The sequence below is a fragment of the Harmonia axyridis genome, chromosome 6, assembly GCF_914767665.1.
Source record: "Harmonia axyridis chromosome 6, icHarAxyr1.1, whole genome shotgun sequence".
In the NCBI taxonomy this organism is placed as follows: domain Eukaryota; kingdom Metazoa; phylum Arthropoda; class Insecta; order Coleoptera; family Coccinellidae; genus Harmonia; species Harmonia axyridis.
Window position 1 is genome coordinate 3,738,059 of NC_059506.1, and position 109,566 is coordinate 3,847,624.

Consider the following 109,566-nt stretch of genomic DNA (forward strand, 5'->3'; position numbering starts at 1 on the left):
ATACCTATACATGCAGAATAATCTGTTACTCAGGAAATAGTCTTGTCAAATACCATTCGGGCATCTAATTTTTCCTGTGAAAAAAATCGAAAAAACACATTGCAAAGTAATATTTTTTGACAAAAAGCATTCGTGCAGGTGCAAAAATCCTCGTCTTCGACTCGGATTTTTGTTGCCACCAGCACTCATGCTTCTTGTCAAAATATTACTTAGCAACGTGTTTTTTCGATTCTTTTCGGAAAAATTAGATGCCCTTATGATATTACTTACGAAAATACCTTGTCGAAATAAATCAAGCACTAAAATGAAAAAAGGTACATATCATATTTTATTTTCAGAGCGAAACTGTGTCCAATGCGGTTAATATTTTCAATTTAGCCTGTACAACATTCGTCTTCTTTCAGCTATTAATCGTTTACTGGCATGGGCAAATACTGATAGAGGAGGTGAGTAAATAGTCTCAAGAAGTTTTGTATGTGAAAGCAGTTGAATTTTACGATTTTGACTGCCAACATAAGTCGTAAGTGAAAGTTACCGAAATTTTCAATTCTGGATTGTACAGTGCATCCCATTTTGGGTGAGACAGCCAGGTTTCTCGCTCGTTATTTAAGATAGAGCCTTGCGGTTTTCACGTTCCTGTCCTACTTTTTTGTGAAACTCAAGTTGGTCTAATCAGATTTTGCATAACTGTTTCCGTTCAAGAGATACAGGGCGATTTTGGAAATTGATACTTCTCGGACCCCTCCTTTATCTCCGAAGTTATTAAAAATAATGCTGAGGTAAAAACTACGTCTGAATCGGAATTTTGCGTAGAATCCAGTGGCGTACTAAATTTTTTTTTCGGGGTATGGTTTTGAAGATTCAACACAAACCTATATTTTTTTTAATGGAACACCATGTATATAATTACTTCGTTGAATTCGTTATTTTTTTCCCTTCAAAATGATGTATGATACCATGTAGGTAGGATGTTCAAAAATGTTGAAAAAACACTAAAACATCAAATAATGATGATTTTTTGCTAATGGGCAATGGATTTCCCATATAAAAGAAGAATCAATACTAATAATAATAATTTATAGCGATGACAGCTAGATCAGATTGGTTTTTTCCCTCCAATGCCTACTTGATAAAACAATGCTCCCAAATGCATAGAAGCCATAATAAAAACAAGGATGTTTGTATCATCAATGGCCTACTACTTTTAAAAATCAAAAGTAATAATCCTCTCATTGAAACATAGGAAATTCATGGCCCATTTACAAAAAATCATCATTATTTGATGTTTTAGTGTTTTTTTGAGATTTTTGAACATCCTTCCTATATAGTGTCATACATCATTTTGAAGGGAAAAAAATAACGAATTCAACGAGGTAACGATATATAGGGTGTTCCATTGAAAAAATTATAGGTTTGTGTTGAATCTTCAAAACCATACCCCGGAAAAAAATATTGAGTACGCCACTGGATTCTACGCAAAATTCTGATTCTTACGTAGTTTTTACCTCAGCATTGTTTCTAATAACTTCGGAGATAAAGGAGGGGTCCGAAAAGTATCAATTTTCAAAATCACCCTGTATCTCTTGAACGGAAACAGTTATGCAAAATCTGATTAGACCAACTTGAGTTTCACGAAAAAGTAGGACAGGAACGTGAAAACCGCAAGGCTCTATCTTAAATAACAAGCGAGAAACCTGGCTGTCTCACCCAAAATGGGATGCACTGTACATAGTGATCATAATTAATATTCAAACGCCAACTACAAATAATGGCCAAAGTCTTTTTCATTTCAAAGGGCATCCCTTGAAAAACTATTCTGCTATTCAGTTTAGGAGTAGAAAAACCTGATGAAGATAGTTTTGAAATTAATTTTTATATTCAATAAGATGAAAAAAATACTAGGTGTGCCATTTGAAATGAGAAAACATTTGGCCATAACTTGTAGTTAATGTTTGAATATTAATTATGATCGCTCTGTATAAACCAGAATTGATTTTTTTTTCAGCATAGAAGAAGCCAATATGTCTACTCGAAAAAAATTGTTTGTATCGTCGTCGTAACTGATCTCTTCATTAGTTTCCAATCAAAAAACTTCATATTTTTATTTTTTCACCATTTTTTCATGAATGGTGCTTCTAAGGATGAAGTAATCTGAAGAAACCCATTATTATTTGAGTAAGCGATTCCATTTTCGATTTCATATAAAGAGTGTTACGATGAAAAAAGTGTAACTTTGGTCCATATATAGATATGAGTAAGGGGTGGGTCACCCGGTATGTAGTCACGAATATCCAAATATGTAATTGAAAACTACGCAAAAGGCCTACGTTCGTAGGCCTTTTGCCTATGGTTATAATCGTAGGCTATTCCTCATCTGTCATACCATAATTCCATAATTGCCAAATATGTATTATTTTTCATTTCATTTTTGTTACTTTTTCGTTTTTTCTTCCTCATTTCATTTCATTAGTTACTCATATTCGCTATAATTCGAGTTTTTATACCTATTTTAATTAGGCAAATTGTTTGTATGATTGAAATTAACAATCATATAATTATAAATTAGCACATAAAACAATTGAAAAGAAGGTTATCCATCCTTGTAACATGTACAAGCTCCAAGCTTAGGTTGAACAGGGTCTCAGAATCAAATATATAATAATTGTATAATTCCTAATATCTATTGTTATTGATATTATTATCATCAAATCACTTGAAACGTCGAGGTAGTTTCGAACGAGTTTCACGTGTTTAAAAAAATCCCTTATACCTACACTCAGTTCGGATCATAAAAAACTAATATTTCTTCATCTAGCTTAGTTAATTCATTCAATGAGTTCTGTAAATTAATGCTCAATAAAACATTTTTTCAGAGTGGTACCATTTCTACTGCAATTTTCCAGGGTGACTGGGATGAAGCGGATCAGAAAACTAAAAAAATACTCATCACTATGATGACGAGATCTGTTAAACCATTGAGTTTAACGGTTGGACCTTTCTTTGTTGTCAATTTGGAACTTTTTCTGAAGGTGGGTAAAGATAACTGAATAAGTATATATTATTGCAAAATATATGAATAACATATACTCAATTTTTTCAGATTACCAAAACAGTCTACTCAATAACCACTCTTTTTTTCAAAACTAGAGATGAATAGATTCGACCTTGCAGAAATACTTGAAATACAAATTGAGAACCATATATTTATTATAATTTATTGATTGCACATTGAGGTTGATAGATTAATTAAAGAAATTCAATCAGTACCTACTTTATTTATTGAATTTAATTCAGTCTCAATCACTCAGATGAAATTTCGATTGTAAGTAATAAAAACTGCATTATGTTCAAGGCCTTATCAATGGTGTGGCAAAGGTGGCTCCCGCCACAGGCGCAAGGTCCACAGGGGCGCCCAAAAATATTTAAAAAAATATTGCAGCACCAGGCGAAATATTTCCAAAGATCACAACTCTGTTCTCATGTATACGCTTCGCAACAAGCGATGCCCAGGAATCTGGAAATATTTAAAATATTTTCAGCCTTCCCAGAAATTTGCGTACTGAGCCCAAACTAATCACAAGATCAGCAAAACGAAAATATATTACTCCAATTATGAACAAAAAAATATTATAAGAAAAAAAATATTAGATGAAGAAAAACTCTTTGAATAATAATAATAATTCAAGTTGACACACCATATCTGAATATACACTATTCAAAAAAACTTGTTGCTTTTATTGAAGCCGGGTATGTAATGAAAGTCTATGTGCTATTAGTGATAATATTGCTTTGTCGATGTTTAGGCTTATGCCGTCGATCTAGACTGGAGCTATATCAGCAAAAGGTAAATCTTAGGTGATCATCCCAAACATCCTTCAAATTGATAAGTGGTTCACTAGGGAAGATATGTATCTATATCTACAAAAGATAATCAAAGTACCATTCACTAAAAGTTTCATGAGATGAGCTATCCAGCCAGTGGAGCAAAATATCTGGGAGTAGTCAAGTCATGAAGACGTAAATTTAAGTTGCAGTTCAATTCTACGATGGCTCTGTGTCTCGGGTAAAGGTCGGAGATAGGCAGTCAGAGAGGTTTAGAACAACAGAGGGATTAGACAGGGATGCTGCATTTCCCCAACATTGTTCAAAATATACCTGAACGAAGTCCTGAAGAATTGGAGGAGAGCCTGCAATGGGATGAGAATACCACTGACCGATGATATGAGTACGACACTATACGTTGCATTTCGCTGACGACCAGGTAGTAGAGGCTCAGGACGCAGAGAATCTGGGCTTTATGGCCAGAAGGTTATTTGCAGAATATGTGAGGTGAGGTTTGTCGGTCAACAGAAAGAAGACGCAGTATCTGTGTACTGGAGGCGATAGTGTAGAAGATCTTCAAGTCGACTAGCACACTCGTATCAGCTCATGTAAAGAATACACCTACCTTGGAGCAAAAATAGATAAAGGTGGTCGAACAGAAAAAGAGATATAAAATCTTATCGTGAAAAGAAGGCAGGTCATCGGATGTCTGAATTCTATATGGTGGGCTAAACAAATATCTAGAAAGCGAAAGCAACAGATATTAGATGCCGTATTCAAAAGTATAGTGCTCTATGGCTGCGAGACATGGCAGATGGATAAAAATCTATAACGTTCCGTCTGATGATCCTGGAGATGGATCACTGGCGTAGATCAGCTGGTAGGTCGAGATTGGGACGAGTGAGAAACAAAGAATTAAGGAAGATCATGGGAGTAGAAAGCACGGTAGTGGATGAGGTACAGAGAAGGCACTTAGTATGGTACGGCCATGTAGAAAGGATGCAGGAAGATCGTATTCCGAAAATGGACCTATAATGGATTCCAGCAGAGAAAAGGAAAAGAGGGCGACTTAAACAAACATGGATTGAAGGAGTGCACAAAGCGATGTCTGAACGAAACCTTCAGTCAGGAGACTGGAAGGATAGAAGAGGATGTAAGCTGGGAATCGGAAGGCGTAGAACACTATAGAACCGATTTAAAGGGTTTTTCACGAATTATTGTACATACTTTCAGGGCAGATGCAGGACATTTTGGTGAGTCTGAATAAGTGCTCGAAACATGTCCTAACTATATTCGTTTGAGAGATACAGGCTGTTTTATGTATTACATCAAAAACTCTCAATCGGCATAACTTTTGAACGTCTGCATGGATCTTCATGAAAATTTGAGGGAATGAGTATAGGCAAATGCCTAATATTCGCACTTGATGACTTGTCGATAGCGCAGGTCCGGACTGAGAAAATTATAGTCTTTATTTCACATCTTGTGAAACACCCTGTACATCGAATTTTCAAAAAGTGAAATTTTCCTCAGAATCTACAATGGATACTCTTTCAAACAAGCTCATTTGAAATAATGACACACTTCGCATCAATATTTTATGAGCTATTAAATATCAGGATATTTCGATTCATAGTAAACGCGGACCTGAATCAAAGGTGAAAGCCTGTATCATTAGTGAAACACCCTGTATATATAGTTCCATTCATAGGGTTAGGACCATTGAAATCAGGTGACCATTTTGGACGAAGCCAACGTTTCGTCTATATATTTAGACTTCATCAAGGCTACAGAGAGAAAAACAGAATAAGTAGGTATAAGTTGAAGTGACAAATATGTATAAATAAAAGGTAACAGATTCGAAGTTTAAAGAACTCCTTAACAAGTTCATCTAGTCCTATAAAGGTGAGTCTAAGAACAGAGACTATTCGAACTGTAACAGTAATACTTTGTTGAATATACACGGTGAGTCAATAGTGCTCGCTCGGTCGATAACTCTTAAAATGTTGTCGTAGAAGAATGATTAAAATTTTGACGGAATCGACAGTTCTCAGCGCATAAAATTTAATTAATTTGGAATTTGCATGCTGGTCTGAAAGTGCTGAGAACGATACCACCCTGTTTATTTTAAACGATTCTGATTTCGAAATACACTACTCATCATTCAGCTGTAATACTTTTTGACGTAGGCTGCTTTTTTCAGAAAATTTCATGTTTATAATAGTTTGAACTGAAGATCATATCTTAAAAACCGTTCAAGATAATTGTATGATTTTTTTTAGATTCCTGAATCGTTTTCACGTTTTCTGAAAATTTACAGATCAATCTGCATGAGGTCCAAAAGACACCGTGATTTTACCTTAAAACAATGCCAATAAGTCCAAATAAGTTCAAATGGCCTGCCCTGATTTTCTTGTCTGACTGCTACCCTAGTGGAAAGTCTTCATTTTTTGTGAATTGATGTGAACTCCAAACGCACTGGCTATATTCTACGGTCATAAAACCTCAAATAGTATAGTACCCTGTCGAGTTGCCAGCAAATCACTAGCCAACATAAACTCACCCACTAACGAAAGCAAGCCTGCCTTTCGAACTACTCCCACGAAATCCTTTTGGATCTACCGCTCCTCCACTTTTTTTGAGGTGGAAGCGGAAAGCACCACATATTATAAACTCTACAAATGTCCAAAAATATGCCGAAGGCTTTGAAATGAGAGACTCTGGGCTGCTGGACGTCCTAATATCGCTAATCATGCCTTCAGATATTATGCTTTAGTGACTCTGTAAGCTCAGAGATGACGCTATGGGTTTTCGCTCCACACTACTTCGGTCCCGGCGGATTAAAAGGGGTCGTTGCGTTGCAACAGGGTCACCTCTCCAGGAAGATGTGGGAGGGTGTGTCTTGGGCAGAGATCGCTGGATAGCCCAACTGATGACATTAAACCCCCGAGAGACCTTGTAACTTGGCCTGAGAAAGACTCTCCAAAATGCCTAAAAATAAAATCCATAACCTAAAGTACAACATACTAGCCCTTAGTGCTTAGTATGGTGGAATGGCAAATACATGTCACTGCTATCATTGTCTGTACATCGATGGATGTAAAACTTTCATAGGGACTGGAACTGGAATATACTGTAGTAATTCTGGAGTCAGTGACTAGCTGGGTATTGAGATATAGCTTGCGCAGGGCCGTCGTTAGCCAAACTACCACCCTAGACAGAAACACAATTTGCCGCCCTAATAGAAGCTTATTCTGCAGAATGCTTAAAATTAATACATATTGGATAATCGGGGTCCAGTGCCGGCTCTAGCGTTTCTGCCGCCCCGGCTAAAATACACTTGCAGGTTTGGAGTTTTGTACTGAGCAAAAGAGAAGGGGAGGTTTGGTTGGATTGGTGAATTTGTAGTCATGGATTTAGTGTGGACAACTCCACACTTCTCTTCTGAAAATTTATGAAATATTTTAAGAAAATAAATAATGTATTTTTTTTAGATTATTTGGATGATTTAGGAAAAGTAGAATGTCTTCTTCTTCTACATATTTTAAGCCGGTGGCTGTAGTTCCCAATTATTTATGCCTCTTGGGAGATTGACGTCCACGAGTCCTTCCACCGTTTAGGAGGTCTTCCCAGCGGTCGAAGTGTTCCTGGATTTCCATCCCTTACTATTCTGGCAATTCTTTCTTCATCCATCCTTTCCACGTAGAATGTAATAAACAAAAAACGTGCTCAAATGAATTCTTATCAATTGCGTAGGAATGGGGGTAATTATATATAATCAAACCCCCCAAGACTTCTCTGAAATATAAAATTCCAAAATTTCCGCACAGACGAAGAACGAAAATTATACAAAATGAACTATTAATCATTTAACTTTTCTTTGAAATCGACACGTCAGTAAAAAATCGGCCCCTTTCAAAAGTTTTATGTGTTTATTATCCCTTTCAAGATAATTACTTTCATTGCACTACGAGCACTTCCATGTCCGAGTTTTATTATTTTCCTTTATCTATCCATTTTGTGGGCGTCGCCCCTTGTTTTGCCATCTGCAATTTTTGCATTCGTCATCGGTATGCACTCACCTGTTGTTCATCTTTCAATACATTTCAACACTTCCTTTTTCAATTAAACTAAAACTAATTTTTTTCTAACAAAATGTATTCCTTTCTGATTCAATTCACAACAATTCGAGTTGAATATTTCTCGTAGACATTAAATAAATTCACATCAACAATTGATTATAAGGTCCAAACATCAACTTAGGACAAGTAAATCTAATATCAAATATTAAACATCGACATTATATCACACATAAAACATATGAATGAAGATTTAATGGAAGTGAGGGGATATATCGGAATTTTAATATCAGTTAAACACAGTAAAAAAATGAGGTGAATTACTAAAATCTAGATAATCAGGCTTATGACAGTCAGTATCTTCTTCTGAAAGGATCCTTCATGTACTGTCCTCTATCGGTTTCCTCCTTGATGATGCAGAAGTAACTGTATACGATCATCCACATATAAAGGTAGACAACTGAAATATAAATTTGACATGAATAACTGAAGAGGATAGACACTACAAACTGGACTATCTGGCAAAAGTTTGCTAGAAAATAAGCATCTGTATGCTGAATATTCATATTGAATCAAGTTGTAAATTATTCATTCTCCAAAATGAAAGGATTTGTTAATGCTTGTTGAATGTATTATTGGTTTATTATTTTCGATATATTTTCTCTAGTCCAAAATAATATTGTTAACCTTTTTATTAATTGAATGAAGAAAAGAAGAATGATCATACTAGAATGATTAGGGTTTAGAATTTGATGAAGTATTTGCAAAATTGATGGCAAAATTGTACCGATTATTTTATGAAATATTATAATAGGGGCATGAAGTACATAAATGAACTTCTATGTGAAAGACCCATCGAAATGTCGACTCATAAATATTCCAAATCTCTTTATTCAAAATAAGGTATAGAATGAATGCAATAAAACTATTTCTGTTTGAGGAAGAGAAAGAAAAAATAATAGAGCTTTAAAGCCTTTGAATCTCTAAGCTGAAAATATAGGGTGTTTTTTTCGAGGTATATCATTAAGTTGGCATTACTGTTCAAGATGGCGACTGATTTAACAGCTGTCGAGTGATTTATTCTCAGTTTGGTTTGGAAATTCATCATGAATAGACTCATGCCTGAACAACGCTTGCAAATAGTGCAATTTTATTTAGAAAATAATGGTTCTGTGCGGAATACGTATCGCGCACTACGTCTATTTTATTTTGTTTAGCGATGAAGCGTACTTCTGGTTGAATGGCTACGTCAACAAACAAAACTGCCGCATTTGGAGTGAAATTAATCCTCAAGTGTATGTCGAAACACCGTTACATCCAGAAAAACTGACTGTTTGGTACGCTTTATGGGCTGGTGGAATCATTGGTCCGTACTTTTTCAAAAACGATGATGGCCAGAACGTTACAGTCAATGGTGATCGGTATAGAGCCATGAATTACTAACATTTTCATTCCTGAATTGAACAACCATGATGTCCAGGAGCTGTGGTTCCAACAAGACGGCGCAACAAGTCACACAGCTCGTGCCACAATCGATTTATTGAAAGACACGTTTGGTGACCGCCTAATTTCACGTTTTGGGCCTGTGAATTGGCCTCCAAGATCTTGTGATTTAACACCGCTAGACTACTTTCTCTGGGGCTATGTAAAGTCATTGGTCTATGCGGATAAGCCACAAACCCTTGACCATTTGGAAGACAACATTCGCTGTGTTATTGACGATATACGGCCACAAATGTTGGAAAAAGTCATTGAAAATTGGACATCCAGATTGGATTACATCCGAGCCAGCCCTGGCAGTCATATGCCAGAAACAATATTCAAAATGTAATGCCACAAGATTATCTTGCGGATAAATAAAATTCATGTCAATCGAATAATCCATCGTTGTTTTATTGCAATTTAAACTTCTATAGCTCTAAAAAAAACACCCTTTATAAAGTCTTAAGTTAATTTCATCAGGCTTGTTTATCAGCTAACAAACAAGACAAAAACTCTTCAACTCGTTCAAGTTTTCAGATTCGGAAGAAATGTCTAAGAATATAAATCTAGATAAGCATATCAAAACCTTTATACTTACTGAAAGAAAGTGTTCCTAATATTAACCATAGCCAACCATTGAAATGGTCACCATCAACTAAAAATGATATACCAGTGTAAAGGACGGAAACTAAAATTCCAAAAGCAAGCATAATTCCTAGCACAACCCAGGGTATCATCAGGTACATATTCCTCTGAAAAATAAATTAAATTAGTCTATTGATTAACGTGTGATAGTTTGAAGATATTCGCAGCATACTTTGTTTGATATAAAAAAAAAAAAGTTATTTTCAATCAAGAAAATTATTTTCATACACGATTTTTCTATGGTCTAGTTTAATCTATGATTTTTGTCCAGTAGGTTATTGTCCGTGGTTAAAACTTAAGAAGAGTTTATAGAGCAAGTAACTAAAACGTAACGTTATAATGTACGTTAAAATATAAGTGCCATTTTTTTAATCACACTTTTTTTGAATAATGAAACTTAATCTCTCAAATCCAGGTAAAATCAGGTTATATCACATACAATGATGTATTCAAATGGAGATTGCAGTATTAACTGCGAAAATTGAGATATATTGTGATATTTCTATTAATTTTTTTATGTTCCAAAAATCCAAAAAAACCTACCTTAACAGCTCCAATCATCAGTACGATAGAAATTACAATTGTCATGCAGAAATTGATGATTATTATGATGTCAACTGAAAAAAAAAATAAAATTCGTAAGTTATTGAAATGGTATTTTGCTGGCGTGCTCTTATATTTTTCTAACAGCGTAGAAGATTTTAAGCAATTCTACGAATATAAATCGAAAAGAAGTTCTCGAAATAGAGAGACAAAAACAGAAGATGAAAATATCGAAAATTTCGAAAAACTTGAATGAAGAAATTAAAAACTCCAAAAATACTATTGTATTTAAGAAAAAGCTTAAAAACTTCCTTTGGAGAAATATTGTTACAGAATTGAAGATTTTTTTGAAGATTTTGTAATTTTGTAGAATTGAAGATTTTTTTCTTCAAATTTATTCTTTTGTAATTGTATTTGATATTTTGCATAAACACCATGTCATTTGTTCGGTAATAAAGTTTGTTATTCTTATTATTATCGAAGTATTCTAGAAAAATATGAAACGAGCACTACAAAAATTCCTCAAGTACCTATCCATTGCGAAGGTATAAATAAGATCAAATTATAATAGAAATTATTTATGCATTTTTGTGAAAAATACTTACCAACTGATTTCGGAAGCCAGTCAAAAACTATAGTTTTGAATATCACATTAACGCATAAAAGAACAACTATTCCTGCAATGGCCAGTATCTGAAAAATATTTTGTATAATTAAACTTAAAACTTAAATTAGATTAACAATCATAAATACTTAAGTAATTAGTTTTATTTTATATCTTCAATGAGGTATTCAGTGGATTTATTGTTTTCACATTGATAGAATTTAGTCTCAGAATTTTACAAAAGTGAAACCATGACCATATAGTGATATTTTCAGTGGAAAGTAATATGTCTAGAATCATAATATCACCAAAATAAAAAGTTTCAAGGTTTTGTATTTTGTTCAAAGAAAATGCTATGACAATTTTGACAATGTTGGAATTTTTACCACTCATGAATATCCGATAACAAATTTACCAGTTTTGAACTCTGAAGATTTCAAGCAGTATGTTTGATGCATTATTATGAAATATTAATATATTTTTCCATTTAAATTATCGTGTCTCGACAACTTAGCCATTGAAACAAAAATTCTATGTTGAAAGATGCACATGATATGAACATATGAATAATGAGATTCTCTTTCATAATTGTATACCTAATTTAACTATAAAAATCTGAAAACTTACAATTCCTGCAACACCAGCAACTAGAGTTCCGGTCCTAAGTGATCCGCAGAAACAAAATGAGTCCCTTTTCAAACAACTCATTTTGATGTAGGATTATCAACCTGCAAATGGAATTATAAATCAGTAAACAGAGAAATTTTCATCAAATTTTACCTAAAATATTTTTCAAAATCTCAACTACTTATATCGAATAAGCTAACGAAAATATTCGGTATTTCTTTTCGAATATTCTTCTTAAATTTTCTATCGTCCAGATAACGCTATCTATGGGAAATTTATCATTAATATATATATAATCTGGTTATTCTGACTAAGGGTTTACCAATAAGAGGACCCATTTTTACGGGAATTAAAACAGTATATTATTTGAAGAGAAATCGATAGATATTATTATTCATTTCATTGTAAAGAGGAAGGTAAACCTTAAAAAACATTAATCAATTTTAATGGTTTTTCAAACCTATGTTTTCAATGTGACTCCAGCTTGAAGATTTCTGAAACTACCAAAATCTACCAATAGATTTTACAGAAATGTGAGAAAACTACTAATAAAGTTACACTGGAGAATGTTTCAGTCTCTCGACGCTCGAGGAATCCCCTTATTTAGTCTAGGCGCGCCCGAGATTGCAGAAATAACGGGTGGTTTTTTCGAGATATATAACTTTAAGTTGGCATTACTGTTCAAGATGGCGACCGATTTAACAGCTGTCAAGTGGTTTTTTTCTCAGTTTGGTTTGGCAATTCATCATGAATAGACTCACGCCTGATCAACGCTTGCAAATAGTGCAATTTTATTTCGAAAATAATGGTTCTGTGTGGAATACGTATCGCACACTACGTCCATTTTATTTTGTTTAGCGATGAAGCGCACTTCTGGTTGAATGGCTACGTCAACAAAAAAAACTGCCGCATTTGGAGTGGAGCTAATTCTCAAGTGTATGTCGAAACACAGTTACATCCAGAAGAACTGACTGTTTGGTGCGTTTTATGGGCTGGTGGAATCATTGGTCCGTACTTCTTCAAAAACGATGATGGCCAGAACGTTACAGTCAATGGTGATCGGTATAGAGCCATGATTACTAACATTTTCATTCCTGAATTGAACAACCATGATGTCCAGGAGCTGTGATTCCAACAAGACGGCGCAACATGTCACACAGCTCGTGCCACAATCGATTTATTGAAAGACACGTTTGGTGACCGCCTAATTTCACGTTTTGGACCTGTGAATTGGCCTCCAAGATCTTGTGATTTAACACCGCTATACTACTTTCTGTGGGGCTATGTGGGGTCATTGGTCTATGCGGATAAGCCACAAACCCTTGACCATTTGGAAGACAACATTCGCCGTGTTATTGCCGATATACGGCCACAAATGTTGGAAAAAGTCATCGAAAATTGGACGTCCAGATTGGACTACATCCGAGCCAACCGTGGCGGTCATATGCCAGAAATCATATTTATAATGTAATGCCACAAGATTATCTTGCGGATTAATAAAATTCATGTCAATCGAATAATCCATCGTTGTTTTATTGCAATTTAAAGTTCTATAGCTGTAAAAAGACACCCTTTACAATTCAAAGGTGTCCAAAAAAGAACGCTCTGTACAGTACTCTGAGTATTGATCTAAATCAACATCTTATTTCATTTGTTCATAAGACAGGCCATCAACCTATAAATCACGTAAATCACGTCCATATGTCTTTTATTTTTAGTCTGGCCGCCGAGTTATTCTGATGATTCATATAATATAAACACCTAATGGACATTGAAAATGTCGACTGAACGAACTTGGCCCAGTTCTGTTTAAATTTGTTGGAGTTTACGAGCACTTTGGGAGAATGGCGTGGCTTAAGATCGGAAATGCCAAGCCATTTCGGCAAAAGTAACCTGAAAGTTAATCGCCTGTCGATTTCAGTTAGGAGGGAGTGAATCAGGTATACAGGGTGTCCGGGAAAATATGGGAAATCTCTCGGATTCAGATAAAACATAAAAAAATAAGATGACAAGTTATCATCATTTGACATGAACAGTAGTAGGGACCTCTTAAAATACTGCCTGACGTCATTTAAGATGCCGTATCTCCGTGGGAGGGCCGCTAGGAAAAAAATGATGGGAACTTGTCATCTTATTTTTCATGTTTTATCTGAATCAGAGAGATTTCCCACATTTTCTCGGACACCCTGTATATATTTACATTCAAAAACAAAATTTTGAAACATTTGAAATTGACGGACTTAAATCTGACAAAATTCAAATGGACTTTTCGCGATTATGCAACCAAATATTAATAACCAAACATCCCTAATTTTCGTATTCCGAATCGGGTACTAAATAATTTGTTTTGAGTTTGTGAAGAATCATTGGATATTAAAATCGAATAAAGTGTTATCCATTTTCATTTTTCCGAAAGTATACGTAAATAAAACACAGTTTTATTCAGAATATCAAATATTCATACCCGTAACTCGTAAGGTGGGGTCTACCAGACCCTAGCGCATTTATTTTTCTCTATAGCTCAAATCTTTTTTGATCGATGGCGCTATCTGTCCCTGCACCTTTCAGTCAATGTGTTCTGCAATACAGTGTTACACATCTGCCTATATTTTTAGTAAGCACGATTCTGTTGATAGTTTTTCTTCGCTTGGGGTATGTCAGACCCCACCTTACCAATAGTGTAATTATTTTGTGCTAGAAGTTGTCTGATTTTGGAAGTTGCAATGGCGAGTTATCATGAAAACGAAGAAAACAGGTGATCCACAGTTTGAAGAATGGGCACCAAAAAATTTGGATGCTCTGGAAAGTGATTTCCGTCGATGATGATTTTTACCGTCGAGAAAGCGAAGTGTACAGACTTCGTTGTTCGGATATACCAACAAAATGACATTAGCATCGCATGTCTCCAAAGATAGAAAAGCCAATGTAAATGAGGCAAAGAAGCCAAAACCAAGGGCGGAATTGATGCGTTGGATAAAAAATGTACTGTCTACGGGTGCAAAGGGCGTTCCAGACGATGGCCAATGACGGTATTCTATGAAATTCTGTAGGTTTCCTCAGTGAATGCTTCCATCATTTTCTCTTCTCTTCCTAATAATCCGCAAGTTTCGAGATATAAGTACATTAAATCTCTGGCCAGGCAATTTGTTCTTCCTCACATGGAAAGAATGAGAAAATAAGCGCCTTCCTAGGAGTCTGAAACAGAACATTCTTTCTATTCTGGAAGGGACGTTCCGGAAGCTGAAGGAATAATATCTCATCAATTAGAAAAGAGGTGTGCCAAGGGTCCATGTAAGCAAAACAAAACAAACAAAGGTATCATGTGGTGTTTGGCATCTTCCAGTATGTGGCACCTGTGCGCGAACCGTCTGCGAAGATTGCTTAGAAGAACGCTTGTAGTTTTCTAGTACATATCACAGAAATGTCAGTCCTTTCGGCTCTTCAGTAATATTGGAGAGTATACTTTATGTTAAAAATTTAGGGGAAATCATATTTAATTTTCTCTTTTTCACGTTCTTTCATTAGCAATGTTTATGTTTTTTGAATTAAATTATTAATTATATGAGAGTGTTGTCCATTTTTTTCACACTATCGGTTCAATTATGATTCAAACTTGATTAAGAATCTTTTAAGAACGCAATAAGTTAATGTGAAAACATATATTTTAAGGAATTGAGGTTGGGGTCTGGCTGACCCCATCTTTCCAAAGAGGTTCCAGAAACTGTACCATACCAGTTACGGGTTAAAAATAATGTTTAGATCATGTCGTTATGTGTGGAATTTGAATAACCTTCGCGTGGTCCCTGGTCTTACAGAATTTGATCTTGTGATGTAATATTAGATGATTCGCCAGCACATTCCGGCCAATATCTCATCAATAAATTGACAGATGTTGATTTTCAGATCTTCGATAGTGAGAAATAGTAAGGATGATCGGCATAAACACGATCTTCCCAAAAAAAATTCTAAAGGCGATTAATCACAAGAAAATAGATTGCCAATTCACATCATCCAAACGAGAATTATACGTCCTGGAGAGCTTGTTGCATCATCTTGCTGGACACATCTCTTCTCATTAATTTCAGGCCGAAAATATTGGTAAACATTTGGCTATAGCAAAAAGATTTCACGGTTTTAGTGACAACGGGTCAAATAATCCAACCGACCTCTTCCATACATTGACTGTATGGTCTCTCAGGAGTCACATGAGGATTTTCACTGCTCCATATGCGACAATTTTGATAGTATACCTAATCAACGAATGAAAAATCTGTTTCGTAGTTGAAGAAAATTCGATGGGAAAAATCATCATCCAACCGTTGTTGTTCAAGCACCCAATCGGTATGTGTTCTACGCATTCCATGAGCTGGCCTTAGTTTTTGTCTCAACTGAACCTTATAAGGATAGATATGTCAAACCAGATGCAAAATACGCAATATCGTGCCGTAAGACAGGCCTGAATGTTGTTCGCGCCGAGGAATGGATAAATCTGGATCTTCCTCAACACTTTCACTTACAATGGCAATATTTTCGATCAAGTGTGCATTGCGGTAATGTACGGATTTGAAACCTCAGTAACAAATCCTAGTGTCTTCGAATTTCTTCACTGTGTTACCACTTGTATGCTCAGCAGATCGACAATTATTTTTTCATTTTATTAATTTTTTCTTATTTTGATACCAACAACAATAATTATGGTGATTAAAGAATGCAGTTAAAAAAAAATAATAAAAATTCAGTTTATACATCCTTGTGACTTTTGTATTGTATTTTGGTGTGACGAAATTTGAATTTGAATCATACCTTATTTTGGAATTTTGAAATAATTTAGAATTACCTACGCATTGAATTCTTGAATTATGTCTGATGAAATCGATTTAACACCACCAGAATTACGAGAAATTATATCATGTTGACAATTGACGTGTGTTGAAATTTGATAAAATCGGAAGACAGAGTAGACAACCACTCAACGAAAAATATATAAAAAAAATGAAAATAATGGGAAAATCGGACCTATCAAGCATGCATTTATTATTTTTATATGCTTCATGCTATTCGTTTTATTATTTTTTTCTCATTGGTTGATATAAAGGAAAAATTATTCCAAAGAGGTGATGAAATGTATTATGTGCAAAGTTTTAGGTAATTGCATATTTTTCATAGTTTGAAGGTATAGGTTAATTGAGTAATAATTATGATATTTTTGATTTCAGAATTATCAGAGGACTGAATTGAGTATTACAAAACGATGTCAAAAAACTCATGTCAATAAGTACCTAATTTAATTAATATTTTTACACCCAAATAAGTTTCTTTTTTTTGACGTAACATCAATAACAAAATTCCTAATATCGAAATTTCATTTCTCCTAAATCCAATCTAATTTTTTCCATTTATCACCTCAACTTCCTATCGCCCATCCCACAGTGCCGCCACTGCAATTAATCAATCCGCTGAAATAGATCGTAACAGGAAGGTGATAACAATGTCGAGACCTATTTCGTGCGACCGCTTTCGACGTCTTACGTCGTTCCTCATCCTTAGAAGGTTGAGTTTAAAAATGGGAAGATGGGTGCAGCACCTTATACAATTTCCGGTTGGCATACATATTGGATCGATTGAGGTCAAGCTTGTTTCATTGGGTCACTGCTGTTTTGAATTTTTTCAATCGGATAAGCTCAAAGGTTTCTTATTAGAAATCATCTAGCGAAATAGGGTAGGTATTTATTCCATACTGCCAACTTTTGTTGAGAATTATCATGGAAAACCTTTAGTGGTGAAATTAACTCAAAAAAAAAAAAAATTAGAAATTAATTACTAAGCGTTTAGTGGGTTTTCTGCTTAATTGCAACCTGCATTTGTTGCAATTGAATTACGGGTTTTTCAATACAAGGTTTCATTTTGAATAGGCCGCTATCTGGGCAGCTGTCACTTTTGAAGCTGTCATCTTTGGACATTTGACAATTAAAAACTACTCCATTACTACGAAGCATAGAGTAATGAACATAGATAGAGGAAGTAGACGCCATTTTCACATGTCCCAAACATGGTCAGATTACGTTGTCGAATTGTGATATATTTTCACATCCACAATTTACTATATCAATATGAATGTATGTATATTATATTGAATGAAATATATTTATTAGAGTGATTCCCGATTTAATATGCAAATTTTAATATTTGGAATCCGATATTTTTCCTAATAGTCAAATTTATAATAAACAGAATATTTATACCTGCTGAAATCCAAGGTTTGGCAACTTTTGCTCTCCTGGTGTCAATGGTTGTTTCACGTTGTTTGGCGCGCTTGAAGTTTGTTGTCTGAATTTCTGATATATTTAGGTATTCATTTCAATATATTTTGAGTTATTATGAAACGTTGAATCACTATGGGACATAAGAAGTGCATTCTTTGTGGAGAAACTCGCGAATTGAGTGAAATATCGTATCACTGATATGTTTTCATTTCCGCGCACCTCAAGTCAAATTTGAATGTGCATGTTGGGGAAAAAATTTGCTTATTGAATTTATTTATTTTTATTACTCTGAGCTTCAAAGTATTGAAATTGTCAAAATTTACTACAAAAATGGTGAAAATGTTCTAATCACAGCTCACAAAACTAAAACACATTTGGGTCGTCGTAAAGCACCTTTTCGACCGACTATATAATAATAGTTGAAACAAGTTGAAGATGTGAAGCATCAAAACTGTGTGTATTGCTAAAAAATATTGCTGCTGCAGCCCGTTTGTCGTTTCCTCGTCGATTTGAGGGGAATTAGGACATGACAAATGATTCTTATGACGGAATTAGAAGATTTTGATGTAGACAACGTTCATTTTTAACAAGACATCGCTAGGTGGCACACAAGTAACGAAACAATCCCAATTTTGCAAGAAAAGTATTCTGGCCTTGTTATTTCCCCAAGAGGTGATAAAAATTAGCCACCGAGATCTTGTGATTTAACCCCTGTAGACTTTTTTCTTTGGGACCACGTGGAAGCCAATGCTGCACTATTGATTCAAGACCTTGAAGATGGAATTCGATGAAGTTTTCGAGGACATACAGCCGCAAAAGTATGACAAAAAAGAATATGGTAAAGCAACATAGCCATGCTGGTGAGTGGCTTACATTGTTTTACATCATTAATGGCATATCTTTCTCTTCAGAATGAAATAAGCATCTATCGTTAGTTGTTAGTGAACAGAAATAGTTTTGAAATTATGAAAGAAGAATGAGAACTGCGTTTTTTGAATTAATACCTCAAATTCTAGAAATTATACTTGCTTAAACGCAACAAATTATTTTCTGTGTCTTTATTGAAGTTAATAGTCCTCTTTTGTGTTTTAGTACCTAAATTCATATAAATATGTAATCTGAAACAATTCTAGAACATTCAGTGGCTGAAAATGAACTTGAAATTCTTTCGAAATAGTGCGCTTACACAATGTTATCTCAATATCCAATTTTGTTGATAAAAAAGAAATTCTAAAACTTGAATTAATTTACATTAGGTACACGTTCAAATTATTGCTCCTTTGATCATATCTTTGCGCTCCAGAATGTTGATCTAGTTACTTACCGCCTAGAATCAAATGATAAACAATTGCAACACTCAATAATTAGGATTCGTTGAGAAATTCGACCTTGCACCCAAGTAGTTTTTCACACTAAAACGAACGATTAGAATCCATGCCTACGAAAATATTTGCCTAACGGGCCAATTTAAAAGTCCCCGGTCTACCATAGTCAAACACATTTTTTTGGCTTAATTCAATTTTATTATTCAACATAGTTGCTGTCGAGGGCGATACAGCGATTATATCGATCTTTCAACTTTTCGATATCATTTTTGTGGTACGATTTGTCTTCGCTTCAAAATAGGCCTCAGTTTCGGCGATTACTTCTTCATCGGCGCTAAATTTCTTTCCAGCGAGCATTCTTTTGAGGTCTGAATACGGTGGATGCAGAAGCAATTGGAAGCCCTATTTATGCAATTTTGCCATTGTTTTCATTGATTTGAGAGACGGCGAATTGTCTTGAAGAAACTGCACTTTTTTTTCCTTAAATGGGGCCGTTTTAACGATTTCATCCTCAAACGATCCAATAACACTACATAATAATCGCTGTTGATGGTCTGGCCCTTTTGGAGATAATCAATGAATATTATACCTTGCGCATCCCAGAAAATTGATGCCATAACCTTGCCAGCTGACTGTTGTGTTTTTCCACGCTTTGGATTTGGTTTATCGTGTGCAATCCTCTCAGATGACTGTCGATTGGACACCGGAGTGAATTGATGGAGCCATGTTTCATCCATTGTATCATATCGACGCAAAAATTCAGGTTTATTGGGCTTAAACAGCTTCAAACAATGCTAAGAATCATTAACACGTTGTTGTTTTTGATCGATTGTGAGCTCGCACGGCACCCATGTTGCTTTCTCATGTACAAATATTCGTGAATGATATGATGTACACGTTCCGATGATATTTTCACAATGTCTGCTATCTCGCTCACTTCATTTTACGGCCATTCAAAATTATTTTGTGAACTCTTTTGATTTTTTCGTAGTGACAGCCTCTTTTGGGCGTCCGCTGCGTTCGCCGTCTTTGGTGCTCATTTCACCATGTTTAAACTTAGCATACCAATCAATGATGTTTGATTTTCCTGGTACAGACCCCGTAAACTCTTCATCAATCCAAGATTTTGCTTCAACTTCAAAAGGCAATATTTTATCAGCCCACGAAATTTTTTTGTCTTCTTTCTTCAAATAACAAAAGAAGCTACACTCACAACGCAATATCTCACAAACTAATGGTCGGACTACTGTTAAATTTTGACACGCATAGTTTGAAGTTTGGTTCTAAATGAAAATAATATGGATTTAATACTAGCACCGCCATCTTTTCAATTGGCCTAATGTACTCTTTTATTTGTGCCATTCTGTATAGTTCTTAATCGAAAAACCAAGCTTATGCCAACTTGAAATATACAGTGAAATAAAATTTCATAAAGAAGACAGTAACCTTCCAGAAATTTTGAATGTGATAACTTCGAGTGCACACAATTTTTCGATCACAAAATTGCAACAAAAATAGTTTCGATGGCTCTGGTCATTAGTTGATAAAGGGAGTTTTTTTTTAGAGCTATAGAACTTTAAATTGCAATAAAACAACGATGGATTATTTGATTGACATGAATTTTATTTATCCGCAAGATAATCTTGTGACATAACATTTTGAATATGATTTCAGGCATATGACCTCCACGGCTGGCTCGGATGTAGTCCAATCTGGACGTCCAATTACTTTTCCCAACATTTGTGGCCGTATATCGGCAATAACACTGTTGTCTTCCAAATGGTCAAGGGTTGTGGCTTATCCGCATAGACCAATGACTTTACATAGCCCCACAGAAAGTAGTCTAGCGGTGTTAAATCACAAGATCTTGGAGGCCAATTCACAAATCCAAAACGTGAAATTAGGCGGTTACCAAACGTGTTTTCCAATAAATCGATTGTGGCACGAGCTGTGTGACATGTTGCGCCGTCTTGTTGGAACCACAGCTCCTGGACATCATGGTTGCTCAATTCAGGAATGAAAAAGTTAGTAATCATGGCTCTATACCGATCACCATTGACTGTAAAGTTCTGGCCATCATCGTTTTTGAAGAAGTACGGACCAATGATTCCAACTGCCCATAAAGCGCACCAAACAATCAGTCTTTCTGGATGTAACGGTGTTTCGATATACACTTGAGGATTAGCTCACTCCAAACGCGGCAGTTTTGTTTGTTGACGTAGCCATTCAACCAGAAGTGCGCTTCATCGCTAAACAAAATAAAATGGACGTAGTGCGCGATACATATTCCGCACAGAAACATTATTTTCGAAATAAAATTGCTCTATTTGCAAGCGTTGTTCAGGCGTGAGTCTATTCATGATGATATGCCAAACCAAACTGAGAATAAATCACTTGACAGCTGTCAAATCGGTCGTCATCTTGAACAGTAATGCCAACTTAAAGTTATATACCTCGAAAAAAAAAACACTCGTTAGAAATTCATCCTGGATTGATCGAAAGTAGAAAATTTAATCAAAGGAAAACTGAATTGAAACTGAAATCCATAATGAATTTTCGTCACGTATACTGACAGAAACAATCAAGCGAAATTTTATAATCTTATAATAGGTACATATAACATTCTGAATTGATTCGAAATTGAAATCATTTTCCTTCCAAATACAGCGTTAACATATAAATAATTATTAGACGAAAGTATTTTGTTGTGATTTGTGAAAGACAAATGTACTTTCATTGATTTTATGCAATGAATGCAATAACACTTTCAGTTTAATGATCAGAAATATAAAATTGTGATTAAATCCAATAATGAATTTTGTTGCATTTAAACTCTCAATGATTCAAAGTGGAAATTTTCCGAATTAATATGTAGGATTAAAGTACCTGCAATAAGTATGGTGGGATCAATGTTATTAAAAATAATTATTTTGTGAAATATCCTGATATGACATGACTCATCTCTACATTCTCTACCTATAATAGCTGTTCTGAGTAGGAACAGCAGTATGTAAATTTGTTCTTTATTACTTCCGAAGGCATAGTGTGGGTTTGCACAATATTCGATGAAACATCATAATATGACCTTTAATATCGTATTCGTAAACCTCAGATTAAAATTTTATTATTAACCTATAATTCTGCTTGCTATACTTGACCCTATTTCAAGAATTATGTATACCTAAAAATAATTTTATGGTACACAACTCTGATAAACTAGAATATTCACGATCGATATTTTTAATACTTTTGAATTATTGTAGTTATGATATTAGAGTTTATTTTTTCGCCTAAATCGACGTGGTTGAATAACAATATCAGATAAATGAAATGTGGAAAAAATAATTCGATTTGAGCGAAGTATCGCCGTCATTTAAATATCTATTAATGAATTAAAACAAAAAAAAAATATTAGAAACAATACAATTACCTAAAAAGTTCAGAATTAGCAGAAATGTTTGAGAAATTTTTGACTTTTTCCACTGATTCAAAATTGTAGCCAATTGGACCTGGTCGGGGTAGAATCATTATAGAGACAATTTGAAAAATTCATTCATCTTTCAAGAAAACTACTAGATCCTATATGCATGGAATTTGTGCATTTTAAGTGAAATGCGTAATACCAAGAGAAGAGAATATAGATATACATAATTGGAATTCCATAATGGTACATAGAAAAAAAGGAACTGAAAGGTTTGGATGTAATGAAAAAAATGCATTATTTGAATTGGTTTCAATTTTATTTGTCATAACGACTCGTTGGTTAGTTTTAGAATTTTTCGACTATTTTGAACAGAAACCAATATGTAGCGAAATATTTGAAACATAATTTTCAGAAACGCCCTTTAACTCGAGAACGAATCAAGATATCTATGATCTATAATCTGATATCTTATTATTTTGAAAAAAGAAATTGGGGATCCTTGAAGATTTTTGATCTTTGAAGATTTCTTTCTGAGTCTTTCAGTTCTCAAAATACGTTGAGTGAGCATCAAATTTGGGATACCCTGTAACCCTGTTGATGTCGGAAAAGGAATTGTTGAAATTATATTGATATGGCATTTGTTATCGACAAATAAAATATCAAGACATATCGTTGACAATACTATATAAAAGTAGAAACAGCATGAAACGATTGGATATAGCGAACTAGTCAATATGCATCTATATCGATATTATTATGGGTTTCATATCGTTAAGTTTATACAGGGTTTTTCAATAAAAGTTTTCATTCATCTGGGCCGGTGAACCTTTTGAAGGAGTTATCTTTTGACATTTGACAAGTAAAACTTCGCCATTACTAAAAATGGAAATGTACACTCTTTAAAAACACATTGAAATTGTTAAATCCCCTACAAAATGGAGAAAATTTCGCAGTCACAGTTCGCATAACTAAAGTACTTGTAGTAAGTAAGTTGGAGATGTGAAGAATCAAAACGGTGTGTGTCGTTCAAAAACAATTGGAAATATTGCTATTGTAATGTTGACGATAATGTTGAAATAATTATGGATTCAATATTTTTGATAATTCATTGTTAAAAATCACTTCAAACCACTTTCAGGTATCCAAGTTCTCAAAAACTTCACTTTTACGTTGGAAATTTGTGCAGTAAAACTGTCTGCGCGAAAATTTGAAGTACAGGTCTCAGTTTCGTTTTTAGTGGTGTTTCCGAATATTAAAACAAATTTTCAAAATTCCGATGTACAGGGTGTTGTTTCGAGGATTCAAACGATTCATAATTTTTTGTTAACCCGAACCTGGATTTTCAAGGCGGTTATTAAATGATACGTTTGGGCTCTCGATCAGGAACATATTCGCCAAATATGAAGAAAATATACCGGGTGGTTCGTTTGATATGGCCTCAGAAAGAAACAGCAAAATTCATAAAACACCCTGTATCTCGACTACGAAGACAGTAAGACCCAATAAATGGGGTATCTCCAGAACCGCTTTGGTGCCACCTATGCACCTGTGAAGTATTTCCGTTTCCCAATTAAACACCCTGTATAATTTTCCATCGTTAATAGCATACGTTTCACTTCACAATGAAAAAAAACATCAATCGATTTTTCCCAAAGTTTACTTTTTTTAATCAAAATTAATGGAAAACCCTTCACTATATCAGAACGAATTTTTGCGAATATTTCCCTCCTGTCAAAAATTCGATGTATATGGAGAACAATTATCGAAAATTACAGCGATAATTGCATTGTAGGAAGCGAAACTGCACTGCGATAATTGTTCTGTTCATAGATGCATAGTTTCTATGTATCTTACACAGTTCGAATCTATGGCAATTTAATTCTAAATCAGTTTGACAAGTAATGCAACAGTTTATTCGGGAAATATTCCCCCGAATTACACTCGTGCATCAAAATGACCGGATAATTTCGCATTCCAGCGTGTTTTCTTTGAAAAACTGCATTCGGTCATTTTCATTTTTGGAGAAAGAGCCCTCCACCTTCGGTGTCGGGCTCTTTCTCCAAAAATGAAAATGAACTCATGCAGTTTTTATGACAACACGCTGTCATGCAAAATTATCGGTAATTTTGATGCACTTGTGCAATTACTTACGAATATTGTATAAGTACCCTATGGGTATAGCTAAGTAGTGAGTATGCATCGATATCTAGGTTATTAAGGTTTCCATACCGTTCAATTTATACCAATTAATGGCATGATATGGGTCAACACCAAATTTTAGCAAACGTTCGTTAATTACATACTCTGTTGATTGATGAAACGAATCGTTCACTTAGACATTATCCAAGCAAAAATTTTCATCGAAAACGTTGTAATATGATGTTGCACTGAACTCTGATGAGTAGGCGCATTAGAAATTGTCAACAAATTATTCAATAAACCATGAAATCGTAATTATAGCTATTATGTGAACTTCTGTCTTAACGGGTCAATTTGATTACAAAGTACATTGCAAAGAGTTGGATTGAGCTCCATTAATCTATAAAACACGGCAGGAACTTGTTTATAAATATCTTGAGTTATCAATGTTGAGAAATCGTAGGAATGTGGTGCATATAATGATTCGATTAAAAAACATGTACTGAAAAATAATTAATTGGGAGTAAGTCTTACTTCTTCATTCGAATATTTTCTTGGGTCTTTATTGCCATATCTATACGAACTAGGACATGCGAACCTAATAAACAAGTTGGTATTTGAAAAACTCGAAATTTGGTAACAAACCAAGTTCAAATCGTTCGAAATATAATCTCACTTATTGCAGATACTACAAAGTCAAAAACATACAGTGATTTATTCTTAAAACAAAAAATACAATCAAGTAATCAATTGAAAAAATCAAATAAGAGAAATATTTTTCAAAATTCTTTCTGAAATTCAAACAGTTTACAAAATAAAAGCAATTATTGATTGAAACAATAGTAAGGAAATAATTATGTGGTATTAACATAACCAAGTGATCAATTGGAAAAATCAAAAAAGATGAATATTTTTCGAAAATCTTTCCAAAATTATGACATTCTACAAAATAAAAGCAATTATTGATTGAAACAATTGTAAAAAAATAACTACAAATACAATGAACAAATTAGTTTAGACAGACTAGTGTGATTAGACATGTCAAGGTGAATGAATTGAGCTACCTAGATATGACTTATAATTTTTTATGGTCAGAATTGATTGGAAGATATTGATGTGGACGATGTTTACTATCAACAAGACTGCTCTACGTGCCACATAAGCAATGAAACAATAGCAATTTTGCAAGAAAAGCTTCCTGGCTGTGTTATTTCTCGAAGAACTGATCACCGAAGTCTTGTGATGCAACACCTTTAGACATTTTCATGAAAGATAAGGTCAATGTCAATACTATACATCGATTCAAGACCGTTGAGATGGAATTCGTGAAGTAATCGAACACAGGGCAGCATGTGCAAATTGGTGATGGAAAATTTCATGAAAACGCTATGGTGCTGCAACCATAGCCGTAGCGACTATTTGGCTAATATCGTTTTCTATCGTTAAATACTTTCCTCTTTACAATGAAATGAACATTAATTTCTCTCAAAATATTATTAATTTTTTATTAATATTGAATTGCAAAATTCCATTGGAAAACCCTTCATTACATTCATTTAAAGGTTTTATGGATCTCCAGCAAAAAAAAATTTCCAACAAAAATTGTTTTTTTTGTATTTTAGAAATTCATTTTGAAACAATACAAAGAAGGAAATTGAAATTCTATGAAATTTTTTCGGGAAATATGAGGGATATTCGCTTGTAATTCTGACTTGATTGTCCTGAATTGAGAATTTGAAAACTATAAATCTAGCATCTCTAGATTTTCACAGCAATTTCTTACATGATTTGTATAGATATAGGTACTTGGTGTAACACTAACATGTAACATAATCAAGGAGCCTTTCAGAAAACTAGCTTTTTGTATATCCTATAAGACTGTTAGTTTCGGAGATACAGGGTGATTAATGAAAATTTATTTCTGATATTCATAACTTGAAGATCAGCAGTCCAATTTTGTTCAAAGATTGTTTTGTTCACTTCATACAACCCTTCGAAATGTTTTATGTGATTTGAATATTTCCAGGGCAGAACTTGAATTATTGAGATTTTGTCTTTAGACTTTGAAATCATCATTTTTTGACCGTTTAGAGGAACGTCATTATAATCATAAAAAAATATATAATTCAGTGTAATGAATTTAATTTTCAGAATTCATGTTTCATGTATATTTTCGAAATGTCTTGTTTCTAATTGTTTCTTGTTAATATTCGATGTTTTCAGCTTAGATTTTGAATTTTATAGCTATTTGTTCAACTTTTCTTCATTCTGAAAACCTCCAACACCTACGCAGTGCTACTATTCCGAAAAGAGTGTGTCATGCAAAAAATTTTGAATTCATTACACTGAAATATTATTCTTTCATGACAATAACCATATTTCTCTGAAACGGGAAAAAAATTATCGATTTCGAAGGAAAAAACTCAATAATCGAAGTACAGCCCTGAAAATATTAATTTTACATAGAACATTTTGAAGGGTTGTATGTAGTGAACGAACCCATAAATTTAAACAAAATAGGACTGCTGATTTACAGGTTATGGATATTAGAAATTCATGCCAATTTTCATTAATCACCCTGTTTCTCTGAAACTAGCAACTAGAATACCCAACAAAATACTTTTCTGGGAGTCCTGGATGATCTGAATTCAAGACTAGGCTATGGGCAACCACTCTGTGTAAGTACACAGATTGGATCCTGCATAGTTGCAGGATCCCTATTTTTAAAAGGAAAAACTTCGAAGGAAGACCATACAAGTTATTTGCAACAAAAATGTCATATAAAACATAGTCGAAATGTTGATGGTTATCCTTCAATTTAACATTTCTTGATTTCACGAAATATTTCATAAAAATCAATGATATTTCATTTATCCTCGTAGTTACATCAAATTTGACCACATATCTTGAAACGGCATTAAATTCACTTCAAGATAAGAAATTCTGCGTGCCAAAAATTCTCAATGCGGGGGTGGTAATAAGATGAATATCATGACGTTTCGGAAGTAAACAAAATCGAGTTATATTTTTCCAATGGTTCTATCGATGAAAAATTAATTATTATGAACATGTTTTTTTCACGGAAAGATTTAGTGTGCTTTCGAATGGCATTTCATGTCGAACAAGATAATAACGAAAAGTTGAAATATTCCAAACCTTAATTCGTTCTATCTTGAAGCTCTTTATGATTGAAAATTTAAGAAAATTCAATTGGAAATCATGAATTTATCTGTCGAATCGAAATAATTCAATAGACTAAACTAAGGTTGGCCCTTTTAAAAGAAGACACCTTGTAAAGTTATGAGTTTCATTCGAAAAAACAAATTTGGGTTCGAACCTTTCAGCAATTCAGGCAATTCTAGGGATTCTTATGCATGATTATATTTTCATCTTGTTTTTTTTATTTAGTGCATGGAATTATGAGGGAACTTTTTTTTTTTCTTGTGGGCAAACAGTTTGTGTGAATTTGGAGCTCAATTAATCAGTTTTTACTGCCTTAAGCTCCGGTTTGCAGACGTTATTTTTTTTTAGTGTTATATTTTCTTTGAACATTTATCTGTTATGTCATACTTCTGCAGATAAAGAAATTTATTATTATTATTATTATTTACATTTTCAGCCTTTCATAAGATTTTCAAACGTCAAATTTCTTCAGAAGAAATTAAGATCACTGGCACCAAGTTTATTCGCATATTTTCGACACGTACACGTGTTCCAACAACATAATATTAAATCCAGTTATGGACCAGTGTGCGAAACGCGCTACCTGATAACACGTTCAACAACTCGACCAAATCAATTAAAATCGCCTTGCCAAACTCGGCGATAGACAAATATGCGCATTGTAGGTGAAAGGTCACTCGCAAATCACATCAGCTATAAATAAAACTCACCTTATCAAAACACTCGTCGCGAGATCAGCAAAACGCACAAATAACACACAAAAATAAAACTTTGATTTTCCGCTGGCGAATCGTGGAAAGCCTGGAAAACCGCGGTTGTTCGCGCGTCTGAAAACAGACGTTTGAAATAATATTTTTGCGAACGCGTCCACAGACCGACGCACTCTCGTTCGACTTCGACGTGTGTCGGTTTTCTTGCAACGAACTAGCCATGGTATTGGCGATTGACCATGGAATTGAAATAAGAATGACGTCATTGTTGTTTGAATTTTTCTAGAGGTCATGTTAACGTTTTGTTTCGGGCTCAGCTGCTCTCCGAAGAGTGTTTTTTCTCCTCTGAATGAGTTGATGATTGAATGATGTGGTGGGTAACTCGTAACCATATCGAGCTGTAAAAATTTGTTCTTGATACGTCAGGTGCCCACGTCATACTTGGTGTTGAATTTCTTTTCGCACATGATCAAAGATATTCAGTGTGAATTTAAAACGGGCTTGTGTATCTCACAAGCAAAAAACGCAACAAGTTGATATTTGGTCAATTTTGAGAGTTTTTTATATTTAGTTCAGTTCTCAAAATTTTTTCAGTGAACTTTAGATAAAATTATCAACCTCAAAACAAGCTTCATTTTGTAATGTATAAAAACATAAATTTTTCAAGAATATTTTTCAAATTGTTCGAGTTGAAATTAGAAGTCAAAAATTTTAGTTGCCGTTGATCCTAAAGAACATCCGTTGCTTTATCTAAAATATACTTGTTTCTTTTTAATATCAAAATGAAACCTCTTATTGGTATAGGCGATTGACCATGGAATTGAAATAAAAATGACGTCATTGTTGTTTGAATTTTTCTAAAGATGATGTTAACGTTTTGTTTCGGGCTCACAGCCGCTCAAGTGTGGTTTTTCTCCTCTGAATGAGTTGATGATTGAATGATGTGGTGGGTAACTCGTAACCATATCGAGCTGTAAAAATTTGTTCTTGAAACGTCAGGTGCCCACGTCATACTTGGTGTTGAATTTCTTTTCGCACATGATGAAATTGACGCGTAAATAACATCACAAGCAAATAAACACAACAAGTTGATGTTTGTCCAAATTTGAGCTTTCAAAGTTTTTATTTTCAATTCAATTTTCAATTTTTTTTCAGTTAACTTTAGATAAAATAATTGATTTCAACTAGCAAATTCACTGATTCGTTAAATGCTGGCTCATTAGTTATTAAACAGAGTCAATAGGAAGTATGTTGCTAATTCCTAATTATAAAACATTAAGAACCATTCATCAGCTCATTTTTGAAAGACGAATGAACTCCAATCTACAGTTTACCCAATTTTAAGATATGTTATTTTTTGACGAGTCTCCTTATGCCATAATAACAGCACAGTTTATGAGCCTAGCAATGAAAAGGCAACAATATATTGTTCAGTTAGAATGATAAGCAATTGTTGCAAATTTGATTTATGTTAACTTATTGATTTAAAATTAAATATTAGACTTCAAAATAAATCAATTCTACTGTAACTTGAAAAACCTGAAGAAACGCACTTTTTACATATAATTCAACCTGATTTGTATTACCACCTCTAAGTCTTCTGACTACCTGCATAATATGTCGGTTCATAATGTCAATAAATTTACGTATAGCATCTTGATGAAAATTTCATATAAATTGTTGATGACAAGTTCATTTCTATCTTGAAAATAAACTTGTGCGTTTAAGACCACGAACCAAAAAATAAAATGTTGAAAAGGAATAGTTCTTGATAAAATTGGTAATTTGACAACAAAATTATTCCACAGGATGTTTCAAAATTAAAGTTGATCAACAAACTTCAAATAAACCCTGTGTAGTTAATATTGTAAGCCAGTATTTAACATACAAGAGTGAGTATGCAAGAGGAAATTAATGATTATATCTACAATTCACTGAAAAATTCTAAAAATTGAACTAAGAATGAAAAACTATAAGACCTTGAATTTCTACCAATATCACCTTGTTAAGTTTGTTTTTTGCATGAGACTTTAGTTTTGGATATAAAATAATTCATTGGAGGTGAAAATATCTACATTCACAGAATCTTCAATTTTATTTTATGATGCTTTATCACATCAACAATGATGTTGTCATCATCAGAAACGAAAATTTCCCTATGAAAAATAATTCATAACAAGCTTCATTTTATTATGTATTCTCACAAAATTTGTGAGTTAATAGGCTTCGCCTCAACTCGTGTAAAGTTTATAATAATAATAGTGATAATAACATGACCCTTTATTTTCAAGAACATTTATTATATTGTTCGAATCTAAATGAAAAGTCAAAGAAGTCAGTTGCAATTGATCATAAAGGACATCCATTGATTTCCCTTAAAATTTAGTTCTTTTTTTTCGATATCAAAATGAAACCTCTTATTGGAATAGATATTTGTTTTACTAGGCAGCAAAGTAACAGATTGACTGCCGCGGCTGATATAGTTCATAAACAAGCATAGCGAGGCTAGGAATTCAGCTAAGGCAGTTAATCTACTTTGCTACCGAGTTAAACATATAATTGTTTTCTCTGATTGTTTATTATGGTATATGTTTGATATTATTATATTTGCCAATTATTTCAATTCCCAAAATCTTTTCAATTTGTTGTGAATTGTTGGAATGATGGTTGCTTGCTATGGAAATGTTTATGTCCATAATAATTTTTAGTTTAATTTTTTCCCATCAAGAATAATAATTCTTCTGTCTAGACAGAAAAGCCCTTAATTTGTATGTTTGACTTACCGTCATCTCATTCAAATTAATTAATTCACTTGGACGTTATAAGGTTTACCAAGAAACAATTCATGAAGAATCGAAATGTCCTAAAAATGGAAAATTTTAGGCATATCTAACTTTCAAAAAACTTGAGTTCAGTTATCTCATGCAATATGAAAATTCAATGAAAAAAAGGTGTTTCATACAAAAAATCAAAAGTTTGGTCAGTTATACTTTCTGGTACACCCAGTGTATTTCCAAATAATTTGAGAATTTCAGCACTAATCATACTTGGTTCTTGGTTCTCTTTAATAAATCAAAGCAAATTATTTTTCAGCTGGAATATTGGTAAAATACACAAAAATCATAAAAACCGTTATTTAAATAGATTACCTTCAAATTCACATTCACACGAATTCCTGAAGAAATACTTACCTCTCGCCTCGAGACACAACATGTGATATTTGGAAAACTAGGCACCCACACATTATTCTCTACAAGTCCGTTAATTGTTAAACAAACAGTTTCCGCATTGATGAGTTGGTTGTGAAAGTGAGTTTGCTTGGCCATCGATAAGTTCAGACTTCAATCCTTTGGATTGGAATGAAATTTTCGCCCAGAATTGAGATGCAGAGTAGAGGAAGCTTCAAATAAAATTACGGAAATTGAAATAATCTTTGCAAGCAACCACTTGTCATCTGCAGCTTCAGTGAATTTTGAGACTTTTTCTCCCGATGCTGTTCAGCTATATTTTTGAAATACATTACTCCGAAAACATCTTGAAATTAATTAATTTCGAATTTTTTCGGTCCTCTGATGCACTTTGGGTGGGCTTAACAGGAAAGAAGATCTTTCGTAATCGAATTATAGATATGGAATAGTTATTTTCCATACAAGTGCGGACACTGGTACTTTACCGTACAAAACTGCCGGTCAAGCAGTCGAGTATGCGTGCGGGAATATACAATTCTCACAGTATGAGCAACACATAGTTTTGAAATTGAGGGAGCTATGAAGATTACGCTACTTTTCATAGCTGGGTTTTTTCCCGCACTGTGTGGAAAAGTGACTCTTTGTAACTAAAATTGGTGTGGAAATAGTAATTTACGTAACAAGTCCGGACAATAGGGTTTTTTTGGACGAATAGACAAAATTCCAGGACGAGCGTAAGCGAGTCCTGGAAGTCTGTGAGTCCAAAAAAACCATTTTCGGGCGTGTTACGTACAATATTTTTTCGGCAACCATGTAAAATAAGACCATCGCTGCTGCTTTCCATATTTTATTGCGATTGCGATCTAAAAACATGCAAATTTTTGACAACTAATTTCATATGAACTGTCAGCCGTTATCTCGGTTGCTATGGATTCTATGATTCTTTTCCGGCCTAGTCCGGGAAGTACGTACTTTCCGGACTAGGCCGGGAAATGCTACTTTCTCAGAGAAAAAGCGTCCGGGAAGTGAGCACTTCCCGGACGGTTGCCGAAAAAATAATTGAAAGCTCACGCTTGTAGAATAATTGATATTTTCGTTCAGAATAATGAAAAAACTTTATAAAGCAGAAGGTAATTTCATTCTTCAACTGGATCAATGAAATTTATTCAACTCTTACTGAACCAGCGCGAAGAAGCTTCTTGAATGTTTCAATATTTTCATTAGAAGTGTCTATTCTACTATACCCTGTATAGAAGTTCAGTTCAAATAAGATCACCCTTCAATTTTCTCCATTCCATTTCGATCGAGATAACCGATTAAACATTAAACTAACAACATGACTTCTAACATTTGTCCAGATGCAATCATTAGACTTCCATATTAGTCATGTTGTATGTTACCCATTCTATTTCCCAAGAAGATATCTACCAATTTGGACATACAGTTAGTTGTCATCGACATGGGACATTCGATGAGTACGCAATGGTCATTTATGGAGAGGCGCAGGTTTTTATTCCACATTCCATCGCAATCAAAGTGGTACTCAACTAATAGTCTTGACTGTTCGTTGAACGAATTCGAAGAAATACACTTTATTATTCACGGTTTCTATGGGCGTTCTTTACGCAATTGGATTTTGGTTCATTTTAGTGTTTTCCTATATAATGAGAGGAGTTTCATTTATTTTAATAGTCCGCTATCTGAGCAGCTGTCACCTTTGAAGCTGTCAAATTTTTATATTTGACAAGTTAAAACTGCGTCATTACTAATAAGATGCATAAAAAACCTGGTGTGTCTACTTATACCTGTGAAACTTTCAGACAAAACGGGAGAGTTTTCAGATTTAAACCTACTTGATTTCAAGGGATCGCGGTCTGTTTCAGATGGCGCATACATCGTAAACATTTGACATTTCTCTCAATTCTCGACTCTCGTGAATCAAGAACGTAGATCTTTTTATTCTTGGGGGAAGAAAATCGAAAAAAAAATTTCTGACGGCAACTTTTACTCATATCTGTAATGTTAGAAAAAGAAGTTTGAACCAAATTACTCGAAATAATTGTTTTTATAACTAATTCGGTTTGTTCTTACCTTATGCTGGGTGTTCCCAAATTAGAGTTACGAAGGAAAATGAGAAATTACTTGGATAATTTTGAGAAAAAAAATGTTTCATGAATATGAGCCCACAAACGCTTTGCTTTCAATATACAGGTTGTTTCTGGTGTGTCGTACTTTTTGTGATGCTTGTTTATCAAATATTTATTAATCTTCGCTACAGATTGGGTAAATAAATACCAAAACTTATTATTAATTCATTCATTAGAGTTTACTAGCTGGATCTTCATAATAATTTGGATTTTCCTGAGTATTACTAGAGATTTTTTCTCGAAATCGATAGCAGATACGACAAAACTATATCAAACCAAAAAGTGTAGTACTGGACCCGAGTTTTTTTCTACATTTTTCTAAACTAACAGCCATTCATCAGAATATAGTTTTGGAGGAAGGAAGCAGGCATCCTTCCAGAAAAAATATCACCCTGTAGATTTGCATTCAAAATTAGAATATCACATGGTGAAAACTTTAAACTGGAATATCTATGGCCAATTCAAATTAAATATCTTGTGAAGGGAAGGTTATACGAGAAAAAACTTAAACTTCAACACATGTATCTCAAAACAAAACGTTTGGGGACTCATGTTGTACGACTTTTTTTCCTGAAATGATCCGGAAATCTGCATTTTCATTTGTATCTCCAATTTAGGAACACCGTGTAATTACCCCCAGTATCCCCCCATTTCTACGCTCTTGTCGTGAACTTTGAGTATAGAACAATAATATTTTATATTCTATGGTCAGTCATTATATCCATTCATTTGATTAAAAATTCGATATGAACTGAATTGTAATTTATTGTGAATGTTTGCAGTGTCTAAAATCAGTATTTCCTTTTCAAACGGCACCAGGCAGATAGCGGGAATTCGAAAAATTTTGAAGAGCGCCACCTTACAGAACTCTGGTGAAGCAGCACACCAAAGCAACAGGTGGGTCTCTCAAAAAGTCTGAAACAAAATCGAATCAGTAAACACACCAGGGATTCTATGCATCTTAATTACTAAAAATAAATAAATGACGTTGCACCGATTTTGCACGCTTAAATTCATGTTACGCTACTGGAATTTTCGAACGCTGTAATTTGTATAGAGAGAATTTTCTGAAAGATTTTCTATAGTTATCGAGACTTAAGGAAGGATAGGTACCTTGTTTTAGATTTCAGACATTATTAGTTTAATTTGATTTATCGGCGAGAATTGTGTCGGGATACTCGGTAAGTGTTGACATGAATATCTGCATTCAACAAGTTATAATCTCACCAGGACGAAATAATTAAATTTGAAACAGTAGTTTTTTTTTGAGTCATCCATCTTGTAGAAACGTATTTCAGGTTTGGTAGAATTCTTTTTGTGTCAAATAATGTCAGCAAAACTCCTTCTCAGGTTTATTTGATGATGAATGTAATGATTTCTTTATAATTTCTTGGTTAGAAATCCGAGAAGGAGTTGTAAATTCAGGTAACATATTCTAATATCGTTGTTCATTTTCCCAAAGCACCTTCCGTGGGATTGGAACAACAGAAATCTCTGTTGGGATTGAAAAATGTTAAGAAGTACTTCCTTGAGATAAATAATTTGGAATAGTACGTACGTTAAACCACTTCAGTTCCTGAATCTGAGATAATACCTGGCGTTATTACATCAACTTCGCTGAATGGGAATTGAAGTAAAGGGTGTTTTTTTTGAGGTATATAACTTGAAGTTGGCATTACTGGTCAAGATGGCGACCGATTTAACAGCTGTCAAGTGATTTATTCTCAGTTTGTTTTGGCCATTCATCATGAATAGAGTCACGCCTAAACAACGCTTGCAAATAGTGCCATTTCATTTCGAAAATAATGGTTCTGTGCGGAATACGTATCGCACACTACGTCCATTTTATTTTGTTGAGCGAGGAACCGCACTTCTGGTTGAATGGCTATGTCAACAAACAAAACTGCCGCATTTGGAGTGAAGCTAATCCTCAAGTGTATGTCGAAACACCGTTACATGCAGAAAAACTGACTGTTTGGTGCGCTTTATGGGCTTTATGAGTGGAATCATTGGTCCGTACTTCTTCAAAAACGATGATGGCCAGAACGTTACAGTCAATGGTGATCGGTATAGAGCCATGATTACTAACTTTTCCATTCCTGAATTGAACAACTATGATGTCCAGGAGCTGTGGTTCCAACAAGACGGCGCAACATGTCACACAGCTCGTGCCACAATCGATTTATTGAAAGACACGTTTGGTGACCGCCTAATTTCACGTTTTGGACCTGTGAATTGGCCTCCAAGATCTTGTGATTTAACACCGCTATACTACTTTCTGTGGGGCTATGTAAGGTCATTGGTCTATGCGGATAAGCCACAAACCCTTAACCATTTGGAAGTCAACATTCGCCGTGTTATTGCCGATGTACGGCTACAAATGTTGGAAAAAGTCATCGAAAATTGGACGTCCAGTTTGGACTACATCCGAGCCAGCTGTGGCGGTCATATGCCAGAAATCATATATAAAATGTAATGCCACAATATTATCTTGCGGATAAATAAAATTCATGTCAATCGAATAATCCGTCGTTGTTTTATTGGAATTTAAAATTCTATAGCTCTGAAAAAAACACCCTTTATATGTGTCTCGTGAGGTTTCTTTGGGTGTTCCCCAGGGGCTCAACCTGGGTCATTTTTTATTTTCTTTATTTATTGATGACTTGCCATGTTTCTGGATCTCATGTCATTAAAATTGGGAGAAAGTACAAAAAAGAGTAGTTATTTATTGTAGTATATGTATATTGAAATATTAATTACTAACTAACAATTATTTATTCATAACTGTAATATGCTATTCTTGATTTCTGGGTGTGAATTTCATTCTGATTCTGTCAGCTCTGAGTACTAGATTTGATTTTAGCACAAGAGATTCTGGAGTATCTACAGGTGTTAGCTTAAATTTTCTAAGGACTCCGTATAGAAAAGCTTTGATTTCCAGGTTGGCATATTTTTGACCTGAAAAATTCCAATATAAGAAAAAAAAACTGTGCTTTACGAGGAGCTATATTTTATAGTTATAGCTTCAATATTCAATTTTTTTCTTGAGAGTTCTTCATATTGAGTATTTGAATTTAAAAAGATAACTCACCAATGCAATTCCTTGGACCACCACTAAACGGAATATATGCGAAAGGATGTCTATGTTGACAGTTTTCTGGTAAGAATCTATCGGGATCAAATTTATCAGGAGAAGGAAAAATCTCTGGATTCCTCATGACGTCGTAAATATGTATATGTACGAGTGTTCCTTTTGGGACCAACATTCCCGAATTCAATACAGTGTCTTCATCCGCAATTCTTGAAATGAAAAACACACTTGGATAAAGCCTCAGAGTTTCCTTGATACATCTTTCCATATATTCCATTTTCTGCAGATCATCATAATTTGGATTAGTCGTTTTTCCATCCATTACTTTCATCATTTCATCCACAATGTTGTCCTGTGAATTAGAGCGTAGCAGGTATATACAGAGTCATCAAAAGGATATGCAAACATAACATGCGAAGGACATAACTGGAGTTATGATACCGTTGAAGAACGGTGCTAAAGTGAAATCGTTTGAACAAATCTCTGGTCTGATTGAAATGCAAATGATGAAGATTTAACTCTCGTTGCAGCACTGTCGCTATGACATAGAATACAGGTTGTTCTAAATTGGAAGTACAAAGGAAAATAAGAGATTCCTTCGATAATATTAAGAAAAAAATTCCTGTGAACATAAGCCTGTTAGTGCTTTGTTCTCGAGATACACGGTGATTCTTGAGGTCCTACTAAAACTTTTAATTAATTTATTCATCACAGCTTACCATCTGAATCTTTATAATTACACTGCGCAAAAAAATTAACGCACATTCTGAAAATCTCAATTTCAATGAAAGTTAACTCTACATTGATAGCTCCATTATCAACGACTACTAGGTCTGTGCGAGCAATCAAAGATATTCCACCCCATACCATAATAGATCCTCCCCCGAAACCAGTAGTATTCAGGAAATTGCACTGAGCATATCTTTCATGTGGACGTCTGTATACAAGGGAACGTCGATCACAATGGTAGAGGCAGAATCTAGACTCATCTGTGAAAAGAACTCTTTCCCAATCAGCCTCTCCCCAATGGATATGCTCTCTCGCAAAATCCAAACGCGCCCTTCGATGGGCTGGGGTAAGAGCTGGGCCTCTTGCCGCGACACGAGGCCTTAAATCATATTCTCTGAGGCGATTTCTTATTGTCTGAGTGCTAATTTGCACCCCATGAGTTTGCTCAAGCTGATTTTGAAGGAGGCGAGCGGTTGCGTTGAGTTGTCTCAACGAAGAAACCCTCAAGTGAGTTCTTGAATGGCAGTTGTTACCCGTGGTCTACCCTGTCCTGGTCTTCGGACAATCATACCTGTCTCCCTGAATCGCTGCAACATTCTGGACACACTTGTATGGGAAACTCCAAACCTTTCTGCAATTCTTGTGTATATCCACCCTTCTTCTAGCAAAACTACCGCTTGGGCACATTCCTCTTGGGTCAAATTGCGTGTTTCGCATTGCATAGCGATCGAGTGTAGAAAATCAAACGAAAGAAAAACTATTGATAACTAGAATTGATCGAGAACAACTGATTTCAGAATGGAGCCGATACATTCAAAATCTGATAATCTCATCTTTTTTTATTCCTGCTGGGAAAAAACATCTGTATTGAAGAAAACGTTGAAAGTGGATAACATATGCATGCATAATTCTGATAAAAATAATTATCATTGAGAATACCTCCAGTTGCAGAATAAATTTGAGATTTCCATAATGTGCGTAAATTCTTTTGCGCAGTGTATTTGGATTTTCCTGAGAATTACTAGAGAATATATGGATACTTTTTCCCGTAATCGGTAGGAAATACGACAGAACCACAAAAAATCATAAAGTATAGTACTGGTCAAAAGGTTCTTTTCACGTTTTTCTAAACTGAAGTTCTCGAGTGTGCTCTGTTTCGAACAAATATAACTAAATAAATAAATATAATTGCATTCAAAATTAGCATATCACACGATGAAAACTTTGAATCGAATTTGCCGAAATGCCGAATTTAAGTTGAATATCTTGTGAAGGGAAGATGCTATGAGAAAAAAACTTGAGAAAATCAAACTTCAACACTTTTAATTTTGAAAACAAAGCGTCTGTGAGCCTACATTCATGGTACTTTTTCTCTTGAAATGATCATTTTTGTTAGTATCTCCAATTTAAAAACATAGACTCCATGTGAATGCGCCACTCAAAAATTCATTATTTTATGATATTCCAATAATTAAAAAGACCAACTGCAAGAGTACATGTATATCTTGAAAGAAAAAAGCCAAATAAACCATAAAATATGCGTCAAAAAAGATGAGTGAATTACATGCAATGTATATTCTTCACGTATTTCAATCGAAGCTGATTTTCATCGTAATAAATATTTTTCATAGTATAGAATTTGTTATTTACACACCTGAACTTCAGGATGATTTGCAATCAACATCAGGCAGAAACCTATAGCTGCCGCTGTTGTATCATGACCCTAAAAAACAAAAATTTAGCTCAAACCATATCTGCGAAAAAAATATAAATTCATCAAGATTTCAGAGAAATGACTATGCTCAAGCTCAAGTTCAGTTATGAAGAGCTAAGAATGAATTATTGAAAAAAGCAACAAGAGCAGATGATAAATGAAAATAAATCAAGATGAAATTAATCAACTTCAAGAATCACAGCAAATTTCACACTGTGTTTTATAATTTCCTCTTTCAGCACAAAATATATAAACTAGTAAAAAAAACACGATAACATCAACGAAAAAAAATTGTCGAATATTCAGTGGTGGGATTCGAACGCGGTGCCATCCGGTCCGAAATCAGAATGAAAACTCGGAAACTACGAAAGCTATCACGTAAGGCTCACGCCTGTGATTATATGTTTATACCCTGTAGCTTACAGAATAAACCATATTATTATCCCCGACTTTAGCCTATATGCGTAGGATTTCTCCTCGCCGTCGGCTTCTCACTCCTCGCTAAGAGGAACATTCACTCAATCCCAGATATTTAAAATATCAGAAGGGTAGAGCTCGGTCGTGTCCGGTCCTTGTGGTCCCCCTGGTTCTCGTCGAACTTCTGGTCCCTTTACTCGCGATCCTTGGACCTGTCTGCCGCTTCCTAGGAATTTTCTCACGTTCTTGCAGTACCTAAAAGAACAGCTTTTTGCATTATATTACAAATATACTCACTAAGTCTAGTAGCTTGATATTTCTCTTGAGATTTTTGGGTACTATTCCAGTTGTTGAGATGATAATTGGAATAGTTTTCGTTGATATCATTCCCCACTCACGCTTTATCTGAAATTCGAGGTCCCTATATTTTGATATTTTTTCGACCTCTATTTGACGTATGTTGTTGTTATTTGGTATTGCTACGTCGATGAGTATTGCTGTCTTCTGGTGTTTATCGACTAGCAGTATATCTGGCCTGTTGTGAGGAACTGTTTTATCAGTCAAAACTGTACGATCCCAGTACAGCTTATAGCGTTCGTTTTCCAGGATGGTTTCCGGTCGGTACTTGGAGTATGGCACTTTTTCAGAAAGAATTAGTTTTAATTTGGTTGCCATTTCTTGGTGTAGTATCTTTCCTACTGCATCGTGTCGCTCTTTATATTTATTTCCTGCAAACATTTGACATCCTGTTGTGATATGTTGGATTGTCTCATTCGTTGGACACCCATAATGGCATCGATCGTCAGTAATAGTTCGATCCTTTATGATATGCTTGCAGTAACTTCTCGTTGAGATCACTTGATCTTAGATGGCTAAAAGAAATCCTTCTGTTTCTGGATACATCGCACCTGATGTGAGCCAAAAGTTCGACGCTTCAAAGTCGGGATGATCCTGGTTCACCTCGTTGAAATGTACCCATGTAGGGGCTTTTCTCTCCTTCTTTGCAGTTTTTCTTGAAATGTCTAGTGGTTGTATGACAATTGCTCCTTGTGCAGTTGTAAAGGTGTTGATTCATCTGCTTCACACAGTACTTTGTAGATCTCTGACGTGCCTGATTTGTCTTTGAAGTATATTCGTAGGCATTTAATTTGCCATGGGCAAGTTCCATGATGTCTAGCAGACCTCTGCCTCCTTAATTCCTCGGCAGTGTCGTCCTCTCTATGCTACTTTTCGGATGGTGCTTGTGTGCTTTTATCATCAAGGTTCTCATTTTGCGTTGCAAGTTTTCTATATCTGTTTTGTTCCATGGAATTATACCGAAAGATTATGTTAGAATTGAACATGCATATGTATTGATAGCTCTCGTCATGTTCTCGCTGTTGAGGTTTGTTTTTAAAATTTTGTTGATAATCCTAATGAACTAAGTTGTTAAGTCTATCGTCATTCTTTGATGGTTTATTCGTCGGTTTTGTTTCATTCCTAGGTATTTATAAAAATCGTCCGATTTCATTATTTCTATCTCTTGTCCATTGAAAAGAGCGATTGGTTCATCTTGGATTTTCCTCACACTACGCTCATAGTACGACACTTGTCCAGTCCAAATTTCATTCCCACGTCTTACGAAAATTTTCCACCAGTTTGACCATAATTTGCAAGTGGTTTTTGTTGCCTGTTATAAGTTTTAGATCATCCATTTGTAGCAAATTATTGAGTGCAATAGTATTTCTAGAGCCTTTGACATTGAACCTTTTTCAGTAGCATTCAGTTGCTTAAAAAGGGGCATGGGGTTTGCTTAAGTAACCCCTTCTTTTTATACGTAGAATCGTATATGTATAGTTTTCCATAAACGTCTAATAGTCTATTGCCGTGAATTACCCTGCATATGTATATATTTTACTTTTATATTGTAGTATTTTTCAAATCATGTATATGTTTAAATTATGCCTGGCTATTATTCTGTGATACATTTTAGTCACTTACTCATAGCAGAGTTCGTAACTCCCTTTTTCAATTATAAATGTTTCGAATCATTACGTTCCATAACTTTTGTAAAGCCTTGGTCCCTAAGGATGAAATAGTAATTTACGTAACAAGTCCGGAAAATAGGGTTTTTTTGGACGAATAGACAAAATTCCAGGACGAGCGTAAGCGAGTCCTGGAAGTCTGCGAGTCCAAAAAAACCATTTTCGGGCGTGTTGCGTACAATATTTTTTCGGCAACCATGTAAAATAACACTATCGCTGCTGCTTTACATATTTTATTGCGATTGCGATCAAAAAACATGCAAATTTTTGACAACTAATTTCATATGAACTGTCAGCCGTTATCTCGGTTGCTATGGATTCTATGATTCTTTTCCGGCCTAGTCCGGGAAGTACGTACTTTCCGGACTAGGCCGGGAAATGCTACTTTCTCAGAGAAAAAGCGTCCGGGAAGTGAGCACTTCCCGGACGGTTGCCGAAAAAATTTATTTCCTAAACGTCGGGGAACTTTCATAGCATCAGATTCCCGCTTTTTGATTCCTACACCACCAGTCTATGATTTTTGGTGGAATGTTTCATTCTGATCTGAATTGAACTGTGAATTATTTTGAAGAGTATTGTATTCCTAATGAAGCTTGATGAAGTTGAATCATATGTGGTATTTGACTTTTAACACCATCAATTCTTCAGTTGAAAATGAAGTGAACAGTTATCAATTCGATTGAGATCAGGGGACGTCTGAGAAAGAGAAAAAATCTCTTTATCTGACTTCTGCCCTTTTCGCCAACAGTGGTCTTCCAAAAATCTTTTTCATCACATAATTTTCTATATTGATATGACAATTGAGAATGAAAAAAAAATTAAAAACACAAGTGTGACAAGTGGTTAGTGTTTGTTGATTTGAAGTTTACAAAAAGTGAATCACTTACTTCAAACATGAAAGTGTCAACTTCTTCGCAAATCCCTTCATAATCTATTGATCCATCAAGTGCCCTCGCTTGCAGCAAAACATCAAGAAATGCCAGTCGTCGTCGCTTTGTTTTATTTTGAAGTTTGTCTTCTGATCTTTCATCGGATTGGGAAGAAATTACATCACATTCAAACGAATCCATACGTTTTTTGATTATTGCTCTAGTGAATCCATGCAGAACCTTCAGCTTTTGGGCTTCTGTTCTAGATATGGGGGAGAACCAATAAATAAGTGGTATTTGAAGCCATGGTCTCATCATTCTATGTAGAAATAATTTCTCGATTTCGTGTACCGCCTTTATGTAATTTCTCGAGTGTTCTTCTTGTGTATTCAATTTGTAACCCATAGCAGTTTCTGAAAAATATATATCGATATTACAAGATGAAAAAAAATTGCTAGAAGGCTTTGCGTTTTTCGATCGTTTGCTCACTATTTGGTCGATATAGAAGATATGGGAAATATAAATACCTACTCGTACAATTGTCTCAACTATTGTTTCCCCTATATCTAGCCTAATCAGAACGATCAAGAATATTGTCAACTTTTAACTGTATGTGGGCTTGGAAAATACCTATGATATATACGGCAGCAGTCCAACAATGGGGTGGAACAATAGAAAACCCTCTGGAGGAATACTCCGGATCTTGCTCAGGCAAATAAATTTGTGATGTTTTCACTGAAACATACCTCAGATCTTCTTTTTGTTTAAGGCCCGGAATTTACATTCCCTTCGCCTCTAATTTCATTTCTCCTATTTTCTGCTGTTGTCTGATCGGGAGGCTTTCCTCCCTATTTCATGTCACTTTTTTCTTCTATTTATTTCTTTGAAAGAGGTATTTCCCCTTATCTGTCTTTCTTATTTTGATTTGTATTATCTTTTTTAATTCCTTATTCTCGTGCTCTTTCAGCATCTCTATTGTCTTCTTTCTTTGTTTATTGACTATTTCTTCAATAGTTTCAAATTTCAGTTCTTCTCTGATTTTTTGGTTAGTTATATACCATGGGGCGCCAACCGCTGTTCTTATTACTGAATTTAGCGTACTTTGCAACTGATCATTATTATTGTCCTTCGTATTGTACCAGGTAACTCCTGCATACGTAATGCTTGGTATTAGCACTATTTTTATTACCTTCAGCATGTTGTCTAAGGAAAGTTTACTTCTAGGGTTGAGCAATGGGTACAGTCTGCCGTGCAATTGCCTTGTCTTTTTACTGTTTTCTTCTATCTGTTTGTTAAAATTCATCCTTTCATTCAGTATTACTGCCAGATATTTTGCTTCCTTTTTCCATTCTATCGTCTGGTTTTCTATATTGACGTTTCCTGCTTTCTCTTTTTTTACTGTTGTTCCTCCGAAGTAGATTGCAACTGTTTTCGATGTGTTCACTTTGAATCTCCATTTCTTGAAGTATTCCATCAGTGAACTATACAAGGAAGCTCTTGAAGCTATCACGAGCTGAACTTCAGGTAATTTTGGACTGCTGACAGGATACTGTCGGTGCAAATACCGTTTGTGACGCATGGGCCTAAGTCAGCAGATGAGATCTGCAGGCTCTGTGGAAAGGAGGTAGAAACAACCGAACACATAGTGTGCAAATACCCAGGGGTGACTGGCCTAAAAACCACTCACATTGGAAAGTCAATTCTGGATACTCACGAAGTAATTGCCAAGGCTCCTAAGGATGTCGTCGGCTTCGTTAACAGTATCGACGACCTCCCTGGGTTTGTATGAATAGGTAGGGTTAAGAACAAAATATCAATTTGGTCGCAGTTCCCGGAAGTCTACTGGAGTTTTAACAACCCCAATTCATGGAAATAATAATTATAACTGTATATTAAAATTGAGAAAATTTCGTAGAGGGTTGTCGTACTCTACAGAATAAAATAGTCAACTTAACAACTTTGAAAACTCACCACATATGCTTTTGAGAGTGAATTCCGCAACTATTAGACCGACTTCAATGGGTTCTGAACATTTCGTTGATATCAAATCCACTGTGTTTGCAGTTCCCTCATTGAAAACATTGACAAAATCTTTTAAAATGTTGAAATGAAATGCATTCGTCAAGATTTTTCTTCTTTCCGTCCATTTTTCTCCTGAAAATGATTATTAGCTTAGAGATTTTGAGGAAACATATTCCAAATGGATTATGTGCTTTCTCGTCCTTCAATAAACTTTTGGAGTTCAAATTACAGGGTAAAAATTAATTCATGTAACAAGGTGTTTGTTTAAATTATGCCTGGCTATTATTCTGTGATACATTTTAGTGACTCACTTAAAGTAGAGTTCGTAATTCCCTTTTTCAATTATAAATGTTTCGAATCATTACGTTCCATAACTTTTGTAAAGCCTTGGTCCCTAAGGATGAAAAAATTTATTTCCTTAACGTCGGGGAACTTTCATAGCATCACTTTCCCGCTTTTTGATCCTTACACCACCAGTCTACGATTTTTGGTGAAATGTTTCATATTGATCTGAGTTGAACAGTGAATTATTTCGAAGAGTATTGTATTCCTAATGAAGCCTGATGGAGTTGAATTAAATGTACTATTTGACTTTTAACACCATCAACTCTTCAGTTGGAAATGAAGGTGTTACAGTTGAGTTCTGTCTACCTAAACAACCCTTGTTTATTCGACTAAATTAAATTAATGCTTTGATAAAGTCTAACTAAATATAGCAAAAGTTGGGCTAGTCCAAATAGGTAGCTTGATTTCAATATTTTAACCCTGCAGTTTGAACGACCAAATATCCTTAAGACGGATCACCACCACGTGGCTTTCCACTTATCAATCAAACATTAGGTATAGTATATCCAAAGTCACTTGAACTAGTCTATAAAAATGATTGGCCAGATATTATTGCAACACAGTCATAAACCATAGGCGCACGCTTTTTAAAACCTGCAATTTCTCATTGAATGGAGTAGGCTCTATGACTTCCAGAAAACAGAGAAAGAAACTAAAAAGTCGAAATTTCATGAATTGTAAATAATTGTTCGTTAAGATGGTTTACAAATCCATAAACCAATAAAATTTTCAATTACGAATAATTGATGACATTTCATGAAATGTCAAATTTTGTTATCCAAAATAGAATTTAGTTTCTATGTTTTCAGGAAGTCATAGACTACTCCACTCAGTTAGAAATCTTGGTATTTCCTTAGTTCAAGTTTTTCCTTGATAACCCTTTAATTTTTCGTATTCAGAATATTCAAAGATATAGGTACTTAACCTATTATTATAACTGTCTCGACTGATGGCAGATATGGTGAAACATTTTTATTTTCTATGAAATATTTGATTGATTTTTTGAGCAGCATTCACTGATGAGACATTAAAAAAATTGGAAGAATTAATGAAGCAACCAGAATTAGCTAGTAAAATCTTAGACGGTGCCAGTAGTAGTAGTAGTACTTCACAAAAAGCAACTGACATCACTCACTTGGTAAAACGAAAGAGAAAACCTGAAGAAAACGACGAAGAATCTAATCCATCTAAGACAAAAATCTGGCTACGTAGCTGCTATTTTGAAGTAGCAAATTGGAGAGCCTATTCTACATGATGAAATAACATTGATAAAATCAGAAAATATAATAAAACATTTGTTGGTTGATATATAACACTTAGACCTTTTCTTAATCCACCAAAAATTTTGTCTACACTGGTATGAACATCTTTAGGATGCGAAATCATTTCCTTCAGAACTCGCCGTATCATTACTGACTTTGAAAGTAAATTGAGGAATATATCTGATCGTGAAATATTCATCTTTTTTTACATAAGCCATAGAATTTTGCCAAACATCAGAGTCGAAATCATTAAAAACATCACGAACTAAAACTAAGTAAAAATGCATTTCAATAAAACCGCTATGGACAACACTGGTCTATGCGAATCATTAGGAAGTAATTAATAAGTGATAGATGCAGCCAATGAGTGTAACCAAAAACGCCCCCGAAGTGGAACGGGGAATATTCAGCCAATAAGAAGAATCGAATCGGAACATTCTTGTTTCCAAGACGATTTGCTAAATACCAGGGTTTATTTGAGAGTATTGTTAGCAAAACTTGGACAATCCTTGTATAATTGAAATATTCTGGCTTCCTCTTTGGATATACTATACCTATTTATTTGCCCTCTAGCGCTCTAACGAAGACCAAAGTTTGTACAGTATCTTCTTTCTCTTTACGAATCAATAAGAACCCCATGAAAATCGCTGGTTGTATGGGATAGAATTTATAATTTCGTTTTGAACTGAGCAGTCACGTGGTGGTATTCCCTTTTAATGTTATGAACTCACCACTTGACAGGAGCAACCCCTCTTTCAACCAGTTCTTCAAATTATCATAAACTTCACTTTTAGTTGAATGTTTTTTAGTACTCATGAAAATCTAAAATCAATTTCACCTTAATAAAACAGTTTGCAGAATACATGAATTTATAATTTGAAATAATGAAAAATGGCGCAAATCATATTTATAAATATGGTGTCATGTCTCATATCTTCCACTACATTTCTACGTCAATTAACGACAGCTATTTCACTGACTTTGCTGATGTTTTCTGGAATAACTGTCGAATTTAGGCGAACAGATCGTTCACCATCGTCGGTGGTTCAGCAAGCCATCTTTGAACATGAAATGACCTGTATTAACCTAAGTAAGGCTTTCGATAGTGTAGAGTGTAGACCATGGGTTGAAGCTTAAAAAGCTGCATTACTGTGGTGTGAGAGGAAGGGCACTTGAACTGTTTAAATCTTATTTGTCGAACAGACACCAGGCTGTGAGGCGAAATAGTTCATAGTTCATAGTTTATTTATTTCCCTCAAAAAACCTTACAGGGCATGTCAAAATAATTGTATAGCATACAAGAGTAAAAATAACTTACAAAATATACATATATATATACATGTATAAAACAATTCGACATATAACATATAGAGACATACAGTCTGACCGACTAGAACCGATGAGACATAAACTCATCTATCGAATAAAAGGCATTCCTGGCAAGCAACGACTTGACCATCCTCTTGAAAGCTTCATCTCGAAGTGAGGTGACCCCTTCTGGAAGTTTATTATACATTTTCACTCCGTGGAAAATGTAGTTATTCTGCGTCCTCTTCAGTCGATGCATGGGGATAACAATTTTGTCTCTGGTTCTTGTTTGGTGGTCATGTACAGCGGAGTGCTTCAAAAGGGTGTTCTTATGTTTATGGACATACAGGAGGCACTCGAGAATATGACAGCATGGAGCAGTGAGTATGCCATATCTCTTGAAATACGGCCTGCAGCTGGTCATCCGATCAACCCCAAACATCACTCTTAGGGCATACTTCTGCTTTATGAAGATCCTATCAGCATCGGGAGACGACCCCCAGAGGATTATACCGTAGGTCATTCTTCCATGGAATTGCGTGAAATAGGTGAGAAGCGCTTCTTTCTCAGTCAGTAAGTTCCTGATCTGTCTTATGGAGAATATAGCAGTCGAAAGCTTCTTACATAACTCATTTATATGTTGTGTCCAAGTCAAATTCCCTCCAATTGTTACTCCCAGTAGATTAATATTTTCAATGTTGTGGAATTTTGTAGTTATTACTAATTCCTGTGTTTTGTCCGTATTAACTTTTAACTCATTGTTGTTAAACCATTGAACAGCCCCTTCCATAGAATTAGCTGACTTATTTAGGAGTAACTTTCTATCCTTTGCTCTATTCAGGAATGAGACGTCATCGGCAAAAAGCACCTCTTCATCCGCCGTCACGCCATCCACTAGGTCGTCGATATAAATCAGAAACAAGAAATGGAGAGGTCTGCAGCCTTCAGGAGGTGGAATGTGGTGTGCCTCAGGGCTCGGTTCAAGACCCAGTCTTGTTCATCCTGTTCATCAATGATATTATATATTCGATAACATTCCAGCAGACAAAACATGTGCACTTCCATCCTTAACGAGTCAATGTCTAGATCAAGCTTGCTGAGAAAATAAAAATTAGCGAAGCTAGTGCCCAAAGTTGGTCTCAGTCAACGGTTTGTTCATGGATACTTCAAAAAATTGTTTTCACCAACAAAACGGATGAAGGCTCGAATATTGTATATTTAGGGGTAGAATTCGAGTCAAATCTGAGCTGGAAAAATCACATTACCAAGTTGTGTCGAAAGTTATCGACTTCTACCTTAATGATTAGAAAGATGAGAAAAATTTCCAATGCCAATTTTGCGAGGCTCGTATAGTACTCATCATTCCATAGTTTGGCCATGTATGGCATTATCCTGTGAGGTCAGAGTGCCCCACGTGAAATAAGTCACTTCGTACTTCCTTCAGCTAGAATAAAGAAAACTCAACAAGGACCTATTGCCATAGATTCGAACTGTGTAAGATGCATAGAAACTATGCATCTATGAACAGAACAATTATCGCAGTGCTGTTTCGCTTCCTACAATGCAATTATCGCTGTAATTTTCGATAATTGTTCTCCATATACATAGAATTTTTGACAGGAGGGAAATATTCATTGTAACTTCAGTTCAATTCATTTTGAATTAGGACTTTATTCTCCCCAAGCATGCAAAATCCTAAACTGATATTCTACCTACCTCACAGTCCTCAGGTGACACTATATTAACAGATATAGAGTGCAATATGCGCAGTCTATAGTGCGGATAAAATTCTTTTGCATAATTTCTCAATGATTGATGAATAACATCTGAAAAAAAAAGGAATATAAGATACAAGATATTATGAGTAATTGTGAATATTCGAACTACGTATAGAATCTTGACAAAATATAATTCAAATCGAATGACCGAGATAAAATGTTTTTTTTAACATAAATTCAGATATATGGTAATACAAAAAAAAATTATAACTTTTTCACCGGACTGATGAGGGCCGAAATCCCGAAACACGTGCCTACGATAGGCACTTTCCTTGAGGGATGGAGTTGGCCACCAAGATCTAGTGATTCATCGCCTTTGGATTTTTCGTGGGGTTTTGCGAAGCATTTTGTTTAAAATGATAATCCTCACAATCTAAAAACCAATTTTCGTCAGGGTATTGATGAGATATTACCCGAAATATGCCGGTAACTAAATGAAAATTACCTCAATAACCAAAGTGTAAGACATCCTGCGTAGGACTCTTAAATAATGTTGTATTCCATTCATAATGTCAAAGACTCATTATACTGAAATAAAAATTTGATCGATATTCTAAATCAAAGTTGTAACGAAGTGAAATTCGTTACTAGAATCACCCGGTATAATTTAGCCTAGGTTAAGAATTCAATGATTATTTTATTAGAATCACCTAGTATAATTTACCCAGGTTTAGAATTCAATAATTATTTTATTAGAATCACCCAGTATAATTTGCCCCAGGTTTAGAATTCCATCATTATTCTACCAGTCATCTGAGTGGGTGAAAATAAAATTTTAATTGAGAGCAGTGAAGGTATTTTTCGTCCAATTCAGAAATTTTCATTTGGAATAATTTCTGATTTATTTATTTAATGAAAATATAACGATGCAATTTAAAATATCAGCCTATGTATAAAAACTTCCGTGCGACACCGCTACAGACGTTATCTCTTCAATATGTTCTTTTTTACATGTTGTCGTTCGTTTTTCATATTCACACCGCCGATTTTGAGACTCGAAATTTTCCCCTTCCAACCGAGATTACAAGTGAAGTATTTCGGAAAAGGAGGATGATTCTTGCCGGTGTCTTCGAAGTATCAAGATATTTTCCGATTTACTCCTGTCGGCGTCTTCGAGCTATATATTTTCATAGTTATTGAGCGGATTTTCTTGAGTAACAATTTGAAGTTTAATTTTTAGTTTGCAATATTTCTTTTGAACGTTGGACGTTTTAGTGCCGTATTTTATATTCGTGAATTTGCACTTAGCCCGTACACGAAAAGAATTTGAGTTCGTGTAGTGAAGTGGGAAATTCTTAGGATTGGTAAGAACCGTTTTATTCCTGTCTGTATTATCGGTGACTTTCCTGTGTTCCATCGATACTTTCCGAGTGTGATTTATTTGTAATTTATTTTATTTCTAAGACCCAACTTTCTCAAGTGGAGTTTGTCTGTTCGGTTCCTTATTGCGAGCAACTCTTATTTGGAACTACCAGGCAAAACTCCTTATCTTGGGGAGAGGAGTCGTTTATTTCCGATCTCCGGATCACTGCGGTCTTTAAGGTTAATTACCCTGTCCGGTCCGACTCGAGTCGTTAATTGGTGGATGCGCCGAGGTATACCGTAAGTGAAATTTATTTCTTTGATCTTTCTTTCTCAAGTGGAGTTTGTCTGTCCGGTTCCTTATTGCGAGCAACTCTTATTTGGAACTACCAGGCAGAACTCCTTATCTTGAGGAGAGGGGTCGCTAATTTCCGATCTCCGGATCACTGCGGTGTTTTGGGCTAATTACCCTGTCCGGTCTGACTCGAGTCGTGAATTGGTGGATGCGCCACAGTATACCCTGAGTGAAATTTATTTCTTAGATCTTTCTTTCTCAAGTGGAGTTTGTCTGTCCGGTTCCTTATTGCGAGCAACTCTTATTTGGAACTACCAGGCAGAACTCCTTATCTTGAGGAGAGGGGTCGCTAATTTCCGATCTCCGGATCACAGCAGTGTTTTGGGCTAATTACCCTGTCCGGTCTGACTCGAGTCGTGAATTGGTGGATGCGCCACAGTATACCCTGAGTGAAATTTATTTCTTAGATCTTTCTTTCTCAAGTGGAGTTTGTCTGTCCGGTTCCTTATTGCGAGCAACTCTTATTTGGAACTACCAGGCAGAACTCCTTATCTTGAGGAGAGGGGTCGCTAATTTCCGATCTCCGGATCACTGCGGTGTTTTGGGCTAATTACCCTGTCCGGTCTGACTCGAGTCGTGAATTGGTGGATGCGCCACAGTATACCCTGAGTGAAATTTATTTCTTAGATCTTTCTTTCTCAAGTGGAGTTTGTCTGTCCGGTTCCTTATTGCGAGCAACTCTTATTTGGAACTACCAGGCAGAACTCCTTATCTTGAGGAGAGGGGTCGCTAATTTCCGATCTCCGGATCACTGCGGTATTTTGGGCTAATTACCCTGTCCGGTCTGACTCGAGTCGTGAATTGGTGGATGCGCCGAAGTATACCCTGAGTGAAATTTATTTCTTAGATCTTTCTTTCTCAAGTGGAGTTTGTCTGTCCGGTTCCTTATTGCGAGCAACTCTTATTTGGAACTACCAGGCAGAACTCCTTATCTTGAGGAGAGGGGTCGCTAATTTCCGATCTCCGAATCACAGCAGTGTTTTGGGCTAATTACCCTGTCCGGTCTGACTCGAGTCGTGAATTGGTGGATGCGCCACAGTATTCCCTGAGTGAAATTTATTTCTTAGATCTTTCTTTCTCAAGTGGAGTTTGTCTGTCCGGTTCCTTATTGCGAGCAACTCTTATTTGGAGCTACCAGGCAGAACTCCTTATCTTGAGGAGAGGGCTCGCTAATTTCCGATCTCCGGATCACAGCAACCTTTTCGGCGAATTACCCTGTCCGGTCTGACTCGAGTCTGGAATTGGTGGATGCGCCAGAGTATACCCCGAACGAAATTTATTTCTGAGATTTATTTTGGTGGATGCGCCGACAAATACCCTGATTGGAATCTGTTCCTAAGACCCAACTTTCTCAGGTGGAATCCGTGTGTCGGGTCCCTTATTGCGAGCAACTCTTATTTGGGACCACCAGACGGAATTCCTCATCTTGTGGAGAGGGGTCGCGTATTTCCGATTCACTGATCACCGTGGTCATTTCGGTGAGTCACCCTGCCCAGTCTGACTTAATATCAATTTTTGGTGGATGCGCCGATACAAGACCTGATTCGAAGATATTGTTCAGGCTTGCTGTTTCTAATAAAGAGGTATCGAACCGGACCGTACGGAACACAGGATAGGTAGTCATATCTGACTTATTAGACTGCATTTCACACGCCAATCTGCATGCTTTCCACGCTTGTCCGCACTTAACCGTTTTTATCATCGCTCAATTTGCTTGCTCACTGCTTACTCATTTCTGCTGCTTGATATACGCCACCTGCTCACCTCGCTTAGTTCTCGTTCCGTACCGTGTTGCATTGTAAATATTTGCTTTTGGTGTTTAGTAGCCTTTTGCATTATTGTATATATAGGATAGTATTGTATATAATTTGGTGTTGTACATAAGGGAACGGATATTGTTAAATATAGTGTGTTTCGTCAGGGTGTCTTTTATTTATCTCATAGACATTTACTGCCATTGAAGCGAAATAAATCACCACTGGTCAATCGCTCTTACCTTAGATTAAATCGAACCCTTCTCCAACTGTTTAAAAGCTACCCAGGGTCGATAATAGTGAGCGACGTAAGGAATTGCGACCTTATAAAACCTATCGCAATTGGCGCCCGAGGTAATATAGGAGAGAAATAGTAAACAATCATCAATTCGAAGAAAGTCGCCGTCACAAAGTGTTTTTATTTACTTCCACTTTCAGAACCACAAGTTCGATAACCCTTTATTATAAATATTTTTACAAGCGACCACAAATTGAAAAACATTTTTTTGTTAAATAATATAATATAATACAATATGTTTATTCAGAAAAAATTTGTGTATAGGTGAATAAATAATATATCACGCAAAAGGCAAGCCTTGAAAGCCAGAACAATCAATTGAGTTATATCTACATAAGAAGATATATGAAAATAAAAAACAAAGTAACAATTTTATCTGTAATCAACAAGAAATATAGTTCGCAAAAGACAGATAACATAAATATTATAAGACAATATAATATGACAAGGTTGGTGTGAAAGAACATGAACAATAAACATTCTTAACCCCTTAACGCTACCAACAAAAGCTGAACTCTCCCAAAAAAGAAAATTCGGGCGCAAGCAAACCCAGACAGAAAAGAGAGGTACCCTCTACATTCAGTAGTTGTGTGTATGTATTAGGTGTTTTTTTCGAGGTATATAACTTTAAGTTGGCATTACTGTTCGAGATGGCGACTTATTTAACAGCTGTCAAGTGATTTATTCTCAGTTTGGTTTGGCAATTCATCATGAATAGACTCACGCCTGAACAACTCTTGCAAATAGTGCAATTTTATTTCGAAAATAATGGTTCTGTGCGGAATACGTATCGCGCACTACGTCCATTTCATTTTGTTTAGCGATGAAGCGCACTTCTGGTTGAATGGCTACGTCAACAAACAAAACTGTCGCATTTGGAGTGAAGCTAATCCTCAAGTGTATGTCGAAACACCGTTACATCCAGAAAAACTGACTGTTTGGTGCGCTTTATGGGCTGGTGGAATCATTGGTCCGTACTTCTTCAAAAACGATGATGGCCAGAACGTTACAGTCAATGGTGATCGGTATAGAGCCATGATTACTAACTTTTTCATTCCTGAATTGAACAACCATGATGTCCAAGAGCTGTGGTTCCAACAAGACGGCGCAACATGTCACACAGCTCGTGCCACAATCGATTTATTGAGAAACACGTTTGATGACCGCCTAATTTCACGTTTTGGACCTGTGAATTGGCCTCCAAGATTTTGTGATTTAACACCGCTAGACTACTTTCTGTGGGGCTATGTAAAGTCATTGGTCTATGCGGATAAGCCACAAACCCTTGACCATTAGGAAGACAATATTCGCCATGTTATTGCCGATATACGGCTACAAATGTTGGAAAAAGTCATCGAAAAATTGGACGTCCAGATTGGACTACATCCGAACCAGCCGTGGCGGTCATATGCCAGAAATCATATTTAAAATGTAATGCCACAAGATTATCTTGCGGATAAATAAAATTCATGTCAATCGAATAATCCATCGTTGTTTTATTGCACTTCAAAGTTCTATAGCTCTAAAAAAAACACCCTTTACATATTATCAACGTCAACTCACTGGTGTACCCACAATCTAGGTTTTCCAGCCAACCCCTTCCTTAGTCTGGATTTAAAGAGCTTGAAGGTATTTATGCTCTTGAATTCTGGAGGGATTCGAGAATGAAATCTGGATGCCAGATACGAGTGGCACTTCTGGTTGATGTCAATGAATTGGATATTGATATTACACATTTTGAAATATTTTCCAATATGATGATAATACAGGCATTTTGAGTAGCCACCATGACAAACATCAATCAACAATTAATAATTTTTTCTTTTAAGACGAGGCTCGAAGATGCTATTCTAACGTGTATTATTGCAATAATACCGATGTTAAGCTAGGTTAGGGCTGCCATAAATGTTGGAACATCGACCGGGACAAGTGGCACAAAAATAGGTTAAAATACCACACAAAAATTAAAACCTCATCTGAAAGGAATTCATTCAATAATAATCCAGGATTTCTAGTAATATTGACTTTTTTGCACTTGGTAGTTGAATTATAACACATTCCCCAATAAAATAAGATTTATACAGACATATCCACTGAAATAATTTATAAAGAACAAAAATAATAACAACTCGCAGTAAAAACAATACAAAGTCGCAACAATAAACAAGTAGGTATGGTACCCTCATTTTTAGGCTTGATCCTCGGTGCCATTTTTTTTAGCCCATTTATATATTTCAAAGTTTTGGCCTATTCAATTAATTTTTTTCTCACATAAACATAAAATTCTTCGTTTGCCATTTTATACTGTAAGTTGTTCATCGTTCGACCCTTTCAGAAAATATCGAAAAATATTTGAAAATTTTAAGACCAATAGACTGCAAAGAAATTGACATCATATCGGCGGAAGTGGAAGCAGTATTGTGAAGTATGTGCAGTGGACAACCGATAGTTATGATGCTTTGGAAAAAAAATCACTAATGAAAAAAACTCGCCTCTATTTTACTTCGAAGTAAGTACCTATTTGTGTTATCCGCACTGACAGTGAAAATATTTTATATGGAAATATCAAAGTCCTCTAAGGATTCAATACAAAATAAAGTGATTGTATACGACGATTTATTTGGCCATGTGTCCAATTTTAATAATTTTATTATCAATCCTTCAGTTTCAGAAAAATAATGTTTGAGCAACGGAAACAGCATTTCAGCTTTATGATTACTGGAATCCGTTGAGATTCCATGAAAACAAATTTTGTCTCACCTACTCAATATAAGGAAATATGAATTCCAAAACGGTCAAATTACTGACCGGGACAATTGAATAACTGACCGGGACACGGGAACTCAATGGTCCAAACCGGGACATGTCCCGGCGTACCGGGACGTATGGCAGCCCTAAGCTAGGTTGACATGGGTAGTGCATTGCGTTCGATGATTTCACGCCTTTTTCACAGGCGACGAAACGACGTATATTCGTATCTCCAGAACCTATTTCGCAAATTTATGTTGTTTCTTCGTCGACACAAAGGGATGCCGACCAGCCCTGATGACTGCACATGTCCTTCTGCGTCAATCTAGATATTTATGACTATGATGAGGCTCCTTTTTGATGGGAATTAACTTTGTCGGTATTCCTGCCTGTTGTTTATGACCGAATTAAATCTCATTCCGAATTTCTAAACATGTGATTTTTGTTGATCAATCGCAAAACGTTTGTGGCTCTATTTTCATAGGACTTCTTTCATCCAAGGAATCTCGCTTTTTCGTTTTCTCTTGCCGTTAATATTTTCACAAAAGTTTTTGTCTGAGAATACTTTTATATAGTAAGGCTATATGCAGGGTATCCCGGGAAGAATTCGACAAATGGATACATAAATGGAGGTCATCATGGAGGAATCATATAAAGATCGCCATTTGCTATATACAGGGTGATGTTAATCTCATAAGTGAAATTTCACAGTTCAATAACTCTTTAACTATTCGACCGAATAATTTCAAATTTTGAAGAGTAGTCACTCTACTATCGCCTTCCTTCAATATTTCTGAAATCGCGAACAAATAAGATCCGGACTTTTTCTATTCTATTCTATTAACTCCGCTGTACCAGTCCCAAGCCTGGGGTCTCATCACTCAAGAGATGAGAAAGGAGGAGGGGGAGGAGTAACAACCTCGTTAAAAAACCTGAGTTCATCTGGCCCGGGTGATAGCACTCTGTGAGGGCTCCTACCTAGGATACAGGTAAACCGGTCAACGGCAGACAGGCCAGTTGAGATATTGCATTTCAAGTAGTCTGAAAGGCGGAAGAACCACAACTATAGGGAAGATTGATCTCTCGAGTTACGGAAATAACAATCAATCTAGTGGAAAACAACCATGAACAAAAATATCTGGTCCTCCAAGCCTGGGGGTTGGGGCGATGGGCCTGCTACCCATCACCTTTAAAAAAAAATCTACAAGCAAAAAATTCTAATCGAATGCCTCGGAAACGGACGGATTTACATCGGAAACGACATAAGCTTAGAAAAAGGACAACGATTTGTGGAACATGGAACGTACAGGGTCTATCTAGGAAGGTCAATGAAGTTGTGAGTGAGCTCAAACACTTGAGGGTCGATGTCGCTGTATTGACGGAGACAAAGAAGAAGGGCAGAGGATCGGAGAGCTGGGGTGACTATGACCACTTTTTTAGTGGAGTATCCAAAGATCAACGGGCGAAACGTGGAGTTTCGATTTTGGTCCACAAAAGATATAGGAAACTGATATCTAATTGGGAGCCTATTAACGAGAGGCTCATTAAGATCAACCTTATATTAAACGGATACCGAGTCACAGTATTGGGTGTTTATGCTCTAAATGAAGATGAAACAGTCAAGGAAAAAGACGACTTCTTCGAACAACTACATCAGGAGATAGGAAAAATCGGAACATCCAGAGAACTTATTATATTAGGAGACTTCAATGCAAGGGTTGGGAGAAAGAAAGGAAACCACGTCGTTGGAGGATTCGGTGAATCAACAGAAAATGATAATGGCAAAAGGTTAATATCGGTATGTGAACAAAACCAGCTAAAAATCTTGAATGGATTCTTCCAACACCGAGACATCCATAAGTTCACATGGACTCAAAATACGAAAAACCTGAAAAGTATCATTGATTATGTGATTACACGACAGAACTCCCGATTAATCTACGAGGACGTGAGGGTGAACAGAGGCATCTCTTGTGGAAGCGATCATTATTTTTTAAAGACCAGAATTACTGCCCCTTATGACAAGAAACTAAGCAAATCCCCTTCAGATTCCCAAAATGATACAGAATACGAAGTGCTATCGCCTATCCGATACAACTTGGAAGGATTCGATCACGAAAGCATCAAACTCCTATATAAACAGCGATTGGACACAAAATTGAACATTGAATATTTTGACACCATTGAGGAAGAATACCACCACTTAAAATCTTGCTTACACTCAGCGGCATCGGAAGCATTAGGCACTCGAAACCAACAGAGCAAACGAAGAAAACCATACTGGTGGGATGATGAAATAGAAGGTGAGATAGAGGCGAAACGAAGAGAATACCAGAAATACCTAAGTTCTGGAAAGGCTAATGACAGAGAAAGATACAAAATTCAACAGAAAAAGGTTAGGTATATGATCGCAAAGAAAAAGAATGATAAGTGGGAGAACACATGCCAGCGACTAAATGCCTACCTCGGGGGGAAAAGGAGTACTGAAAGCTGGAGAGTACTGAAGAAAATGAGGAACGACACAACTAAGGAAATCATTTCACCTATAACACCTAATGAATGGAAACAACATTTCGCTGACATGCTCAATGAAGATAGGCAAGAATTCACAACAACAGGCTATGCAGATGTTAACATAACAACTCAAGGAACACCAGTTACGATAAATACAAGAGAAGTTGAAGATGTATGTCGACAGTTGAAAAATGGTAGATCTCCCGGACCTGGTAACATCCCTGCTGAATTGATAAAGTATGGATCGGACAAACTGTATGAGAGGCTGAGAAATCTCTTTCAAAGGTATATAAACGAGTCAGCGGTGCCCAGTGAATGGAACACATCTTACATCACAACTATTCATAAAAAAGGCGACAAGAGTAGATGTGACAATTACCGTGGTATATCCGTCTCGAATACCTTGAGCAGGACCTACGGAAGAATCCTCAAAAAGCGGATAGAGGAAGAATACAGTCAAATGGAGGCAGAAGAACAGGCCGGTTTTAGAGCGGGCAGATCAACGATTGATCATCTTTTTACAGTCACTCAGTTCATTGAGAAGAAACTGTCCTTCAATCAAGAAGTACATTTGCTCTTTGTCGACCTTAAAAAAGCATACGATAGTGTACCGTTGGCGAAACTTTGGGAGATCTTGCAAGAAAGCAACATCAATGTGGAAGTACTCAAAGCTGTCAAATCGCTGTACGAGAATTATGGAGCGAAAGTTAAATTAGGAAATAAGCTCACTTCGAGATTCAGCGTGTCAAAAGGATTGAAGCAGGGATGCTGTTTGTCACCTTCATTATTCAAAATATACCTGGAACGAGCACTTAAGGTTTGGAAAAGCAAATGCCACAATATGGGTACTCCATTGGATGAGGAAACAACACTCTACACGCTTTCGTTTGCGGACGATCAAATTGTGATAGCCCAGGATGTAGATGACCTGAACTACATGACGCGCAAATTAGTAGAGGAGTATGCCAAATGGGGCCTGGAGGTGAACATCCAAAAGACACAATACTTGTGCATTGGTGGTGGTCGGCAGAGCTCTGATCCGGACCTGACTTTGTCTAGCTCTCAATCAATAAAACAGTGCAAGGCCTACAAATATCTGGGATTAAGAATATCGGAGGATGGAGTTCTCGATGAATCGATACGAGAAAGGAATACCCTCGGCAGGAGGGCGATATCGATGCTCAATGGTGTTTTATGGGATAAAAATATATCCAAAGAAAATAAAAAAAGGATTTACAACACAATTGTTAAGAGCATTGTAACATACAGCTCGGAAGTATGGCCAATAAAGGCTAAAACTGAAAAAATGCTCATGGCTACCGAGATGGACTTCTGGAGAAGATCGGCGGGCAGATCAAGAATGGAAAGAATTCGTAATGAAAGAATAAGAGAGATAATGGGTGTCAAAAGTAACATCGTGAATGACATCCGAACTAAACAGCTCATATGGTTTGGCCATGTACAGAGGATGCCGGACAATAGAATTCCGAAGAAAATCTTTAAATGGACCCCACAAGGACGTAGAAGAAGAGGAAGACCTAGAAAAAGTTGGAGGGAAGGCGTCGACAAAGAGATGAGAGACACCGACCTAGGCGAAGAACTGTGGAGAGACCGGGCCGAATGGCGATTAGAAATCGGAAGACGTCGGAGAACGTTTTGACCCGATACTTATATATACTTTTTCTATTTTCGGAAATATTGGATCACCCTGTACGTGCACTTTTCTCGAATTCGTAACCACAAATAATTAATTCATAGAGAAAATTCATAAACCAACACTGTGTGGAAAGTTGGTCCAGCACCTTTTGATTTTCGAAAAAAAAAAAATCGAAAATCCAAATGTGTTGGGCCAACTTTACTCACATCGAAAAATTGTGCTACACCCATGTAGAGGTAGGTATTCCGTAGAAATCTCAACAAGAAATTAATCAAAAACAAAAAAATTAGAAAAAGTTGAACCAGTTTTGGTCTTTTTTGACCGAGAATTGTTTTATACACTTTGATGTCTTGGATTTGTACACATATTTCAATCGAAAATTCCTGACGTCAAAGGAAATACTTTTTTCTTTTACCATTTTTCCGAATCGGCTCGGTTAAAAAAATATGAGCTGTTGAAAATCCATAAAAAAAATGTTATTTTCAGTTATATCTCGAAAATGGAATGGAATTGGTGGAGATGAATATGGTTTTTACTGACATGATGAATCTTTTCCGAACATGAAATTCCATCAAAGTCCGGTATACTAAGTGAGAAAAAAAACGAATCGAAAGAAATAGTAAAGAAAAAAGTGTTTCTTTCGACCTCGGTTCAAATATATGTACCAGCAAAGACTCACCCTGTATAGTTGGGCTATATACATATTTCTGCTGACTGATGTCTGTCAGATTTTCAAACAATTTACTGATAACTGATTTCCATCCTTTGAAGAAGAAGTAGAGTTATTTCTGAAAATCTGATCAGAACAAGACAACTGCACAAATGTAGCAAAAGTATCTGAAGCAATTTTCGCCGGAGAAAATACGAAAGTGCAGGACTAACTTTCTTCAATTTCTTTTACGGAAATGTCAGGGGCACAACTTCCCATAAGTGCAGCACAATTTTTTCACATATTTTCATAAGAAAAATCGAAATAGAGATGTGCTGGGATAAGTTTTTTTTTCTAATTTTTGAGTATTCCTGTGAAACCCAGAAAATTTATGACATAGACATAGGTGCTGGCCTGGCTTTTAATTGAATTTTGTGATATTCAGTACATGTACCTAAAATTTATCTCATCCGTTGAAACCCAATAAACATGTTTTGGGAAATATTTCCAAAATTGTGTGTAACAAAAAAAAATGTAATAAAGTATTACAAACCTAGTACAGAACAATTCAGTAAAAAAAAATCGAAAATTACCCTTGCCTTCTTCCACTATGGTCGCTCAAAGACCACGAAACACGTTAAATATCTAACATGTTTGAAGCTAGGTTGACATGGGTAGTGCATTGCGTTCAATGATTTTACGCCTTATTCACAGGCGACGAAACGACGTATATTTTGCAAATTTATGTTGTTTCTTCATCGGCACAAAGGGATGCCGACCAGCCCTGATGACTGCACATGTCTTTCTGCGTCAATCTAGATATTTATGACAATGATGCGGCTCCTTTTTGATGGGAATTAACTTTGTGGGTATTTCTGCCTGTTGTTTATGACCGAATTAAATCTCATTCCGAATTTCTAAACATGTGATTTCTGTTGATCAATGGCAAAACGTTTGTGGCTCTATTTTCATAGGACTTTTTTCATCCAAGGAATCTCGCTTTTTCGTTTTCTCTTGCCGTTAATATTTTCACAGAAGTTTTTGTCTGAGAATATTTTTATATAGTTAGGCTATATGCAGGGTATCCCGGGAAGAATGCGACAAAAGGATACATAAATGGAGGTCATCATATCAAGATCGCCATTTGCTATATACAGGTTGATGTTAATCTCATAAGTGACATTTCACAGTTCAATAACTCTTTAACTAATCGACCGAATAATTTCAAATTTTGAAGAGTAGTCACTCTACTATCGCCTTCCTTCAATATTTCTGAAATCGGGAACAAATCAGATCCGGACTTTTTCTATTTTTGGAAATATTGGATCACCCTGTATGTGCTTTATGATTTTATCTCGAATTTATAACCACAAATAATTAATTCATTGAGAAAATTCAAAAATCATTATTGCCACTGTCATACAGGGTGATCAATAAACATTGACTTATGAGTGGAATTTCATTGTGCGATAAACTTATCAGTAGAATTAAATTCGAAATTTGCAGATCGCAATTCCCGACGTCAAAGGAAATACCTTTTTCCTTTACCATTTTTCCGAATCGGCTCGGTTGAAAAGATATGGGCTGTTGGAAATCGGTGGAAAAAATTGAATTTTTAGTTATATCTTGCAAATGGAATGGAATCGGGCATGTACAAGCAAAGATTGCCATCCTTTGAAGAAAAAGTAGAGAGTTATTTCTAAAAATCTGACCAGAACAAGGCAACTGCACAAATGTAGCAAAAGTATCAGAAGCAATTTTGGCCGAAGAAAAACGAAAGTGCACGACTAACTTTCTTCAATTTTTTTTTTACGAAAATGTCAAGGGCACAACTTTCCATAAGTGCAGCACAAAATCGAAATACAGATGTGCTGAGATGAGTTTTTTTTCTAATTTTTGAGTATTCCTGTGAAAGACAGAAAATTTATGACTTCGGTGCTAGCCTGGCTTTTAATTGAATTCTGTGATATTTAGTATATGTACTAAAAATTTATTTCATCCGTTGAAACCCAATAAACATATTTTGGGAAATAGTTTCAAAGTCGTATGTAACAAAAAAAAAGTAACAAAGTATCACAAACCTAGTACAGCACAATTCAGTAAAAAAAATCGAAAATATCCCTTGTCTCCTTCCACTATAGTCGCTCAAAGACCACGAAACACGTTTAATATCTAACATGTTTGATATCCCATTTTACGTTCGTGCCGCCTTCGAAACCGTCCGTTTCGAGAATAGTTTCACAACTCCTCCGTTGACACGAGTCGACCTCCACACATAACCAACCTCGCTTGTGCTTCACTACCCGTGTCAACTAGGATAAATCGTTCATTTCGTGAATATCTGCACGACTCTTCCGTTGACACGGGTCGTTTTCCATGTATTCTTGAACCACAGCTGTGATCCACTAGCCCAGGGCCCCCGCAACCGCGCGTGCAACGCGTGCACCGCACGCAGGCGCCACTCTAAAAGGGCGCCAAAACCTCTTATAGACCGCATGAAGAACCGATGGACCAAAGGTTTTCGAAAAAGATTCTTTCAAATTTTTCAACAATTTTTTTTTCCAAACTTCTTTCTTGCAATTAATACATGTTTCCGAACGTCGCAATCGGCATGAAATAGCCAGATATTGGTTTACAAAAACGCATACTCGATGCTAATCCTAGGGCATTTTTTGCGCTATGTGCTGCACACAGCTTAAATTTAACTGAAAATGATGCTGCTAAGGTTTCAAATAAAACAGTGGACTCTTTTGATATTGTTAAAGAACTTTATATATATTTCTCTTCATCCACAAAAATATTGGAATGTTATAAAAAAGCATGATCCTCAGTTACGTCTAAAACCCCTAAGTGATACTAAATGGTCAAGTAGAATTGATGCTAAAGTTTCATTTTATTCAAATATGTCATAGCCTTTTAGAAAAACTTGCGGGAGCTGGAAAACTAGCGGCTATTCTTGAGATAGATCAAGGTTTTTCTCCATTATATACTGTAAGACGAAAGTGTAAACCAAAATTGTTCGATTATGAACAGACGGAAGATCCAAAAATCGCTTTTAAAATAAATTTTTTTTAGAAAATTATTGATCAAACACTAAGTTCCTTAAATAGTAGATAACGTTAACGTTTTTTGATTTATTTGTGATATTCTTAAATTAAATGACAAATATCTATTGAAATGCTGTCATGCTCTTCAACAAAAGCTTACTGATGACAGGAAAAAAAGAGACTGACGTGAAAGAAAATGATTCATTCAACGAGATAAAAGCCCTAAGATTGTTTTCATTATCTGAAGCGAAAATCCTCTTGAAATTCTACAATATATTTTTGAAAATAATCTAACTTCTTCTCTACCGAATCTTAGTATTGCCTCAAGAATCCTCCTCACTTTACCTGTGTCCTGTGTCTGTTGCTTCTGGTGAGAGATCATTCACTGAATTAAAAATTTTTAAAAACTATTTGAAGTCTACCAAGAAAGATTTTCATCGATTGGCAATCTTAGATATAGAGCAAGAGATACTCGATAAAATTGATTGATTGATAATATAAAAAAATTTGCAGCATTCAAATCTAGAAAAACATCCATTCAATTTCTGGATTGATCCTAATTATTATTATGCCTTTATGAATAATTTATAGGAGAATACAGCTTAAGTTTTGAAACACATTTGAAATGTATTATGTTACAAATAACACCATAAAGTTCTTAAGGCAATGAAGGTTGCTGATAGATTTTCAACCATTCTACACTAAATTCTCAACAAAATTAAAAAAAAAAAATTTCCGATTATACAGTAGTACTTTTCTCCACCTCCCCCCTTTAAGGGGCGCCAAAATATGTTCCGCACGCGGGCGTTGATGTCCCTTACGGGGGCCCTGCACTAGCCATGTCAACCTAGCTTAAGTGACACTAACCTGCGGTTTTAACGAGGACATGCATGTTTCCAAAAAGAGTGGTAGTATCCTTCGGATATTGAAACTTCAACATGTGTTTCAAAATTCTGTAATGTTTGTAACACCATTTTACTAGGATCAATAGTAAACCACACAAAAACGCAATAAACAAATTTGACGAAATCATTTCGATTCGGAATGAACCGGACTATGTATTACAATAAGTATCACCCTACAATCAATGAGTATATTTCCTCTGGAATAAATTGTTGAGATAAGAGTCACTATATTATTTATATCATAGTTGTGAAAAACATAAACAAATAGAGATAACATATATAGAGAGTGCTCTCACATCGATCGAACTTATTTGAATGGCACTAATGGTAGGTAAAAGTTACAATTGCCACAAAATTCTGTGACAAAAAAGTCATTGCTTCATTCTTTCGCATAAATCAATGAAAAAAAAATTGGGTTCAGTAACAATTTAAATAGTCGTAGGGTTCAAAACGAGTTACTCTTAATGTTTCAAACAAGATTTTATGCTAATATTTTCAAATACATATAATACTGAAAAATTGCGGGTGTAACCAATTAGATGCAATTTTGAATAAATTTATTTCTGCAATTTTTTGTGAGTCATTTATAATCTTCAGTTTTCATAATGGGCTTTCGAATATCCCTCTATCTGAGCAGCTGTCAATTTCCAATCTGTCATATTTCGACATTTGGCCAGTAAAAACTAAAAAATTACTGAGAAGGAATGAGACATGCTAGGAATTCAGCAAAGGCAGTCAACCTACTTTGCTGCCGATTTTTGAACATATACTTTTTTCTCCGATTGTTTTTAATGATATAGGTATTTAGGATATTGTATTTGCAAATTATTACAATTACTACAGTCTTTTTTTTCCTGTAGTGATAAATTAAAACGAAATTTGATAGAAATTGCGATTATTGGAATGATTGGTTGCTATGGAAATGTATATGTTCATAATTATAGTTTGACAACTTATGAAATATCTGACAGTTTCTCGGAAAATATCGAATATATTCATATTATCGACGGTGATAGCGCCTCAGAAGTAAAGGTGTTCTTTTTAGAGCTATAGAACTTTAAATTGCAATAAAACAACGATGGATTATTCGATTGAGATGAATTTTGTTTATCCGCAAGAATATGTTGTGGCATTACATTCGAACTATGATTTCTGGTATATGCCCGCCACGGCTGGCTCGGATGTAGTCCAATCTGGACGTCCAATTTTCGATGACTTTTTCCAACATTTGTGGCTGTATATCGGCAATAATACGGCGAATGTTGTCTTCCAAATGGTCAAGGGTTTGTGGGTTATCCGCATAGACCAATTACTTAATTACATAGCCCCACAGAAAGTAGTCTAGCGGTGTTAAATCACAAGATCTTGGAGACCAATTCACAGGTCCAAAACGTGAAATTAGGCGGTCACCAAACGTGTCTTTCAATAAATCGATTGTGGCACGAGCTGTGTGACTTCTTGTTGGAACCACAGCTCCTGGACATCATGGTTGTTCAATTCAGGAATGAAAAAGTTAGTAATCATGGCTCTATACCGATCACCATTGACTGTTACGTTCTGGCCATCATCGTTTTTGGAGAAGTACGAACCAATGATTCCACCAGCCCATAAAGTGCACCAAAAAGTCAGTTTTTCTGGATGTAACGGTGTTTCGACATACACTTGAGGATTAACTTCACTCCAAATGCGGCATTTTTGTTTGTTGACGTAGCCATTCAACCAGAAGTGTGTTTCATCGCTAAACAAAATAAAATGGACGTAGTGGGCGATACGTATTCCGCACAGAAATAAAATTGCACTATTTGCAAGCGTTGTTCAGGCGTGAGTCTATTCATGATGAATTGCCAAACCAAACTGAGAATGAATCACTTGACAGCTGTTGAATCGGTCGCCATCTTGAACAGTAATGCCAACTTAAAGTTATATACCTCGAAAAAAACACCCGTTACTTACCCTCAAGAAATAAGGGAGGTGGTAAAAAATATTGATTGTCAGAAAATGTCAAGTGTTTTATTTCCATTGAGAATAATCATTTTTCTGCCTATAGGCAGGAAAGTCGTTACTTTGCTGCCTAAGCATGCAACTGGAAAAGTAATACTTTGCTGATTGATATGTGTCTGCAAAATTAATATTTGCTCATGTTACATCGTTGACGTCTGAACAACTGTCTCGATCACCTGATGATGGCAAGTTACCTTGCCGAAATACATAGTGCACATTTGCTTCAAATCGGAAAAAAAATCCATCCATAAAGTGTTACTGTTTGGTGGGGTTTTCGGGCTGGTGGTGAAATTGGAACTTACTATACTGAATATGAGGCTGGTTACGGTGAATAGATTGCGTTACTGAGTAACGATTAATAATTTTTTATTGTCGAAATTAGTAGATATCGATGTGAACGACATTTATCTTCAATAAGACGGCGTACAAGCAACGAAACAATCGCAATTCTACAAGAAAAGAAGTGATCACAATTCCTCATCAAGTTCTTGTTATTTAACAACTTTAGCCTTTTTTCATCGGTGTCATGTAAAGAATAAGGTCTATGTCAATGCTCCACAATCCATTCAAGACTTTAAAGATGGAATTCGTGAAGTTATCGAGAACATACAGTCACAAATGAGCGAAATGGTCATGGAAAATCTTATGAAAAGGATATGGTACTGCAGCCGTAGTCGTGGCGGCCATTTGGCTGATATCGTTGAAATTAAATCCTTGAATCACAGTCAATTCAAAAATGTGGTCAAAACCTTACTACTTCAGGGTACCTATTATATATATTCTATTATAGTGTCCAAGAATAGCTCTCCGATGTATTTGTGTGATTTCCGATCTGTTAATATCTGGTTTATCTACGATTATGCATTTTTATTTATTTTTTCTCTGACTTGTCCTACACATTTTGGAATGTTTTGAAGGATCAATATGTTATTTTCATTATTATTTCCCTTTACAACATAAGAAACATCTTTTGACTTCTCTCACAATTTACTCGTTAGATATTGTTACATCAAAATAGAAACTCTTATTTCTCATTGGAAAACTGTGTCAAAAAAATTTTTTGTGAATGTAGCAGAATATTCAGTAGAGAATTTCAATAACGGGGAGACATCCTTATATTTTCTTGGTGACTCAGATAGTGCTCCGACTACAAACACTGATAAATAATTTTTATGTCTGGAATTAGGAATTATTGATGTGGACGAGGTTTATTTTCAAGAAGACGGCGCTGACGCAACGAAACAATCAGAATTTTGCAAGAAAAGTTTTCAGGACGTGTTATTTCTTGAAGAGGTCATCACAATTGGCCACCGAGATTTTTCGATTTAACACCTTTATGCTTTTTTCTTTGGGGCTAATGCTAGAGTTAGGGCGGTTCAACTGTCTGTTCAACATCACCTTCTGACGGTAAGTTCAATTGAAATTCGTCCCTCTCAAAACGGAAGTTAACTTGTTTCTATAAAATCTCCCAAAATTCTTCGTTTCTGAGTTAAACCGGGGTGTAAATTTTCATTCATTTTCTTAGCTTTTTTCCATTAATTGTGATACAATTTGAAGGAACATCCAAGTCAACTCTTTATTAAATACTGAAATCACGCCGAACTGAGAATGGGGTATTAAATCGAATTCTATGATTTTAGGCAACACAAAGTTGGCATGTTTAAGTGAGTGGACTATAAGTAAACGCAACTTTGTGTTGCCTAACATCGGAGAATATGACTTAGTACCGCATTCTCAGTCCAGTGTAATTTCAGTATCTGATACAAAGTGCAATAGTGCGACACTTCGCAAAGTAGATTTTGCTTGACCATCTGTTATTTTATTTAGGAGCTGCAGATGGTAATGTGCTAGTTGAGGATTTATGGGAGTAATCACCTCTATTTTTGAATAATAATTCCTTTGATTTTTGTAAAAATTTTTTGAAGTCGAAGTGGCCAACCAAGATATAAGGGTGTTTTTGATACCCTCTAATGATTATTCTGATAAATTCACAACAAATTCTCTCTGCCTTGTCAACAGCTTTCCAATAAGAGGTTCCATTTTGATAAAAAAAACGAGTATATTGTAGGAGACGTCGAAAGATGTTCCTTTCATTGTAATGAGGAAGGTATACAATTAAGAATGGAAAACGATATCGGCCAGATGGCTATCCATCATATCCTTATTCCTTTTCATGAAGTTTTCGGAGACCAGTTCGCACAATAGGGATGTTGTCTATATTTTGAAATTGCTTTCAAGTTGTAGGAAAAATATAGAAAGTATTAATAAAAAATATGTAAATAAAAAAAGTTTTCAAAATTCCCGCTGAAACGCTCCATTCTGTCACGGTATTATGGTGACGTCACTGCATAATAAGAGTCACCACCATAGACAAACTTAATAGTTTATCTATGGTCACCACGTGCTTACGGTCTGTCGAACTGATCTGATATCTGCTGATATTGACAGTCAAGAAGGTTTGATTATATCATCTGACATTCTAAACCATAGATGAACTAGTTCTAGATAAGATTAGTTTGTCTATGTTCTGAATATTCCAGTGCTATGACGTCAAAATGCCATGATTGGCGTTCGCAGTCACGTGCTAGTCGATAAGAATTAACACAATTTAAATCAATTTTATTAGATTGATCTCGAGAAATAAGATAATGAAAATGTTATTTAGGTATTTTAAAAACGGCCTTTAATGTGGAAAACCTAAATTCATCGGATTTTATTATATGACGCAACAATTATATTTATTATAATGAATGAAGAATTGAGGCAAAGCCTATGAAACTCAAAAAAAAATAAATTGAGATCACCTCTCCAAAAAAAGATGGCCTGGAAACTTTTCTTGCAAATTTGCCATTGTTTAGTTGTTTGTTTTTGTAGAAAATATTCGCAAAAAATTCGAAATTATTGTTATTATCATGGCCCATTCATGTTTGAAAATCATTTTCGACATGTGTTGTGGGTATTGGAGTTGTGTAGTAGTGGTAATAATAGATACTGGATTATGTTGTTCATTCAATAGGAAGATTCATGTAGTAAAACAAAATAAATGTCATTTGACTTGATTATATATTTTTGTCATTCATTCACGAATAATAGAATAATAAATCATAGTTTTCCATTTTTTACAGATCAGTTATCGGTCTTCTTTGCTGCAGGAATCGGTCCCTGAGCTAACTGAGGTGGTACCCCAAGTCTTGGATTCCGCACCTGCAAAAACATTCTCATGAGTAGGCAACGTACGTTCATTTGAATTCGTGGTCAAAAGTGCTTTGGAGAAATTAGAGCTGCTTTTCTGTGATAACAAGAAGCGTTTAGCTTGGACCATATAGTTTCCAGAACCGAAATACTTATGTAAACAAATGTTTTGTCCAGTTCGATTTTCGACTTTCTTGTGCTAATAACTCCTCGATTCATAAAAATATTTTCCTCTAACTTGAGAATTTCATTGGTGAGTTTGCTTGAATCGATAAAATATGAAGTTTCGGAAAACTTTCGGTCTAGGAATTTCAAAAATCAGGTGAAAATTCTCATTTGGCGTAAAACAAGTTGAGAACTTATGCGAAAAATAAAAGTAAGAAATATGAGACTTCCATTGAATCCTTAACCATACAAAAACATAATTTGAATTAAAAGAGCTGCTGGAAGTGACCACCTCTCTGCTTTAAACATTTTTCACATCTTTTTGTGATGCCTTTGAAGACATTATCCAATGTATGAGGTGGATTGTTTATTTCTTCAACCTTTTCGATAATTCGGTCCTTCAATTTGATTAAATCATGTATAGGTACTCGAAAATTACTATATTTTAAACGACGCCACAAAAAAAAAAAACTAAAAGGTGTGAGGTCGCAAGACCGTGAAGAAAATTCATGCTCAATGTTCAAACTGATAGGCCGATCTTGAAAAACATTCCTTTAACCCTATCAGTCATGGCGTACACTACAGTGTACACATATTTCTACTGATTTTCGTTGATCCCCCTTTCCTTCTCTAGCTCGTGTTTATTGTGTATACTGCAGTGCTATATACATCATAGCCCTGCAGTATACACAAAGAACACGAGCTAGAGAAGGAAAGGGGGATCAACGAAAATCAGTGGAAATATGTGTACACTGTAGTGTACGCCACGACTGAAAGGGTTTTAAAAGGCTGAAGATATCATCGACCACTCTTTCTTCCACGTTGCCGGTTCAATGGAAAACACTTAAGCATCGTTAAACAGTGCTTTGGAAACATTTGTAAACAATCCTGAATTCCGTTAGACTTATTTTAAGATATTTCCATTCGCTTTCAATCTTCTGTCGTTGTCTGAAGTAAGATTCGTTCATTTTTATTATTTTTCAAAACTCTCCTTACAGATTCGAAAATACAAATTCCAAATATAACTGTTTCAAGTGAAATGGAAAAATTACCAGATAATGCTGTGGTACAAGTTGAGCGCTACTTGTATAGTCACAGAAAATGAACTCTAATTTCTCACAGCATTTTGACCACGAATTTTAATGAACGCACGTTATAAGTTTAACTAGGTTTCAATTTTTTTTGATGATTATTCATTTTTTGAATTTTGTAGAATAAAGTCAATAAAGGTTTATGATATTCAGTTGTTGACTAACTTACTTTTACCAACGAGTCAATAACTTTCATGTCTTTAGCCATATTATTTTCAATTATAGAAGACGTTCTTGCACCCTGCGATTCAATAATCTGTAATTTTTTATTGAATTAAATGAGATCATTTATTTGATATACCTATCATTCGGAATATTTTTCAGTTTTATGATGATTTTATTGGAGAAAGTTGGGATTGAGAATGGGTACAAAAACTATAGAATCAATTACAAATTTTCAGTACCTACCTCAGAAAAGTCAGGAAGTGACCCCCGTTTAGAGTCATCTGCTTTTGTATCTTGAGCAGAAACTGCACACTGTAATTATTAAAAATTCAATAGTCAGAAACGAATTACATAGTACATTGGGTTTCAAATTAGATTGGATCACAAAGTAAGAATAGTTTTTTATATACAGGGTGAGTCTTTGACTTGTACATTCATGTATAGTAGATTCTTGAGGTCAAAAGGAACACTTTTTTCCTTTGCCATTTCATTAGATTCGGCTTCGATGAAGAAATATAGCCATTTTGAATTCTCAAAATGAGCTATGCTATCCTTGGAATCCTGTACACTAAAGATTTCCAACCATAAGGAAAATTCCTATCAGAATACATGTGAACTAAAGGGTGTTTTTTTTTCGAGGTATTTAACTTTAAATTGGCATTACTGTTCAAGATGGCGACCGATTTAACAGCTGTCAAGTGATTCATTCTCAGTTTGGTTTGGCAATTCATCATGAATAGACTCACGCCTGAATAACGCTTGCAAATAGTGAAATTTTATTTCGAAAATAATGGTTCTGTGCGGAATACGTATCGCGCACTACGTCCATTTTATTTTGTTTAGCGATGAAGCGCACTTCTGGTTGAATGGCTACGTTAACAAACAAAACTGTCGCATTTAGAGTGAAGCTAATCCTCAAGTGTATGTCGAAACACCGTTACATCCAGAAAAACTGACTGTTTGGTGCGCTTTATGTGCTGGTGGAATCATTGGTCCGTACTTCTTCAAAAATGATGTTGGCCAGAACGTTACAGTCAATGGTGATCGATATGATCGGTATAGAGCCATGATTACTAACTTTTTCATTCCTGAATTGAACAACCATGATGTCCAGGAGCTGTGGTTCCAACAAGACGGCGCAACATGTCACACAGCTCGTGCCACAACCGATTTATGGAAAGACACGTTTGGTGACCGCCTAATTTCACGTTTTGGACCTGTGAATGGCCTCCAAGATCTTGTGATTTAACACCGCTAGACTACTTTATGTGGGGCTATGTAAAGTCATTGGTCTATGCGGATAAGCCACAAACCCTTGACCATTTGGAAGACAACATTCGCCGTGTTATTGCCGATATACGGCCACAAACGTTGGAAAAAGTCATCGAAAATTGGACGTCCAGATTGGACTACATCCGAGCCAGCCGTGGCGGTCATATGCCAGAAATCATATTAAAAATGTAATGCCACAAGATTATCTTGCGGATAAATAAAATAATCCATCGTTGTTTTATTGCAATTTAAAGTTCTATAGCTCTAAAAAAAACACCTTTATATAACCAAAACAATATATCTGTAAGTTCCTCAACAAACTTACCACTGCAACTAAAAGAAGTACTACGATGGAAAACGATGTGAGCTTCATTTTGATAGTGCTACTGTTTTCAAATTGTATGTTTTTCCTTAAATACCTAAATTTTGCACGAGAACATTAATTTGAAATCAACATAAGAAGTTTATTTGATAGGGAAAACGTGATTGAAATAATGAAAGAATCTGAATACCCATAAAGTGTAATGTTATTCAATATGGGAAAAAGAAGATATCAGGTGATATCCAATTCTTAATTTCGAAATTTTGGTTCATCATTGTAATTCTGCTGGTTACAGTATATGTTTAATTTTTCATTTTTTTTATCAAATCCTCTTCAGACGCAGTTCTTATTGTAAGGATTGAGTCAGTTTTTCTACAAAAACTTTCCCATCATTAAAACAGGCATATTTAACCTTATTTATACTATTTACTTCCCTAGCTTTTTTAGAAATACATTTTTGGGAGAAATATAAATATAAATCACTTGATCAGTTGATATACCAATATTTTTCGTTTTCAAACCGTTGTTTTTATTTTTCAGCATGATAAAATCTTTCATTTCAATTTTTGATGGAAACACTACGACGTGTTCTGGTATTTTTTCTGCTCATTTTGAAACACTAAATATCTTTTTCAGTAGCAGTGATACCAATTTTTTTTACATAACAACTTAGATCTTTTTTTCATGTATTTTTATTTAGTCTTAGTCCACTATTGATGATATTATTTCTCAGAACGTCTCGTTTAATAGTTGTCTCTTGGTTTTTCAGAATGTCTACCACTTTTCTTAACCCATTAATGTCCAAGGGGTCGTTAACGACTCATGGATTAGGAATAACTCTATCACAGTGCAAGTGGTAGATGGTGCGACTTTTGCATTGGTATAAACAAACTATGCTTCCTTCATCGTTTTCCCATTCACTCGCTACGCACAGAAGCATATGTTTCTAGGTGCTTGTAAACACCGACGAAAGTGAGAAAAGTGATCAGGTGTACAAATTATTATTGGTGAGTAGCTTCCATGTCATTAATAATATAATAATATATTTATTGATCCCTTAAGACATACAAAATGCATAGGATAAGTCAATTGGAAAAAAAGAAAAATGAATTTTCTGAAACTAATTCTACAAACAAAAAACTTAATTAAGATGTGACAACATACTTGTCATCCAGATACTCCTTAACACTATAATAACATTTGTTATGTAAAATACATTTGATAGTTTTTGTAAATTTTATTTTATTGAGCAACTTAACAGTATTAGGCAGATGATTGAATAATGTTATGGCCTGATATACTGGGGAAGTTTCATATTTGGCTGTTGTATGTGATGGAATGTACAAAGTAGCATTATTTCTGGTAGAGTAACCATGAAAACTGGATAATGTTACCATTAAGTGTTCATGTTCCTTGATATAGGCTAAACATCTATAAATATATAGAGAAGGTAGCTTTAAAATCTTATGTTGACGAAAGAAAGGCCTACAGGAATCAAATCCTTTTTTGTTTCATTTTTACTTTAGCTCTGTTAGATGTTCTTGTAAAAAAATGTTTTTATTCGATTTAGTTTGTGGATGACAAGCCATTTTTGTCTGATGGGTCGTCAACATCTATTGAACTATTCATATTTCTGATTTTTTTCAGGAAGAGTGACTGAACTTCTACAGGAAGTGGATAATTTGGATATCAATGATCCACCAATTCTTCCTGATGAAATATATACATATAACTTCCCCTGCAAATAATGGCAAAACTACAGACTGTGATTCAGGAGACAAGGAGGACACATATTCTGCTAGATTGAGCTGCCGACAGCTTAGAGCAGAAGTAGAACTCATGATTTGTAGAGAAAAAATGTTATCATAGGCATAAAATGAAACCTAGGAGGGCTTCTTCCTTTTATACTACTTTGAATGGACCTCTATTGATAATCTGCCACCAAGCAAGATGCTCGCTTTTTAAAAATACAACAACTAAGGCATGTGGAAGTCGTGAATTTTCACTACATGATAATTGTTTTGACGAATTTCATGAATTTGAATAATTTTTCGTTCTTTTTTCACTTCAAATCATATGAATAAAAAAAAATATTATAAACTTTTTTTCATCTTGTAAGTGCCCAAGGGGTCGTTAATGACCCATGGTCTAAACCATAAATTACAAGTCAAAGTTTTTTTTTAACATTTTTCTAGGTCATATTCAATCATTTTCTGACAAAACCTTTATCATTATGAAACGAGTTCATAGTTCTGGGCATTATTGGGTTAAGTTGAGATTTCCTGCTCTTATTGCTTGAATTTCTTGCTTCATCTACTTGTTCTCCTTTTCAATTGTTGCGCCTATTTCTTCAGTATTTTTTCATTTTGTTTTACTAGTGTATCTAATTCGTTTTAAATATTCCAGGGTTTATTTCGACCAACATTTTTCTCGGCGAGTTTTTCTTGTTTTGCTCATCATCACTTTCCTCTTCACTGTCTTCTTCCTCAGACTCTTTATTTCTTCTGGTTGACTAGCATTAATTCTTTGTCTCGCAGACAGGTGCATTGTTCCGTAGCGTGGTACCTACCAAGACATTCTCCATTGCAGCGAACTTTGGAAAGAGTTTTACCCACGGCAAGCTATGCATTTTTGGAGTTTTTTTTTGCTTCAATTCTTATATAAAGCAAATGTACGTCTATTGAATCCAAGCTGTTTACACCTGTTATCAGACTTGTCATATGTTTAATCTCATATACTATTCTCAGCTAATTTTTGTTTGATTATAATTACAATTGATAATGATTCACATAGTGTTTTTTTGAGTAAAAAGTCAAAAATCAAATCACTTCAATTATAGCGAATTACACTACTTCCACCAACTCAAACTTTTTAAATATAGAGAAAAAAACTTATAGTTTCGAGAGTCGAAATGATCGTGACTAACTTCGAACGTTTCAGATTAGGTATTATGAATTATTGCGACAACTGTCATAACTGTTACAATTGACACCTGATTGACCGTATTGATTTTAGGGAATGCCCACTCGCGTGAAGAATTGATATTATATTTATTTATTTGGAGATCAGATTAATAATTTTTTAAATGGCTGACGAGAACGAGAAACCCTGTAGACAAGGAATTTTGCTCACATTGCTGAAGTGTATCTCTGAAATGATTGAACAGTTATGTGGAAAGGTTATCGAGGGTCAAATTACAAAGCAAGGAAAAAGAATATTGGACATGCCCTCAGGAGAAACGCTAACCGTGGACCCGTGTTTCGGGCTTTCGGCCCTCATCAGTACGGTGAAAAAAGGTTAGATGAGCAACACTTGAAGAAAAACAACAAAAAAACGGAGTCCACAACAGAAGCCAGCCGTCCATTTGTGGTTTCCGCAGGAAGACCTAATGGGTTTTCGGGCAACAACCAACATCACCACGTGGTAAGCCATAGCTACCTGCGTGAAAACCTAGTCCTGGTACAGATATGTGAAGAGGTTATCGAGGGTCAAATTGCAAAGCAAGAAAAGAGAATATTGAACATGCTCTCAGGAGAAGGTTTTCACGCAGGTAGCTATAGCTTCCCACGTGGTGATGTTGGTTGTTGCCCGAAAACCCATTGGGTCTTCCTGCGGAAACCACAAATGAACGGCTGGCTTCTGTTGTGGACTCCGTTTGTTTGTTGTTTCTCTTCAAGTGTTGCTCACCTAACACTTTTCCACCGTACTGATGAGGGCCGAATGCCCGAAACACGTGTCTTCGGTTAGCGCTTCTCCTGAGGACATGTCCAATATTCTTTTTCCTTGCTTTGATTAAACAGATTTTCTCGACTTGTAGCTATTTCTGGGCCCCTTGTCATTGAAATTGGATGAAAGAAAAAGAAAAGTCCTTTGCAAGATGATATATTGAAATATTAATTAATTACTAACTAACAACTTATGGCTGTTCTATACTATTCCTGGTTTCTGGGTGTGAACTTTACTCTGATTCCATTCGTTCTGAGTACTAGATTCGCCTTAAGCACTATACTCTGCTGAGTATCTATAGGCGTAAGTTTAAATTTTCTGAGGACTCCGGAGAGAAATGCTTTGATTTGCAGGAAGGCATATTTTTGACCTGAAAAATTTCAAAATATAAAATTTTTTCACATTATTTAATTCATATTGTTCGGAATAAAAGCGCAAAATTTATATTTCATTTTAAAGTTTCAGGTTTCCCTATATCGACTTAATTGTGACAAGAAGTTCGAATCTGTAGAGAGTGGGTATTTCATATTTAAAAAAAAAGATTGTTGAGGTCAAACGAAACACTTTTTTGCTTTATCATTGTTCGATTCGACCTAGATGAGGAGATATAGCAATTTCAAAGTTTCATAGTGAGCTATGCCACCCCTAGAAACCTATACAATGAAGTTTTTCCAACTTCCAATTTTTTGAATTTCACAGATAGTTTTTTTATCAAATTAATCGAATTGTATGAGGAAATATGGTGAATACTTTTATGTTTGAAATGGTCAAATTACTCTTAAGAGTTGGGTTCTTTGAATTTCTGGTGTTTTTATGGAATGTAATGGTCATAATCGAAGACTTGGATGGAATTTTGTGTTGGGAGAAGACTCATCACATCAATGGAAAACTATAATCCTAAAATAATTCCTTCAGAAAAATAATTTTTTTTCCTGAATTTTCAATAGGCTGTATTTTTTCATCTGAGCCTAATCGGAAAAACTGGTAAACAAAAAAATTGTATATTTGATCTCGGGATTATCCCTTCGAAATATATGAACCGGGTTTTTCACCATAATTTGACCCCCCCTTTAACTTTGTTACTAGAAGAGGTACAAAAAAATTGTTACTACAAAAGTTTCAGGAAATCGACTAATGTTTTTTAAAATGATTTCACAAAACGAAATATATATAGAGTGGGCAACATATTGATAGCAACTTCATTTTTTCAAATGGAGCACCCTGTATATTTTTCTATATTTGACTAGCTCTTTCCCCTGATTTCGAATATATAGAATATGTTTGGCTTATTTCTCTTATTCTTAGTACCACAGAGTTTCAAATTCTAAGAACCACCTGGCAAAAGTAATCAATTTTCAAGTGGAAGGCTGCGAGAACTCAAAATGCCCTTTTTGAGTTATCTCGTTGGCAACGATATGACATACGTGTTTCACTATAAATTGGAATTGGATCATTTGGACGCAACTCTATATATTCTCTCCTTGTAGCTTTCTTATTTTATAAAGCGAAAATATTTCAAATTTTTCCGCTTCTGTGTAGTGCATATTCGATGAATAATTTTATTCAATGACAAACGTATGTTATATATCGTAGCCAACGAGAGAACTCAAAAAAAAGCATTTTGAATATCGCAGCCAATAAGTAGCCGAATGCAACTTGCTCTCAAAACTATTGAAAATTGTTGCGGGGAAGAGGGGCTTATTGTCAACCCCTCGAAAACATCAATAATTCCGTTCACTAGAAGAAGGAATCTCGACCTCAGAGCTCTGGTCTTAAATGGTCAGACTCTGCACTTCTCTAGTGAGTGTAAATATCTAGGTGTTACCCTGGACAGTAAACTGAACTGGGGGAAACATATAGATAAGACTCTTTCCAGAGCCACGGCGGCTATGTGGGCATGCAAAAGACTCTTTGGAAAGACATGGGGAGTGAAACCGAAAATGGTACTGTGGTTATACACAGCGGTGGTACGCCCTATTGTCACCTATGCATCTCTAGCATGGTGGACAAAAACCGAGGAGGTCACCACACGCATCAGGTTGCAGAAAATGCAAAGGCTGGCGTGTATTGGTGTCACAGGAGCTATGCGCACAGCTCCTACGGCAGCGCTGGAGGTCATACTAGACTTGCCTCCCTTACACCTACATGTGAGGAAATGTAGCCTGCTCGAAGCAATAAGGATTTCCCATAATGGAAAGCTCCTTCCTGGGAACTGGGTTGGACATATGAGGATACTGAATCAACTAGATTCAAACCTCCTCGCAAAACCATCAGATATTATGCCAACCACCTACGATTTTGAAACGCCCTTTGAAACGGTTATAAATGACCGTCATAGTGCAATAAGTTTCATAAATCGTCTGGACAAAAAGTCATCCATATGGTTTACAGATGGATAAAACAGAGAAGGGCACCGGCATTGGGATATATGGACCTAGACTGAGGATCTCTAAAGCCCTGGGAAGTGAGCCCTCGATTCTACAGACCGAGATAATGGCTGTTTATGTATGCGCACAGGAGTGTCTCAAAATGAACCTCAAAGGGGCGCATATCTACATCACCACGGACAGCAAACCACGCTGAGATCCCTGGAATCGTGCTGTCAGGGGTCTCTGCTGACTTGGGAGTGCCGTAACACCATAAAGCAACTGGCCAGAGGAAATAAGGTGACTCTACTATGGGTACCAGGGCACTGTGGGGTTGAAGGAAATGAGAGAGCGGACGAGCTTGCAAAAAGTGCATCAAGGTTAAGACCTGCTGGACCTGAGCCTTTCTGTGGGATAGGAAAAGACCAATACAAAGCTGCGGTCCAGCTATGGGAGTTGAACAGTAGGACAATCCACTGGACTAACACTCCTAGACTTGCTCAGGCAAAGAAATTCGTGAAGATTTCACCTACTTACACCAGAAAACTCCTGAAGCTGTCACGAGCGGAGCTTCGGGTGATGGTGGGACTGCTGACGGGGCACTGTCGGTATAAACATCATTTGTACCGTATGGGTAAGTCAGCAGACGAGATTTGCAGACTCTGTGGATCGGAAGTAGAAACGGCTGAACACTTGATATGCAAGTGTCCAGAGCTGGCTGGCCTAAGAACCATTCACATGGGCAAGCCGGTCCTGGATACCAGAGAGGTAATGGCCAAGGCCCCTAGGGAGGTTGTCAATTTTATTAACGTCGTTGACGACCTCCCTGGGTTTCTATGAATGAGTAGGGTAGTGAACAAAAGATCTGCATGGTCGCAGTTCCCGGAAGGCTTGCCGAAGCAAAACGACCCCAGTTCAAATAATAATAATAATCGCAGCCTTCCAATTGAAAACAATTACTTAGCTTGCCAGGTGGTTCTTAGAATTTGAAACTCTGTGGTACTCAGAATAAGAGATAAAGGCCAAACATATGTTATATATTCGAAATAAGGGGAAAAAGGGCTAGTCAAATATAGAAAAATATACAGGGTGTTATATTTGACAAAATGAAGTTGCAATCAATATGTTGCCCACTCTGTATATATTTCGTTATGTGAAATCATTTTGAAAAACACTAGTCGATTTCGTGAAATTTTTGTAGAAAACATTTTTTTGTACCTCTCCTAGTAACAAAGTTAGAGGGGGGTCAAATTATGGTGAAAAACCCGGTACAAGTCCAATACTCAACCCAAATATGAATGCAACAGGTAAAATATTAATATTTTCATATTAAATATATAAGTGATTTCCAAAAAACACATATTCCAGTTTCAGAGTATAATAGAAAATACAGAAATTGAACTCATTGATCTAGAAACATTTAGATATGGAAAATTCAAACCTGATAGAATCACAAATACTAATTTTTTTTTACTTCATTTGGATAATATTATGATAATATACTATATATGCAGGGAAGGCCACGGTCGATAGTTCCATAGACATAAATTTATACTCAGAACAGAACGTGAATTTCATTGCAATTCGGTTTATTAGGTAGAAATCTCTGCTCAATTTAAAATATTTTCAGCACTGCAGTGTTAACACAATTTTCAAGTATGTAATCATACTGCTTTGCGTCTGCCAGCGTTCAATAAGGTGCCTTCTATTTCTTTTGTTTGTCATCTTGGGTTGAGTTATGCGGTACTGATGATCCCTAACAAGGGTGAAACAGGTATATCGCTGCTCTCCCTTGATGACATGCATTCTTCTAGGGTTACTTTCGATTATGATTCCTACGTAATATCGTGGAAATCTTTTGTTTGACAATGGTTATGTTGATGGCATTTTTGCTGATACATTAACCAGATAGATAATTAATATCGTATGATATCATTACATACTTGGAAATTGTACTCCTTTTTCTTTTTGTAAGTATTTGATTTCAAAAAGATAACTCACCAATACAATTTCTTGGACCAGCACTAAACGGAATATAAGCAAAAGGATGTCTATGTTGACAGTTTTCTGGTAAGAATCTATCGGGATCGAATGTATCAGGAGAAGGAAAAATATCTGGATTCCTCATGACGTCGTAAATATGTATGTTGACGTGTGTTCCTTTTGGCACCAACATTCCCGAATTCAATATAGTATCTTCATCCGCAACTCTTGAAATGAAATACACACTTGGATAAAGCCTCAGAGTTTCCTTAATACATCTTTCCATATATTCCAGCTTTTGTAAATCATCATAAGTTGGACTAGACGTTCTTCCATCCATAACTTTCATCATTTCATCCATAATGTTGTCCTGAGAGTAAGGGTTTATCAGGTATGTGAAGGGTTTTGAAAATGTTTATAATACTCTATGATTTTGATGGTTGGATATGCGTGAGATGCATAGAAAACCTGGTGTGTCTACTTATACCTGTGAAACTTTCAGACAAAACGGGAGATTTTTCAGATTTATACCTACTTGATTTCGAGAGATCGCAGTCTGTTTCAGATGGCGCATACATCGTTTACATTTGACATTTCTCTCAATTTTCGACTCATGTGAACCAAGGGCGTAGATATTTTTTTCTTGGGGGGGGATAATCGAAAAATAAATTTTTGACGACAACTTTTACTCATATCTGTAATGTTAAAAAAAGAAGTTTGATAATGAAATTTGAACCAAATTACTCGAAATAATTTTTTTCATTACTAATTCGGTTGTTCTTACCTTATACTGGGTGTTCTCAAATAAGAGTTACGAAGGAAAATCAGAAATTACTTGGATAATTTTGAGAAAAAAAAGTTTCATGAATATGAGCACACAAACGCTTTGCTTTCAATATACAGGTTGTTTCTAGTGTGTCTTACTTTTTGTGATGCTTATATCAGATTATCAAATATTCATTAATCTTCGCTACAGATTGGGTAAATAAATACCAAAGATTCATTAGAGTTTACTAGCTAGATCTTTAAAATAGTTTGGATGTTCCTGAGGATTACTAGAGATTTTTTCTCGAAATCGATAGCAGATACGACACAACTATAACAAACCAAAAGTGTAGTACTGGACCAGAGACTTTTTCTCCTTTTTTCTAAACTAACAGCGATTCACCAAAATATAGTTTTGGAGGAAGGAAGCAGGCATCCTTCCAGAAAAAATATCACCCTGTAGATTTGCATTCAAAATCAGCATATCACATGGTGAAAACTTTAAACTGAAATATCTATGGGCAATTCAAATTAAATATCTTGTGAAGGGAAGGTTATACGAGAAAAAACTTAAACTTTAACACATGTTTTTCAGAACAAAATGTTTGGGGACTCATATTATAGGACTTTTTTTCTTAAAATGATCCGGAAATCTGTCATTTTCATTTGTATCTCCAATTTAGGAACACCGTGTAATTACCCCCAGTATCCCCCCAGTTCTACGCTCTTGTCGTGAACTTTGAGTATAGAACAATAATATTTTATATTCTATGGTCTGTCATTATATTCCATTCATTTGAGTAAAAATTCGATATGAACTGAATTGTAATTTATTGTGAATGTTTGCATTGTCTAAAATCAGTATTTCCTATTTAAAGGGCACCTGGCAGAGAGCGGGAATTCGGAAAATTTTTGAAGAGCGCCCCTTACAGAACTCTGGTGAAGCAGAACACCAAAGCAACAGGTGGGTCTCTCAAAAAGTCTGAAACAAAATCAAATCAGTAAACACACCAGGTATTCTATGCATCTCAGATATGCGTCAGATGTCGAAGATTCCAGCTTAAGATGTCTAAAACACTGGTGCTCACTTACTCTTGCAAAACCTCAAGATTAAAGAATCGACTCCTGAAGGGAACAGCCTTAATGGATTTTAATGATAGATATTGATCCCTTTTCACTTGATTTCCGCATTGTTCCTATAGCCGTCATCACGTCATCTTTCCGAAAGCAAACTTGGAAAGTGAAATCGATATTATAATAGAAAATTGTCTCTCATAAAAACATAACCTTCAAGAAGGACCCACAGAACATACAGCTCTCAAGAAAAGGAGCAACTCGTCCAGCAGAGAATACTAACGTTACCAAACTGATACCTATCAGTAGTGGAGCTACTTACCCTATCGAAATTTCTGCTTAAAGCGTATTTATCAATCAAAATCCAATCAGTGAACAGACCAGTATTCTAGACATCTTAATTCAGCTTCATCAGATGAAAAGTCAAGGTGTTTGAGAGGTCTCTGCCTTTCTATGCACTTTTTACTTATTATTAGGTCATTTGGAGGAATATCTCAGTTTCACACAGATTTCACGGTTATATTTCAATATTATATGTTGGTACTGGAAACTCTCCTATCACAGATTTATCTATAATCTGTCAAACTTGTAAAACAGAAAATAGTTCTCCCAACCAACATTTTTCAATCCAAAAATCACTGAACGATATTCATGGAAATATACATAAATTTCAATAGAAATTCAATTAATTAGAAGAAATTATGTATAATACTCGTGCAGAAGGCTCATTCTTACACTCCAATTCATTTAAAAACTCGCCACTTTGTGCCTCGATTCTGGATTTTGAAGTCGTGTGAAAAATATCAAAGCCTTCTGAATTCGTATTATGAATTACTATACACACCTGAACTTCAGGATGATTTGCTATCAACATCAGGCAGAAACCTATGGCTGCCGCTGTTGTATCATGACCCTAAAAACAAAAATTGAGCTCAAACCATGTTTACAGACGATTAAACATAAATTGAACAGCAACATTAATATCAATTCATCACAATTTCAGAGAAATGACTTCATTCAAGTTCAAGTTATGAGGTACGAGGCGTGTATTTAAAGTAAGGTCTCCAAGGTCATTGCATCGCCGCAAGTAGCGCTAGATGAAATCCGGCAACACTGTTGTATACGTTAGGCCCCCCTTCCACCAATCGACACCTGGTGGAGCTCATTAGGACGCTCAGTCTTGACGTAGCAGCCATTTGCAATAGAAGTGGCGGTTGTCGCTTCCGCCAGGTGCAAGTTACGTTCAGTCATTAGGTTTTTGTACTCAAAAAAAACTCCACCTATAGAAATTCATCGTCAATTGGAGGAAGTGTATAGTGAGAAATGTATGGACGTGAAAAACGTTCGGAAATGGTGTAGAGAATTTTCTGCTGGCCGACTAAACGTTCACGACGAGGAGCGCAGTGGCAGCCTTCACACTCGGACGAAACAGTGCGGAAAGTTGAGGCACTTGTGCTGAAAGATCGCAGGTTGACTCTCAATGAGTTGGCCCTAAAACTCCAAGATGTGTGAAGTAGAGACTGTATTCATTCAATTTTGGTGAATAACCTGCAATACCGAAAATTGTCGGCCAGGTGGGTCCCGAAAATGCTCACCCCAGAGCACAAAGTCAAACGTGTCTAATGTGCCCAAGACTTTCTCGCCAGTTTTGAAGAGGAAGGGGAAGAATTTCTTGATTCAATCCCCTAGTGACTTCCACATGTTTCCTGCTCTTAAAAAACATCTAGGAGGAATGAAATTTGCGAACGATGAAGAAATTCATGAAGCGGTCATTTCGTTCTTGCGCGATACGGCGGGATCTTGGTTCGAGGAGGGGATCAAAAGTTTGTCGTACGAATGAAGAAGCTCATCGAAGTGAATGGCGATTACGTAGGAAAATAGCTTAGATTTCAAGCTTTACAGCAATGTACAAAACTTAGTAAATAAATGTTATTTAATGTGAAAAAAAATAAAAAAAATCCAGTGGATTCAAATCCGGGGATCGCGGTGGCCACAGTATGGGTCCTAATCGCCCAATTCACCTGTCGGGGAATGTGTTGCTGAGGTGCTCGCGAACCCGCCGAGCGTAGGCGATTAGGACCCATACTGTGGCCACCGCGATCCCCGGATTTGAATCCACTGGATTTTTTTTATTGGGGATGTTTAAAGGACAAAGTGTATGCAAAACCAATAAGAAGCGAGGAAGAATTGCGTGAACGCGTATTCGACGCAGCCCGGACCATATCGGAAATTAGTTTAAGAAAATTGAATCGTAATTTTATAAAACGGTGTCATTTATGCATTAGAGTCCGAGGGAAACAGTTTGAACATTTACTGTAAGTAAGATTTAAGAATTAAATAAATAATCGAAAGTTAAGTCTGTTTTTAATTAATTTACCTTTTTTTTTCAATAATATTCCTTTTTCGCTTCCCCTAATCCATCTTTTTCCCTATTGTGACTTTAACAAATAATAACAAAGCCCGGTATCAAATGTAATGTCATAGCAAGCGGCAAAATTACCTGATAGCGGGGTTCCTAGTTTCAACTTAGTTAAGTAGGGCATCGGTAAAATGATGAAAATACCTAGTTTTATGGGCATAAGATTCGTGTATTGTACCATTTCTAAATCTGTCTAAAATGCCCAATTTTTTGATGTTACTTGCTCGTTCTGTTTCAAGGATTTTTTTTTCACAGCAGGTGTCCAAAGTCGAAGTTCTCGTTTTGCTAGCAATTGAAATCAAGATTTATCCATTAATTTACGGAAATCCACATAACTTTTTGACAGAATCATACTCATGTCATCTTAAATAACTATTTAAGATTCCATTACAACAAAAAAAATAAGCTTCGAGAGCTTTCCAGCAGAATTCTGACCCTGACAATGTTAAAAAAGGTGAAAATTCACTAAAAAACGTAATTTGGTAATAACTCGAAAACCATGCAACTTTTACTGGGGTCATGTTAGGCTGGTTAGGTCCCTCTTTAGCTGACCTACCTCCGGTGTCACTGTGACGTGCCACTTATGGGACACCCTGTATGAACTCAACGGGGGGAATAACATTTTTTTTAATTATTAATTTCGATTGTGCCAATACGTAGTAATATGAAAATGTTTGCGTTTTGGACTAAGAAGATACAGAACTTGATCATGTACCTACGTGGAAACCTCAAATTCATCAAAACTGAAGATTTGCAAATTACAAGCTATATATTTTATTATTTCAGTGGATTCTTCGTTTGAAAAGAGGGAGGTAACTTAAGTAAACCCTATACCTGAAATAAAAACCTCAAAAGTTATCGAGGAAGAATTTGAAATGAGGAAAAACCGCAATTTTTAACTGAGTGGAAGTAGTGTGTGTTTTCCGTGAAAAATAGGTAGACCTAAAGAAACTAGAAGTCGACACTAAATTTGACAATTCATGAACGATAATTGATTGTTCACAGGTATTGTTGAGAATCCATAGGGTCTTAAAATTTAAAATTATGAATAATTTCTCTTTTTATACGTAAAATCGTATATGTATAGTTTTTCAAATAGTCTATTGCCGTGAATTACGTTGCATAGGTATATATTTTACTTTTATATTGTAGTATTTTTCAACTCATGTATATGTTTATGTTTAAATTATGCCTGGCAATTATTCTGTGATATATTTTAGTCACTCACTTATAGTAGAGTTCGTAATTCCCTTTTTCAATCATAAATGTTTCGAATCATTACGTTCTATAACTTTGGAATTAAAGTCGAGGAATAATATCCTCCAAAAATTAGCAGGATCTTCATGGGGTGCTGATGCCAACACTCTTCGTACAGCAGCTTTGGCCTTGGTTTTTTCTGCTGCTGAATACTGTTGTTCTGTTTGGTTTAATAGTGCTCATGTTCATAAAATTGATGCACAGCTTAATGTTTCTATGAGAATTATTAGTGGGACTATTAGATCTACTCCTTTAGTTTGGTTACCGGTGCTATCACATATAGTTCCACCTCATATTCGTAGACAGGTTGCAGTCAAGAAATCTTGGGATAAATTTCATTTCTACCCGAACTCATTTCCTATTTTATCCTATTTCCCAGATTCTAGAACTGCTAGATTGAAATCACGCAAACCTTTATGGACTAACACCTTCCTTGAATTCAATGAAAGCGACAAGGAAATTTGGCGTTCGGGATGGACTTCTTCTAACGTTTTCAACAAAAGTCTTATTGTTGATCCCTCAGAAAAAGTTCTAGGTTTCAATCTTCCTAGGAAAATTTGGTGTTTTTTGAATAGACTTTGAACTGGTCATGGTCGTTGTAATAGTACCCTCTTCAAATGGCGTTCTATTGATAGCCCACTATGTGAGTGTGGTGTAGAAGAGACCATTGACCACTTGGTGAATGATTGTCCGATTTATAAATTTCATGATGGTTTCCAAGCTATCCATTCAGTTTCAGATTCTTTTTTAGAATGGGTAGTTAACTTCAAATCGATATAATGAAAACTAATATTTAGTACTCCTTTCTGCTTCTTTTCTTTTTGTTTTAGGATCCAATTGGAAATTATAGAGTCGTCAACCGAAAAGAGAGGATGAAGGAAATTTTGTTTTGGTTGAAGAGGAAGTCCTTCAATATAAATTATGTCAGCTTATTCTGTAAACGTTTACACAAACCAGTCACTACACCGATACGGGGAGACAGAGTTTTTGCTGAGGTTTTTATCTGTTCTCTTGTATCATACGTTGAAATGTATGATGCCCCGTTACATTTCCTCTGCTAATATTGAGATTCATCGACACATATGCTTGATTGTTTGAAATTAATATTTTGATTGCTCTTTCTCAAAAGAATATATATATATATATATATATATATATATATATATATATATATATATATATATATATAACTTTTGTGAAGCCTTGGCCCCTAAGGATGAAAAAATTTATTTCCGAAACGTCGGGGAACTTTCATAGCATCAATTTCCCGCTTTTTGACCCTTACACCACCAGTCTATGATTTTTGGTGGAATGTTTCATTCTGATTTGAGATGAACTGTGAATTATTTCGAAGAGTATTGTATTCCTAATGAAGCTTGATGAAGTTGAATCATATGTGGTATTTGATTTTTAACACCATCAACTATTCAGTTGAAAATGAAGTGAACAGTTATCAATTCGATTGAGATCAGGGGACGACAGAGGAAGAGGAAAAATCTCTTTATCTGACTTTTACCCTTTTCGCCAACAGTGGTCTTCCAAAAATCTTTTACATCACATAATTTTCTATATTGATATGGCAATTGAAATTGAAAGAAAAATTAAAAACGTAAGTGTAGGTATGAAGAAAAAAAATTACGATTTTCAAGTGTATATAAATATCAAAAGATATTACTTATCTGGTTATTGTTTCGGCAAAAATGCCATGCCCATAACCATTATCAAAACAGGAGATTGCCACGTTATAACGTAAGAATCAGAATCGAAAGTAACCCAAGGAGAATGCACGCCATCGAAGGAGAGTAGCGATATACCGGTTTCACCCTTGTTAGGGATCATCAGTACCGCATAACTCAACCCAAGATGACGAAAAAACGAAATAGCAGGCACCCTCTTGAACTCTGGCAGATGCAAAGCAGTATGATTACTGCGATGCGCCACCCAGCGGACAAAAACCTAACTACTTCCTCCACGGGTTCCTCGAAGAAGTAGATTTCCACGTCAATTAGGAAAATCTTCTGTTTATTTCATCCTTAGCGACGTACAGCGCGAAATATAATAAATACATATAGCTGACACTTGGTAATGAATGAAGGAAAAAGGAAAAAAGTACGATTTCCAAGTGTATATAAATATCAAAAGGTATTACTTATCTGGTTAATGTTTCGGCAAAAATTGTATTTATTAGTGTTAGTGACAAGTGGTTAGTGTTTGTTGATTTGAAGTTCACTAAAAGTAAATCACTTACTTCGAACATGAAAGTGTCTACTTCTTCGCAAATCCCTTCATAATCTATCGATCCATCAATTGCTCTCGCTTGCAGCAAAACATCAAGAAGTACCAGTCGTCGTCGCCTCGTTTTATTTTGAAGTTTTCCTTCTGATTTTTCATCCGATTGCAAAGAAAGTACATCACTTTCAAACGAATCCATCCGTTCTTTGATTATTGCCTTGGTGAATCCATGGAGAATCTTCAGAAGTTGGGCTTCTCTTCTAGATGCGGAGGTGAACCAATAAATAAGCGGTATGTGAAGCCACGCTCTTATCATTCGGTAATTGAATGATTTCTCGATTTCGTGTAAGGCTTTTATGTAATTTTTCGAGTGTACTTCTTGAGTATTTAATTTGTAACCCATAGCAGTTTCTGGGAATAATATATCGAAATTACAATATGAAAACAAATGGGTATAGACTGCTTTCCATTCAATGGTTTCGATTACAATTTGTTCCATATCAGGAAGAAGATATACAGGGTGGCCATTTGAAAACGAAACAGACGAGATTACAGACGAAATAAAGTTTTTCGATAGAAATGCTCGGACAGGTCGATTTCTGTTTCGAGGGGGACAACTTAAGATGTAGGTTACGGACGCATAGCGCTTCAACCCTTGCTACTACAACCCTCACCCCCAAATTTTGAATAGGGAAGATGGGGTGAGTGATACCTCATTTGAAAGGTATTTTTATACTGATTTCAGCACAGTAATTGTTTTTTCATTTTATGCATTAGTTCTCGAAATATTCTTAACTAAGTATTTGAAAATGAAGTGGTGTTTTCATGGCACTTGTAGTGTTTTGTGAAAAATCGACATTTTGAGCTTCAAAACAACCATGACTGTGGCTTCCTTCCTAGTTAGGAAGGAAGCCACAGTCATCAGTTCTCGAAATATTCATGCGTTAGTTAGTTAACTAACGCATGAATATTTCGAGAACTAATGCATTAAATGAAAAAACAATTACTGTGCTGAAATCAGTATAAAAATACCTTTAAATTGAGGTGTCACTCACCCCATCTTCCCTATTCAAAAATTGGGGGTGGGGGTTATAGCAGCAAGGGTTGAAGCGCTATGCGTCCGTAACCTACATCTTAAGTTGTCCCCCTCGAAACAGAAATCGACCTGTTCGAGCATTTCTATCGAAAAACTTTATTTCGTCTGTAATCTCGTCTGTTTCGTTTTCAAATGGCCACCCTGTATTATAATTTTCCTACAAACGTGTGCTTTCAACCGTTTTTTCCACACGTAATTTGAGTCCCAAAGGTTCAGGGGAAAGCCACTGCTAATTCTTTTCTTTTTCGGAAAAAAAAGAGAGTATTTTCTTTCACGCAAATATCAAAAATTCAATTCTCTATTCACCGGACGTTCAATCAACGCCAATGATGAATAACTATGGTGATGACATGCAGAAATACGTCTACCATTCATGTGAGAACGAATAATCAAATCAAATTTGATTTCAGAGTAATAAATATAAATAGAGGGAACATATGTCATTTTCAGTAAGCAAATTTTGTCCCCAACATGAACTATCAAATTAGACATGAAGCGCGAGGAAATGAAAATATATCAGTGATACGATATTTCACTCAATTTGCGAGTTTCTCCACAAACAACGCTCTTCTTATGTCCCATAGTGAATTATCATATCAATTCAGAATATATTGAGATGAATACCTGAATATATCAGAAATTCAGAAAAAACTTCAAGTGAGCCAACCGACGTAAAACAAGGGATGATACTAGGAGGGCAATAGTTGCCAATCCTTGGATTTCAGCAGTTAGATATAGAAAAAAGTAAATATTCTTCATCTTCTTGGCGTGCCCTATCCGTTCCGGACGTTGGCAATCAACATGGCAAGTTTTATATTGTTCGCTGCGTTTCTAAAAAGTTGTATGGATGTAAATATTCTGCATACTTTAAATTCGACAATTAGGAAAAATATTCGAATCCAAATATTCAAATTTGCTTATTTAATTGAATATTTCCCTCCTGTCAAAAATTCTATGTATATGGAGAACAATTATCGAAACTTACAGCGATAATTGCTGTTCATAGATGCATAGTTTCTATGCATCTTACACAGTTCGAATCTATGGCAATTCCATTCTACATCATTTTGGCAAGTGATGTAACAGTTTATTCGGGAAATATTCCCTCAAATTACACTCGTGCATCAAAATGACCGGATAATTTCGCATTCCAGCGTGTTTTCTTTGAAAGAACCCTCCACCTTCGGTCTTTCTCCAAAAATGAAAATGAACTCATGCAGTTTTTATGACAACACGCTGTCATGCAAAATTATCGGTAATTTTGATGCACTTGTGCAATTACTTACGAGAATCAGTCAAATAAATATATATTTTTCATTTAATATAATAAACATTCATAAACATAAATATGAAATTGTGGATTTGAAAATATACCACAATCCTAGAACGTAATCTAACAATGTTGGGGACATGTAAAAATTGCGTATGCTTCCTCTTTCTATGTTTATTACTCTAAGGTGTACCTACTTGTCGTAATATCATGTTGCTAAGTTTGTCTTGTTGAGTTATGTTGCCTAGTGATGAAGGACAGTCAATTAATAGTAAGGTTAGTTGTGAATTTGTGTTGAAAAATAAATACTCAATAATCGTATTTCGAAGCCTGTTTTCATTTTCTACCATCAAAGTCAAAACAAAAATATATGAGAAGCAATGTTCTCATTTCGTTTATTGGTGTTCTACTGAAAAGTGGCACCCAGAAAAGGAGGAAGTGTTTTCAGCTCATTTTTTTGAAATATCTACAATTTTTAAAGCGATCGGCAGTTTCGTGGGGGAAAGTATCTCTTGTAGAACCTCCCCATCAAACCAAGTAGCTTGACATTTCAACCAACTACTTGAGTTGAAAACCAAGCTCGTGAAAAATTACATACTTGAGCTTGACTTGACTTGATTTTAGGTAATTATTGCTTGACTTGATATCAAGCTACTTGATATTACTTGAGCTAGATATGCACGCGTCGCATGGCATATATTTCTGCAATCTCGTGCGCGCTTAGACTAAATAAGGGGATTCTTCGAGTGCCCAGAGACTGAAGCATTCGCCAGTGTGACTATTTCAGTAGTTTTCGCACATTTTTATGAAATCTATTTCTAGATTTTGGTAGTTCAAAAATATTTTTCCAAACATAGCCAAGGATTTTTATCAACGCCAGCATTTTCAGCTCCTGTTGGAAGACAATTTTCCAGATCTGCTCTTACAGTTATAAAAACTCGCAATTCAACAAAACATCGCAGAACAGAAGGCAATACTTAATAGTCAACTTTACATGTTGAAATTACAGTGATAAAAAAGTTGATGATGAATAATCAATCTCACTTGTTGAAATTTCTTCGATAAAAATACAATCCAATATACAATACAACACAAAACACAATATACAATACACACATAACAACAAATCAGAAAACAAACACACCACAATTTAGTTGGACTAGCCCGTTCCATTCCTCACAGTTTCCGGTAAGTGGTTGTTAAACACAACACTCCTAATAATAATTATTATTATTATTATTACAATTGAATACAGAGTAGAGGCTTTCAAGCCTATGAAACTCACCAAAAAAATAATCATATACATACACATCATTGAATAAACAACCAAATAACAGAATCAATATACTAAAATTAAAAAGAAAACTAAATAACAGAAATTAAAATTCCCAGAGAGTAAAGAGCACAACAAAATTTAATTAACACCGACACACTTCACTCAAAGTTAACCTATATTATTAGCATTGGATGTTTTTTTTTGCCGTGATAGAAGCCAGATTCGTGTACAAGATTGTCCATTCCTCGAAGAGAGCTACAAGCTCCCTGATGAAGAAGCACCAAGAGAAGAAACGATGGAGGGTTCGCCATTTATATATTTAATTGTGATATTCTTTTCACCTTTATCCAACCGATTTTTGAGTTCTTCACGAGTTCGGTTGAGTTTTTCAACTTGCTCGCGTGATTTATCATCAGAAATATGGTAATTCTTCAGGGCAGGATTATCTAAGATCAATCTTCTACTTTTCAGCACTTTGAGGGGTGTATGAAAATTGCTGAAGCATACCTTAACTGGTCGACGGTTATTACTAGCTCTACCGATCCTGGTAACTGAAACAACAGTATCACATGCGGAATTATCGATAGCATTCAAGATTCCTTTAACCACCTCGACGTCATCAGCATCATTGCCCTCAGGGATGTTCTTAACTATGATATTGTAGGATCTCTTAAGCCTTTCCAAGATTTCTCTCGAACTAACAGCATCAGAACTACCTGAAGCAACACCACTCACAGAGTTTTTCGCAGTGACAACCATATTGCCAATTTCTCCAATCTTTGACTTCAAGGATGAGATTTCACTCAAAACAGAATTGTTAGTTGTGTGCAAATCTGTTATACTCCGCTGACACTCGGAAATAGCGGAATCATGCTCACGCAGTAAACTGGAATTTCTCTCGACCTGTTCGGAACATTTCTTTATCTGTTCACATAGGTCAGTTTGAGAATTTTTTATTAATTCGATGTCTTCAGCGATTTTATCAAGCTTTGAAAGTTTTTTGATTATCAACGCCAAGGGATCCGACATACTAGCTTTTTCAGCAGCAGAAACGCCACCAGAATTACAAGAGTAGCTACGCAACTTTCTCACCGTATTCCGACACGAGGGGCAAGAAAACCCTTCCGACTCCGACTTGTATTCTATGTCCTTCAGGTTGACACAATTTCCATGATAAGTTCTATTACAAGTAGAGCACACAAGTTTATTTTCTTTAGTTCCCACGTTTTTGAAGCAAGTTGGACATGAAACAGGCATTTTGAGTAAATTCGCTGATGTTCGGATATAGATAGACAGGGAAAAAACACTTTTCACTTTCTGAGGCCGACCAGAAAGACTTCGATCAGACAAACACAGGTAGGCCTAGGAAAAAGCAAGGTAACCCCACAAAGGAAAATAACAAAGGAAGTTATAATACAAAAATATTTACATCAATCGAATTTATGTTCAGCTAGAAAATGGAAAAACATTAACGTGTATGTTCTCCCTTAATAACCGGGCCTCGATATGCTTATCAGAAAACGCAGATGACTGGGTACAGATGGATATTATTTACGTTGCACTTACTAGTAAAAAATGAAATTGAGTTGTTTATAATTAATAATCAAAAGCAATAAATTGAAACATATCACCTCAGAACAACTCTGAAACTCACAGGAACACCCTTATCTGTCACCTGAATACAGTAAATCAACAAATTTTCAATGAATCACTCAAAAAAATCACAATAATACTGCACAATCCAAAAGTACGTGTATGTGTCACGATTTCAACGGGATGATTCGATTGAATTGAATTGAAACCTTTTCTGGCAACATTAAGTCTTCTGAACGGTGTCTTGAAGGCAGCTCGGTTGCGAGTGAAGTACTGATGTTGGTCTCCACATAACTGATAATTTGCTCTTTTTTTATGCAAGTAAATACAACATTCGAATATATTTTGTGAGCAGAAAGTGAGTATCGCGTACTCGACAGGGTTGAAAGTCAGGTTGTTGGAACAAAACCACCTCTCAGACCATTGGCGACATGTTTCGATTTTATTCTGAAATCTTCTTCAGGGCTCCAAAATAAATTACAAGATTTTTTAAAACACTTATAAATAAACTATGTTGGAATATACAATGGGACATTAAAATTGTACAATAATTGAATAAATAATTACATAAATATCTGAACAATCCAATGCTAAAAAAAATTTTTTAAAAACGAATAGTGAGAGAAACATTCAAAATAATTCAGCTCAGCATACAGGTACTCGATGATTTTACATTAAAAAGGGAAAATAATTACTTACAGTCTATTTTGCGGTTTTTTTGTCAGAAACATCGAATATATGAAATAAATAATACTTTTTGACACCATCAAATTAGAATTTAACGAAAGAACTGATAAATCGGGAACATACCACTCCGATACTACATAATATGCTATAAGTAAATAATGACTAATGTTTATATCTACATAAATGACATTGACATTCAATTTGAATAATTAGTTCAAGTTATTTTTTCTTTTATCTATCTATCTCATCAACAAAATAAAAGAAAAAATAACTAATGATGAACTAATTATTCAAATTGAATGCCAATGTCATTTATGTAGATATAAACATTAGTCATTATTTACTTATAGCATATTATGTAGTATCGGAGTGGTATGTTCCCGATTTATCAGTTCTTCCGTTAAATTCTAATTTGATGGTCGAAAAATATTATTTTTCTACATTCATGTAAAAAGCAGAACTTTATTGTACTATATTTAGTGGAAAAAGAAGTTCTTTATTGCACTAGTGCAATAAAGTTTTTATTGCACTCATCTGTCATTCTACTTCAACGTGCTGTCATCATGACAAACATAAACGTTCAAACCCACTACATATTTATCAGATATGCTGTGAGATTGGCAATACGTTTCAAACAGTTACATATTTTATATTATTCTGTATTAATGTTAGCAGCCACGTGATGAGAGGGGAGAGGTATACGCTGTTGCAAACCATTATACAGGGGAAAATACAGGGTAAAAGAAGTATAGGAAGAAGACGCATCTCCTGGTTGAACAACCTAAGGCAGTGGTACAACAGTAGCTCTGTTGAATTAGATCCGCAACTTCAAGGGTAAAAATCGCCATGATGATAGCCAACCTTCTTAAAAGAGACGGCACATAAAGAAGAAGAATGTTAGCAGCCAGAGATAAAAAAACAATGCCTTCTCGAGAATAACTCCTTTTCAAAACTGATCCGATTTGTAACCGTCTACCTCCATAGAGCAAACTGTCTGTACTGCCGCAGGCCGCACCTCAATAAATCATTTTTTGCTTTTCTCATGAACGTAAAAAAATATTGTATGCAACTCGTGCAAAAATTATTTATTGCACTCGACGTGTTGTCCAACTCGGCCTAACGGCCTCGTCGGACAATTTCACGGAGTACAATTAACATTCACTTTTTGCACTTGTTGCATAAATAACTATCATTTCATAGATATATTTCATGGTTCTGACAAAAAAAACCGCAAAATAGACTGTAAGTAATTATTTTTTCTTTTTAATGTGAAATCATCGAGTATCTGTATGTTGAGCTGAATTATTTTCAATGTTTCTCTCACTATTCGTTGTATTGCATTGTATTGTTCAGATATTCATGTAATTATTTATTCAATTGTTGTACAATTGTGATGTCACATTGTATATTCCAACATAGTTTATTTATAAGTGTTTTAAAAAATCTTGTAATTTATTTTGAAGCCCTGAAGAAGATTTCAGAATAAAATCGAAACATGTCGGCAATGGTCTGAGACCTCAACCCTGTCAAGTAAATAGTTCATCAGTGGAAAAGGTCTCAAACCAAAAACTCATCCATTTTACCTTTCGGTGTTTGGAATTCAAGTACTTCATGAATACTTGACGTGATATTGAAAAACTACTACTTAAAATCAAGTCAAGATCAAGCCAAATAGCTTGAAAATCACGCCAAGCCGTGGATCCCTACTCTTGTAGTAGCACTTATTGGAAAAATAACTATATCTCCACAATTGCTTCCCCTATATCTGACTCATCAGAACGAATTAAAATAATGTCAACTTTGAACTGTATATTTAGATGAATCGAAAAACAGAAAAGAACAGTCAACATTTCAATTTTGCAAACTTACCACATATGCTTTTAAGAGTGAATTCTGTAACTATTGAGCTGACTTCAATTGGTTCTGAACATTTCGTGGATATTATATCCACCGTTTCTTCAGTTTTTTTATTGAAAAGATGAACAAAATCCTTCAAAATGTTGAAATGAAATGCATTCGTCAAGATTTTTCTTCTTTTTGTCCACTTTTCCCCTGAAAATAATCAGCTCAGAGATTTTGAACATATCCTTAATAGGAATAATGTGCTTTCACGTTCTTGTGTAAACTTGTTGAAGTTAAAATTACAAAGTTGGATTTTATTTATTCAATATAAGGTGTTACAGTTAATTCATCTCTACCCGATCAACTTATCTTTACTCGACTACATGAATCTGCATTGCTACTGTTTAACTAAAATAGGCGAAATGTTTGGCTAATTCATGTGTTCATTTTTGTTGAATTTATATTCTGAGTGTTTTATAGGTTTCACCTCGACTTCTTTCTGTACATAAATGAATGAATAAATAAATTCATATTGGCCACCCGGTTTCAATAGTTCTAACACTGTAATTTGAACTTCAACATATTTTGTTAGGCACTCACCATTTGAAATCAGTAACCCCTCTTTCAACCAGTTCTTCAAAATATCATAAAGTTCACTTTTTCTTGAATGCTTTTTAGTACTCATGAAAATCTAAAAATAATTTCCACCTTGATTAAATAATTTGCAATATGCATGAATTAGAATGTAAGAACAAGAATAATGGCACAAATAATATTTATGAAGATGGTGTCAACTTTCATTTCTATGATATCAACGAAGCGTTTTTGTTCTTGATCAGTGGTTGGCAAGTGCGACACACTTTTCGAGCACAGCTGGACATGGAACATGAACAAATGTTCACGCAAATTAGTGATAAATGACAACAATCCCTTTTGACATCTTCAACCCTTTGGCGAGTCTTTCTTGAGCCAAATGTCGTAGTTGGGATTACGGTGTTTCGTCCCGAAATCACTGGTAGACTCTTCAGTTGACCTATCCGGCGATCTCTGCCCAAGACACCGTTTCACACCATCGTGAAGAGGTAACTCTACACAATTTGTGGGATTCTTTATGGACCCACCGATGCTTTACTAGAGAATGACGCGAAGCCAGCAATGCCACCTCTCGGGCATGCAGTGTTACTACAACTTCATCGCTTTAAACCATTCCATGGACATTTTTATGTTTTCTGAAACAACTGCTGAATTCAGTCGACCAAAACGTTCAGTATTTCAGCGATTCTTCGACCACGTTAAAAGTCTATATGCCATATTTTAAACTGTTGTTGTCGATGGGGCATAAAAGCAAAACATATTTATTCGACGCAGACGTTAAGCACGAAAATCTGGAGTATTGGTTTTCCTATAAGCGAACATACTGGGACAACTCTGCGTCGGCTACCGAGGTTTACATAAATGAATACATGAAAATTCTATCGGTCTGCTAGACATCACAGAATTTGCTCGTGTGTAAATAGAATGCTTGCCAAAAAAAGCAACAAAACCTGCACAAGGAGCAAGTATCATAAAGGGTGTTTTTTTTAGAGCTGTAGAACTTTAAACTGCAATAAAACAACGAAGGATTATTCGATTGACATGAATTTTATTTATCCGCAAGATAATCTTGTGGCATTACATTTTAAATATGATTTCTGGCATATGACCGCCACGGCTGGCTCGGATGTAGTCCAATCTGGACGTCGAATTTTCGATGACTTTTTCCAACATTTGTGGCCGTATATCGGCAATAACACGGCGAATGTTGTCTTCCAAATGGTCAAGGGTTTGTGGCTTATCCGCATAGACCAATGACCTTACATAGCCCCACAGAAAGTAGTCTAGCGGTGTTAAATCACAAGATCTTGGAGGCCAATTCACAGGTCAAAAACGTGAAATTAGGCGGTCTCCAAACGTGTCTTCCAATAAATCGATTGTGGCACGAGCTGTGTGACATGTTGCGCCGTCTTGTTGGAACTACAGCTCCTGGACATCATGATTGTTCAATTCAGGAATGAAGTACGGACCAATGATTTCACCAGCCCATAAAGCGCACCAAACAGTCAGTTTTTCTGGATGTAACAGTGTTTCGACATACACTTGAGGATTAGCTTCACTCCAAATACGGCAGTTTTGTTTGTTGACGTAGCCATTCAACCAGAAGTGCGCTTCATCGCTAAACAAAATAAAATGGACGTAATGCGCGATACGTATTCCGCACTTGTGATTTAACACCGCTAGACTACTTTCGGTGGGGCTATGTAAGGTCATTGGTCTATGCGGATAAGCCACAAACCCTTGACCATTTGGAAGACAACATTCGCCGTGTTATTGCCGATATACGGCCACAAATGTTGGCAAAAGTCATCGAAAATTGGACGTCCAGATTGGACTACATCCGAGCCAGCCGTGGCGGTCATATGCCAGAAGTCATATTTAAAATATAATGCCGCAAGATTATCTTGCGGATAAATGAAATTTATGTCAATCGAATCATCCATCGTTGTTTTATTGCAATTTGAAGTTCTATAGCTCTAAAAAAACACCCTTTTTAATAAGTAATGGGAATTACCGAATGAAATTTAATTGAGACAGAAACAACAGAAAAAAGAAAATGATCAACTTCAAAATCCCTGAAAGTTGCCGCATTATGCATTATAGGTATTCATGAATATATAAACCTACCTCACAGTCCTCAGGTGACAAAATATTAATAGACATATAAGTAAATAAGCGTATTCTATAGTGCGGATATAATCCTTTTGCAAAATTTCTTAGTGTTTGATGATTAACATCTGAAAACAAGGTATATCAGTAACATAATAGTAACGATGCAATGGTTTAATGGTGTTGAATTTCGTTTTTCCGAAATGATTTTGAAAATAATAAATCATTATTCAATATGGGGTTGCTCAAGTGGGTTTTCCTAAGCTGAAAGGTCGAGAGTTCGAGCCCTGGATCGAAAAAAAGGTCCGTCAACCATTCGCTGTTGGGTAAAAGTGAACAAGTGTCTATGCTATCCATGGTAAATTCACGTCAAAAATTGGGCAAGAATGGATTCTTCAGAAAAAATAATAAACTTAAATTGAATTTTATTTTAGTTCTTAGTCTTAATAACTTTATTATTACTTTATTCCAGCAGATGTTTGACTTCACTTGAAATTTTGTTAATAAATCAAACCTTGAAAAACTAGCGCCTTCTACTACGAGAGTCAGATAGAAAAAATCCCAAACTTCATTACAATGTTGCCAGTAGTTTCGGCAAAATCTCAACAAATGTGTAACCTTTTTTTTCTCCAATGCCCTTATCTTGAATACGGATGGCATAACGAAAATTTCTTATTAATCAAACACCAGTTTTTTTTTTTGTTATTTACTTATCCTAGAGACGCGGTCGCTTTTTTTTTAAACACCCTATATATCAAATATTTTTTCCCGAACAGAATTTTATGACAAAACTGAATTGTTAGTAGCAACTATGACAAACATCAATCAAGAATTAGTAGATAACTTTTTTTATATCATAATTCAGACAAAGCACGAAAACATCATTTTATCTTAATTATTTGTACAGGGTGGCCAAATTTCGATGTTTTAGCACTACAACTTTCAAACCAGAGGATACTGATACCCTACTCTGGTTTTTTTTTTCTGAGAAACTAACAAGACTAGTAGATATTCATTTTTGGCCACCTTCTTTTGTTTTCGAGTCATAAGCGAAAATTGGAAAAATGGCGATATCGAAAAACATTCATATCTCCGCTATTACTGACGATAGAGCTTAGAAATTGAAATATTATACCGGCACTTTTTAACGTATAATCCAGTGGCGTTCTTGTCTTTTCGAAAGGGTTTTTAATCACGAAGCTATGACCAAATTTCTGTGCCATTTTTTTAAAGCTTAATCTTTCCTGATTTCAAAAATATATAACATAGTAGGGTTTTTATCAATATAAATAATAGAAAATGGTCAAAAACCTTTTTTTTTTGAAAGTCTCAATATTTTTATGGTTTCAACTGTTGATGAGCACAGAAAAATTGAGTTTTCTATAACAAGAGCAGTGTCTTTCCGTCAATTTGATTATTTCTATGATTGTAACTAATTCCTACAAAATTCGAATCTAGATATATTTAAAAAAAAATTTTTACCCAAAAACGGATTTGGAAATAACGAAAAGATCCACTGGATCGAATGTTTCAATGGAAAGAGTTGAAATGAGATGGATTGATCAGAAGATTATTTTATAGTTCCCCACGAACTACAATTACGGAGGGAACAAACAAGAAATAATATTTAACTTAATAATGACAACCATTGCACAATGCACAGTCTTCTTGATACTTCGCACCGAATTCAATAGATGAATATTTGAAACTGTGTTCAAGCAACCTAGGAAATTTTCTCATAGTTCATTTATATTTTCGTAACTATTTTTATAAAATATATCTAGATTCGAATTTTGTAGAAATTAGTAAAAAGCATAGAAATGATCAGATTGACGGAAGGACACTGCTCTTGATATAGGAAGCTGAATTTTTCTGTGCTCATCAACAGTTGAAACCATAAAAATATTGAGACTCTTAGGTAAAAAAATGTTTTTGACCATTTTCTACTATTTATATTAATACAAACCATACAATGTTATATATTTTTGAAATCAGGAAAAATTATGATAAGTTTTCAAAAAATGTCACAGAAATGTTGTGTTCCATTTGAAAAAACATAACTTCTTGTCATAGCTTCGTAATTAAAAACCTTGTTAAAAATACTAGCACGCCACTAGATTCTACGTAAAAAAGTGCCCGTATAATGTTTTAATTTCAGCGCTCTATCATCAGTATTAGCGGAGATATAAATGTTTTTCGATATCGCCATTTTTCCAATTTTCGGTTATAACTCGAAAACAAAAAAGTTGGCCAGAAATGAATTCTATTTTGATTAGTTTCTCCTCTGATTTAAAAGTTGTAGAGCTAAAAGATCGGAATTTGCCCACCCTGTACAGTGTTCTCATCATACTTATACAAACCATAACATGTCATGATAATTCACAATTCATTTTTATTTATTCGTTTTGTTTCTGTATACATTTAAATCTATAAGTTTGTAATTCCTTGTTAAATTCCAGAAAGAAAATTTCACATTGAGTAATAACCCTAGTTGTAGTTGGAACCCTAAATAATATAAATAAAAAAAGAAGATGTGAGCCACACTTACCTACGCGTTTAGTAAGGACATTCATGTTTCCAAAAATAAGAGTAGTATCTTCGGGATATGGAAACTTCAACATGTGTTTCATATTTCTGTAATGTTTGTAACACCATTTTACTAGGATCAATAGTAAACCACACAAAAACGCAATAAACAAATTTGACGAAATCATTTGGAATGAGTCTAGATGAAATCAATAAGTATCTCTCCTTTTGAATAAATTATTGACATAAAAATCTCTTCAATATAATAATTATAATATAACATAAACAAATAGTCATAACATTGATAAAGAGTGCTCTCACACCGATCGGACTTAACTCAACAAGCAAGCAAAGTCTCCCCTTGCCTACGTTTTTCAACAATTCGCATAAAGTCATGAATGTTCATCCCAGTGTCCATCAGATAAAAGGAAACTTGAAGGTTATAGTAAAGTAATAGTAGTATAAAAAAAGTAATAGTTATTGATTGTAATCAATAATTACATGACTTGTCAATCGTGTAGGTACATGTAAAAGTGTAATCACAGTAATAGAACAACAAGAGAAAAAACACCATAAAACTATTTACATTTAAAATCAATTGAACAAAGAAAAAAAATTAATTTAAAGTATCCAATTAAGAGGTAATGGTACCACGTGCGTTTGAGCGCATCTGTCAAAGTTTACCTATTCAGCTCCCTCCAGCCCCTCTGAGATGCCATCACTTTTCAGGTTGAGTGGAGCAATCTCAAACGTTCTTCTGATTTTCCGTCCTTTTCTACCACATGTAAGAATTCAGATACGTTTGACGGCATTCAATTCTTACTCGCCAGCCAATGAAATCGCAGCGAACTGTACGAACGGTTGTTCGAACATTTGGCAATGCAGCAAATTCGAGCTCGAAAGACAGGTACAGAGATGATATTAGGTATCTTTCTAGGACGGATTGACCAGATGTTTTGAAAGAAATAACTCGCTTTTTATGATGGGCAATAAAATCGATTTTAGAGAGGGTTGCGAAGTTGTGAGAAATATCAGTTAGGATCGACTATTATCTGATGGGTTCGAGAAAAAATGTATATGCTAAATTTGTTCAGATTCCTTTATTCTTACGAAAATTAATTTGATTCAAAAACGTATTTAGTGGAATAATAAAAAAAATCAAAACAAATGCACCGAAACTTTTCACATAAGCGGGTCACATTCATTGAGCAAAATATTGATTTTGCTCATTATGGTTAGCCAAATCAAAATGAACCATCAATATGATGGTCATCCAAATATGATATCGGATGAATGATGGAACATGGGCATTTATGACCAATATTCATTTCAAGTCAGTTGTTATATCGTAGTGATCAACATGCTGAATATTACGATTCATTCATATTGAAGGCAAAAAAAAAGTACTAAATTTTCAAAAATTCTTATTTTCACAAACTGCCTTCGTACAAAAAACAGTTGTTATATCGCATTGATTCTCCATGTTCAGGATTACGATCCATGAATTTTGAAGGCAAAAAAAATAACTAACATTTTTAGAAATTCTTATTTTAAGAAATTGCTTACGTACAAAAATAGGTTGTTATGTCGCGATATCGCATTGATTCTCCATACTCAGGCAATAATTTTGCATAATTTTGAAGGCAAAAAAAAGAATTAACATTTTCAAAAATTTTCATTTCCAGAAATTCACTATGTATAAAAATAAGTTGTTATATAGCAATATCGCATTGATTCTAATATTCAGGACGCTCAGGATTACGATTCATTTTTTGAAGGCAAAAAAAAAATGGAATTATAAAAAATTCTCATTATCAGAAATTGACTACATACAAAAATCAGTTGTTATATCAAAATATCGCATGAATTCTCAATGCTCAGGATTACGATCCAACAATTTTGAAGAGAAAAAAAGGACTCTAATCTCATTTTCAGAAATTGACTATGCAGAATCAAGAAATTTCTAAACAATAATAACATCTTAGTACTGACCTTCAATATTCCCCTATAATTACCAACCAGTTCAACTGAAATATTAATTCTTGTTGTGCATAAAAATAATCACATTTCCATACACTGAAAGATAAATTGGGATTGACTGAATATCTACGGAACAAATTTACATGATTAAAAAAACTAATAGTTGTCATAATTATTAGAATGACCACGTACTAATGAGATTATTCTCGGAAAATATGAAAACTATAAACATGAAATTTGGTAAAAAATCAGTTCTTATATCACTTATTGATCTTTCATACTCAGGATCACGATCCATTAATTTCGAAGGCAAAAAAAGGACTAAAATCTTTTTTGAAAATTCTCATTTTCAGAAATTGACTTCGTACAAAAATCAATTGTTATATCGCAATATCGCATTGATTCTCCTTGCTCAGAATTACGATCCATTTATTTCGAAGGCAATAAAAGATTCTCAAATTTCAAAAAATTCTCATGTTCAGAAATTGACTCACATCGTAACATCGTAGTACTGAACTTCAATATTACCATATAATTATCTACCATTTCAACTGAAATGTTATTTCATGTTGTGCAAGAACATAATCTCTTTCCCATACACTGGAAGATGAATTGGTATTGAATGAATATTTACAAAACAGATTATGCATGATTAAAAAACTAATAGTATCATCATAAGAATGACCATGAACTAATAAGATTCTTCTTGTTTTCCTGTAGAAATCAAATTTGATATTTTTACATGATACTCCCAAAAAGCAAGTAATAGGATCAGAATAAATAAATCCTTGAATCTCTTGTTACCCATATCGAAAAGAATTGACAGCTAACTAAACTGAATAAAGGTATGAACAGACCGACGCGTGACTGCGTGAGCGGGAAAGAAACTTTTGTGGGATGGAAATCAACGGCTTTGAGCAGTAAAACTTCTTCCTCCGAAAAACTGTCATTTTCATACATAATTTTAGATTCATACTAATAATTAGGGTTGCCAGATGTATATGAGGAAAAAACGGGACAAATTTTTATTTTTTATTAGTTCATATTACAAATTACAAAATATAACAAAAAATTACGAAAAGCTTACAGTCCACTTCTTTATATACTTAGCATTTGACGAGACTGCTTTCAACAAAGATTTATTGCTTGACATGGCATCCTTAAATTCCGTGCAACTAGCATTTATATTGACATAAACACACAATTCATATTTTACAGTGTTTACGCCGAGACGATTTCTTTCGTCAGTCCATAGATTTCCCATAACATTGACATGCGCAATATCTATCTACGTAACTACAAAAATACTGTTGGTTGTCACGCGGTTGCGCTAGATATTGCGCGGACGCGCCAGATATTGCGCGAAATTTAAAAACCGGACAATCTTCTGTCCGGTTTAACCAGATTTTTTCGAACGGACAAACATGAAAAAAACCGGACTGTCTGGTCGAAAACCGGACATCTGGCAACCCTACTAATAATCGTGTCTCATTATTCTCGCGTAGGTGTGCATGCTATGCAATCTGCCCGCTGAACGCATCGCTCCCATTCCCGAAGTCCCGCGTCGATCTGTTTAAGGCCCGTTCAAACGTTCGAAAAGAAACGAACAAGCTGGAAATCTTTCTATTCACCAAATACTGTTTACGACTCTAACTGAGAACTGATTCATAACGCAGCAACGTTGCCGGAATTATCAAATTGTAGGTAGTATTGAAGAATCTGGTGATTCATTGCGAATTTATACAGTAGGGGCAGCACTATACGACAGTCGATTATTCTTTTTTATTACGAAGTGATTTCAGCTCTTTTGAAATGTTTTTCTATAGTTTTGCTGGTTGCTACACATTAAAAAAAAAAGAAACCGATAAATCGCGTTTTGACAAGAAAAGTCTTGTTTCGTTTGTGAATCAGGCACCAATTTATCCATATATCAACTTATTTTCAATCTCAATGACAACAGGAGTACCTACCATATTGACCTAGCCTAGACGTACTTTTGTTTACTGCGGTTTTGGCACTTGGGTATTTTCGAGATAATTCATTGATTATTTTGAGAAATTTCATGGAATAGTGGGAACTATAATTCTGAAATATAATTTATGAATGATGAACACTCTTATGTTATGGCACTGGCCAGTCTCCGGCGCCAATAAAAACTCAGCGTCCCTGAACTCTGCTCATTTTGCCTCAGAAAGCGGTGCGGTCCTGCTCCGATGTTAGGCAACACAAAGTTTGCACGTTCAAATGATTGAACTGTGCAGAATATGGGGAAAATGCAATTCTGACAAGAATTGCAATTTGATTAATGTTATCTATGAATGAGTAGATATATAAGTCGAAAAAAATAGTATATGAATATGGGTCAAGATAAATACGAAGACCAAAAGAAGAAAAAAGATAACAATTCATTTGAACTGTGGAGATCTAATGTCTAAAGAGAATCACCCACCTCGTGTTTTCTCTGAAGCAACTCCGTTCAGAGCAGAGGTAAAAATCTTCAATAGTGCGACACTTTGCGAAGCAGCTTTTTTAACAGATGCTTGATCAGGTTTTATTTTGGTGCTGCAGATGATAATGTGCTAGTTAAGGGATTATGGTAGTAATCATCTCTATTTTTTCTCGGGGTATCTACGCCGAATAATAATTCCCTTGAATATTGTTCGTAGTCAGAGCACTATCTTACTCACCAAGATATAAGGGTGTCTCCGAGTTATTGAAACTCTACTGAATATTCCGAATATTCCATTCTAAAAAATGTATTCCGAAGAATTAATCAGCGAAGATACGACGTTGTTGGTGATCGAACGGATCAAGTTCTTGTGCTAATGGAACTTTGAGCGCATTAAGACCTAAATCTTCAATCAAAATACGATGTATTGTCGTTTTTGGACTACCTAATTTCAAGATAGATGAGGAATCAACAAAAGTGAGTTTTCGTTATCACTACGGGCTTCAGAAGCAATCACTAACTTGTTCCCAAGAGCTCAAATTTTCCGCCTGTTCCACTATTGTCGGCTTTCCATTTTGACTAATAGCGTTGTTGTTAGTTGTTACTTGCCATATTCCAAAAGATAATATTTTCGACAGTGACAGTTGCCCTGCTTCTAATCAGATAAATTAATCAAGAATCAATTCGGACACGAGACAGATGAAGGGCTTCTCTAAAAAGAATCTTCATTGGAAAACACTATCATACAACTACTTATGGTCTCCAATGAGCGCTTGAATGAGCGATAGCCCAATAGTTCCTCTCGATTTTCAGATTCTACATATTCTAAAACGTGAACTTTGAGACCAATTGTTTTGAAACGGTTCAGGTTTATAGTTCAAACAGAAAACAAAACAAGTACTTCTAGGAGTCCTCATTACTACCAGATATGCAAAACCTTCTTTCGTAATAGATAAAATCCTGGAAAATTTCAAACCCATTTTCGCTTGAAGAAAGACAACCATCAAAGTTCCATATTTCATTATTATTATGGTTTACTTTGTTGTTCATTCAATAGGAATATACATTCAGGAAGAAAAAATAAATAAATATTGAGTTGATTGTATATTTTTGTCATTTATCCATAAACATTATAATTAATCATCGTTTCTCTTTTTTTATAGCGGCTGTCAAACATTTCATTTGAAAGAATTCTTATTGCATTGTTGACATTGATTGAAGGGGTTCACAATTGGCCACCGATATTTTGTCATTTAACACTTAACAATTTTATTTTAGGCCACATGGTAGGTAAAGTTTATGTTTATGCCAAAGATTCACAATTGATTCAAGACCTTGAAGATGGAATTTGTGAAGTAATCGAGGATATACAGCCACAAATGTGCGAATTGGTCATGAAAAATTCTATGAAAAGGATATAAGGCTGCAATAGTAGCTGTGGCGGCCATTTGGCTGATATCGTTTTCCATCGTTAAGGCATAGTATGATATAATTTATTGATTCTTTTGGATGAAAATTTTATGTATAGGACATGTTATATATAATCAATTTCGACGGCATTTCGCGCTTGATAAACAAAAATCACAAGTGTAGAAATTTGAAGTACCGAATGAAATTTGATTTAGCCAGCAACAACAGGAAGGAATACCGACAAATTCAATTAAAATAAGAAAATATCAAAGGTGTCGCATTATGTATTATATTCATAAAAATTTACATGTTCTGTAATCCTCTCATAGTGCTGTTCACGAGTTATTGACACTAAAAAAAAACATAAGCACTCATCAGTCTTGTCGGCGTTCGCTTCTCTAAACGTTGCCGAATTTTATTGTCACTTGGGGCGGCTGTGAATTATTTATCTTTTTAATTCTTCGATCAGAATGTTGATTCCCCAGAATGTTGATTCCTCAGAATTAAATGCAAAATATAATAATAATAATATGGTTTATTCTGTAAGCTACAGGATATAAACATATAATCACAGAGGCGTGAGCCTGTACGTGACATATACGGAAAACGATTTGATTTTATCATTTGCAACTTATCCTTCTTAAGAAATACATATAAAAATTTTATTATTTCATACAACATTCCATTATTCCATATTACTTATAATATTTTTCACTTTCATATCAAATTAACTAGTGTTGGGCGTAGGCGCATTCGAATTTGAAATAATGGTTCATCCGCATAATTCGATTGATTTACTCGATAATCTCAAAGAAAAACAAAATGTTCAAACTTTTTATAAAGTCAAAACTGAGCAGAAGAACCTGAAATCGCAAGGTCCGCTCTAGAGGGGCGGCAAAAAATGGAGGACGGCATTATCTATATTTTCCGAGAAATCTGGATTCCTGGATGAATGGATTATACAGGGTGTTTCATTGGGAAACGGAAATACTTCACAGGTGCATAGGTGGCACCAAGGCGATTCTGGAGATACCCCATTTATTGAGTCGTACTGTCTTCGTAGCCGAGATACAGGGTGTTTTATGGATTTGTCCCGTTTCTTTCTGAGGCCGTATCAAACGAACCACCTGGTATATTTGCAATCATGCAAATCATGCAATAACCGCCTTGAAAATCCAGGTCCGGGTTAACAAAAAATTATGAATCGTTTGAATCTTCGAAACAACACCCTGTACATCGGAATTCTCGAAATTTGTTTTAATATTCGGAAACACCACTAAAACCTAAACTGAGACGTGTACTTCAAGTTTTCGCGCAGACAGTTTTACTGCACAAATTTTCAATGTAAAAGTGTAGTTTTTGAGAACTTGGATACCTGAAAGTGGTTTGAAGTGACTTTTAACAATGAATTATCAAAAACATTGAATCCATTATTATTTCAACAATACTTTGTAATTCATTTTCACCTGGAATATTTGGAAAATGTTTTACCAGTTTTGCACCATGATGAGAATGTGAACACTGCTGACATGTACTTTCAGCACGATGGTGCATCGCCACATTATAGGCTAATCATTGGAGAAAAATAGAAGAGGCTAGCCAGAAAATGAAAAACATTCCAAATGTGATGAGGAAAGCAGTTTCGAGCCATTTTTGTAGTTATTGTTCTAATTATTTTGTTATTATGTTTTTTTGTTCATAAATGTTTCAAAATATACGATATCAACCTAATGCA

General features: G+C 35.3%; 3 protein-coding genes and 2 long non-coding RNA genes across 5 annotated transcripts; 2 read left to right on the plus strand and 3 right to left on the minus strand.

Moving 5' to 3' along the window:
* Positions 1-287: 287 nt before the first annotated feature.
* LOC123682055 lies at positions 288-3,266 on the plus strand. The gene is made up of 3 exons (XR_006747769.1): positions 288-446; positions 2,874-3,029; positions 3,101-3,266. It is a non-coding gene; the product is annotated as an uncharacterized LOC123682055 (long non-coding RNA).
* Positions 3,267-8,251: 4,985 nt separating this feature from the next.
* LOC123682752 lies at positions 8,252-29,058 on the minus strand. The gene is made up of 6 exons (XM_045621519.1): positions 28,847-29,058; positions 11,803-11,903; positions 11,177-11,264; positions 10,572-10,645; positions 9,982-10,135; positions 8,252-8,361 (listed from the first exon to the last, which is right to left on the minus strand). Exons 2-6 carry the CDS (start codon positions 11,881-11,883, stop codon positions 8,255-8,257), a joined length of 504 nt encoding a protein of 167 aa, XP_045477475.1. The 5' UTR covers positions 11,884-11,903; positions 28,847-29,058; the 3' UTR covers positions 8,252-8,254.
* Positions 29,059-36,908: 7,850 nt separating this feature from the next.
* Positions 36,909-65,154, minus strand: LOC123683178 (cytochrome P450 4C1-like). The gene is made up of 8 exons (XM_045622089.1): positions 64,932-65,154; positions 49,679-49,788; positions 47,386-47,476; positions 44,997-45,179; positions 43,044-43,438; positions 39,656-39,724; positions 37,273-37,624; positions 36,909-37,139 (listed from the first exon to the last, which is right to left on the minus strand). The coding sequence occupies exons 1-8, from the start codon at positions 65,095-65,097 to the stop codon at positions 36,976-36,978; spliced, it is 1,530 nt and encodes a 509-aa protein (XP_045478045.1). The 5' UTR covers positions 65,098-65,154; the 3' UTR covers positions 36,909-36,975.
* An 8,299-nt stretch (positions 65,155-73,453) lies between these two features.
* LOC123683180 lies at positions 73,454-76,263 on the plus strand. Its single transcript, XR_006747944.1, has 3 exons — positions 73,454-73,528; positions 73,947-74,184; positions 74,825-76,263. It is a non-coding gene; the product is annotated as an uncharacterized LOC123683180 (long non-coding RNA).
* A 780-nt stretch (positions 76,264-77,043) lies between these two features.
* LOC123683179 (cytochrome P450 4C1-like) lies at positions 77,044-102,378 on the minus strand. The gene is made up of 8 exons (XM_045622090.1): positions 102,015-102,378; positions 99,485-99,594; positions 97,364-97,454; positions 96,791-96,973; positions 89,016-89,410; positions 83,936-84,004; positions 81,271-81,622; positions 77,044-77,273 (listed from the first exon to the last, which is right to left on the minus strand). The coding sequence occupies exons 1-8, from the start codon at positions 102,178-102,180 to the stop codon at positions 77,110-77,112; spliced, it is 1,530 nt and encodes a 509-aa protein (XP_045478046.1). The 5' UTR covers positions 102,181-102,378; the 3' UTR covers positions 77,044-77,109.
* Between the last annotated feature and the right edge of the window lie 7,188 nt (positions 102,379-109,566).

Excerpts from the sequence above, each read along its gene's own strand:
- LOC123682752 (XM_045621519.1), bottom strand. The coding sequence starts at position 11,883 with ATGAGTTGTTTGAAAAGGGACTCATTTTGTTTCTGCGGATCACTTAGG. Across the intron at positions 11,265-11,802 it reads TTGCTGGTGTTGCAGGAATT|ATACTGGCCATTGCAGGAAT; the intron begins GTAAGTTTTCAG and ends AATATTTTTCAG. Across the intron at positions 8,362-9,981 it reads ATTAGGAACACTTTCTTTCA|TTGTCTACCTTTATATGTGG; the intron begins GTAAGTATAAAG and ends TTTATATTTCAG.
- LOC123683178 (XM_045622089.1), bottom strand. The coding sequence starts at position 65,097 with ATGATTTCGTCAAATTTGTTTATTGCGTTTTTGTGTGGTTTACTATTG. Across the intron at positions 43,439-44,996 it reads CACTCTCAAAAGCATATGTG|AAACTGCTATGGGTTACAAA; the intron begins GTGAGTTTTCAA and ends TATATTTTTCAG. Across the intron at positions 37,140-37,272 it reads TGGTCCAAGGAATTGCATTG|GTCAAAAATATGCCAACCTG; the intron begins GTGAGTTATCTT and ends GGAATTTTTCAG.
- LOC123683179 (XM_045622090.1), bottom strand. The coding sequence starts at position 102,180 with ATGATTTCGTCAAATTTGTTTATTGCGTTTTTGTGTGGTTTACTATTG. Across the intron at positions 99,595-102,014 it reads TGTCCTTACTAAACGCGTAG|ATGTTAATCATCAAACACTA; the intron begins GTAAGTGTGGCT and ends CCTTGTTTTCAG. Across the intron at positions 84,005-89,015 it reads TAGACACTTTCATGTTCGAA|GGTCATGATACAACAGCGGC; the intron begins GTAAGTGATTTA and ends TTTTGTTTTTAG.